The following is a 104,669-nucleotide window of genomic DNA, read 5'->3' as shown; positions in this document are numbered from 1 at the left end:
TATAAAAAATAAATACACTTCTACTTCTTTGCTCGGTGTTAATAATAAACACTTCATACATGTACAAGATATAACCAAAATTCGGCGTGTTACATTTATAGCATCGGCTCGAATTTTGAAAACGACTTTTTTCAGAATTTTGTAAGAAAACGATAACCACTGTATGGGAAATGATCTAACTAAGAAAATGAACGGTCACATCAATGTTTTTTATCAAGAAACAAGAAAATTACAGCCACCTTTCGAATCACTCAACATCATTGCGGTAGAAAGTCTCCCCACTTCTCCCTAAAACAGCTTGAGGGAGAAGTGACTTCTCCCAAAAATTTGGACCTAGCTAGACCCCTGAGCACCTTGCGTTACTATCTATGGTGAAAGGGCACAAAAAATTTACAGTAAACAAGAGGACCATGATGGTCCTGAATCGCTCACCTGTTCCCACATGACCCAGTTTTGAGTATGACGTCATTTTTTTTTTTATTTGACATAGTGACCTAGTTTTTGAGCTCATGTGACCCAGTTTTGAATCTGATCTAGATATCATCAAGATAAAAATTCTGACCAATTTTCATGAAGATCCATTGAAAAATATGGCCTCTAGAGAGGTCACAAGGTTTTTCTTTTATTTGCCCTAGTTTTCAAAGGTACGTGACCCAGTTTTGAACTTGACCTAGATATCGTCAAGGTGAACATTCTCACTAATTTTCATGAAGATCTCATGAAAAATATGGCCTCTAGAGAGGTCACAAGGTTTTTCTATTTTTATACCTACTGGCCTAGTTTTTGACCGCATGTGACCCAGTTTCGAAACTGACCTAGATACCATCAAGGTGAACATTCAGACCAATTTTCATGAAGATCTATTGAAAAATATAGCCTCTAGAGAGGTCAAAAGATTTTTGTAATTTTAGACCTACTGACCTAGTTTTTGACCGCAGTTGACCCAGTTTCAAACCTGACCTATATATCATCAAGATGAAAATTCAGACCAACTTTCATACACATCCCATGAAAAATATGGCCTCTAGAGAGGTCACAAGGTTTTTTCATTATTTGACCTACTGACCTACTTTTTGAGGGCATGTGACCCAGTTTCAAACTTGACCTAGATATCATCATGATGAACATTCTGACCAAATTTTATGAAGATCCATTCAAAAGTATGGCCTCTAAAGAGGTCACAAGTTTTTTCTATTTTTAGACCTACTGACCTAGTTTTTGACCGCACGTAACCCAGTTTCAAACTTGACCTAGATATCATCAAGGTGAACATTCTGACCAATTTTCATGAAGATCCCATGAAAAATATGGCCTTTAGAGAGGTCATAAGGTTTTTCTATTATTTGACCTACTGACCTAGTTTTTGATGGCACGTGACTCAGTTTTGAACTTGACCTAGATATCATCAAGGTGAACATTCTGACCAATTTTCATGAAGATCTTGTGAAATATATGGCCTCTAGAGAGGTCACAAGGTTTTTCTGTTTTTAGACCTACTGACCTAGTTTTTCACCGCACATGACCCAGTTTCAAACTTGACCTAGAAATCATCAAGGTAAACATTCTGACCATTTTTCATAAAGACCCCATGAAAAATGTGACCTCTAAAGTGGTCACAAGGTTTTTCTATTATTTGACCTACTGACCTAGTTTTTGACGGCACGTAACCCAGTTTCAAACTTGACCTAGATATCATCAAGGTGAACATTCTGACCAATTTTCATGAAAATCTTGTGAAATATATGGCCTCTAGAGAGGTCCAAGGTTTTTCTATTTTTAGACCTACTGACCTAGTTTTTGACCGCACATGACCCAGTTTCGAACTTGACCTAGATATCATCAAGATGAACATTCTGACCAATTTTCATAAAGACCCCATGAAAAATGTGAACTCTAGAGTGGTCACAAGGTTTTTCTATTATCTGACCTACTGACCTAGTTTTTGGTGGCACGTAACCCAGTTTCGAACTTGACCTAGATATCATCAAGGTGAACATTCTGACCAATTTTCATGAAGATCTTGAGAAATATATGGCCTCTAGAGAGGTCACAAGGTTTTTCTATTTTTAGACCTACTGACCTAGTTTTTGACCGCATGTGACCCAGTTTCGAACTTGACCTAGATATTATCAAGGTGAACATTCTGACCAATTTTCATAAAGACCCCATGAAAAATGTGACCTCTAGAGTGGTCACAAGCAAAAGTTTACGCACGGACGGACGGACGGACGACGGACGCTGCACGATCACAAAAGCTCACCTTGTCACTTTGTGACAGGTGAGCTAAAAAGAAACAAAATTTTTAGGTATCGGGAAATTAATGCTCACATGTATTTCTTAAGAAAGCCTTGAAACTTAATTACTGACAGACTGTATATATATATGTTATGGAAACTCAAGAATATTAGTTGTTATACTAATTTTTATAGGTTACTCGAGGTAAACTACTTTAATTATAAATCTTCATATTTAAAAATCGATAAATACATAATTCCTTCCTGGTGTTTTGGTATAGAACCCGGGAAAGTCTTTATTGGAATTGATTTCCGGCTCAGGCAAGTTTTTTTTTTCTTCTTGATCTAAGATAGTTTAGAAACATAAACTCAGTTTCTAATGTTCATAAATTCATAATAAGACCAAACTTCAGTTTTAAAAAAATCACTTTTAGCCAAAATATGGAGGTCACTGCCTTAAAATACATGAGGACCATGATGGTCCTGAATCGCTCACCTATCCCCACATGACCCAGTGTTGAACTGAGTATGACGTCGTTATTTCTATTATTTGACATAGTGACCTAGTTTTTGAGCACAAGTGACCTAGATATCATCAAGATAAAAAATTCTGACCAATTTTCATGAAGATCCATTGAAAAATATGGCCTCTAGAGAGGTTACAAGGTTTTTCTATTATTTGACCTAATGACCTAGTTTTTGGAGGCACGTGACCCACTTTTAAATTTGACCTAGATATCATCAAGCTGAACATTCTCACCAATTTTCATGAAGATCTCGTGAAAAATATGGCCTCTAGAGAGGTCACAAGGTTTTTCTATTTTTTCGACCTACTGACCTAGTTTTTGACCGCACATGACCCAGTTACGAACCTGACCTAGATATCATCAAGCTGAACATTCTCACCAGTTTTCATGAAGATCCATTGAGAAATATGGCCTCTAGAGAGGTCACAAGGTTTTTCTATTTTCAGACCTACTGACCTAGTTTTTGACCCCACGTGACCCAGTTTCGAACCTGACCTAGATATCAAGGTGAACATTCTGACCAATATTCATGAAGATCTCATGAAAAATATGGCCTCTAGAGAGGTCACAAGGTTTTTCTATTTTTAGATCTACTGACCTATTTCTTAACCCAATGTGACCCAGTTTCGAACTTGATCTAGATATCATCAAGGTAAACATTCTGACCAATTTTCCTGAAGATCCATTGAAAAATATGGCCTCTAGAGAGGTCACAAGGTTTTTCTATTTTTAGACCTACTGACCTAGTTTTTGACCGCACATGACCCAGTTTCGAATTTGACCTAGATATCATCAAGCTGAACATTCTGACCAATTTTCATGAAGATCCATTGAGAAATATGGCCTATAGAGAGGTCACAAGGATTTTCTATTTTTAGACCTACTGACCTAGTTTTTGACCGCACGTGACCCAGTTTTGAACCTGACCTAGATATCATCAAGCTGAACATTCTGACCAATTTTCATGAAGATCCATTGAGAAATATGGCCTCTAGAGAGGTCACAAGGTTTTTCTATTTTTAGACCTAATGACCTAGTTTTTGACGGCACGTGACCCAGTTTCGAACTTGACCTAGATATCATCAAGGTGAACATTCTGACCAATATTCATGAAGATCTCATGAAAAATATGGCCTCTAGAGAGGTCACAAGGTTTTTCTATTTTTAGACCTACTGACCTAGTTTTTGAACCCACGTGACCCAGTTTCGAACTTGACCTAGATATCATCAAGGTGAACATTCTGACCAATTTTCATGAAGATCTTGTGAAATACATGGCCTCTAGAGAGGTCACAAGGATTTTCTATTTTTAGACCTACTGACCTAGTTTTTGATGGCACATGACCCAGTTTCGAACTTGACCTAGATATCATCAAGGTGAACATTCTGACCAATTTTCATAAAGATCCCATGAAAAATGTGACCTCTAGAGTGGTCACAAGCAAAAGTTTACGGACGGACGGACACACGCACGGACAGATGACGGACGACGGACGCTGCGCGATCACAAAAGCTCACCTTGTCACTTTGTGACAGGTGAGCTAAAAATTGTCATATCTCAAAATCATATCAATTATACTAAGACTAGTGTACTAATCTTATAAAGTTATGTAAATTACGATATCTTAGTCATGGTTACTAACAGGCCTAACTTGGCAGGTGAAAATGATATAAAATAACACAGTACCGGGTATATAATCATTTATGGTAAAATATGTGAAATAAATAATATTTCAACAGGAAAAAATCATGCGGGTTTTGATAAAAAGAAACTAAAAAAAAACTGAAACTGCTTAATTTGATTAAACGCCTAATTTTACACATAGTATATTCACTGGCGTTGTACATTAAATTATACCAGATTTATATAGCGCCCAAGGCGCTTTACATAGTTCAAATGCAGCCACATAGGGCGCATAATTCATCCTCTACTAGTACAGACACAGAGCGATCTGACCAGAGGGACAGAGTGAGACAAAGCCCCCACGACAGAGAGATCAGAAATCAGATACAGGCTTATCCGGCTAACTTAGCCTAGCTCGTTTCGAATACTCAGCCTGGTTCTTGCCCAGTGTATAGCACTGATACACGCAAGGATTGCCTGGGTTCCTGACCAGTACACCTCTAGTTGGGTGGGAAACACTGAAAAGCGTTTCTGAAAATTCCCGAGGAGCTGCCAGGGATCGAACCCCGACCTCAGGATTGGAAGGCCAGTGTGCAAACAACTGAGCTATCCGTCCACCCAAGGAATGAATCAAATAGTTTGTGGTAAAAAGGAATAACTCAAAACATTTTCGGTAAAATCATTCAAAACTGGATTATGTCAACATATCCCAAAAACAGTATGCTACTGTGTTTGTATACTTATAGAAATTCTCGTCATTTTGACCAGTAACGCTAAAAGTACATCATTAAAAAGATACTACATGTTTATAAACAACATTATTATAAGATTATAATAGCAGATAAAGAGCTACAAAAAAACAACTAAATTCAATGAAATATATATAACAGAAACGCTAATTTGTACACCAGGCAACAGTACTTTTATACCAGGTAATAGTCTTTTTCCACAGACTCAAAACTAAAAACTTAGGCTACTACTTAAATTCATAGAAAATAAATGTTTTTCAAAGTCAGGTGTGTATGAATCACTACCGTACAGAAATTATCTCCTTGACAAAGTCATGTGTGGGCCAATCACTATTTAAATATAAAGAAAATGTCTCTTAAAGTCATCTGTGTGCAAAAGCATTTTTAAGATGCTTAGAAAATCTCTATACAAAGTCAGATTGAGTGAAAAACAAATGAGATACATAGAAAAACAAACAAAGTCAACTGTGAATGAATCATTAATGAGATGTTGGAAAACATCTTGTAAAAATGTCAACTGTGTGAGAAGCATAAATGAGATGCATATAAAAATCTCTTCTAAAAAAGTCACTGTGTGAGAAGTACTGAGACATGTAGAAAATGTCTCTTAACAAAGTCAATATGTTTGAATTACTATTGGGATGTGTAAAAAATGGTCAGCTGTGGATGAATCACTAACGAGATGTGTAAAAATATCTCTTTAACATCGTCAGCTGTGGATGAATCACTAACGAGATGTGTAAAAATATCTCTCACAAAGTCAACTATGGATAAATCACTATTTAGATGCATAGAAAATTTTGCTTAAAGTCAGCAGCAACTGATTATACAAAATGTATATTGAACTGCACAGAATATAACTTTTTAAACAAAATCATGTGAGTGAATCACTACCAAGACATACAAAAAATATACCTTGAACCAAATCATCTGGGAGTGAATCACTACTTAGATATACAAAAAATATCTCTTTACCAAAATCAGCCGGGCATGAATCTCTATCAAGATATACAAAAAACATCTTTAACAAAATCAGCTGCGTGTGAATCTCTGCCGAGGTGTATAAAAAAAATTGTAACAAAGTTACATGCCCTGCAGTAACACAAACAAGAGGACCATGATGGTCCTGAATCGCTCACCTCTTCCCACATGATCCAGTTTTGAGTATGACGTCGTTTTTTCTATTATTTGACATAGTGACCTAGTTTTTGAGCTCAATGTGACCCAGTTTTGAACTTGACCCTAGATATATAAAGATAAAAATTCTGACCAATTTTTCATGAAGATCCATTGAAAAATATGGTCTCTAGAGAGGTCACAAGGTTTTTCTATTATTTGACCTACTGACCTAGTTTTTTAAGGCACGTGACCCAGTTTCAAACTTGACCTAGATATCATCAAGGTGAACATTCTGACCAATTTTCATGAAGATCCATTCAAAGGGTATGCCTCTAGAGAGGTCACAAGGTTTTTCTATTTCAAGACCTACTGACCTAGTTTTGATCGCAGTTGAACCAGTTTCAAACTTGACCTAGATATCATCAAGATAAACATTCAGGCCAACTTTCATACAGATCCCATGAAAAATATGGCCTTTAGAGAGGTCACAACGTTTTTTCATTATTTGACCTACTGACCTACTTTTTGAAGGCACGTGACCCACTTTCGAACTTGACTAAGATATCATCAAGGTGAACATTCTGACCATTTTTTCTGAATTTCCATTCACAAGTATGGCTCTAGAGAGTCACAAGGTTTTTCTATTTTAACCTACTGACCTAGTTTTTGACCGACATGACCCTGTTTCGAATTTGACCTAGATATCATCAAGATGAACATTCAGACCAACTTTCATGAAGAAAAATCCATGAAAAATATGGCCTTTAGAGGGTCACAAGGTTTTTCTATTTTTAGACCTACTGACCTAGTTTTTGACGCACGTGACCCACTATTCAAATTTGACCTAGATATCATCAGATGAACATTCAGACCAACTTTCATACAGATCCCATGGAAAATATGGCCTCTAGTTAGGTCACAAGGTTTCTCTATTATTTGACCTGCTGACCTAGTTTTTGATGGCACGTGACCCCTTTCGAACTTGACTTAGAATCATCAAGGTGAACATAATGACAAATTTTCATGAAGATTTCATGAAATATATGGCCTCTAGAGAGGTCACAAAGGTATTTTCTATTTTTTAGACCTACTGACCTAGTTTTTTGACCGCACGTGACCCAGTTTCGAACTTGACCTAGATATCATCAGGATGACCATTCAACCAACTTTCTCACACGATCCAATGAAAATTAAGGCCTTTAGAGAGGTCACAAGGTTTTCTATTATTTGACCTACTGACCTAGTTTTTGATGGCACGTGACCCAGTTTCAAACTTGACCTAGATATCATCAAGGTGAACGTTCTGACCAATTTTCATGAAGATCTTGTGAAATATATGGCCTCTAGAAAGGTCAACAAGGTTTTTTTTTTCTATTTTTAGACCTACTGACCTAGTTTTTGATGGCACGTGACCCAGTTTCGAGAACTTGACCTAGATATCATCCAAGGTGAACGTTCGACCAATTTTTCATGAAGATCTTGTGAAATATATGGCCTCTAGAAAGGTCACAAGGTTTTCTATTTTTAGACCTACTGACCTATTTTATTGATGGCACGTACCCAGTTCGAACTTGACCTAGAAATCATCAAGATGAACATTCAGACCAACTTTCATACAGATCCCATGAAAAATATGGCCTTTAGAGAGGTCACAAGGTTTTTCTATTATTTGACCTACTGACCTAGTTTCTGACCGCACGTGACCCAGTTTCGAACTTGACCTAGATATCATCAAGGTGAACGTTCTGACCAACTTTCATGAAGATCTTGTGAAATATATGGCCTCTAGAGAGGTCACAAGGTTTTTCTATTTTTAGACCTACTGACCTAGTTTTTGACCAAACGTGACCCAGTTTCAAACTTGACCTAGATATCATCAAAATGAACATTCTGACCAATTTTCATGAAGATCCATTGAAAATTATGGCCTCTAGAGAGGTCACAAGGTTTTTCTATTTTTAGACCTACTGACCTAGTTTTTGACGGCACGTGACCCAGTTTCGAACTTGACCTAGATATCATCAAGATGAACATTCTGACCAACTTTCATAAAGATCCCATGAAAAATGTGACCTCTAGAGTGGTCACAAGCAAAAGTTTACGGACGGACGCACGGACGGACGACGGACGACGGACACCGCGCGATCACAAAAGCTCACCTTGTCACTTTGTGACAGGTGAGCTAAAAATGTACAGTTCATCAACAGTGTGCAAGTACCAGTACATAAAACTTGCCATATCAGAAAGACCCTATTACATTAACATTACTAGTTCTATCACTGAAGGTTATTAGCCGAGATGTCTTTATGGTACAGCACAAGATATATGCTTTGCTATTGTCATGTAGAGGTAACAAGAGGGGCCATAATGGCCCTATAATCGCTCACCTGTTATCATTGCACTTCAGGACAGGAAGGTCAAAAAATCATAATCAAGATCAATCAAAAGAATCATGAGTAAATATAGCTGAAATTTTCTTAAAGGTAGAGATATGTCAAAATACACCTAAAAATTGGAGGTATCATCCATGTTGTATCACAGAAAAGTGGTCTCAGTTTTTCCCTCCGGCCAATAATAAAGAAGTTACTAAATAAGCTATTTATAGTAACATAAAATAAAGTAACACCTGGGCTGGGTCAATTCGACCCTGGGTGGTCAAGATTTGAAAAAAAATTTGTAGAGGTCCACTAGGCAATGTTACATGTCAAATATCTAAGCTCTTCTGGTTTATTTTTAGAAAATTTTGAAGACTTTTCTATGTACAATTAAGTAACCCCATGGGGTGGGGGTCATGACTTGAACAAATTTTGTAGAAGTCTACTAGGCAATGCTACATGGCAAATATCTAAGACCTAGGCCTTCTGGTTTATTTTTAGAAAATTTTGTTAAGATTTTCCTATGTAAAATCAAGTGACCCCTGGGGCGAGGTCAATTTTAACCCTGGGGGACATGATTTGAACAAATTTTGTAGAGGTCCACTAGGCAATGCTACAAGTGAAATATCTAAGCTCTAGGCCTTCTGGTTTATTTTTAGAAATTTTTTGAAGATTTTCCTATGTAAAATCAAGTGACCCCTAGGGAAGGGGTCAATTTTGACCCCTGGGGAGGGGTCAATTTTGACCCCGGGGGTCATGATTTGAACAAATGTTGTAGAGGTCTACTAGGCAATGCTACATGTGAAATATCTAAGCTCTAGGCCCTCTGGTTTATTTTTAGAAAATTTTTGAAAATTTTCCTATGTAAAATCAAGTGACCCCTGGGGCGGGGACAATTTTGACCCCGGGGTCATGATTTGAACAACTTTAGTAGAGGTCCACTAGGCAATGCTACATGTCAAATATCTAAGCTCTAGGGCTTCTGGTTTTTGAGAAAAGATTTTTTAAGATTTTCCTATGTAAAATCAAGTGACCCCTGGGGGTCAATTTTGACCCCGGGTCATGATTTGAACAAATTTTGTAGAGGTCCACTAAGGCAATGCTACATGTGACATATCTAAGCTCTAGGCCTTCTGGTTTATTTTTAGATTTTCCTATGTAAAATCAAGTGACCCCTGGGGCGGGGTCAATTTTGACCCCGGGGTCATGATTTGAACAAACTTGGTAGAGGTCCACTAGGCAATGCTACACACTAAATATCTAAGCTCTAGGTCTTCTGGTTTTTGAGAAGAAGATTTTTTAAGATTTTCCTATGTAAAATCAAGTGACCCCTGGGGCGGGGTCAATTTTGACCCGGGGTCATGATTTGAAAAGAATTGGTAGAGGTCTACAAGGCAATGCTTCACACCAAATATCTAAGCTCTAGAGCTTCTGGTTTTTGACGAGAAGATTTTTAAAATTCTTCCTTTCGGTTGCCATGGCAACCAGAGTTCTGCATGGAATTCAATTCTTTGAACAATTTTGAAAGGGGACCACCCAAGGATCATTCCTGTGAAGTTTGGTGAAATTCTGCCCAGTGGTTTTCAAGAAGAAGATTTTTTTACAAATTGTTGATGCACGACGGACAATGCACGATGCACATCAAGCGGTCACAATAGCTCACCTTGTCACTTCATGACAGGTGAGCTAAAAACTGAAACTGCTGTATTTATTAAAATCTAGCCAGTCGTTTAGAAGATATTAAGTGAACATGAAATAAGTGAGATTTTTGACTTTGGACCTAGTGACCTGAGCTTGGCATGTCATCTTAAATATGTAAAAAGCGGATACTAAATTTATGAAAATCCTTCTAGCTGTTTTGAAGATATGGGATAGACATAAAACAAGTTATTTGGCCACTAAGTGTGACAATGACACAGTGGTCTGGATCTTGGACTTGGCACATCATTCTGATGAGGTAAACAATTAGTAAAGCTTGTTTTATGAAAAATCCCTACAGCAGTTCAGAAGATATGGCGTCCTTTTGAACTGATGAGTACCATCAACATAGCTGTCTATATTAGGAAATAAGGCATGAGAAAAATACATTGTTCATGTTGTCAACGTTCATCTGAATGCAATATGAAACTTATAAATGAAATGATAAAAGAAACAATCGGCAGTGAATATATAAAAACAAATCCTACATACTGGCACAAAATGTTGAAAAATGTTGAACAGTCATGCATGCAAACCACAATTTAATATGAAATACAAACAAAAGTAAAAATTATTTTAAAGTGTGCATGTATGGAAAGGATAACAAAAACAAAAACATCCTACATAAATACAGAGAAACATAGATTTCTACTTTAAAAAAAGATTTTGTTCTCAATCAAAACGCACAATTAAATCACTATATACAGGGAGCTTCCTGCCCAATGTAATACAAACGCATTTTTGTATGGATGGCATAAAGAATGAGTTAGTCCTAAACTAAAAAAAAAGATAAAATATTTTAAAACTAGACTGTTGTTGCACAATAAGGAATGTTCTGGACATATCTTATAGAAAAAATATTGCATCATGTAATAGCTGTTATTATCAATTTCCAGGTTTTTTGTTTGAACGGTAGAGTAAAAGTGTGTTAACAAGATCATATGCTGTTTACACGTTTTATATATGCATATTCCACGGCAAAACATAAATATATTTAGGCCCTAAAAGGCATAGTTAAAATAGGTGAGAGTGGACATGAATGCTTATCAATATTATGTTCATTTAATTAATTTCTCTTTACTGGTTGGGAACCATTTTTCGGACAGGACCAGTTTCCGGACACATGTAATATCCGCTTTAATTTGTTGTTAATCAATGACATGTAATTGTTTCATCTAGATCATTTAGATGTTTGTTCTTCATATCTACAACAAACCACTATTTTATAAGGCTATATAATGTTTGGGTTTTTGATGATAACTCACCTGAGTTTACAAAACAACTTTCTGTCTTAACGGGGCATGAAGAAAGCATTGCGCATGCGCAGTAGTTAATACATGCCGAGGTATCAATTGGGGAAGAAATAATCAAACTACATAATGATTGTCTGCTGATAACATGTTCTACCTTTAATTTCATGCTAAGATGCAGGGCTGTCGATTTTTTCACTAATTTTATTCTATATCTATTGAAATTATCAAGAATTCGTACAAGACGAAATTCGAGTTTTTTATAGTCAACCTCGGTTTGCTTTCGTAGCTGCTTTTGAACGTCGGGTTATGTTTCATGTGCAATTTAGAAGAGATGAATGATAAAGAAATTTGTAGAAATAGTTTAATTACTTCTTTTGATATCAAATTAACAACAAAACACTGTCAATATATTTGTCCGGATACTGGTTTACATGACGGGAAAAATAACTTATCTTAGTGACCCCATTTGAGGCCCCATGTAACCCATATTTTACGTCACAATGCGATGCTGATTACAACATCGGATGTGGAAGGAGCTGAAGTTTTTGCAGTGTTAGCTTCATTTATGGCAAATAATTTTTTAGGGAATAAGGGAGTTGAAATATGAAAATGTGCCTGGAAAATGGTTCCCAACCAGTACATGTTTTATGCTCCAACAGCTTTAACATCTGCAGAATCCCTTGGGTTTCTGCAGACATTATAACACAAAAAAAACCATGTGCTGTTTCTAAAATGTATCAAACAAATAAAAATCATTGTGATGTACTTTGTAAAACTCCCTTGATTTTCCCTGACATTTTATCATATTCGACTCTTGGAAACAAAATACACAGCACAAAATTCACACCTGTTTATAACTTAGTGGTTGCACCTCGTCACAGAGACTGGGGTACAAGTTGTCTTGATTTGACTTTCCTTTAAAGATGATCTGCCCATTCTCCAAGTAACAATCATCTACAGGAAAGTTTGTACCACTGTTAATGTCTTTAAAACCAATATCTCCATTCATTTCTTCTTTTTCCATGCTTTGAGGTTTTAATGAATTCTTGAATTTCTGAAAAGAAGAAAAATGTGATACATTGTAATAAAATAGTAAAACAGTACCTATATTTTGTAAAATAATTACATCACTTTCTGCAAACCATTTATAATATATATTGTCATGTATTAAGAAAAACCTTTTCCCTATCCAGAAAGGTACAAACTGAAGTCTAGTCATAAAATTATTGTATGATTTTACTAATGCAAACATGTATAGTATGTTTGTCATGGTTGATAATTGTAGTGGAACTTCTTTTGACATCATTACTTTAATTCCATTAAAATTTGAATTGCTAATGTATTCCAGTAATGATAACATATAAATATTGTTATTTTGACAAAATTTAATGCCACACGGCCTAAATATTAACAAGTGTTACAATAGAATGAAATACAGAGAATACAAACAAGCTGTTTTAACAGAAGCAACAAATGAACAAGGGAACTCTGTGGCTGAGTGGTTAAGGTCGCTGACTTCAAATCACTCACTCCTCACCGATGTGGGTTCAAACCTAGCACAAGATGTTGAATTGGTTATGTGAAAACGCCATACAGCTGATTTATGGCAAGGGCGATGGTTCTACCTAGGTGCCCATCCATGATGAAATAATGCACAAAGGGGCACCTGGGGTCTTCCTCCACCATTAAAGCAATTAAGTCGCCATATCACTTATATATGTGTCAGTGTGCATTAAACCCAACAAAACAAACAAACAAAACAAATGAACGCACCTGCCAGAGTGTCTTCCCTTGAGCTGTAACAACTGAATGAACCATTCCTGCAGGAATACAAATTATCGACATAGCTGCTATAAGCCAGCCAAGAGCAATCGCCCAACCCGGGTACTCGTAGTCTGCCACACTGAACGGTTTGTACTGCACTAAGCTGAATACCCATATTCCCTGTAAAGAACGGAAATGAAATTCAGAAACAGTAAGATATTCCCTGCAAGGAATAGAAATGATATTCTGAATACATGTAACATATCCCTGCAAGGACAGATATAATTAACATATTCCCTGCAAGGAATAGAATGCTGGTCTGAATACATGTAACATATTCCCTGCAAGGAATAGAAATGCTGGTCAGAATGCATGTAATGTATTCCTTGTAAGGATCAAAAATAATATTCAGAATACATAAAGTTAAAGAGATCTGAAGTAATTTTAAGTGCTCCTGAATAGAATGCAAGACCATAAATTAAGGGGTAGCAAGTTTGGTTCAAGGGAGTGGCACACATCTCCTTGACTACTTGAAAGAAGACTGTGTATGCAGTCAATCATTCTCTACCTCTTGAGTCAAGAGAAGTTGAGAAGTTGTCAGTTACTTGTGGAGAAAAGTCAGTGCTGGTGAAGAATCCATGAACACTTTTTCGGTTAACTGACCGCTGTTGCATAACTAAAATACTATTGAGAAAAACAAATGTAAGATAAGATTTCTACTATCTCACAATCTGTTAAAATGAATATGTGGCATTCTTAAACACAATAAATGTACACAAAGCAAGAACTTACAAGGATAAGGAGTGGTGATATTCCATACCAACAGACAATGAAGAAAATTGATGGTGATGAACCATTCATATGCTCAATATTCCTTGCTAATCGTTTAGCACCTAAAAGTAAAAAAAGATCATAAATCTCTTGTTGCATTATGCAACTGAAATATCTACAGTTGAAACTCGATCTCTCAAAGTTGCTTATCTCAAAATTCCAGCTATCACAAAGCCATTTTCAAGTCCCGTCCCGAAAACTCATGCACAAACTATCACTTTAATTTGAACTTCAGTTATTTTGAAGTAAAATGTTCGATCCCTTGCAATTTGATATACCTAGTTTCAACAGTATATTCTTATCTTATATTACCGTAATGTTTTCTCAAACATTCCGACATAATTTTGTTTAAAGCGTATATATATATAGAATATTAATTTACTACTCTTATAAATTAGAATTTATGAGGCGAGTTGAAGAAAATATTCAAGGCATGACTGGGTATTGACAGTATCTATATCTTAAAACACTTAAAGAAAGACAGTATATTTTGTGATTTTGTTTGCACTGAGAATAAAATGAGGTATACAAATATAGTTTTATTCAGTAACAATTTTTATAATGTGTCACAGTACATTAATATCCACTCTTGATGCATTAATTTTCTCATACTTCTATTTATTTATAAAGGGGCCTAGTTAATGAATGAACTAACTCACCAAACACATTTTATGTCATTAATTTTAAACCATTTAGCATAAATTTTATACTGAGTATGTTACCTACTGGTAAAATTACAAATGTCTTTTATTTTTAGTTCTAAAAGCGGCCAAGCTGAACTATTTGAACAAATTTGACAGACATTCATACAAAGATGCTACAAACTAAGTTTGGCATAGATTCATAAAACTGTTCATGAGAAGTTGTTGAAATGTTTCTTCTACTTTCAGCCCTAGCAGGCCCTAAAAAGTGTGGAGAGCACTAATCTGTACAAATCTTACCTGTAGAATGTTTAAAAATAAAAATGTTAACAATGAACAGCGATGGACACTGTGGTCACAACAGGTCACCTTAAGCCCTGTGTTAAGGTGAGCTTAAAAAAAACACTGGACTTTCCAATAAGCATATTTTTAATTTTGAAAAACATAAATGTAGTAAAGTAATAGCATAGATTCATCTTATACCCGGTCTAGCATATAATAGTAATAATAATAATAATAATAATGATAAAAATATTAACTTTATTTATAAGAGGAAGGCACAGTTGAGGGTTGCCCAATGTGGTCCTCTTCCAAACATAATTTACAAGTATTTTACAGTACACAGAATACAGAATGAGATGTCAACAATCCACACAAGATACATAAATAAAGAAAAATTAAATTTTATGATATATCTAAAAATGTAGAAGATAGATAATATCATAATAGCATGTGAATATGTCAGAGATCAGACGTAATATATTTACCATAAAACCATGTAATTGCTATAACTTCAAAGAAAGCAAGGTACATCAAGGACATTGCAGCTGCATAGTAATCTATCAACTGGAAAAAGTATATTCCTCCCTGCAATATAAACAGTGCACTCATAACACATGGCCATGAAGTTTTAATGCAATTTCTGTAGGAAAAGATGATTTTATAATGAACTGGAGTACGTAACAAGAGCGTGCTCGACTATTCTCAGTGCTTGATAGTATAATATAAGCAATGAGTAAAACTTTAACATTACAATAAGCATACTCTAAGTCGAAAAAGGGCCATAATTCAGTCAAAATGTTTGACAGAGTTACCGCCTCCTTTTTACAGACTTGGGTCATGATGGTAAACAAGTATGCAAAATATGAAAGCAATATCTCAATGGACTTTGAAAATATTTGGGGTGGTACGCAAACTTTAACATTTATTCTAAGTCGAAAAGGGGCCATAATTCAGCCAAAATGCTTGATAGAGTTGCCTCCTCCTTTTTACAGACTGGGGTCATGATGGTAAACAAGTATGTAAAATATGAAAGCAATATCTCAATGGACTTTGAAAATATTTGGGGTGGTACTCAAACTTTAACATTTATTCTAAGTCGAAAAGGGGCCATAATTCAGTCAAAAAGCTTGATAGAGTTGCCTCCTCCTTTTTACAGACTGGGGTCATGATGGTAAACAAGTATGTAAAATATGAAAGCAATATCTCAATGGACTTTGAAAATATTTGGGGTGGTACTCAAACTTTAACATTTATTCTAAGTGTTTCACATTTACTTTCAGTTGATGTAATCAAGTTTTCTCCCATGGCCTGCACAATAAATTCAGATCTCGGGTTATAGTGATTTAAAAGATCTGCTTCAAACTTTAACATATAACTGGTTCTTCATGAGCACAATTTTCAAACTGACCAATGGCAAAGAAGCATCCTGAGAAAAATTCATAATGCTGCGGTCAAGTGTCTCTGAAAGGTCAATAAAGAAAATATGGACACTAACCTGAGTAACATTTGGTAGCCCACAAAGGAAGGATATGATACACACAACTAAGACTAGGATTTCTTTACGACGTAGAAACCGCTTCACTTGAGGAGCGAAATGGTCCTGAATGGTTGTCACGATAACTTCAACTGAGGCAAACTGTCGGGAAAAAACAAAGATATTGCATGAACAATTTTATTTCTTGTGCTCTGACTTACCATTAAATTTCCTCCTTTTTTGTTCTATACCTCAGAAAGACAGATATATCTGATACAAAGGTCATATCCTATTCTTTCATGGCCAAACGATTAGGGTTCCTGGCTCCGAATCACTTGCCCCCCACTATTGTGGGTTCAAAATCACACCTGGGGTGTAGATCTCTTTAATGTAAGGAAGTCATCCAGCATTGGAAAAGTTGGCAGTTCTCTCCAGGTGCCTACCCATGTCTAAAATAATACTTGGGTGTTGCAACTGGTGTTTTCTTCTACCATCAACAGTTGAAAAGTTGCCATACGACCTACATGTCAGTGTGTACTGCTCCTGAGCTCTCGCCGCGTGCACGTCGCGGAGCAGGCATGCGGCTCTACCGGAAGTGGTCATAACTATATTGAGGACAGCCGGTAGAGTCACAACAAAGGGCGAGGGCAGTGGCCCTAAGAAGGATTGTTTTACCACATCTTTGTATTGTCATCTTCCACGCTGAACGCTGAGATTGGTACTCCGCAAGGATTACGAGGGACAGCATGACAAGACGCCCGCTGACGCTCTAGGATGGACAGTGAAGGCGCGAATACTCTCGCTCATATGGGACTCCCGGCAGCGAGTATAAATAAAACTACATATCATCATCATCACATGTCAGTGTGACTTAACTCTTACCCTGCTAAGTTTTTAAAATGGGCTACTCTATCTTTCAATTTGGACAATACCATTTATAGTTCATAGGGGTAATCACTGAAGATTTACTGACTGAACAGCGAACAGTGCAGATCATGATCAGGCTGCACAGATGTGCGGGCTGATCTTGATCTGCACCGGTCGCAAAGGCAGATACAATTGCTGCTAGTATTCTAAGAGTTAAAGCCTAATGAAAGAACACTCCCTGCTTTCAGTCTTAATCAATTTAGTTCATTTCAGGCATGGTTTAACTTCTGAAATTTAGCAAGTCATGTACACTTTAAAGATGGCCCGGTATTCTAGTGGTAACACACCTGACTGTCAATCCAGAGGTTTGGGTTTCGGATCCCAGTCCAGGCACTTGAAATTTCTGAAATGATCTTGAGTGTCTCCCACCTAACTAAGAGGCCAGTGCTGGTTCTTCCCAGGAAAGAGACCTTGGCATGTGTCAGTGCTATACACCGAGCACATTAGAAAACCAGACTGTCTATTCACAAAGAGCCAAGTTAAGTTAGCCTGACAGGCCTATATCTAAAGGATTTCTCTCTCTCTGCTCTAGGGGCTTTCTGCCCTTCTGCCCCTCTGGTCAGATCCCTCGAGTCTGTACTAGTAGAGGATAAATTTGGCACCATGAGTGGCTGCCTTTGTGCTAGGTAAAGTGCCTTTGAACATGTTTATCATGAAAAGGGCACTCTAAAAATCTGGTATAAAATATGTAAAATATAAAAATGGTACAATTATTGGCTTTTAGGTACAACTTCATTTTTCTTTGTCTGTATTCCTTATTACCCTTTACTGACCTAAATAAATAAGTTTAATGAAAACCAGTCAACTGCCAAACAAACCATCTTTAACCCATACCCTGCTAAATTTCTATAATGAACTTGTCCATCTTTCAATTTGGACAGTACCATTAACTGTTAAAAGGGGTGCTTACCAAAAAGATACTGAATGAATGGCGAACAGTGCAGATCATGATCAGACTGCACAGATGTGCAGGCTGATCATGATCTACACTGGTCGCAAAGGCAGAATCGATCGTGTCCAGCATGATAAGGGTTAATTTTCTTCATCCAGAGCACAACAAACAAACATTCTTTTTAAGCATGACCTAAATGCAAGTTTTACTTTTCTGAACTTAATATAAATCTCAATTCAAATTTAAGTGTGTGTTTTTTTTTTTGTTTAACGTTGTGACGACACTAAGTGCAATATAGAGAATCTGATGTTATCAACAAAATTTATTACACTGATGACTATGCATAATTACAGCAAAATGAAAATGTTATAAAATGCAACACAAGATTGACTTTATTACGACACAATGTTATGAATTTTATATATCAATATTTAACACCACTGAAAATGTAAGTTAGAAATGGGATGCATCTGTACAGGTAGTTCACGATTACATGCCATGAAATAAATCAGTAATTAAACAAGAGGACCATGGTGGTCCTGAATCGCTCACCTCTTCCCACATGACCCAGTTTTGAGTATGACGTCGTTTTTTCTATTATTTGACATAGTGACCTAGTTTTTGAGCTCATGTGACCCAGTTTTGAAATTGACCTAGATATTATCAAGATAAAAATTCTGACCAATATTCATGTAGATCCATTGAAAAATATGGCCTCTAGAGAGGTCACAAGGTTTTTCTATTTTTAGACCTACTGACCTAGTTTTTGATGGCACGTGACCCAGTTTCGAACTCGACCTAGATATCATCACGATGAACATTCTGACCAATTTTCATGAAGATCTTGTGAAATATATGGCCTCTAGAGAGGTCACAAGGTTTTTCTATTTTTAGACCTACTGACCTAGTTTTTGAAGGCACGTGACCCAGTTTCAAACTTGACCTAGATATCATCAAGGTGAACATTCTGACCAATTTTCATGAAGATCTTTTGAAATATATGGCCTCTAGAGAGGTCACAAGGTTTTTCTATTTTTAGATCTACTGACCTAGTTTTTGATGGCACGTGACCCAGTTTCGAACTTGACCTAGATATCATCAAGATGAACATTCTGACCAAATTTCATAAAGATCCCATGAAAAATGTGACCTCTAGAGTGGTCACAAGCACGCACGCACGCACTGACGGACGGACGACGGACACCGCGCGATCACAAAAGCTCACCTTGTCACTTTGTGACAGGTGAGCTAAAAACTAGAAATGCATAAACGAAACTTACATGAATTATTAAATTTTGTATTAACCAAACTCTTATCACAACAGAAAATTTTCATTTTTGGACCAGACCAAAATTATTTTTGACTTTTAACAGAATTTCAAGCAAGTTCAAAATACTAAGACTAAATGTACATGAACTGTAGGTGGTTAATTTTGTGACTTAAAATTTTTTGTGTGACATTTGCAAATGGAAATTTTGCAAAATTTATGACACAAAAATAATTTTCACAAAATTGCTATGGCGACATGCAATCATTGACACGCTAATATGTATCTTAAATTATGATTTTAAAGAGATAAAATTTTATCTCTTTAAAATCATAACTATTATGTAAATAAAAAGATGCAACAACCTGATAATAATGTGCAATCACAACCAATCATTTGCTGCAGATAATTATCAAAAGATTATCCTTCACTGCAAGATTCTATTAATAAAACTATTCACTAAAATTTCCACATGGAACATATCAAACCTGTATTAAGCAGCCAGAACAAAAAGCCCATTTCCGAAGATAACTTACTGGCTGTTTAACCCTTATCATGCTGGACACAACTGATTCTGCCTTTGCGACCAGTGTAGATCATGATCAGCCTGCACATCCATGCAGTCTGATCATGATCTGCACTGTTCGCCATTCAGTCAGTATCTTTTTGGTAAGCACCCCTTTTAACAGTTAATGGTATTGTCCAAATTGAAAGCTTGACAAGTTCATTATAGAAATTTAGCAGGGTAAGGGTTAACACAAATGACTACTTACTAATACTGGTGACCACTAGGGCAGGTTCAACTGAACTTTCATTGTGTGTCTCAAAATTTTTGTGATGCAAAATTATTCATTTATACAGTATTACCTGACTGTCTATTCCAAGACAAATCAACATGAAGAAGAAAAGGGCTGAGATCAGCTGAGACACTGGCATACTTGTAAACGCCTCCGGGTAGATCACAAACACTAACCCAGGACCTGTCATCATACAGAAAGGTTAAGATGAAAGAAAACAAGAGGGCCAAGATGGCCCTAGGTCGCTCACCTGAGAAACACACCATAATACACCATAACAGTGTAAACATGTTTGACCTAGTGATTTCATGGAAAAAATATTCTGACCAATTATCATTAAAATTGGAGCAAAAACAAGTATTTTCTTTGATTTGACCTAGTGACCTAGTTTTTGATCCCAGATGACCTATATTTGAACCTTACCTAGATTTCACAAAGGCTATCATTCTGACCAAATTTCATTAAGATTTATTGAAAAATACAGCCTCTATCGCATACACAAGGTTTTTCTTTAATTTGACCTAGTGACCTAGTTTTTGATCCCAGTTGACCCATATTCAAATTCGACCTAGATTTCATCAAGGCAATCATTCTGACTAAATTTCATGAAGACCAATTGAAAAATACAGTCTCTATCGCATACACAAGGTTTTTCTTTGATTTGACCTAGTTTTTGACCCCTGATGACCCATATTTGAACTGGACATAGATTCCATCAATGCAATCATTCTGACCAAATTTCATGAAGATCAACTGAAAAATACAGCATACACAAGGTTTTTCTTTGATTTGACCTAGTTTTTGATCCCAGAAGACCCATATTCAAACTGGACCTAGATTACATCAAGGTAATCATTCTGACCAAATTTCATGAAGATCAATTGAAAAATACAGCCTCTATCGCATACACAAGGTTTTTCTTTGATTTGACCTAGTGACCTAGTTTTTGACCCCAGATGACCCATTTTCAAACTCAGCCTAGAAATTTTCAAGGTGATCATTCTGACCAAATATGAAGATCAGTTGAAAAATACAGCCTCTATCGCATACACAAGCTAAATGTTGACAGACGACAGACAGACGCTGGACATCGAGCTATCACAAAAACTCACCTGAGCATTGCTCAGGTGAGCTAAAAACAGAATACTCAAGGGGATAAGGTGTTAAATTTTTTTATCTCCTCTTGTCCACAGACAGATATAGACTTTGGCATTACAGTTATGAGATAACGTTTGTTTATTACAGTAAAGATAAACACATCAGAATTGTCTACCTCTTTTGACCCTTTTCCTTTTTTAATTCTAGTAGGTGTAGAAAGTATATGGAAGAAAAAAACAATAAACTAATATGACATTGACTTATCATAAAATTGACTATTACATATAATTAGAACTGTACAAATGTTGGATTTGTTAAGTACATTATTGATAACAATGCTTAATCTGTTATATTTATTAATGTTGATAACTACCGTTTTATATATCACATATTCAATGCATGTAAATATCTATATATCTGTCCGTCTCATACCTTCTTTAATCACTTCCTCTACATCTTTATCCTGGTTATATGCGAGGTATCCTAGAATGGAAAATATTGCAAAGCCTGCCAGCAAGCATGTGACCGCATCCACTACACCGATAATTAACACATCTCTGAAATACAGAGTAAACAAGTGAAATGAGGTATTGCCATGCAATACAAAGTCCCCTAATGTAAGGTGACTAGTTAGCTCAACTGCAGTAAAATCTAATGACTAGATATCTGTCAATGATATTTATATAATATTGTGCAATAGAAACAATATGTTATAACACACAAGGTTTGGATTAAAATTTGCATATATTGGTGCGAAAATGAGAGAAAAACTGTTATGAAATACTTCTTCATATTATAGGGAAGTAATTTTAAAGACAAGAGGGTCATAATGACTCTGAATCGCTCACCTGAGTAATATGAGCCACATGTTTAAAATGACAAACTGATATTAAGAGATTAGAAAGTAGGTCAGAAGGTGATATTCATGGTCAATGAAAGTCAGTTTTACTATCGGTGTGCAAAACTGTACGTGTCATCCAAATTTCAAGGCTGTATCTTAAACAAGAGGACCATGATGGTCCTGAATCGCTCACCTCTTCCCACATGACCCAGTTTTAAGTATGACGTCATTTTTTCTATTATTTGACATAGTGACCTAGTTTTTGAGCTCATGTGATCCAGTTTTGAACTTGACCTAGATATTATCAAGATAAAAATGCTGACTAATTTTCATGAAGATCCACTGAAAAATATGGTCTCTAGAGAGGTCAGAAGATTTTTCTATTATTTGACCTATTGACCTAGTTTTCGAAGGTACGTGACCCTGTTTTGAACTTTATGTAGATATCATCAAGGTGAACATTCTGACCAATGTTCATGAAGATCTCATGAAAAATATGGCCTCTAGAGAGGTCACAAGGTTTTCCTATTTTTATACCTACTGGCCTAGTTTTTGACTGCACATGACCCAGTTTCTAAACTGACCTAGATATCATCAAGGTGAACATTCAGATCAATTGTTATGAAGATCCATTGAAAAATATGGCCTCTAGAGAGGTCAAAAGATTCTAATAATTTTAGACCTACTGACCTAGTTTTTGACCGCAGTTGACCCAATTTCAAACTTGACCTGATATCATCAAGATGAACATTCAGACCAACTTTCATAAAGATCCCATGAAAAGTATGGCCTCTAGAGAGGTCACAAGGTTTTTTTATTATTTGACCTACTGACCTAGATTTTTAAGGCACGTGACCCATTTCAAACTTGACCTAGATATCATCAAGGTGAACATTCTGACCATTTTTCATGAAGATCCATTCAAGGGTATGGTCACAAGGTTTTTCTATTTCAAGACCTACTGACCTAGTTTTTGATTGCAGTTGACCCTGTTTCAAACTTGACCTATATATCATCAAGATCAACATTCAGACCGACTTTCATACAGATCCCATGAAAAATATGGCCTCTAGAGAGGTAACAACGTTTTTTCATTATTTGACCTACTGACCTACTTTTTGATGGCATGTGACCCACTTTCAAAATTGACCTAGATATCATCAAGATGAACATTCTGACCAATTTTTATGGAGATCCATTTACAAGTATGGCCTCTAGAGAGGTCACAAGGTTTTTCTATTTTTAGACCTACTGACCTAATTTTTGATCGCACATGACCCTGTTTCGAACTTGACCTAGATATCATCAAGATGAACATTCAGACCAATTTTCATACAGATCCCATGAAATATATGGCCTTTAGAGAGGTTAGAACGTTTTTTTATTATTTGACCTACTGACCTAGTTTTTGATGGCACGTGACCCACTTTCGAACTTGACCTAGATATCATCAAGATAAACATTCAGACCAACTTTCATACAGATCCCATGAAAAATATGGCCTCTAGAGAGGTCACAAGGTTTTTCTATTATTTGACCTACTGACCTAGTTTTTGATGGCATGTGACCCACTTTCGAACTTGACCTAGATATCATCAAGGTGAACATTCTGACCAATTTTCATGAAGATCTCATGAAATATATGGCCTCTAGAGAGGTCACAAGGTTTTTCTATTTTTAGACCTACTGACCTAGTTTTTGTCAGCACGTGACCCAATTTCAAACTTGACCTAGATATCATCAAGATGAACATTCAGACCAACTTTCATACAGATCCCATGAAAAATATGGCCTTTAGAGAGGTCACAAGGTTTTTCTATTATTTGACCTACTGACCTAGTTTTTGATGGCACGTGACCCACTTTCGAACTTGACCTAGATATCATCAAGGTGAACATTCTGACCAATTTTCATGAAGATCTTGTGAAATATATGGCCTTTAGAGAGGTCACAAGGTTTTTCTATTTTTAGACCTACTGACCTAGTTTTTGATGGCACGTGACCCAGTTCCGAACTTGACCTAGATATCATCAAGGTGAACATTCTGACCAATTTTCATGAAGATCTTGTGAAATATATGGCCTCTAGAGAGGTCACAAGGTTTTTCTATTTTTAGACCTACTGACCTAGTTTTTGATGGCACGTGACCCAGTTTCGAACTTGACCTAGATATCATCAAGATAAACATTCTGACCAACTTTCATAAAGATCCCACAAAAAATGTGACCTCTAGAGTGGTCACAAGCAAAAGTTTACGGACGCACGGACTGACGGACGGACGGACGACAGACACTGGGCGATCACAAAAGCTCACCTTGTCACTTTGTGACAGGTGAGCTAAAAACAAGAAAGTAGGTCAGTAGGTCAAGGTCACAGTCAGGTGACCCCTCATCACTTGGGGTCATCAGGTAATAATAATTAAACAGTCTAGGTATTATGATCTGATAATTTTTTAGGTATTTATTTCTATATAACTCATATAACATGTGACCCCCAGGATGGGGCCTCCTTTTGCCCGGGGGGAATAATTTGAATGTTCTTGTAAGGCATCCACTAGGCAATGCTACATACCAAATATCAAAGGCCCAGGCCTTGAACTTTCAGACAAAAAGATTTGTTTCCCTATATGTCTATGTTAAATTTGGGACCCCCAGGGCTGGGCCTCTTTTCACCCCAGGGGCAAAATTTGAACCATTTTGGTAGAGGACCACAAGGTAAAGCAACATACCAAATATCAAAAGCATAGGCCTTGCAGTTCCAGGCAAGAAGATTTTTAAAGCTTTTTTCCTATGTAAGTCTATGTAAAACTTGAGATCCCCAGGGCAGGGCCTCTTTTCACCCCAGGGTTATAATTTGAACAATTTTGGTGGAAGACCTCAAGGTTATGCTACATACTAAATGTCAAAGGTCTAGGTCTTGTGGTTTTAGAAAATATTTTTAAATTTTTTTCCTATATAAGTCTATGTAAAAATTGGGACCCCGGGGTGGGGCCTCTTTTCACCCTAGTGGCATAATTTGAATAACCTTCATAGAGGACCATAAGATGATGTCACATGCCAAATATCAAGGCTCTATGCCTTGCAGTTTTGGACAAGAAGATTTTTAAAGTTTTTCCTTTTGGTTGCTATGGCAACCAGAGTTCTGCATGGAATTCAATTCTTTGAATAATTTTGAAAGGGGACCACCCAAGGATCATTCCTGTGAAGTTTGATGTAATTCTGTCCAGTGGTATTCAAGAAGAAGATTTTTTTAGAAAATGTTGACTGACGCACGACACACAACGGACGACGTACATTGAGTGGTCACAAAAGCTCACCAGAGCTAAAAACACACCAACATTTTTTAAAAATTGGGTCTGTAGTACACATGAGCTTGTTACGTTGAATATTTATACAAAGGTACCAGTATTTTAAATATCCATGCATGGATGAAAAAGCTACGGACAGGACAAGAAAAGTGACCTAAAATAATTTAGGATGGACAGGAAAGAATCAATGTTGCCTTTTAACCTAAAAGTGTGACCTTAACCCTTCAGCAAGGGATTTAGATGCTGCAAATGTGTTATGCATGACACATGCCCTCATTATGGGATACATTTGTGCCAAAAATATTGGAATCTCTTCAAATTATATACCTGACTGGACAAAAATGACCTTTGACCGCCAAGCATATAACACATCATCTGATTAAGGGAAACATTATTGCCAAGTAATATTGTAATGAATCAATGGAAGGCAGAGTTCTGGACAGGATACAAAAAAGCCCCTGTTAAAGCAATGAGAAACTTTGACCTCCAAGTGTGACCTTCACCTTGAAACTAGGGGTCTGAAAGTTGTGTATGACACATCATTTTAAAATGTTTTCAACAAACAAGTATCTTTAAATGGGCACAACTCCATATTTATGTCAAAATATTTTGAAATTTAGAAAGTGCACTGCAAAAGACAGAACAAAAGTAAGAATCTTGTCTGCACTTAACCCTTTACCACACAGAACAGAAGCCAAAGTAACCTCTTTTACATAACACTGATAAGTGATAATCAATAATCAATAATCGGTATATGGCTGATAAAGGTGACTGTCTTATCTGAACAGAGGTGTTGGCATTATTTTGTGATTACACACACTTATGTTAAAAATGTCATTATTTTAATATTTTCTGTAAGTTTGACATTATTTTTGTCAATATAAAGTTTATAGCAATTTAAATTCTCTTTCCGATGATACAAAATTTATTGTAGTTTCTCTTTGAGTTTCGAAGATATAAAGTGTTAAAGTACGGGAATATATATTTTTAGGCATAAAATTCTGTTTTGGATTACTTTCACATTGAAATTCATACTGGGTTCCCAGTAGTTTCCGGACCGAAATCGCTATTTTTTTGCCAATAACTTTCGAACAAAACATAGTAGAAACATAAAATTTTCACTGAAAAAAAGCTGGGTTCTTCGTTAACACCATGCAGTTTTTCGTATTACGTCATTGTTCGCGGCACGAATGTAGATGAGGCCTCAAAAGGGGCAATTAATTCTATTAATATCACAGTTAGTCCGAGTAGTTTTCCGGACCTTCCATTGTAGCAGTTGTAACCTTTCTGTAAGCGAAAATATTTCAAATTTTGTTATATATATTCAAAATTAAAACATAATCCTGAAGCGTGATGATGATTTGAAAAGTCTGTTTCAAGAGTTTATCAAATACTAGATTCATAAATCGCTCAGTACAAATACGCAAAATCACGTTTGAATGACGTTTGCAACGTCACGCTAAAATGATATCGGTGGTTGGGTTTTGAAGATCTGTAGATTTGTAAACAGATTATGTATTTGACTCGAATTTTCAGGAACTGATCATAAAAATCTAATCTTTCTAATTTTACATTTATTATTACATTAAGACTGGTTTTCCTGGAGACTACCTGTATACACACTTTGTCCCCATAAAAATCCTGCAGACTGCTATAATTAAGAAAGAAAATGAGTTGGTATCTAATTAAAATGAGGACCTGTTGGAAATACAAAAAAGGAAACACAGGTTAAAATTTATATTCATATGATATCATTAAAACTGGCTCAAACTGAATATCACAGATATGGAATTCAACAATCAAGTCTACTCCTCGTAAAGCCACGGCTTACACCTGTGGCAAAACCACTCCTCCCCATTTTCTAAACTTTCCCAAAGATATTCCTTGGCCTGTTGTGTCAGACAATGCTCATGAAACCATAATCCACATGTCTCTTCATCACAGCCGAACCAAAGAATGCCGTTAATCTCATCATCTGGCCTCCCCTTCTCTTTACAGTCGCCACATACATACATGCTCGCTGACATGATCTGCTCCTCAGTAAATAGACGTTTTCTCTTAAGGTCCACCTTAGACAGACGAATATAAAGAATTTGATTATTCATAAAAAAGTATTGAAAAAGTATTGATTTGGTATATCTTTTGTTTTTGCCCAATTAAAGACCACTTGCACTAGATAAAACTTAAGAAAATGAATGAATGGATTTGATAAACATGTAATATACCGTCCTAGTAGTAAAATTAGTATTTAAAAACGTAAATTTGTTATGTAAGTTACGCATATATCACACAACATGTAATTTAGAAGTCCCTTTAGAAAAAAGTCAATACCAAGCAAATCATACCTTCTCCTTCTGTTTTCGTTCTTGCTCTTCCTTTTTTTTCTGTTTCCTAATACTTTTCATTTCTTTGTCCTTTAGCTTTCTAGCTTCTCTTTCTTCTTTTTCTTTCATTCTCTTTATCTTTTTCATCCTATCATCTTCTTCTTTCAGTTTTCTTTTCATTTCCATTTCCGTTTTCCTTTTTTCTGATTCACTCTTCTTTTTTTCAGCAAGTTCTTCCTTCTCCTTGAATATCATAAAGTACAGTTTTTATCCGTATTGATGCTTCTAATATTTTATTTAAATCCTTAGTTAATAGGGAGAAAGGTACGTATGTTTTAAAAATTGCAACTACACTAATTACAGTGGGATTGATGATATGAGTAACAAATTACTAAATACTTTCAAACATGTTTACCTTTAGCTGACTCAGCATATCATTGCCGCTGATAAGTCTGCCCTCGGCTACAACCCGTGTTCTTTTCTGCTGTTTATTCTGTGGTTTTGTGGGAGGGGGTACCAGAATGCTTGCCAGTGAATTTGAAATGAGTCCTCTTCTCACCAATGGGTTAGTAATGTAAGACCCACAGGTACCACAGGTCCTCACCTCGGGCTCATCTGGTCCTACAAATCATATAAATATAACTGCATAGCTAAACTTAAGAGGATTGACATAAATTCTCAATGTATTTCAAATGACGATATGGTTTATTTTCACCGTGAATATGTGTTTTGATTGTGGAGCTAAAAAGGCATTTAGAATTAGCTCTCATTGTAGATACATAAAACTTAGCATTACAATTAGTACCTCCGTTTGCGTCGTCTCTGAAAGTCGGTTCTACTATCTGTGACGTGTCTATCACAGAAGGACTGAACGGACAGATGCCAGTTTTAGCGAAACCGTTGACTATGGTAGCTGGCGCAATCTTGTCCATTGCATGCTTTAAGACGACCGGAAACTTGGCTTTCCCAACACTGACAGCGGTATTTAAGTAGCCAAGACCGGCTGCCACTTTCGTGTACGCGTCTTTCAGCGGTGATATAATCTGAAATAGAATATCATTAATTACAAAACAAATCATAATACAGCTGTCTTAGATTAAATGAGCAGTTTTATAGCATTTATCTGGAATAAATGTTTCGGCATTTTCAATACATTTTTGTATTAATTAATTTACCAGGAACTAGAGGAATTGACGTAGATTAATCGTGCGAGTTTATGTCATTGAATCAAAGAAGTATTTATTTTTTTATAGCAGACAATAAGTTAGCCCACAGATAAAACATTAACTTACATTGACGTCTAAAGGTTGCAGGATATGAGTGGAATGCCCAGGCAGACCAAGAAGCACAATACCCTCTGATATTGCCTTCTCAATGACAGCGATACTTATATGAGAGTCATGGTTGTCCATTACAAGTATTACGGGTCTCTCTCTGCCGCAGTTAGGGACAAACACGTTGACAAACCATTTGTGAAAAAGATCACGGTCCATATAGCCATTTTCACTGTGACCGAAGTGCCATGAGGATGGGACGCTGTCTTTGTAGTGCTGATGTGGTAATGATCCCTGCGAGAGAAAGTATGCCATATTTTTCAAAACATTTTGACCACTTGCATAAATTACACATATTTTTTTCTTTTGAATCAATACAAATTTAAGTGAAAAAAATACTTGTACGATATTAACTGACTGAACATTCTTATATGAAAATATTACAACATTATTAGCACCTTGTAAATTATTGCAGGTGGTAAAAAATGTCCATCTGCTGAAACGCATAGGTGAGCTGTCACATGGTCAGCAGAAACTGTTTTACGTCTGAACAGGTGTCCTCCGCGGGGTCCGATTACTTTTGCCCGTGGAGCTTCTTTCCCTGTGAATCCTGTTTCATCACAGTTGAAAATCTACAAATGTTTAGCATAGCAGAATAGAACAGACAGATATTTATTACAGTAACTGGTTAAATTTAGCAGTTAAAACTGTTATTCTAGAAGAACGCACGGACAAATATTTAGGTTATGCCCCCTTTTATCAATCAAAGTCATACTATCGTTCCTGTGTAAACTCCAGTCTTCCGTACGAAACTGCTTACTTTCTCTCATAAAGAGACATGGTCTGTAACGGGGCTCGAACCCACAACCCTGTATCAGTGAGACGTTACAGTGATTTGAATTTAACAACCTTGACAACTGGACGGTGTTGGAGTGTCAAAATGGTGAAAATCTTATATTGTGTAAGTCTATATTTTTCAAACAGTCCTAGCTGAAAAATAACCCGAACAATAAAATAGGGTGAGTGGATTTTGCCAGATCGGATCTCACGAGGCGTGCAAGCGCCGAGTGTGATCCGACCTTGCAAAATCCACGAGGGCGGAATACAAAGTCCCAGAACTGGCTACTGTTATAATGACCCTTTTATTATATACCTTTACCATTTTGATTCTTGTTTTGTTCTTGAACGAAATCTTCAATGTTTATCGATATTAGATGGGACTTAGTGAAGTTTTTTATGTGCGCTATTTATAGTAATGTATCGGATCATGCATATTAATGAAAATAGTCCGGCAGCATGCAATACGGAAGGTACAATACGGAATTTAAAAGGTACAATACGGATTTTTTGTCTGTCTCTTCATATTTAATTGTGAAATACAAGCCGATTTTTTACAGAATTTATATAGGTATATAATAAAAGTCTATACCCTGTGAGGTTTGTCTCGTATTCCATATTTATCCAGTACACCTTCTAGAAAGGGAAAGAACTCGTCAAGCATCTTTTTTGAAGACATGGACACTCTAGCTTTATCCATATTCTCCGGTTTCCTTTGTGCTAGGTTTGGATGGCGACTAAAAAACTTCACAAACCAGTCATCAGATGGGCCCTTCTGTATATTGAATAACGTTTCTCGACCTGAAATTTCATTTAGTCATACAACAATTTGGTATTTTTTTACTTTTGTATGACAAATTCAACTCTATAAAATCAGTTTTCTTTTAAGACTCTGAACTATTATAAAACATTAGATTAGCCTACTTTTAGGTAGTGTATAGTTCGAACATTAAACTGATTTTGCTTCTATTATAAACAGTAACCTGAGTGAAGAACTATTTCTTGAATATAACATCTCATCATGGCCCTTGTCAACGGGAACCCCTGATTAGCCATGTACAGTAAGTACTGAACCAGAGACTCTTCTTCATCAGGGAGAAGCTGCCTCGCCGGTCCCCGCTGTTTGCCGATGTATGTTCCCTTCACCTTATCAAATAAAGTAGATTTCGGCACATTGTAAAGCCGAGCAGCCGTCTTTATTTTCATTTTCTTTTGCCGGACTGCTGACAATGCCAGCTTAAGTTGGTCCTCGGTGTATTGCTTTGGCATGTTCTTGACCTAAGATTAAGATAAGAATTCAACAGATAGGAGTTTTCAGCTCATTCGTAGGAACGTTTGCAAAACCTTAAAAAAAGAAAATAATGTGTCCAACGGGACGTTCTGAGCCGACTGAAAAAATGTTTTTAAAAAGGAAATTAACAACTTTCAGTTTAATTAACAAGTTTAAAAAATAACAACTTTCAGTTGCAGTTTAATTAACAAGTTTAAAAAATAACAACTTTCAGTTTAATTAACAAATTAAAAAAAAAAACGACGTGAGTAGGAATCGATCTCGCACTTTAAAATTGCAAATCCAACGCCTTAACCACTCGAACACCATATCTACTGTCTTTCTCTTTGTGCTAAATATGTATTAACAATAGATACGTACTGTATACGGTATAGGAGGTAAATCTCCGTTCATTTTGGTTCCTATTTTTAATCGATAATTTAAGGTCGTGTAATTGTTGGTCGTTAATTGGACATGGTGATTTTTTCCTGACTTTCACTGTTTTATTTTATTACTCTGTGGATATTTTTAAAACATCGTCTGCAAATACGAGTATCATTTAACTGATAGTTACCTTCAAGGGGCCTCAATTGCTGCGCATGCGCGCTGTAAATGGAATTCCCCAGCTGATGCGAGTCTCTATGTAAACAATTGCACCGAAGTGAGTTGAAACAACCGGGATATTCAAATAATGAATAAAGTCGGTAACGCTAGGTTTTCGCTGCTGTGTAAAGACAACAAACGCCTAGATGATGTGATATTGTTACCCAAATGCTTTACGACGGTGTAAAGTTTATACGGCACGAAATGTAAAAGGTCCGGAAAACTACTTGGGTCCGGAAACTACTGGGAACCCAGTATACAATTTCATTTTGATGTTTGAAAGTTTGATTTATAGTTCATAGACTTATCTTCCGAATCGGAATCGGTAAGTATTTATAAAAAAAAAAAACAACCATCAAACTGAATAACACTACAAAAATAACGGATCATAAAATTTCTGTAAGTGCAAAAAGATCGCTGGGATCGAGACTCGTAACCGACTACAGTATTCTTGTGCTAAAAATTAAAAATTTTAAGATAATATTACGTAATATTTTGATGATCAAACGTCGGTACATCACGGGTGACTTCCGCAGCAATTAACTCTTGGGGTGTCATAAAATATTTGAAAGCCGCAGTCCTTCTGTTTTGATTAACACTTCCCGTTATGTAAGGCCATAAATTCCAAGCCATCGTATACACAAATTGTTGTTTAGGGGAAATCCGCATGTATCACGCGTGACCTTCATGACCTAACACATTACTTTGATGTTAAATGGTTGTTATTTTTAGAACGAGGAAAGCCCGCGAACCGGCCAGTTGCAAGCAGTTTTCTCAGTAATTTTCCATGACGTAGCGTCGTGCACATGTAGGAAAAAACCCCGGTGTCTTTCTTTGCAAAGTACTCGATAAATTTAAATAGTTACCACATGATCTTGTACGTAAATAATGATGACGAAATCCCATAATTTGAGTTAATAAACATCCGGAATTTGTTTCTTTAGGAAAAGAACGAAAATAAAGCGATTGATTATGAGACACGGGATAAAACGATTCTGTTCAAATGGCCGTTAATCGGTATAATACGTTTCTATCGGGGAACCGATAGACTCGGGTCAATACGTTTCTGTTCGGTAATCGATAGATACGGTGATAAACGTATCCGTGTGGGAAAGGGTTAATGCATATTTCTGACTAAATCAAGGGTCATAGCTCTGGTCTGACTGACAGAAATGTTTCATGACCCTAGGTCAAATAGATTTGAAGATTCATACAACAAAATATTTTACACTCTTTTATGCAAATTTTTAATCAAGGGTCATAACCCTGGCCTGGCTCAGAAAATCTCAGACAAAATCCAAGGCACATAACTTCACATGCTAAATATTATTCTTAAAATGTTTCATAATCCTAGGTCAAATACTTTCAGAGATAGATCTACATGAGACACAAACTGTTAGGCCCTTTTTCTGCATATTATTTTACCAAGAATAGTGCCATAATACTCTGGTCTGGCTATGTGAAATCCCAGTTAAAATATGTAGTGCACAACTTCATAATTTTATAATGCTGAATGACAATCCTGCGAGCTTTGATAACTCTGGGTCAAATACTTTTTGAGACAGGTACGACACAAATTCGGATGGATAAGCGAATGGACATATTTTTTACTAAGTAAATGGCTATAACTCTTGTCTTGCTGTGTGAAATCCAAATCAAAACTTCCCCATGTGCACGATTTCAAATGCTGAATGACAGGTTTGATGACTCTGGACCAAATATTTTTTGAGAAATGCATAACATTGATTTGGACAGATGGATTGACAATGGCAACTCAAAATATTTCATCAATTTAAACCTTACTTCAATATTCTATTTTTCCTCTTGTTATAACTGGACATTGTGATGATCCCGCCAAAAGCAATACCAAGGGAGTTAAATGTTTGAGCTGCAGCATTCACCCACACCTGAAATATATACCAAAAATTATAACACATCCATTTAATTTCCAAAATTAAAGCTCTAGAATAATCTGTAAAACTGAATATTAATCATACCAAAATCATTATCTGGTTGAAAAATCTGGGTGTTCATTTTAAAACACTTGTAATTTAACTGCTTCTATTTCAAAATTGTATGTTAAGGGTATGAAATACATATGTAATGTTAAATGAACCTATACTGACATTTGTCAATTTCCATGGGATAACATGGACCCATACTGATATTTGTCAATTTCTATGTGATAATACATTCCTCCTACCTGATTTCAGCATTCCCTGGCTGCTGCTAGTTCAAACTGGTAACTAGCCAGAGATTGCAGAAATCACACACTGAGGGTACGTAATTGCACAGCAATTGCAGAAAATGACAGCTTGTCCACTACCTTAAATACTGTGAAATCATTAATATTCGTGGGGGACTAATTTTTCGTGGATTTCATGGTTGAGTCAATCCACAAAATTTAATCCCAACAACTAAGTAAAATTCCCATTAATTTTATGTTCAAAAGTTGAAATCCACGAATTCATACCCCCAAGAAATTGCTGTCTTGACCAAAACCACGAAATTTCATGCCCACAAAATTAAATGATTTTACAGTACCTAACAAACCAAACCATAACTAAACCGATAGTGCCATGACTGTAGAAAAAGATCAAACGGTACAAACCAAGGGATAGACTAACATTAGCATCAAGCAAAAGTTTCCAGCGTGGTACGATAAAATACAAGATCCCGTTCACAGCTCCTGGAAGAGTGAGTCCTCTGACAAGCAACACTACTAACACTAGATAAGGAAATGTTGCTGTAAAATATACCACCTGAAAATATTCAAACATTCAGAATGGGAGTTAAGCAAAAACAGAAACTTTGCCATATATATCAGCAAAAAATTGTTTCACAACAATGTGAGTAAAGCCACAAATGAAAATGTTGGAGTAATATGTACCACCTGAAAATCAATCAAATATCAAATGTAATAGTTAAGGTATCTGATCCACAAATAAATAACATTTCAATGCCTGGTGACTCCATGTTTCTTTTATATCATTTTCAAGAGTTGTGCCTGCTGAAGAAGATTTTGTAAATAAGATTATCGAAGTACTTTTCCCTTTGTTTTGCAATTAACCAGCTTGATAATATTAAATGGTTTTAAAATAATAATAATAATAAAGACTTTATTTTAAGAGGCAACAAAATCAGGTAAGAACCCTGATCTTCTAAACGAGCCTATTCATAATATATACATTTTTTACAAAAAAAAAATATAAACAGCAATATGAAACAAGGGGGCCATAATGGCCCTATATCGCTCACCTGTTATCACTGCACTTCAGGACAGGAAGGTCAAAAAATCATAATCAAGATCAATCAAAAGAATCAGGAGTAAATATAGTTGAAATTTTCTTAAAGGTACAGATATGTCAAAATACACCTAAAAATTGGAGGAACGATCCATGTTGTACCACAGAAAAGTGGTCTCGGTTTTTCCCTACGGCCAATAATAAAGAAGTTACTAAATAAGCTATTTATAGTAACATAAAATAAAGTAACCCCTGGGGCTGGGTCAATTTGACCCTGGGGGGGGTCACGATTTGAATTTTTTTTGTAGAGGTCCACTAGGCAATGCTACATGTCAAATATCTTAGCTCTTCTGGTTTATTTTTAGAAACTTTTGAAGATTTTTCTAAGTACATCAAGTAACCCCATGGGGCGGGGTCAATTTGACCCCGGGGGTCATGATTTGAACAAATTTTGTAGAAGTCTATTAGGCAATGCTACATATCAAATATCTAAGATCTATGCCTTCTGGTTTACTTTTAGAACTTTTTTAAAGATTTTCCTATGTAAAATCAAGTGAACCCTGGGGCGGGGTCAATTTAAACCCCAGGGGACACGATTTGAACAAATTTTGAAGAGGTTCACTAGGCAATGCTACAAGTGAAATATCTAAGCTCTAGGCCTTCCGGTTTATTTTTAGAAAATTTTTGAAGATTTTCCTATGTAAAATCAAGTGACCCCTGGGGCGGGGTCAAATTTGACCCAGGGGGTCATGATTTGAACAAATGTTGTAGAGGTCTACTAGGCAATGCTACATGTGAAATATCTAAGCTCTAGGCCTTCTGGTTTATTTTTAGAAATTTTTTGAAGACTTTTCTATGTAAAATCAAGTGACCCCTGGGGCGGGGTCAATTTTGACTGCTGGGTCATGATTTGAACAACTTTAGTAGAGGTCCACTAGGCAATGCTACATGTCAAATATCTAAGCTCTAGGGCTTCTGGTTTTTGATAAGAAGATTTTTAAATATTTTCCTATGTAAAATCAAGTGACCCCTGGGGCAGGATCAATTTTGACCCCAGGGGTCATGATTGAACAAATTTTGTAGAGGTCCACTAGGCATTGCTACATGTGAAATATCTAAGCTCTAGGCCTTCTGGTTTATTTTAAGAAATTTTTTGAAGATTTTCCTATGTAAAATCAAGTGACCCCTGGGGCGGGGTCAATTTTGACCCCGGGGTCATGATTTGAACAGTTTTAGTAGAGGTCCACTAGGCAATGCTACATGTCAAATATCTAAGCTCTAGGTCTTCTGGTTTTTGAGAAGAAGATTTTTTAAGGTTTTCTTATGTAAAATCAAGTGACCCCCCACGGTCATGATTTGAACAAACTTGGTAGAGGTTCACTAGGCAATGCTTCACACCAAATATCTAAGCTCTAGGGCTTCTGGTTTTTGAGCAGAAGATTTTTTAAGTTTTTCCTTTCGGTTGCCATGGCAACAAGAGTTCTGCATGGAATTCAATTCTTTGAACAATTTTGAAAGGGGACCATCCAAGGATCATTCCTGTGAAGTTTGGTATAATTCTGCCTAGTGGTTTTCAAGAAGATTTTTTTACAAAATGTTGACGGACGACGTACGACGCACGACGGACATCAAGCGGTCACAATAGCTCACCTTGTCACTTCGTGACAGGTGAGCTAAAAAGTCATGGTACACTACAAAGATCATTACATTGTTAACAAATTAATTACATTATATATACAGTATGTAGGAAGAAAGTGAAGATGTAATCTAAAAGTATAGACAATGTTTACACCTGTGACACTTTCCAGTATGTTAGATATTTTTGTTTGAAAGAATATAAGGTTTCTGCATTTCGACCTTCAACAGGTAATTCATTCCATATTTTAGGACCAGAATAGTCAAGACTTTTCCTATAAAATTCTGTGTTTGGTTTTGGCAAGTGAAAGTTCAGTTTTGGGTCAAGTGACCTTAGGTTTACTGTCTTTACTTCATGTAAAAATGAAAACTTTGTGTTCAAGTATGCAGGACATATATTATTCACAGACTTGTAAACTAGTATTGCTTTTTTGTATCTGACTCTGTCAGGAAATTTCATCCAATTCAGAACTTTAAATAAAACTTCAGAAGGGGTGTCAAAATTTGCATCAAGTATAATTCTGGCTGCTCGTTTTTGAAATTTAATCACAGTGTCCATTTCTGCAACATTACAATTTCCCCAAATAGAGCAGCAGTAATCTAGATGCGGCAGTATGTAAGCATTGAAAAACATTTTGCGGACAGGTAAATCTAAGAAACATTTTATTCACTTTAGAAGATATAACTTAGAGTTGCATTTTTTCATTACATTGTCTACTTGGTCTTTCCAGTTAAGATTTTTGTTAATGAAACATATATCACATTTAATGGCTTTGAAATTAATCAATTTGCATATTAAATAATTCTATAGATGGCTGTGTAGTTTTCCTTGCTGGACATTTAATTTTGTCCATACATGTTTTATTTCTATAAAATAATATGCATACTTATAATATCATTAAAATAAAACAGTATAAATAACTGATGCCTTTAAAATGAAACAATTTACATGTTATATACATGTTATATGACTTTAAAATGTAATTATTAGCTTATTTTATTAATGGCTTTTAAATGAAACAATTTACATATTGAATGGCTTTAAAATGAAACAATATGCATATTTAATGTCATAAAATCTAGCAAATTTACATTTTAATGGCCATTAACGTTTAGCCTTACATTTTGAGAAATAAATTTCTAACAACACCACTTAAATCATTGAACGGAGTATAAAACATGTATATTACTCTACAAAACAGTTGTCCGTATACTGATTTATACCCGGAATTCTGGAAAGAGGACTACATAAAGGAGCCACCCTTTTGGACAGCTGTTCAACCCCTTTAAAAATACACCATTTTCAAAGAACTAGCTGCTACATGTCTTCGTTCTGATGGATCTACAATAATGTCCCAGTGCTGAAATTTCACATTAGGAGGAACAAAGCTTTCAGCAATTATTTAATTTTATTCCTTTACAAATGGCATTCATTTTTAAAGGGGGACAACTTTTTTGGAATATTTAAAGTGCCCATCATACGTGACAGTGCAGCAGAACATGTAATGGTAAGGTACACAGGGTTCAAGCTAGCCCAGAAAAATTGGGAGAAGTGACTTCTCCCTCCAGTGAAAATAGGGAGAAGCTTTGTCAGAACAGGGAGAAGTGAGGCTGCGGGTCAAAACAGTCATTAATTACACCATATATTACCGTAAGGATTACTCATAAGGATGGAAAACAAAAAACAGAGCCTAAAAGCTACCGACCGATAACCCTTCTGCCAGTTACCTATAAACTTTTCAAACGAGTTCTACATCAACGCATCACTGATTGGACTTTATAGAAAGAGATAACATTTCCAAATACTCAGCAAAATGCATATCAAAAACACTTAGGGCCCATGACAGTGTCATTTAATTTACAAGAAGCTGTTTTATCATACACGAAGGGTAATTTCAATGTCTACGCCGCTTTCCTAGATACAGCAGGTGCTTTTGACAATGTGAGACACAGTGCTTTAATAGTGAAAATGCAAGAACTAGGTATCAAAGGAAAATTTCTACGCCTTATGATAAACTGCTATAAAAATTTATTCAGTTGTGTCACAGTAAATGGTGTAACATCTGATTTATTTCCAGTCATGCAAGGCATTTGACAGGGAGGCATATTGTCTACCTGGAGTTATCTACTCTTTATTGACGAACTTTTGCAATATCTTGAATCCTCCAATCATGGTATAATCACCGGGAATATTGCCTGTGGCAACCCAACACTGGCCGATGATTTGACTCTTTTAAGCCTGTCGCTTATGTCATTGGAACACCAGCTTAACATCGTCAACACGTATGCAAATAAATGGGGCTACGAATTTAACTATGACAAATGCTGTGTACTCAAATTCGGCGGAAAATCGCATGATAACACGTTCCCAGCGAAATTCGGCAATTCTGAAATAAAATCTTGTGACTTAGTCACACATGTCGGTATAAAAATCAACAAGTCATTATCTGCTGCAGATACAATCGATCTACGTGTACATAAAGGCCAATCATCACTCTTCTCTGTGCTAGCCCTTGAAAACAATTTAGGGGATATAAATCCTCTAACCCTAGCATCATTGGTCAAGAAAGTATCGTTTTCAACCGTCCTATATGGATCGAAATTATGGCATAATATGTCGAAAGCTGACACAATAAAAATCCAAAGATTTGAAAGACTAGCTGCAAAGAAAATTCAACATCTCCCACAAAGCACTAGAACAGACATGGCTCTAAGGGCATTAGGATGGTTTTCTATCGAAGTACATATTGATCAAAGAAAACTGAGCTTCTTATAAAAGCTGTGCACAATGCCAACAAATACTCTTTCTAGGAGACTCTTCAACTACAGACTCAACTTGTTTGCTATGAAAGGCTACAAAAACCAACACGGCTTCATTCCTGAAATATGCAAAATATTGTATAAATATGAACTATTTCATTTTATTGTCAACTATATGAAGGATGCAAATTTTCCAAACAAATATACATGGAAATGTACCATTAAAAAAGCGATAACAAACAAACAAAAGAACATGTGGCAGGACAGAACAAACAGTGATAAAGAATTCGAAAGATTTATTGCAATACATGAATCGGACACACCATTACATCTATGGCTTTTCTCAAATACAAACAGTGAAATTATCCATGCTATAAGTGCTGTGAAAATACTGTTATATCGGCATTTCGTAAGAAACTATTCCTGTAACAAGTGTCGAATAGAAACTGAGGATATAAACAAACATATATTAGCTGAGTGTGATGCCTATAGAATAGAAAGGACAAGATTTACTTCATGCAGAAATAAGTTCTGATATTTGCAGTTTCTTTCTCAGAATAAATTCAGAAGCATTCATTAGAGGTCTCTTTGATTACAATATACTTTGCTTCATTTTGCGTTAACCCAGAACTCCAAAAGAGCTTCACCACTTTATGCTGTAAATACATACACGACATATCAATGAAATATAAAAATAATCTTAGATCCATCTAATGACATCCACCTTGGGAGGTTTCTTCTTAGATGACTAAAACTACATGAATCTGTATTGTGTATAACCTGATTCTACATTCCCTGACATGATACTTATATTTCGTTTTTTCAATAAGTTATGTAATGGGGAATGTAGGGAAATGCTGCGTAAATGCATTCTATTGAGCTGAACAAATTATTTGTCAACAACTTTTCATTATACTTTGTATATGTAAATATCATTCTATTATAAATGTACTACTATATGTTATATATTGTCATTACTCATATATTTTGTAATATTTTCTGTGTATATATGTAAATAGTTGTTATGTTATGTTAGTCACTGAAAAGTGGAATAAAAGAATATATATATATATATATGTAATCAAATGATATGCAGTAAAACTGTATTTATGCAGTAGTTTGCAACATTTATACCAAATGACCATCAGTATAACAACAAGCATGTCTGGTGTGACTTGTTGTTTTGACTCGTGTGTCATGATCCCTTGCATTATCAAATTTTGACAGTCTACTTAAAACACACTGCGATTTGCCAGTTCATCTTTCTTATACCAGTCTAAACTAGGCAATAGAAAATTAATTTTTAGATTCTCATCCCCACCCACCCCTGTCTGAAACCCCCGCCCCCAAATTTTTTATTGGTCAAAATCCGGATGTCCAAAATTTTACGTCTGGATACTGATACACTTTCATAAGCAGACATTCTGACTGCCTACTTTTGATTTCAAAAACTTTTACAAAAAGGTAAAGCCAATGTTTTGTTTTTTTTTTATCTAAAATTGATTGTGATTGATTTTTATTGATTGAAATTGAACATCTGTTGTCTTAATTTCAATTGTGTATAACACGGATATTTACGTCTGGCAGCCACAATTAAAATCATACATGATGAACAACTCTGGTTAAATTTAGAACCATAATTATTCAGAGCTTTTGTTAACTGGTAACATTAAACAGCTTAATTTGAGAGGGCTATCATCCTTTAATCAACTACCGTCCCTTGCGCCGACATACTTTTGTTCTTGTTTTTCGACCTAACTTTTGACAGTTTTTAGTTGTTTTGTTTTCACAGCTGATGCACACAATTTTTATCAGTGATGCACAAAATCAATTAAAGGCAATTTTGTTTCACCGCATTTGATTGGTGTTTTCAAAGTTTTCAACCAATAAAAATCAGTTTAAAAACAAGTTTACGCTAACTGATTATGTAATGTTTTTACAAGCTGATTAGAAGCTGATAGTTGCGATATACACATGTATGATAACAGCCTTGGGCGCCAGATTTTAGGGCAACTTGTTTTTCGCCTTTCTGTACAAACAGAGCGAAGTCATAAAAAAAAGTGACCACTTCACTCATGTCGCCTTAAAACGTGGACCCTGGTAGATTGTTGGTACATACAAATGTATGTGGATCGTTTAACAAATACTTCTGTATTTTGATGATTTACTCCTAAACCTTTACTCCTCTCAGCTAGTTCTCTAGCCTTGGGTGTGTTCATATTATAAAGTGCTTTCACTATGGGTTTACACTCAATGAATGTGGTTTCGCAGGTTTTGCTGTATTCAGGCCTGGGATTCAATCAAAAAAGAGGAGCCTGAAAATCTACTTTCCAAAAGCCTAAAAGGCTTTTTCCAATATTCTAGCATAAAACTGCTGTTCTTGTCACTTTTCGGGGGTGTTTTAACAGGAGAGAAAACGTGTGTTAATAGAGAGATTCTCACGCTCGCGTGCTGTTATAACACCTTTTTATATATGCGCGTTCCGTGGCAAAGCGTAAACCTCATTCGGCCCCAAAACGGATAATTCAAAACGAAATGACGTCAACGTAAAAAAACAACTCAGATATTCCCGCGCATTTCGTGGAAATTTAATGACGTTGAGTGACATTGTATTCATTTATCAGTTTTTACGCGTTTTATGCTAGAATAGCGTTAGCGCATGTTTATTTCGTGTTATAACATCTGCAGAATCCCTCGGGATTCTCCAGATGTTATAACATGAAAAAACATGCGTTATCCCTACAGAGTAATATTTGGAAATTCTAACAATCAATTAGGACAAATTAGGAGATTTGAAATTAGGACAAGTCCTGAAAATTCCTAGAACCGTGTGTGCAGAGTTTTCACATACCTTCCCAGTTAACCTTGGTCCTTTCCAGATACAGAAATACACCAGTATCCAGCACATCAACAGTATAAGAGAGAGGTCCCATTGTAAAACACCTGGTTCATCTATTCCTGATGATTTCTCCAACAGTCGCTGCCTGCAAAAGAATGTAAAGTAACTTCAATTAACTATTTTTTCTCTTGCCTGAAACGTTAAGGCCTAAAAAAAATTGTTTGTTTCTGGTATCCCGACCTATCCTAAATTTTTGGCCCGACCCTAAATAATTTGTTTTTTTACACAGAAATAATTTTCGAAAAAGTCCCACTTACTAAAAAAAAATCCCCTCCCCTCAAGAAAAATTTACCGACCTACCTACCTAAATTTTTTTAAACATGTTACCGGAAACAATCTTTTTTTTAGACCTAACCTATTTTTCCTTGTCCGGCAATTTTAAAACCTGTTTTTTCCTGTGTGGAAATTCCAAAACCTATTTTTGCTTGCCTTGACAGTTAAAAGATATTAAACTTTAAAATTGTTATTCTCCTTGCCTGAAAAAAATGACATTAATTTTTATGTCAAAACCTATTTTTTCTGTAAACTTCAAAATTATCATTCTCCCTGCTGTAAATAGAAAGGAAATACGGTATTAAACGTAACATTTGTACATCTAAAATTATTGTTTTCATTTACATTTATTTCTATTTCTGTGTCCTTGATTTGATAATACATCACTTCTTCTTTAGGTTAAAAAAACTGGCACATACGAATTTTAGTGTTTAAAGAGACGAATCAACAACTTGTTATCATTCAATCATTTATTTTTTCTCAGTAGGAAGGCACTTGTGCATAAGTTCTCCCATTAAATATTGCTTAAAGGATGGGGAATCCAATGATAAATGGTTGATATGGAGGATATGACTAGAAAGCAATGGCAAGATTTACTGATAGTAAGTGATGTGACATGAGATATTCAGCAGTTTTCAGTTCAAATTTGACTTTTGTTTTTTGCAGCATTTCTTGAGATTGGACTATTTGTAGAGACAAATATATAAGGCCATAATGAATGAATTGCTAGAAAATCATTATTTTTTTCTTTTTTAAAAACGAGGAGGTGGGTGGGGGCTGGGAGAGGGGGATCAGGGTTTTAATTTTCGCTCTTTTTTTTATTTCTGAAACTGGTTAAAGACAAAAGGCACAAAATAATGAGCTAAAATCAACTAACAAAATATGCAATAGAATTTTTATGTAATTTTTGTTTCTTAGAAAGAAGCTGCTTCAAAAAATTGTACAAAGGTACATAAACATACAGCTTTGGAATATTTTCCCAACTTCAATAAAAACTAATTTTATTAACTTTATCATAATTATGAAGGACTTAACAATGGATCAAATGATATTTGAGCCGTGCAATGAGAAAACAAACATAGTGGCTTGCGACCAATACGGATCCAGACCAGCCTGTGCATCCGTGCAGTCTGGCAAACTATTAAAAGCTAATACATGTATTCAGTCAGAGGCGAATACACAGTTAGCTATGAGCTGGGTATTCACACCACATAAAAAAATGAATACATAGGTAGAATCGAATATCCAGCTAGCTCTGAGTTGGGTATTCAAGTATATGACGAATATCCAGTCTTAGTTGAATATCCAGCTACCTCTGAGTTGGGTATTCAAATTACCTAAGACGAATATCCAGCCAGAGGTGAATACACAGCTAGCTCTGAGTTGGATATTCACAACTCATAAGAAAACTAAAAACACAACCAGGATTGAATACCCAGCTAGCTCTGAGTTGGGTATTCAAATAAAAAAATGAATATCCAGCCAGAGGTAAATACCAAGGTAGCTGTGAGCTGGGTATTCAAATTACCCAAGACGAATATCCAGCCAGAGGTGAATACCCAACTAGCTATGGGTTGGATATTCACGAGACATAAGGAAACTGAATATACAGCCAGAATTGAATACCCAGCTAGCTCTGAGTTGGGTATTCAAATATAAAAGACGAACATCCAGCCAGAGGTGAACACTCAGCTAGCTCTGAGGTAGATATTCATGACACATAAGAAAACTGAATACACAGCTAGCATTGAATACCAAGCTAGCTCTGAAATGTGTTTTAAAATATATAAGACGAATATCCTGCCAGAGGTGGATATCCAGCTAACTCTGAGTTGGGTATTCAAATTACCTAAGACGAATATCCAGCGAGAGGTGAATACCCAACTAGCTCTGAGTTGGGTATTCAAATTACCTAAGACGAATATACAGCCAGAGGTGAATACCAGCTAGAGAAACCGTTAGCGAACAGCATGGATCCTGACCAGACTGTGCGGATGCGCAGGCTGGTCTGGATCCATGCTTGTCGCAAAGCCACTATGTTGGATTTCTCATAGCGTGGCTCATATATTTATACTATTAAAGTGAATTTACAGGCTCAGACAGCTTACAAACAATACAACACACACTTATACACTATCATGAATGGGATTAGTTGAAAGTATTGACTGTTACACAATAATGGCCTTGGCAAAAGAACGTAAATTTTGTACGCTGATAAATTTTCAAAGACACACTATTGAATAAATATATTCTTATGTGTTTCTATAATAGTAATTATACATGATATGCATAAAATTGAGAAATACAATGATATTTAGTTACAAATTGTCTAAGTCACGAAGACCTATTAATGGATCGAGATAATTTTATTTTAACGGTACTTGGTAAAGTAAAAAAACAGGTAAAGCAGGTGCATTATCCTATAATAATTGGTGTTCATTAGTATATTATAGTCTTCTTAACTCTAAATACGATGTGATAATCCATAACAGATTTGTAGTCGAGTGGATAGTGTGTTGGACCTCTATTATTTTTATGTTTGTATGGTGTAGGTTGGAGCCCTTCTTTTTTTAAATGATTTTACTTATTCTATTTTTGTAGGTCTTTTTTATATCGTCTTTTGTATTTAGTATTTCTTTCATTCTTGCAAGAGTTTTCTTTATTCATGTTAACAGATTTAATGACTATTCTAATATGACATCCTCGATCAATAAGTACTAAGTATAACTGCACGAGAAAATCATAATACAAATAGTTTTACCTGTATTCTTCTCCAGGTAAAAACATGTTAGAAAATTAAAAAAAAAAGTAGCTTGTCCTGTATTCGAACCAGCACCGTAAGCTTACAAATCATACGTGTTAACCACTAGACCACGCTGCTACTTACATCGGTTTTGCGATATAAGATATTTGTCATGTAATGTGTCCACCTGATTCCCTATTTCATTGTTATGGGTTGATCCGGTATTAGTAAATAAAGGCCACAGTTATCGCGTTTTGTTAATAAATTACAAGATGACAGCGTGGACAATTTACGTCCTCCCTGAATTAATATATTTTCATAACTTCATCTGCTATCTATTTATGCAAATCATGTATAATGACCATCATGAAAATACAAAAGAATATAGATATATGAAATGCCTTTCAAGACTTCATAAATATATCATTCAAAAACTGTCAGGCCGTAATAAAAAAATTGCTTGTTTGCAGTAATGCGACCAAAATATTTTGTGGGTAGGTAGGGAATTTTTTTTGCATATAATCATATAGGTAAAAAAAAAATTTTTTCATCTGACTGGCCAGAAAAAAAGGTTTGGTCGCAGCTATTTTCACGGGTAGGTCGCGTTACCGCAAACAAAAGATTTTTTAATGATAACCACAAACGGCAAATATTTCAAAGACGCTTGTTCTATGGTCTAGTTTGTGGATCAAACCTAAGACTTCTAGTTCACAAGCCAGATGATCTAACAGATGGCGCTATACAGGTGGAATAGTAACAAGAACTGCTGGAGGGCAGCAACACTCGACTATTCAACAGCCTAGACAATGAAAAAATTTAACTGAATGAACACTTAAAGTTGAAAAAAGGGGCATAATTTTGAAAACATGCAAAACAAATTTATGGAACCAGTACAATGCATGTAAGATCATCACATTGGGTAAGATTGTGAAATTTCAATCCATTCCCATAAGAGTGTATCAAGATACCTGCTTAGCAATTAACCAAAAGCTAAAAGCATTAAGCCAAAAACAGGGGAATAACTTTGTAAACACACAAAATAAAGTTATGTAATCTGTACATTGAAAGTCAGTTCATCATAGTAAATAAATGTGAGAAGTTTCAATCCATTCCCCCATGTGGTTTCTAAGATACAAGCTTACAAGCTTACATACAAAAACTTTAAACAACCAAACATGGGACGCCAACGAAGACGCTGACGAATGGGCAAGTGCAATAAATCTCACTGTTCTTCAAAAGGTTTAGCTAGAAATAGAAATTTTATAACCAGCTGCCAATGACAGCTCCCTACTTGAGTATAAATACTAGGACCCTGTTCAATTCTTGCTAACAATAATGAACCGTTCCACTGGTAAATCGATAATATTCATGAATATTCTAAAGTAGCAACATCTCCCAAAACATTGTCAGCTTTGAGACTCAAATTAAGAATTGCCAAATAAAAATGACAAGAAAAATTTCTGTCTGGTGTATTTTATAGTTTTGTATATATCACAGATTCAAACATATGTTTTTAGTACAATACATTTTCACACACAAATAAAATTTAGGCCAATGTCAACCACCTACCTATAAATCAAAACAGTCGTTAAATAAACAGCACTGGTTCAAGTCTGTAGGCAAATATACTATCAAGTTTCTGGTCACTTTTAAACTCCTGAATTGCCTCTTAAAATGTACTTGAGCACAAAGAAGTACTTTTTAAAGTGTTGTTATATTCCGAACAAACACTTAATAATATTTGTATTAGTTGATTAAACCCCAACAAACAACTTCTTATTCTGATAACTGTCCACTTTTAGTGGCATTGCACCTTAAATTATGTTAATTTGTTATAGATATCTGGTGTCGACAGAATTAGAGTATTTTGTTTACGACCTTGAAGAACATAAAAAAGGAATAATTCTATCCTGTCCATCATAAAAGGTCAAAAAACTTTTCAAATAAGGGTCATCATGTTTGACATGAGGATTATCTTAATATATCTTCATGACAAAGCCATATAATAGGAAGTCACTGAGTTAAGTATACACTGACAAACACCAAAAGTACATAAATGTATCAAGATTATTATGCTTAGAAGAAAAATATACTTGTATTTAAAAGTTTTAATCTAAAAGGAACACTCTTTTAAATTTGAATGGTGTCTCACACTGCCTTGGTAAACTCAGGAGATACAGCACACTGGTACCTGCTCCCTCACCCCCTTAAACTGATACCAGTACTCCAATACTGGTACTTCACAACTCACACTTGTAGTCCATTGCCAACATTGGTACTCCAGCATCAACAACAATTCTATTCTCCCTCTCTAACATTCACATTGTTACTCCACCACACACACCATCAAAATTGTTACTTCCAAACTCACACCAAAATTAGTACTCCACCTCCCACACTGGCACTCCACAGCTACACAACCAACAAAGGTAATCCCCCTGCCACACCCAAATTGGTAATCCACTGCCACACCCTATTGCAGCCATGTTTTTGAGGAATCAGAATAGTTTGAACAGTCTTTGTAGAGGATCACACAAGGACCATTTGTGTTAAATTATTTCAAAATTAGGCCAGCAGTTTAATGCAAGAAGAATTTCAAAGTTTCCACTATGTACATATATGGGAAAAGTGACCACGCCCCCTGGCGGCCATGTTTTCTGAGGAATCGAAATAATTTGAACAATCTTGGTAGACAATCACACAAGGACCATTTGTGTGAATTTATTTCAAAATCAGACCAGCAGTTTTGTACATGGCCAGTGATGTTATAAATCAACATACTGATGCTCTAAAGGCATAACCCCCTTAATTGTATTCATTTTTGGACACAAAAAATAATTTCCGAAAAGTCTCCCTTGATAAAAAAAAATTCCCCCCCCCCCCCCCCCCCAAAAAAAAATTTCCGACCTACCTACCCTAATTTTTTAGAGCATGTTACTGGAAACAAAAAAAATTTTTTTTTTAGGCCTAAATAATAAATTAAATTAGGGCTTGGCGCAAAACTATTGTATCTTGTTCTTTATTTATATACACTTACAATAGTTTTGCACCAAGCCCTTGTTTAGATAATTAAAAAATTTAAATATGAGTGAGCAAAGATTGTGGCATTTATTCTCAGGTTAATTTTCAGTACAGTCTGCAACTGTTTCATCAATAAAAAATCTAGAAGTGGTTTTAAATGTCAGATGATTTCTTTTTAAGGTCATTATTCAAGGTTGGACTGTTATAAATTCAATATTTTAACATCACTGATCTGTTTGCCAGCTCAACAAAGAAGGAAGTCAACCCTTGTATAGTCTGTGAAAAAAAGGTTGATTTGCGAACCAATGAGAGAACATCATGTGTCAATTTGCAGAAGGACATCAGGTTCTTTACAGCTCAGATGAATAAAGTTGCCAGCATAATTTTTATTGTCATTTTTATCGAGCATGTAAGAATTAGAATAAACAAGACCATTTTGTGGTTTATTGCCTGATTTAGCATGAAATGTCATTCAGATGCTTTAGATATTTCAGCACTCAGGCTAACAAACTTGTGGTTCAATTCCTGAACATCTGAATTCTGAGTCATGGTAAATCAGACAATAAACCATGTAGGGTCTAAAAATAACTTACTCATAAAAATCCTCTGTGGGGGACAAACTATCATTTGACCTTAGTACCACTGTGGTGACGTTGGTAATGGGGTCAATCACAGTTTTGTTATTCCCGTCAAAACAATCATCTGAATTCCAGTCATTGCTGCAGTCCGACCACGGAAGTTTTGACGTGAAAGAACTGAAGAGGTAGTAAAATGCCCACGTGATGATCACATTGTAATACGTGGTGAACAGGAATGATATCACAACTGTTGCGATGCCAGCACCTGTTACGAAAAGAAGAATAATAATGAAAAAAAAAATCAAATAAAACATCCTTAAACAAGAGCAAATATTCACTCCTGATGTAGGCTATGGCCGTTTTTCTCAAATTCTAAATAAAAACTTCACAGAAACAAGAACGATGTCAATATTGTAGGCACAATGCTGAGAATTGTGACAGAAAATACTACCAGTAATTAAACCACAGGCTATGTGGTGGGTCTGGTTGAGTTTTCTGTAATAGAGAATACCTGCCCCCTGAAAATGCTGAATATTTACATTTGCCCTATTCTTTTTCATTGAAAATTTTGACATTCATTTCGTATGATTCATGGATTTGCCGATCTTATTCTGTAGTTCATTTCATATGAACACCAAAAAAAAAAATTCATTTCTTAAATAAATGAATCTTATACAGTCTAAGAAAAAGGCCAACTTCAAAAAAGGAACTAACTTTATGAAAAATCTGATATAAAAGTTGCAACAATACAGTCAAACTTCGTTCCCTTGAACTCAGATAATTCGAAACACCATCCTTCACCCTAACTCAAAATCATATCACGGTAATATCTCTTTATATTGTATATTATTTGATGGCTTAAACATCGAAAAAACTCGGACAAATTTTGCCAGTCTCGTCAAGTTCGAGCAAACGAGTTTCATCTGTATAATATTACGCATGTCCACTTCAGGTTGATGATTGTAAAGTCAAAAAAAAAGGAACAAAACCCTAGAAGAACTAAAGAAAAAATTAATTCTTGAAGCATGCACATACCTACTTCATGCTGATGATGAATACCAAGTTTCATCTGAATTTGACAAAAACTGTAGGAGATGTTGAGTAAACAAGATACAGATGTAATGTTTAAGTTAAAAAAAGGGGCATAACTCAAAAAAAAAATTAGAAGAAATTAGGTCCCTATATGCATATCTGCTTCAGCGAGATGATATATCAAGTATCATTGAATTGGAAGGAAACTATAGGAGTTTAGTGCACAGAAAAGTGTGATGGACAGACACACACTAGTTCAAACACTATATACCTTCTAGGCCAATGGCATAAAACATGCTGGGATAAAACTGCACTGATTAGACTACTAGTTGAAATTTTGAGATAATCGAGTTCAAGTACCAATTTTCAACAGTTACTGTATTATTCAAATGAAAGCAGAGATTCTACTCTGTAGAATGCCTTCTCAGCTGGCATAATTCAGCTCTGTAAATCTTTATTTGTAATATAACCAAAACAGTCAGGCCAAAAACTGGCAGATGATAGTTGAGGTGAACATGGGTGATGGTGTCATACTTTCAAGCCTTTTTTGTTTGTCAACAAAAACAATCTTTTAAGTTTGATATTTAATTTTTAAATTATGTTTTTAATCTGTGATGTAAGAACCCACTATGCAGATTTGTCGTATAAGTTAAGGCCGTACAAAATGTGGTTCAGCTAACTCAATCAGCATTACTTTTGTCTTGGCTGATCTTTCTTTTTTGTCAAGACTCCATAAAGGATACAGATGTACAAAATGTAGTAGAGATATACTACTGATAACAACAAACATAACGAACAATGCCTAAATTAGAAAAAAATTGATCTGCACATAATGACCCTTATTTAAATGTAACATGAACCATGCCTTTTTATATTTGGCCTTAGATTAACACAAAAAGATTATTAAAATCAATACAGAAAAAAACATTCATAAAAAACATTAAATCAGATACTGTTCTCTTTCATAACCTATTACATTGCACTTAAATACAGCCCCTTAATAAGCTTAAAATAATACTGGCATACATGATCTTTTACACGTGTAAAACCTAATGACAGAATGTTCTAATTAAAGTTATAATTTAAGACCTCATACTGCAGAACAGTTCATTTATTTGTAACAATTAAGATACATGACTTTGTGAATACCTAACATAATATACACTGTTGGAAAAAGAATGTTACAACAACAAAAAAATCTGCTAGTAAAGATTTGAGCAATACACTTTTAAAGGGGCATTATGTCCTCAGAATTACATTATGATATGAAATTTCTTAAAACTGAAGCAACATCAAAATCATTTTTTCCAATTATTGTAAATGAATATATTTTCCCGTGTGTAACACCACACTGACGATAAGTAGTCATATAGCGACTTTTCAGCTTCTAATAGATGAGGTCTTCACGCATAAATAATCCAAAAACCTTATTAATATATTACTTAGGCATTGGAACTAAAAATACATTTAATTAAAATTTCAAGTAGGCACTGTCTGTTTTAAATATATGTGTATGTAACTGCATCAAAGTAAATAGTATGAAAAAATATTAAGTACACTGTAACAAAGTATTAAAAAATATTTAAAATATTATTTTCTGAAGAAAAAGTTATTTTAGCTGACAAAAATGATCCTGGGTAAAATATTTGGAAAAAATGGAGTCAACTGGGCTAAAACTTCATTGTAGGCTTAGGTGACTATGTACACAGTATCTCATGCAAACCATGCACTTTTTTACCTCTAGGCACGAAAAAATCATGCATAATTACTGCAGTTGAAAAGAAAATTATGTAAAGATCAAATCATTTAAAGCCCTGGGGGAAAGTGTGACATTTTTATGGTGAAATTTGTCAAGAAACAGATGGTTGTTTTTTTTTAAAAGTTAAAATGCACAGAATTTCACAAGTTGAAATATGTTGAGAAAGCTTAGCTGCTGGAAGGGAGAACAATTTCTGCTACCCATAATACATACGTCAAAGTATGGGAAAAAGATCTAGAAATATGAGAAAATCTATCAGAACTGTTAGATGTATGACTGCGTTATCGATAGCTTACTTTTCCATTGCATTGATATAACAAGAGGGCCAAGATGGCCCTAGGTCGCTCACCTAAGAAACACTCCATAACAGTGTAAAACATGTTTGACCTAGTGATTTCATGGAAACAAATATTCTGACCAATTTTCATTAAGACTGGACTAAAAAATTGGTCTCTTGCAATAAAACAAGTATTTTCTTAGATATGACCTAGTTTTTGACTCTAGATGACCCATGTTCAAACTCGACCTAGATTTTATCAAGGCAATCATTGTGACCAAAATTAATGAAGATCAACTGAAAAATACAGCCTCTATCACATACAGAAGTTTTTTCTTTGATTTGACCAAGTGACCTAGTTTTTGACCTCAGATGACCCATATTCAAATTCGACCTAGATTACATTAAGGCAATCAACCTGACCAAATTTCATAAATATCAACTGAAAAAAACAGTCTCTATCGCATACACAAGATTTTTCTTTAATTTGACCTAGTGACCTAGTTTTTGACCTCAGATAACCCATATTCAAAACCGACCTAGTTTTCATCAAGGCAATCACTCTGACCAAATTTCATGAAGATCAATTGAAAAATACATCCCTATTGCATACACAATGTTTTCCTTCGATTTGACCTAGTGACCTAGTTTTGGACCCCAGATGACCCATTTTCGAAATCAGCCTAGATTTTATCAAGGTAATCATTCTGGCTAAATTTCATGAAGATCAGTTAAAAAATACAGCCTCTATTGCATACACAAGGTTTTTCTTGGATTTGACCTAGTGACCTAGTTTTTGACCTCAGATGACCCATTTCAAACTTGGTCTAAATTTCATCAAGGCAATCATTCTGACCAAAATTCATGAAGATCAATTGAAAAATACAGCCTCTATCGCATACACAAGGTTTTTACGTGATATGACCTAGTGACCAGTTTTTGACCCCAGATGACCCATTTTCGAACTTGGCCTAGATTTCATCAAAGTAATCATTCTGACCAAAATTCATGAAGATCAACTGAAAAATACCGCCTCTATCGCATACACAAGGTTTTTCTTTGATTTGACCTAGTGACCTAGTTTTTGACCCGAGATGACCCATTTTCGAACTCGGCCTAGGTCTTTCATCAAGGCAATCATTCTGACCAAAAATCGTGAAGATCAATTGAAAAATACAGCCTCTATCGCATACACAAGGTTTTTCTTTGATTTGACCTAGTGACCTAGTTTTTGACCCGAGATGACCCATTTTCGAACTTGGCCTAGATTTCATCAAGGTTATCATTCTGACCAATATTCATGAAGAAGAATTGAAAAATACAGCCTCTATCGCATACACAAGGTTTTTCTTTGATTTGACCTAGTGACCTAGTTTTTGACCCGAGATGACCCAATTTCGAACTCGGCCTAGATTTCATCAAGGCTATCATTCTGACCAATATTCATGAAGAAGAATTGAACAAGAGGGCCAAGATGGCCCTAGGTCGCTCACCTTAGAAAGACACCATAACAGTGTAAAACATGTTTTACCTAGTGATTTCATGGAAACAAATATTCTGACCAATTTTCATTAAGATTGGACCAAAAAATTGGTCTCTTGCGATCAAACAAGCATTTTCTTAGATATGACCTGGTGACCTAGTTTTTGACCATAGATGACCCATGTTCAAACTCGACCTAGATTTTATCAAGGCAATCATTCTGACCAAAATTCATGAAGATCAATTGGAAAATACAGCCTCTATCACATACACAAGTTTTTTCTTTGATTTGACCAAGTGACCTAGTTTTTGACCTCAGATGACCCATATTCAAACTCGACCTAGATTGCATCAAGGCAATCACTCTGACCAAATTTCATGAAGATCAATTGAAAAATACAGCCTCTATTGCATACACAATGTTTTTCTTCGATTGACCTAGTGACCTAGTTTTTGACCCCAGAAAACCCATTTTCGAACTCAGCCTAGATTTTATCAAGGTTATCATTCTGGCTAAATTTCATGAAGATCAGTTGAAAAATACAGCCTCTATTGCATACACAAGGTTTTTTCTTTGATTTGACCTAGTGACCTATTTTTTGACCCTAGATGACCCATTTTCGAACTTGGCCTAAATTTCATAAAAGGAAATCATTCTGACCAAAATTCATGAAGATCAATTGAAAAAATACAGCCTCTATCGCATACACAACGTTTTTCCTTGATTTGACCTAGTGACCTACTTTTTGAACCTAGATAAACCCATTTTCGAACTCGGCCTAGATTTCATCAAGGTAATCATTTCTGACCAAAAATTCATGAAGATCAATTGAAAAATACAGCCCCTATCGCATACACAAGGTTTTTCCTTGATTTGACCTAGTGACCTAGTTTTTGACCCCAGATGACCCATTTTCGAACTCGGCCTAGATTTCATCAAGGTAATCATTCTGACCAAAATTCATGAAGATCAATTGAAAAATACAGCCCTATCGCATACACAAGGTTTTTCCTTGATTTGACCTAGTGACCTAGTTTTTGACCCCAGATGACCCATTTTCAAACTCGGCCTAGATTTCATCAAGGTAATCATTCTGACCAAAATTCATGAAGATCAATTGAAAATACAGCCCCTATCGCATACACAAGGTTTTTCCTTGATTTGACCTAGTGACCTATTTTTTTGATCTCAGATGACCCATTTCAAACTCGGCCTAGATTTAAATCAAGGTATTCATTCTGAGCAAATTTCATGAAGATCATTGAAAAATACAGCCTCTATCGCATACACAAGCAAAATTTGTTGACAGACGACAGACGACAGACGCCAGACGACAGACAGACAGACGACGGACGCCGGACATCGAGCGATCAGAAAAACTCACCTGAGCATTGCTCAGGTGAGCTAAAAATACAGCCTCTATCGCATACACAAGGTTTTTCTTTGATTTGACCTAGTGACCTAGTTTTTGACCCCAGATGACCCATTTTCGAACTCGGCTTAGATTTCATCAAGGTTATCATTCTGACCAATATTCATGAAGATTAATTGAAAAATACCACCTCTATCGCATACACAAGGTTTTTCTTTGATTTGACCTAGTGACCTAGTTTTTGACCCGAGATGACCCATTTTCGAACTCGGCCTAGATTTCATCAAAGTTATCATTCTGACCAATATTCATGAAGATTAAATGAAAAATACAGCCTCTATCGCATACACAAGGTTTTTCTTTGATTTGACCTAGTGACCTAGTTTTTGACCCGAGATGACCCATTTTCGAACTCGGCCTAGATTTCATCAAGGTTATCATTCTGACCAATATTCATGAAGAAAGAATTGAAAAATACAGCCTCTATCGCATACACAAGGTTTTTCTTTGATTTGACCTAGTGACCTAGTTTTTGACCCGAGATGACCCATTTTCGAACTCGGCTTAGATTTCATCAAGGTTATCATTCTGACCAATATTCATGAAGATTAATTGAAAAATACCACCTCTATCGCATACACAAGGTTTTTCTTTGATTTGACCTAGTGACCTAGTTTTTGACCCGAGATGACCCATTTTCGAACTCGGCCTAGATTCATCAAAGTTATCATTCTGACCAATATTCATGAAGATTAAATGAAAAATACAGCCTCTATCGCATACACAAGGTTTTTCTTTGATTTGACCTAGTGACCTAGTTTTTGACCCGAGATGACCCATTTTCGAACTCGGCCTAGATTTCATCAAGGTTATCATTGTGACCATTATTCATGAAGATTAATTGAAAAATACAGCCTCTATCGCATACACAAGCTAAATGTTGACAGACGACGGACGACAGACGACAGACGACAGACGACAGACGACGGACGACGGACGCCGGACATCGAGCGATCAGAAAAACTCACCTGAGCATTGCTCAGGTGAGCTAAAAATAGACAGGATTAGGATTGTTCATTCTACAATTTCGCTCTCTAAAGGGATTGTTTCCCTTGTGTAAAGAAGGCTTAGGGTAAGTCTCTATATAAGTATATTACCACTTTCACTGAAGTCATTAGCCATTCAAGTGCACAAATCCGATATAAAACCTGCTCCTATTTATAGAATTGAATTACACCTTTAAACGATAAAAGTGATACTTTATGTTAATGTAGGTATCTACTTTTTACTCTATGGCTACAGTTCACCTTGAGAAAACAGATTACAAAAAAAAGTTATAACAAGATCAGTCATCTTTTTAACATGACAGTTTCATGCTTGGGTTATTGAACAGACTTCAGCGAAAATCTGTGGTCAGGTTTTCAAAAATGTTTTGCCCATCTGACGACAGTTTTACTGGAGTATCGGTAATTAACAGAACACAGAAACAGCACCCTATAGATGTTGTATTGTCATTTTCAATTGATTTTAAATATTTCATATTATTCTTCACCCCCCCCCCCCCCCCCACCCCCCCTCGAAAAAAAAAAAAAAAAAAAGTTGCAAATTTTCATTACGTCATGGGCGTTTTGGTTAAAAGCTGATTATTCCGTGGAAACTGCTTTCAGTCTCAAGGTCATGATGACCTTGACCTTTTTCCTACACACCCTCAAAATGATAGTGGTCATGTACTAACCAAATGCAATTCTCCTCTGTGGTTTGAAGACTTTTCAGTGTCAAGGTCATTGTGTCCTGGACATTTGACCAACTGATCCCCAAAACAATAACAGTCATCTACTGACGAGAGACAATTATTTTATTAAGTTTGACCATTGTAAGACCAAGCATTCTCTAGTTTATTGATCAAAAATCAAATGTCCTACCAACCAACTGACAATGAGCCACACAATATACCTATCTATTTGAATGGGGCATACTGACATTTTATCTAAGACCATTATGGAAGGAGGGACAGAGAGATGGACAATGAACAACACAGTATGAGAAATGGTTGAAGGTGTGCTTAAAGGTAGCCGTTTAGATGGTAATGAGGCTCTGCCGCACCTTCTATCAGTGATAAATTCTTTTTCTTGCTTTACAATATACTTCAAATAATAGAAGAAATAAAATAATATATTTTATACATGTATGTATTATTTTATTATTACAGGTAGTAGCAAATGAATTTATGTATTCATTCATGCAGTCATAGTCATAATAAAATGACAATGGATTTACATCCCAATGTGTAAGAGAAGTTTTTTTTAATATTAACGGCATTTAATCTATGGCCTTCTTAACATAACCTTCACATCAGACTCTATTATTCATTTTATTTCTTACCTTTAAAAAATGGGCACAGTTTTGCTATGGCACCTATAGGTCCCTGCTGTGTGTACTGTCCAACTGCCATCTCCATGTACAGAAGTGGAATTCCACACAGGACTAACATAATGAAGAATGGGATCAAAAAAGCCCCTGTGGAACAAAAAAAAAGAAAATGTAATAGTTTTATAAAATGGAAGGAAAAAAATAAGCGCTTCTTCAGCAACAGTTTCTGAAAAGGGTTACAAATTGTGGCCTCACTGCAAAAAACTGGAAACATGCATCTTTATTTCAATGATCTTTCTATGATGAGGTGATGAAACGCTAGATTGTTATTGAGTGCAATCTGTGAATTACTTTCTTCTTAAATTTTGGAATATTCCACCAATCAGAAAATGAAAACTAAATTACAGACTGGAAGGCTACTAATTTCAGCTTCTGATATTGACCTCTGCCACAAAAGAGAAAGAGGCCTGCCTTTTCCCAAGATTTCTATAATGAACTTGTCCATCTTCCAATTTGGATAGTACCATTAACTGTTAAAAGGGGTGCTTACCAAAAAGATACTGGCTGAATAGCGACCAGAGCAGATCATGATCAGACTGCAGGGATGTGCAGGCTGATCATGATCTACATTGGTCGCAAAGGCAGAATCAGTCGTGTCCAGCACGATAAGGGTTAATCAGATACTGTGATTTACTGCAATAACATGATATACTGAAAACTAAAAGTAACATATGAAACTTTGTTTATTGTAGTTTGGATGAACCATAGAGGTTCTGCTTCAGACAATTCATTTTTTAATAGCTTAATTGTTAAATTCAGCATATCAACCACAGATGCTAGACACATATTAATTAATCAAAATATCTTACTTAATATATCTTTATATACATATAAGGCTTATTAAGTAAAATATCTGATTATGTGTCTAGCATCTGTGATATCAACCTTCACTGCTATGTACAAGATGCATTTTCATGCAATTTACATGCATACTGAAAGTAATGAACAACAATAATTATGTCTGAGGCAACAGCTTTGACCTTTAAATGTGGTCGATCACATTTGAGCAACATTTTATGATAATCAGTTTCCATATATTCTGTAATTTTAGAGATATATTTAAGAAACAAAAAAACTTATTACATAGAGTTAAATCCTTATTGGAAATGCTTATTTTATCATTACTTTTTATGAAATTTTGTAATTACCTCCCTTTAGTAATAAGTATAAAATTATGTAAAAAGTGGTCTATTTCTTTTGATTTCAATATAGTTTTTAATTTAACATTTGCATTTGATAAATATTGGGATTTTTCACTACCTGAAAAAAAGGTAAGTTTTAAAACAATTAATCTGCTTACAATCTTGGTCACACTGCAAATCTTTGACAACTTTAATATATTAATTAGTGCTTATTTTTTAAATTATTTCTTAGGAAAATGTGTTTATTTGATTTTTACTTAATATGCTAAAATAACGCCATCTCAGTTAGGCAACCTGGATAGGAAAATCAAATTTTTAAAACACTTAAAGTGAAAATCTGACGTTTATTAAGAGTTAGGTCCATGTTTCGGAGAAAAAAGTTTGAACATCACCAAATCATAAAAAGAAAGCATTGTTTTACATGAAAATTAAAAAGCAAATAAAACATGTTTATTATTCAACAAAACCATTGTCAATTTACTCATATATGTATTGAATTCTGGAAAGGGACAGCATGAAGGAACCACACTTCTGGACAGTTCAGCGCCTTTAAAAACTTGCTATTTTTAAAAAGCTGTTACATGTCTTTGTTTTGATACATTTGCTTTTGATGCATTTGCAACAATGAACCAGTGTTTAAACTTAACATAACTAGGTAAAACATTGTTTTTGACAATTGTTTAAATTTATTTCTTTACAAATGGCACTTTTTTAAAGGGGGACAACTCCTTTAGAATATTTTAAGTATCCAATTCTATATGGGACAGAACAGTAAAACATGTATTGAACAGATAAGTTTTTTGTCAAGATGTTGTTCGTTTACTAATAATTTCTGTTGTTTTGTTATATCCTGCTAAACCTTAAGATGTCGGTGAACACAAATAAATGAAACTGATCTGATGATAAAGTTTTGAATAAAGGATCCATTAGTTGACCAAAATCTGATTAACCACCTTTAACCAATGACCTTGAAAATAGTAAAAAGGAAACATTTTCCAACTGAAAGTCATTGTCCTCAAACAGAGCCATTTATTATAGATGGTATTAGAATTAAAATGCATTCTCACAGAAATAGATATCTGAAGGTTAAATTTCAGTATCATCTGTTAACAATCACTTGACAAGAGATAAACTGTTTTTCTCCAGAAACAAACACTCATATCAATTTAAAAATGGTTTTACATTTCAATCTAGAGTATTACAAATCTAGAACAAATATTAAATTTTATTGAAAATACATACATTATAGAGACAGTTAGCACTGGCTACTGGGGGCCTTATTTTGAAACATATTAGCATGCCCAGCAGGAATTTGGTAGTCTCAGACCCCTGGGTCATGATTTGAACAAACTTTGTAGAGGACTGCTAGACATATCAAATATCTAAATTCGCGGTCAAGAAGATTTTTGAAGTATTTCTTATATAAATCTATGTAAAAAGACCATGCCTTCCTGGCAGCCATGGTTTTGAACCAATGAGAATAATTTAAACAATCTTGGTACTGAGGGTCACCTAAGGAACATTTCTTTAAAATCATTTTGAAATCTGGCAAGTGGTTTCTGAAAATAATACTTCTAAAGATTTTCTTTTCCATCGCCTTAATTAGCACCCAGGGTTCTTAAAACAGCTTTGGCAGAGGACCATCAAGGAATATTTAGGCCAACTTTCATCAACTTCAATCAAATGGTTTTAGAGGAGATGTCCTTTAAGAACTGACGACAGACTGACGACAGACAGCATGTGATGTGTGATCACAAATAGCTCAACCAAAGCACTGCAAGCTCAGGTAAGCTAAAAATCTCTAAAAAATAACAAGAGATCACAGAGTGATCTTGGCGCCCACCAATGTGCCATTTTTGAGTGTTCCAAATTTCAAGACTTACTGACTAGCTCAAGGTCAAATTTCATTTCCGTACACAACACAAATCTATGCAAGTGGTCCAAATTTGAAGGCTGTAGCTTGAGAAATGTAAAAGTAGGTCACTAGGTCAAAATCCAGGTCAAATTTTACTTCGGAATACAAAACTATGCATGTGGTCCAAATATGAAGCCTGTACCTTCAAAAATGTGAAAGTAGGTCACTAGGTCAATGTAAAGGTCAAAGTTTGTTTCGGTACACAAAACTATGCATGTGGTCCAAATCTGAAGGCTGTAGCTTGAGAAATGTAAAAGTAGGTCACTAGGTCAAAATCAAGGTCAAATTTTATTTCGGAATATAAAACTATGCATGTGGTCCAAATTTGAAGCCTGTACCTTAAAAATGTGAAAGTAGGTCACTAGGTCAATGTAAAGGTCAAAGGTCATTTCAGTACACAAAACTATGCAAGTGGTCCAAATTTGAAGGCTGTAGCTTGAGAAATGTAAAAGTAGGTCACTAGGTCAAAATCAAGGTCAAATTTTATTTCAGAATACAAAACTATGCATGTGGTCCAAATTTGAAGCCTGTACCTTCAAAAATGTGAAAGTAGGTCACTAGGTCAATGTCAAGGTCAAAGTTTTTTTCGGTACACAAAACTATGCATGTAGTCCAAATTTGAAGGCTGTAGCTTGAGAAATGTGAAAGTAGGTCACTAAGTCAAAATCAATGTCAAATTTCATTTTGAAACACGAAACTATGCATATGGTCCAAATTTGATGCCTGTACCTTCAAAAATGTGAAAGTAGGTCACTAGGTCAAAATAAAGGTCAAAGTTTTTTCCAGTGCACAAAATTATGCATGTGGTCCAAATTTGAAGGCTGTAGCTACAGAAATGTGAAAGTAGGTCACTAGGTCAAAATCAAGGTCAACTCATGTCAAGGTTCATCTTGCCACTCAAAAATATACATGTGGTCCAAGTTTGAATGTTGTAGTTACTGACAAGAACATTTTAAAAGCTTTTCCCTATATAAGTCTATATGAACCATGTGACCCCCGGGGCGGGGCCATATTTAACCCTAGGAGGATAATTTGAACAAACTTGGTAGAGAACCACTAGATGATGCTACATTACAAGTATCAAAGCCCTAGGCTTTGTGGTTTGGACAAGAAGATTTTCAAAGTTTTTCCCTATATAAGTCTATGTAAACCATATGACCCCCAGGGCGGGGCCATATTTGACCCTAGGGGTATAATTTGAACAATCTTAGTTGAAGACCACTAGATGATGTCACATACAAAATATCAAAGCCCTGTGGTTTTGGACAAGAGATTATTCAAAGTTTTTCCCTATATAAGTCTATATAAACCATGTGACCCCCAGGGCGGGGCCATATTTGACCCCAGAGAAATAATTTGAATCATCTTGGTAGAGGACCACTAGATGATGCTTCATACCAAATATCAAAGCCCTAGGCTCTGTGGTTTTGGACAAGAAGGTTTTCAAAGTTTTTCCCTATATAAATCTATATAAATTATAGAAATAAACAAAGGGCCATAACTCACTCATAAATTGTTGAACCAGTCTGATTTTCAGGGGGACACAACTAGGGTACCAATACATCATTCTGACAAAGTTTGGTCAAAATCCCCCCAGTAGTTTCTGAGGAGATGCGATAACGAGAAATTGTTAACGGACGGACGGACGGAATGACGGACGGACGGACCACGGACGCAGAGTGATTTTAATAGCCCACCATCATCATGATGGTGGGCTAATGGCAGCATTCGCTGAGTTATCTTCCCAAATGATTTGACAGGTGTCGCTACGGGCGAATAGGTCCTATCATGCGGTGTACTCTCGGCTTTTATCATAGTGTTAAACTCTTTTTCTTAACCTTTCATGCATTTGATAGCTGAATAATAAAATAATTAAAGCATTTAAAAAAAATTCTAATCATGTAATTTATCAATATAATCTATCTGGATAGCTGTTTCTTTGGTTTTAACATAAAATTTAAACCCTTGTAAAATTTTCATCATTTCAAAATGCTGGCTAGTAATATATAACTGAAATTATTATTTTAGCATTAATTTAAGTGAGTCACATTTCCGTATAATTTATAAGCAAAGTGGGGCTAGCTAGTAGCTAGTTGAAAATATTGTTAAATTTTACCCCTGAATGGAAGCTTTGTTTCAAATAGACAATGGTTACTCTGGAAACATTTAGTTTGCATAAAATTTCCTATCCACCGGCTGCATACTGATTGTTTATCATAAAAATGTGCATGCCATGTGTCCTGTTAACTCTAGGGGGTTAAATTCAAGAATATGTCTTTAAAGCAGACTTTACACTTTCTGCTCCCACTTAGGTGTTAAATATCGGTCAGATGTTAATGTAATGTGTATAATAAGTTTTCTTAATACATTGCAATTTGAAATAATGTCTAAAAGGTCTCACAGTTGTTTTTATTTTTAAAGCTTCACAAATTTGTGGTCTGTGTATTAAAAATCCTACGGGTGTTTTTATTAAATGTAAAGATTTATATTTTAACTTTATGTGGGCAAGTTACTGTGAATTTGAATTGACTGAAAATTAAAGAGGCAGCAACATAAAATTAAATTAACACGTGGTATGTCAACTTGTCAATAGAGATCATTTATGCCTCATGGATGATATTTTGAAATATATGAGAAAACACCTATAATAAATTAATTGAGCTGATGGAAAATTGAAGGTACATCTTATCACAAAGGCATATATTCTAACATTTTACAGTAATTATTATTATAATTCCTATATTATTCAAGATCTCATTGCATTAAGCTGTGTATGCAGATCTTTCCGATTAATTTTGTAACTTTAGGAATATATACTGTCTAGTATATTGATCCTTATTCTAAGAATATATAGTCTGAATACTTGCACAATGATAAAATGATTTTCCAAGGAGGCATTTCAATATTGAAAAATACTTTAAAGCTGAATAAAAGCATTTATTGTCACAATTAACAAACATAACAATCATACAGTCCATATATAAACTGACACACAGAAAATGCACTTTAAAACAGTCCTTACAGCTAGCCTCATATTTTTTAAGGCACAGAGTATCAATAAATATAAATAACGTTCTTTCTTCAATTGCTCAAGAGATAAACAGCTGAATTTTGATTACATAATCAGATATTTTCCAAATCTACTAATATAGTTTGAAGTGACAGCGACTGAATAATAATGTAAATAATGTAAACAAACTTTTCTAGGACCTATTCGCATGCAGCGCCACCTATACGCGCACCTGTTTAATCAGGGGAATTAACTGACCGATATCGCCCATTAAAGTAGATTGTAAATAAACAAGAGGACCATGATGGCCCTAGTTACACTAAGTTACCCTGCTTGCCTGAACAGTTTTTGCAAGGAAAATGTCTGTGAAATTATTTTGAAGTATAAATCCCGCACGATAACTCAAACGATAACATGTTTGATAATTATGATCTTTCCTCATTAAAATGTTTCAATACAGAAAATATTTTTGTATAACATTACAAAATGCACTTAACTTCTATCACTGACAACCTTTTTGAGTTCAACGATGCATGGGAACCATAACAATCAAAAGATTACATAAACATGCTGTTGTTTAAATTAACCTGCGGGAGTAGTAGCGACTGTGTTTTTCCTATATGTTTTTACTAAACAGACATGGGAAGTTCCATATCTTTGTGTATAGTATAAACAAAACAATGAGATAAAGTTATTTTGGGAAAAGGGGTCAATGCCTGTTGAAGGGGGTCAATGTTTGTTGAAGGGGGAAAATAATAACTTTAAACCGGAGAAGGGGAAGTTTTAAAGGTTTGATAAAATAAAAAGATTTCTTCAATCATAGTGACTGAGTCACTTCTGTTTCCCAAGTTAAATTTGAACCTGTCTTAGTTAGCCATCTCTATTTAGCAGCAACTTGCTTTAGCCAGTCAGTAAGCTAACATCCAAAATTGATTTCTTGATCTAATATCAACTTGTCATAAAGACACTTGCTGCAGTTTCTTGTATGAGAGATAGGGCAAAAATTTCCCAATAATAGAATTTGTTCTAACTTTGTATATGAACACAGTTTCATGTTATAAACAGAAAAATGCAAAAACAATCATTATAAGGTCACTAGCTAGCTGTGCTTGTTTAGGAGTTATCTGCCATTAAAACTGGATTTTTCTTCAAATGCATATTCAAGGGCAGTTAACTCCTGAACAAGCACGGTGACCTTCAATTTCTTTTTATAATTCTGTTTCTAACATGACCCTGTGTTCATATACAAGTTTGAACAAATTCTATTATTGGGAAATCTTTACCCAAAACTGTCGCAACCATCCTTAAAATGTTATAACTTAAGCAGCTGATAGCAGGTCTGACTGGGTTTTTTAGTCAGAATTTTGCATGCAACACTTCTTCTTATAATGGTAGTTATTTAAATAATGGGCCATTGATAAAATCAAAATCAGACAATGAATGACAAAGTTATTGTCTGGACACACAAAAAGGCATGCACCCATGCAAGCATGCATGCACACTTAGTGAAGGCATATAAAAATCATAAAGTACTCTTAAAATATTAGTATTTAAAAATTCAATTTTTCTATTATACATATACATGCATTTTAGTATTTATAATAGTTTAAACAAGGAAGTATTTCGATATTTACAAAAACCTTCCTTTTTCAATTTTGGTTGCTAGGCTCGTTTTGTCACATTTCTACAGACAATAAATGATGACCTTCAATTTATAAAACCTGCAAAAAGTGCTTAGGCTGACATATTTTCCCAAGTTTATGTTTACTCTTTGACATGTAAACATTAGAAAATTGACATTTGATACAACAATAATAACCAAATTCAAATATTTTAACAGTACCCATAAAGTTCAATGTAAATATCGGATCAGATGAAAAAAAATCATTTCTACCCTCCTTAGTGTTAATATATAAAGCAATTAATTGGAGTAAAAAAGTTCTCTAAAAACTTATATTAAAATCTTGAAAAAGTATCTGTAACATCAAACATATTGTTGCCTTCACCAAAATGTTGCCTTCATCAAAATGCTTTTATCATGTAACCATGATAATTTAATATATTTCATACTCATATATCTTACTTTCATTACAAAAAAACAACAACAACAACAGTTAAATCAGAATTTGCATTAAACATATACTTTGAAATTATTTTGTGTAAGACTTTCTAAAATTGTTGCCTTAACTTCTTAAATTTTTGTCTCAGTTCAGTAATCTGTCTGCTTTTTTTTTATGTGTCAGAGTAACTTCTTATGACTTGATTATAAGAGATTAACTATTCCCTGTGCTTTCTTGTAACCATCCAAGTCATACCAATTATGCAATTTAAAGTACTAATTTAAAAGTCTGAATATATTATAATACTGTGCCGTCTCAGCAAATTTCTAAATTCAGACTATTATTATTATTATTATACTAAATTTATATAGCGCCCTTTTCACGATCAATTTCACGTTCAAAGGCACTTTACACAGTTCAAATGCAACACAGGGCGCATAATTCATCCTCTACTAGTACAGACACAGAGCGATCTGACCAGAGGGACAGAGTGAGACAAAGCCCCCATGACAGAGAGATCAGAAATCAGATACAGGCTTGTCTGGCTAACTTAGCCTAGCTCGTTGCGAATAGACAGCCTGGTTCTTTAACGTGCCCAGTGTATAGCACTGATACACGCAAGGATTGCCTGGGTTCCTGACCAGTAAACCTCTAGTTGGGGTGGGAAACACTGACAGGTAATAGTATTAAAGAAAAGATAAAGAAGTATTAGGTGGAAGGAAGGATGCATTTGTACATGTGAATTTAACCCTTACCCTGCTATATTTCTATAATGGACTGGTCCATCTTTCAATTTGGACAGTACCATTTATTATTTAAAGGGGTTTGCACTGAAAATTTACTGACTGAATAGCGAACAGTGCAGACCATGATCAGACTGCACGGATGTGCAGGCTGATCTTAGTCTGCACTGGTCGCAAAGGCAGAATCATCTGCCGCCAGCAGGCTAAGGGTTAAATACTGTACACATTTTAAATTAAACTTTGTATAAAAAAATATATTCAAATTTTTCATCCCATATTTTTGTTACATATTGTTCACAGTAAGTCATTTCACACAGATATATACTGTATGCAGCAGACCTTCAAATTTTTCATCCCAAATGTAAATGTTGTCACTTTGAGGTTGCTTTTTTAATCCATTAAATATTAAATAGATTGTAACAACAGTAAATATAACCCTCAAGTACCTAAGCTTTACTGTATCCCTGCTAAAACATTCAATAAACATGCACGTTTAAGATAATAAAATTTGATACATAAATAAACTATTCAATTCAGTCTTAAGGTGGTGTATAGTGAAATTCTACTTGCTATTTAAAAATCCTTGTAGCCTTGTATCTTTATTTTTATAAAAAAAAGTATATTATTAAGTATATAAAACTATATTTTTTAAAAAAAAATCTTTTAAATCTGTAAAAAGATCATACAAAACTGATCACTGGCATTATCACTATAAAAAGTTACAGGTCACTAAAGGTAATACAATCAATCTGTGAACAGATTTTAAAAAAAAATCAATTATATAACCATTATTGTTTACTTAGCTCCCCCCACCCCCTCCACCCCTTACCATCTATTACTGCATATTTAATGGCATAAAAATAATTCAAAGAATAATATCAAAATTCTGTGACACAGTCCCCTTAAGCAGGGGAATACTGTATAAAAATTAAAATGCAGTTTCAGAGTATCATCACATCACATGTTTTCTGAGACAGGAAGGTATCATAATATCTCACGCAAAGAAAGAATCATTATCTGTAAATCATGCACATTGCACAAACCGAAAACAGAGTTTCACTTCCTTCTTGTATGTCCGCAATATCGTGAATTAAGAATTAAATATCTCAAACCTTAATATTACTTAAATTGGCCCAACCCTTCATAAATTTGATGCTCTTATGTCAGCTACTTCCAAAAAGATTATTTGCAGCCTTGCAAATTTTATACACTCTGCAAACAAAAAACGTATTACATAATTAAATATATTCTGTATTAAGTTGAAAAAAATATTCTGTTCATCATAACTTTTTTACTTCTGAAATCTATGAACTATTGCTCTCACTGCATATTATGTTACCGGTAGATTATTTTAATAGCTATAAACATTGTATATTATGTTTAATGCTAATAAAATGTATTGTATTGTATTGTATATAAAACTAATGACTGTTCCCTAAAAAAAACTGACTGTTCCCTAAAACTAATGACTATTCCCTAAAACTAATGACTATTCCCTAAAACTAATGAGTCATGACTGTTCTCTAAAACTAATGACTGTTCTCACAGAGCCAAACAGTTTATATAGAATTAATAACTGTTCAAGAATCAACTGTTCTCTAAAACTAATGACTGTTCTCACAGAGCCAAACAGTTTACTGGTACTGATGATAAACCCGAACAGAAAATGAGGTTTTTTACCTGTAACTTTTTTATTTCTGCAAATTGAAATCAATGGTCGGTATCAAAATAAAGCTTAACCTTTGCTGAAAACTTTACATAATTCAAATTTATATTTAGTAGGCAAACTACACGAAGTGAGGGCCTGAAATGGGTATGTAAAAAGGGGACTTTATGAAAGTTGACTGATGATAAATTCGAACCCTTTGTCATTTACAAAATTTTCTTGGTATTATTATATTGAAACTTTCCCCAAAAAGCTGCAACAGTCATTCCTGATCAAGTAATGAAAAGTTAACAAATGTCAGGCCTTTATGTTTCGACAGTGAGCATGCGCAAAAAACACCCTCTTCCCCAGTAATTTTGGATAAAAAAAATTTATACGAATTTATGTAAGTCATTTATTTATACAGAATATTTACCAATTTTGTTTTTGTTTACACCAGTTGGTGTTGTAAGTGGAAACTATTAGATGGTGTGTTCAATTTTATATATAACCGATTGCAATCGAATATTTCCAAGGTGTTCGACTTTATCATCTGTTCGGGTTTATCATCAGTACCAGTATATAAAATTAATGACTTTTCACTAAAACTAATTAATGACTGTTCTCACAGAGCCAAACAGTTTATATAAACAAAAAATCATAAATTGTGTCTTCAAAGCTTAAAGGATTAAGATCCTAGAAAAAACATTAGGATTCAAGAAAAGTTGAATGGGGTTATGAAACTGTAGTGTTCAACATTTAAATTTAGTATTTTTTGTGAAGGGGGTTCCATCACAAGATGTGAAATATTGGTAAGAATAAGATGTAACATTTCATTATCATAAAATGACATAATTAGTGTTGATTGCGTAACCAAAACATGGTTTGCATATTTAATGATTTTTTCGATGTAAAGGAAAAATATTTAAGATCTTACCGCCTCCACTTCTGTAGCAGAGGTATGGAAATCTCCAAACATTTCCCAAACCGACGGCATATCCTGCTGTCGCCAGTAAATACTCGACACTTCTACTCCAACTTTCACGTCCTTCCACAACAGCCATACTTTCTGTTTTGCCGAAACTGATTATCGTAGTATCCTACACTGACACCGCGTGTACTAAATTACGGCCTCGTGTTCTGATTTGTCAACCTGCACAGTCATAATCTCATTTGCATATTGATCAATCAATCACCAGTATAGAATACACTGCACAAAAAAAGCTCGGAGCCACTCCATTTGTTTCGGCCCAGACTCGAATAATTTTATCAGGGACGGTTTCAGGACTTTTTTTTACAGGGGGATTGGGGTCTGTCCAGATGGGAGTAGGGTTCGGGAGGGGGTTTCCCACTCCTGTTGGTGGGGGCACGGAAGCCAATATTATTTTACAATTTTTCCCATGATATGAAAACGAGCATAGTGAACAAGGATGAAGAATCCATTATTGGCCTTGACTAAGTTAAAGCCCCCTGCCAATGACTCGCCTACTTCTTAAGGGTTATTAAAAATATAATGTAAATCATGTATTGCCATAAATAAGTGAATGTTTGTCGTTCAACTGTGAGAGTGCAGCGGATTCATTTATTCTTGAATTGATTTTGTAAAAAACAATAGTATTATACACAGCAAGTATTTTTTTGGATTCACGGTGCCCGCAGCCGCAGTATCACGCCATGTACCCGAATAATCCTAACTCTGTTCAGCGACCCTAACTCAGAGCCAACATGGCTGACAGAAAGACGATGTATGTAGTTAATTTCCTTGTCTTTTTTTCGTGTTTTTATGTGAGTATGCAATGTTAGCGTAAAACTTTTGATAGTCATAATATCCTGTATTGATAACATGTTTTGTGTACTAAATATTTCAATCGAAATGTCACATTATGTGGCTGGCTGGAATTCATTAAAATGTACTCAAAAAAGTCTTCAAAATGAACATGTTTTATGTTTCGAACTGTTTTAAAGTACCAGAAATTGCAGTAAGACCTTACTTATTAAATGTATTAGTTCCATAAATATCTCTTTGACAATGTTTAACAGTATCAAAGTTTGAAATCGATTTTTATAGCTTAAAAATTGTATTGATTATGAGGTGGGTTTAAATTTGCGGATAATTCCTAACTAGTATAGGAAACAGTGCTGGATAAATACGAACTTAGAATGGATAAATACCCAACCAAACGAAAACTGCTGTTCGTCTGTGCTTTTTTATGGAATGCTGATGCTCGAAGTTCTTTGATCTACCCACCCCTGCAGGGATGTGGGATTCCTATGTCCAACTTATCCGACTCCTGATTTTTTGCCGGCGGACAGAGCATATTTCATTCTGTGTGTCCGCGGACAAGCATACTTTTTCAGGTATAAAATGAGAAAACATAAAATATCATTTAGATTGTGTGTTGCTTCAAGTGTATGGAGGTGATAAAGATAATGGGTTCTTTGACTAGGTCTCGCGAACACTGTAACTCGGTGACTATGATAAAATATCATAGAAGATTTAGATACAAGAAGATTTATTTAACGTCGGAAAAGTATAAACATATAAGACTAGCTTAAAGCTATTTTCCGACAAACACCTGTAAATAAGCTCAACATAAGTAAAACAGCTGTAATAAAATGCAAATATGTTAAAGCACATTAAAGCAAATAAAGCATCTGGCTCTAAGTAGATAAGAAACAAATCACAAATTATCACATACATGTTACAGCGCATTAAAACAAAATAGCACATATGTACTAGCAAATAAAACGAAAAAGTAATTTACCACATACAGATTTAGCACATTTAAAGCAACATAAAAAAATTAGATGACACTACACAAAAATAAAAAAAGTCACATTTTACAACATGCCTTTAAAAAAAAACAACATAAAAGAAGAAACCATATACATGCTAAAGGGAACATAAGAACTACTTAAAGTAGCTGAAGAAAAATATTTGCATCATCAGCATATAGCATTCTGTAACTAAAACTAAAAAAGGAAAACAAGGGTTACACACAGAGAACTAAAAGGACATTTAAAGACATCAGAAACATAAACAACAAAGTATTATGACAAGTTTGTAAGTAGAATTCCAACTGCTGAGACAATAAGTCAATGCCAAAGGAAATATTTGACCCAGTAGTCAGCCAAATTAAAATCAAAAGCACACAGAGATCGCAAGTATGACTAAAACAAGTCGGAACGTTTCAAGAGTCTTTCTCTGAATTCATCTGGCTTTGCACCATTGCGTGGGCAGTGTTTCGGGCATGACCTCAAAAGATCCCGAACACTGCTTAGCCGATTTCAGAATTTTATAAACGTTAAAAGGCAAATATTTCAACAGCTTGTATTTTACCACAGTTACTGTGATATGCTTTTCTTTTCATTGCCCTAAATAAAGAACTCGATCTCCAGTCTATTTGCGCTTTCATGAAGGTTTAATATTACAAATCAGAGCAAGTGAAATTTGGCTATGGACAAGTGGTTTTTAAGTGTCCGTGGACAAGTGAAAAATGTAAGGATACCCACACCCCTGTCCCGTCAGTCCATGCATCACTCCCCCACCCCACCTCACCACACACACACATACACACGCACGCACGCACACACACACTTTTCTTCCCTAATTACCGTCTGAAAAATATCATATTTAATAATTAATCATAAATCTAATTCCATTTAAACAATATCAAAAATATTCCATTAGCACCTCTATAAAAATCTCTTACACTATACGATATACAAGATTTGAACACAATTCTTCTGAAACAGTGTGTGTGCGTGCGTGTGTGTGTGTGTGTGTGTGTGTGTGTGCGCGCGCGCGCGCGCGTGTGTGTGTGTGAGAGAGAGAGAGAGAGAGAGAGAGGGTTGGGGACTACAGAACTTCGAACATCGGTGGTATTAAATAATTTCTTATGTAAATATAATAATTTTGACTTTTATACTGAGTTATTTTTTAGGGTTTATCCAAACATTGCTATTTGCATAATATTAAAATTATGAAAAAATATTTTACTGTAGTGGGCATACATATAACATCTTAAAATTAATGACAAAGTTTGAAAACAATACCGCTTATAAAGTAATGTTTACAATAATCAGACCATGTACATGTCAACTCATTCACTTCTATAGAATACTAGTCAGTTAGGTGTTTATCTGTCACACAATTTCGTGTAAGTTAGGTTTTTATCCATTCCTCATGTAAACTGAGTTCGGTTTTTATCAAATCAAAGTCAGGTTTTTAACCCTTTTCTCGCTGTCAGTACATTTGAACATGTATTGTGTCAACATGTTGTGGGTTAACAACATAGTGTAAAGGGGCCTATAAAGCAGTATATCTTTGCTTTCAAACAACAAAATAGTCGAGGCATCAAAAGCATAGAAGTATTTTTACAGATTTTTTGTAAAAGTTTTCATTGAAAAAGTTGCCTTGTTCGTCGTTTTTCCACCTGAATACACAAAGGTTGATATATTTAACATGATACATTTTGAAATAAATATACACTTGATCAATGGAGATAGATATAAAAACAGAAACATTCCTTTATACATCGTTATTACACAGAAAACAAAGTTGTATCGGCTTTACATCCGCCATGTTGGCACTGAGTTAGGGTCGCTGAACAGAGTTAAGATTATCCGGGTACATGGCGTGAGTATGTTATAATATGATTTTTGTACTGTTTGTTCGACTGTGAGAGTGTAGCTTTAAAAGTTTTCACCATTAACTTTGAAAATTCTAGGGGGAAGTAAAATCACTCTTTTTTGACTCGTTTTATTCAAAAGACCCGGTGTACAAGAAATGAGATACACCATTGTAACCTTGAGAAATATGTCTAAATTTCTACCGTTCATTTTTCTTTATAATATCCTAATAAAAAATCTATTCAACATTGAAATCACTTAATTTCAAAATTCCCTGAATTGAAAACTTAACTTCCCGATTGGGAAGCGCATTATATAGATTTATATTGAACTGCATGTCTTAATAGAGTACTTAAGTTACATCAAATAATACTAATAAAAGACTTTTTAACATTGTCCTACTTGAAGATTTCTAAAACAAAACAATATTTCCAGATGCTTCCGAACACTTACTTCTGACAAATACACAGTTTATACTCGTACACATACAGTTCTTGTTTTAAATTTTATGTTGCTTAAAATTGTATACTGGCCAAAACTGATTTTATGCAATAGAATGCATCAATAAAACCTTCATATGGACCTGAACAAAAACCTGAAAAAATTCTGAGTGGAAAAGGGGTAATAAATTTGACAGAATTCAATTCAATGTAAATATACACACCTGTGTTTCCCGATTGGGAAGTAACGTTTCCCGTTCGGGAAGCTTTGAAATCAAGAAATAAAAAAAAAATAAATAAAAATTTTGTTAAGACAGTAAAAAAAATCTGAACGGTAGAAATTTATATGTATACTGTTTGACGGAAACAAGTCAAAAAATGATGATTTTGCTTCCTGAACGGAAAACAAGTTACTTAACATGGTAACTTGTTTCCCGTTCGGGAAGTAGGGAATAACCATAAATTGAATTCCCGAACAGGAAGTTTCCCATACTGTCAGCGGCCCGTTTTAATATGCTGTACCTATTTAACAATGCAAATGACTGTAAACCTTTTTTTGGTATAGTACAAACACATTAAACACTGTTTAAATAATATAATTTTGTAAAAGTGATGAACTATATTTCGGACATTCCCTGTCATTTCCAACGAGCATTATCGATCATTTTACATGTATTTTTCTTTTAAAATTTATATTCTTTATTAGCATATTCTGTTTTACTGAAAGCAGTTATGGTTTTTGATTTATAGTTTAAGATTGTCAACAGGGAGTCTACGATGAAACCTGAGTAAATGATATGGACTCAGATCCTTTTTTCCAAATGTTTATGTTATAGTAGACACTGTACAGATTTCAGTATTCTTTATTCCTACATACAAAATATGGGTGAAATCCATTCCAATATTTAAAGAGAAAATAAAGTAAAGAAGATGGAGAAAGATCTAATCGAAACTGACCAAAAATAAGTGCATCAAATAAGATATTTTTGATAGGATCTGCTACTTTATGAAGTATAACATTTAACAAAGTTTCATAATTCAAATGAATAAATTGTGTTATACGCGGGTAATGAGCTCACGCAGTGCTCACGATGAATTGTGTTGCACGTGGGTAATGAGCCCACGCAGTGCTCACGATGAATTGTCTTGTACGCAGGCAATGAGCCAACGCAGTGCTCAAGATTAATTGTGTTGTACGCGGGCAATGAGCTCACGCAATTCTCACGATAAATTCTGTTGTATGCGGGTAATGAGCTTACGCAGTGCTCACTATGAATTGCGTCCTGACGATCAATTGTGTTGTACGCGGTTAATGAGCTCACGCAGAGCCCACTTTGAATTATGTTGTATGCGGGTAATGAGCTCACGCAGAGCTCACGATGAATTGTGTTGTACGCGGGTAATGAGCTCACGCAGTGCTCACGATAAATTGTGTGTACGCGGGCAATGATCTCGCGCAGTGCTCAAGATGAATTGCATTTGTTGTATGCGGGTAATGAGCTCTCGTAGTGCACACGATGAATTGTGATGTACGCGGGTAATGAGCTCTCGCAGTGCTCACGATCAATTGTGCTGTACGCGGGTAATGAGCTCACTCAGTGCTCACGATGAATTGCATTGTACGCGGGTAATGAGCTCTCGAAGCGCTCACGATGAATTGTGTTGTACACAGGTAATAAGCTCACGCAGAGCTCACTATGAATTGTGTTGTACGCGGGTAATGGGCTCTCGCAGAACTCACTATGAATTGTGTTGTACGCGGGTAATGAGCTCTCGTAGTACTCACGATGAATTGTCTCGTAAGCGGGTAATGAGCTCACACAGTGCTCACGATGAATTGTGTTGTACGCGGGTAATGAGCTCAAGCAGAGCTCACGGTGAATTGTGTTGTACACGGGTAATGAGCTCACACAGAGCTCACGATGAATTGTGTTGTACACGGGTAATGGGCTCACGCAGAGCTCACGGTGAATTGTGTTATACGCGGGTAATGAGCTCACGCAGAGCTCACGATGAATTGTGTTGTACACGGGTAATGAGCTCACGCAGAGCTCATGATGAATTGTGTTGTACGCAGGCAATGAGCCCACGCAGCGCTCACGATCAATTGTGTTGTACGTGGGGGTATGAGCTCAAGCAAATTGTGTTGTACGCGGGAAATGAACTCACGCACACTGTGTTGTACGCGGGTAATGAGCTCACGCAAATTGTGTTGTACGCGGGTAATGATCACGATGTACCATTGTGATGTCTCTCCGTTGGACCGTCCATCCGTTCTTTCTTCTTTACACTTTAAAATAATAATCCCTGGCAGACGCTGCCGCAGGCTTCGGTCCCCTAAGCCTCCATTGATCAACTGTAATTCTTTCTTAATGGTGTCTTCCAGTACAATTATTACGTAATGCAGCTTTGATGCAAGTTGTTACGAGGCCTGCTCAAAAATAACGTAGACTTTTTCTCTAGCTTTTATATACTTTATTGAAGCAGAACAAGAATTGCTTCACCTTGACATATTCTTGAGCAAACACGTATACTATCAGTGCGAACATTATAGCGATCGAATTCAAATCATGACAGGTGAAAAAAGCGACTGCGTCTGTTATGCGTAGCTATGGCAACTTAAACATTCTACGCGCTTCGCCTATCAATAAAAAAGTTACAAAAAATGCATGACCAAATTACAAAAAGATTACTAGTTACAATTATATATTTCACATTGCTCTTTACACAATACGCGGATTTTGACAGCGAAAGTCCACGTTATTTTTTAACAACCATCGTATCTCTTTGTATGTGCTATATGCTTTAAATAACGAATATCCAAGCGGATGTTATGCCGGAAAGTAGAAGCAAAACTCATTCTGTATACTTCAAGCCTTCATGAAAGTAACCTATGACCAGTTCCAATCTTGTTTTTTCCTATTCTCCAACGGTAATGGCGATAGCACAACTCCTTATAAGAGAGTCAGCTTTACTGACACAAGAAGTTACGTCTACAAGATGTCCATGTCTACACCTGCTTCTCTAGAACACACTACAAAAATAAAATTGAGTACATGTAGATATTTGAATATTCATCGTATATCACTTAATGGTAGGAGAATGGAGGTAAAGGTAAGCTTTATATAACGTCGCATATAATCAAGAGAAAGCACGAGTTACAAAACTCTTGTTCAACCAACAAGGTGTTCACTAATTCGTGCAACTACCTTTTGGAACCTGTCGCCGAATACATGGTTGTGCTCTCTCTCTCTCTCTCTCTCTCTCTCTCTCTCTCTCTCTCTACCTAATATGTAATATCTAAATATTAAGAATTAGCCTACCTTTGGATATTTCCTTCGTTTTCAGATCTTTCAAAATAGAAAAGAAATTATCGTGTTTTTAGATAGAAAGACAATATTTTACCCAAAGTGCAAAAACCGATTCATATTAATTATTGTCTCATCAAAATAAATATAGAAGCCAAATTGATTAATGTGTATTGAAAATGATGGAAGATATACACTTAATGAATTTACATGTTTTTGGTTAACAACTGAACTTTAATGTATAAAATAATTTTCACTCTATGAATACATAAATGTATGCTTTCCGTGTAGAAAGTAAAGAATTGATAGTTTGTATGAGACTGAAGTTGGGATGAACGGGTTCAAATTATAAAGATGGTTCTGCAGTTTTGCTTTATAGTATAAACATGTGCAGTTTTTGTTAAGACCTACCCTGCTTAATTTCTATAATGAACTTGTCCATATTTTAATTTTGACAGAACCAATAATTGTTAAAAGGGGTGCTTTAATACCAAAAAGATACTGACTGAATGGCGAACAGTGCAGACCATGATCATTTCCTGATCAAAAGGCTTCTAGACAGTTAAATGTGCTAAACCGTATTGGGAAAAATCTTTGTAAATTAGGAAAACTTAATATTTATTACTCTTTCATAATGTCAAATTTCAACTTCTGCCCCTTAACCTGGCATTTTTGTGGTGAAGTAAATGCAAATAAAATAGAGAAAATTCAAGAAAGAGCTTTACGGTTTATCTACAATGATTATACATCAAACTATCCATCTCTCCTAATTAAATCCAACCTACCAACCTTAAAAATTAGAAGATTAAGAACTATTGCCTTAGAAACATTTAAAATTATTAACAAACATGCACCAGTTTATCTTCATGATCTGATTACAGTAAAAAATAATTCATATTCTTATAGGTACAGCAACACTGCAGAGGTTCCGCAAGTTAGAACCACAAGGTATGGCCTGAACTCTTTCCGCTCGGCAGCGCCCAGACTTTGGAACTCACTCCCACAGCATTTCCGTGAGGAAACAAGCCTGAGCCAGTTCCGGAGTCTGAGCAATGCCTGGAGCGGACTGAGTTGCAGATGCTCTTCATGTGCTGTTTTGAGTTAACCTAGTTGTTAATTTTTTTTTGTTTGGAATGTAAACAATGAGTAAAAGTAACTGTTTTCATTTTCATGGAAAAGATCAAACTGTGATTTTTAATGTTTGCCGATACGGAACAAGCCGATTGAGAGGAACATAGTAAGCAATGCCAATTGTTTATTTATTGTACTACCTTTGACACATGGTTGTATGTTATTAGGTCACTGTTAGGTTCTAAAATTTATACTAAAAGCTGTATTGCATGAATTCTACGTTAATTTCTTTGAATACAAATAGATTGTATAAAGTTCAGAGTATTAGAAACTATTTTTTTCATTTATATCTGGCACTTTAAAGAGAAAGGAGTCACATTTTCTATAGAATAATGACCGGGGGGTCGTTATTCTATGGGGGTCGAAATACTTCATTACACCGGAAAGTAGAGGCAAAACTAATTCTGTATACTTCAAGCCTTCATGAAAGTAACCTATGACCAGTTCCAATCTTGTTTTTTTCCCCATTCTCCAACGGTAATGGCGATAACACAACTCCTTATAAGAGAGTGTCAGCTTTACTGACACAAGAAGTTATGTCTACAAGATGTCCATGTCTACATCTGCTTCTCTAGAACACACTACAAAAATAAAATTGAGTACATGTAGATATATGAATATTCATCGTATATCACTTAGTGGTAGGAGAATGGAGGTAAAGGTAAGCTTTATTTAACGTCGCATATTATCGAGAGAAAGCACGAGTTACAAAGCTCTTGTGCAACCAATAAGGTATTCACTAATCCGTGCAACTACCTTTTGGAACCTGTCGCCGAATACATGTGTTGTGCTCTCTCTCTCTCTCTCTCTCTCTCTCTCTCTCTCTCTCTCTCTCTCTCTCTTTTTCTCTCTACTTAATATGTAATATCTAAATATTAAGTATTAGCCTACCTTTGGATATTTCCTTCGTTTTCAGATCTTTCAAAACAGAAAAAAATTCTCGTGTTTTTAGATAGAAAGACAATATTTTACCTAACGTGCAAAAACCGATTCATATTAAGGGGACGCATACTTTGAAATTAGAAAAAAGTGGGTGGGGTATTATAAAATTTACCTGCAAAAAAGTACAAGGTTTTGGTAAATGAAATGAATACTGTTTCAACTGTTATAAGTACACAAAGGATTGCTCACTAAAATAAAAATGAGAAAAACTGAAACAAGAAAGTTATTGTTGAATTACATAAGACTTCTTGTGTACATTCAACGTCAACAATTAAGACTTTTTGGTGCGAAAATAATAGTGCTTCACTTTGTCCAAACATTTATCAATGTCCTACAGATTATAATTTAAAGAAAGAATGTGAAATAAGTTCACTGTCTTGCTTTTCATTTGGCATATGTGAGCTAAAACACATTATTTAGTTTGTTTACAAAGTAGTGCATAAGAAAAGATACGGTGGTCAAGGAATGCCACATTACAAAACTAAAAGAGTATATTCCCCTTAATACATTAAACATTTATCATTACAGAAGTCTAGTGGCTTACAATAAAGGCCTAGAAATGTTGCCATTATTAATTTTTAACTTGGTATTCATGAATTGCAATGCACTTAAATATCAAAACACATTCAACAAACTTTTGAAAATGTACTATCTTAAAAATCCCTAAAATAAGGTATGAAATTTGGTTGAGAGGTCCAATCAATGTGTATATGTGCAAAAGCAACATTCTAATCTTGTTCACAAAAGTTACTAATACACAGCAGGAATGTCAATGATCAAAACTGGACGAATATACAGTTATCCTCATTTTAATGTCATTTATAATTTGTCCTTGAATTCTCCACCATACTTTTCATAACTCTGTTTGCACGAGTTGCACGAGAATGCTGTCATTCACGTAAAAAAATGGGGTCAAATAAGTTGTAAATGCAATATCATGTAAACGTAGTTAATGGATTATGCAGTTCAAGATAAACTTTATCTCATAGCGTAACGAACATGTATAATGTTGTAACAACAACTTTACTTACACCGATTTAAGTAGCAGTCGGTTTATAAGTGACTTTATTGATTAATTTTGTGTTTTGTTATTGTTGTCAAAAGTATAACGGAAGTGCCTCACAACTGAAGCGGAAACCAGTTTGATGCGCAAAGTAGTCCACTGTAGGTAATATTTTTTGACAAATGTCCACAGAAATTCATAATTTTCTAATATTAAAGACGAATATCTGAATAGGATTCATTATTTGATAAGAAATTATAATCATCGACATGTTTCTTTTAAAAATCGTACACGTGCTGACACCTAAGTTGTCTCCCGTTGTTTATTAGAGTTACCTTTCGTCCGGCGCAGTAATACATTTGCAGTGAATCGCCGAGAAGTCGTGGGAAAATTAAAAACCATGTAAACAAACTAAAATTAACAACCTTTTCAAGATGAATTTCAAGTGATCGACATTATGCATTTAACCCGCCTGACCTGTGTAGCATCTTAGATATCTGTTCTAAGGTATTCATTGTGTAGAATGTCATGTTATGCCCTTGCAATGCTAATCCCACTCTGATTTTTTTGTTTACATTTTTTATCAATGACAAATATGGCGTCCATCCCGAGATGAACTGACGTGGCGTTAAATTTTTACATGTTTAAGCAAACCTGGTGTGTTAGAAAGAAAATCTCATCCCTTCAACATTATTTGGAACACTGTTATTGTAAAAAACCTGTTTTTTCCTTATACAAAAGCTTAATATTTTGTGTTGAATGTACTTTCACAAACACCTCTGTTTTCCTATTACATTCATAGTACCACATCCTTATCCACAAAGTACTGAATATTACAGGTGTCCATCAGTATTGTATCAGTTTAGGAATATGTTTTTTATTTTCCCACCATCGATTTCTTGAATATGCACCCCTTCCGCATTGCTGTATGAACTGTGAATGTAGCAATATGCGTCCCCTTAATTATTGTCTCATCAAAATAAATATAGAAGCCAAATTAATTAATGTGTATTGAAAATGATGGAAGATATACACTTAATGAAATTACATGTTTTTGGTTAACAACTGAACTTTAATGTATAAAATAATTTTCACTACGGGTAATATTTTTTTCGGTAATAAAATGTGAGGAGGAGTTGTCAGGCCATCAGAAGATGGTAGCTTGAGACTTGGTATCTTTCTACAGCCCCCCCCCCCCCCCCCCCTTCCCCCTTTCTAGAATTATATTCTAGCAATATCCAGGCACGGTTTTTATTACGGTGTATGTTAGAAAAATCACATGAACAATTTCTGTCTCCATTTTTCTTTCGAAAAAGTCACATAAGTAATACCCGCCATAAACAGCTGGTCTCAATGATATTTTTACCGTTGTTTGCCCAATACAAGTTTACACACGGAATTCACGTAAATCACGTTCTTGTAGGTACCTGTAAATCGAACTGTTTGGAATGTAAACAATGAGTAAAAGTATAACTGTTTTCATTTTCATGGAAAAGATCGAACTGTGATTTTCAATGTTTGCTGACACGGAACAAGCCGATTGAGAGGAACATAGTACTGTAGTAAGCAATGCCAATTTGTTTATTTATTGTGCTACCTTTGACACATGGATGTATGTTATTAGGTCACTGTTAGTGTATAAAATTTATACTAAAAGCTGTATTGCATGAATTCTTTAATTCTTTGAATACATGCAATTAGATTGTATAAAGTTCAGAGTATTAGAAACTATTTTTTTCGATTATATCTGGCACTTTTAGCATGAGTAAAACTACCAGGACACAGCAGTGTGAATTTGATGTAATTTTACAGTAAGGAAATGTGACAAGAGAAAAATTTCTCTTAGAAGATACTATATAGTATATGACCCCTATTTTTCTCTTCGTTTTATGTCAGTATTATTACAATTCCTTTAGATTAGGTAAGGATTTGTTCTCTGATCTCGGTCTAGCTACGCTTTTTTTATACAGAATATACAGGGAATATTATTTAGGCTATTGCGACCGCAGTGAAGAGAGAAAGAATGTCATTAAAATTATTTATTACCTATAAGTCCCTAAAGAGTGGTTTCTAGCTAGTTGGAAAAATGATTACATTCTCTTTAAAGATATTTTAGAAAGAAATTGGAAATATGTGCCATTAATATCCTTAAGGCTGAACACCACTATATCCAGTTGTTCTTTATTTCATATAGAAGCTTCTTACTTGATAACGTTTTTACGACATTTTCTAACATATTTGATTTTCAGGGACTTATATTCCCATAAAGAACTATATAGCTGCTATATAGAAAAAGAAAACGGGGTGTTAACTTTTATGTAAGAAAGGTGTCACTTTTAGAGATGCCGCAATTTCTACATAGCATGCTATAGAAACAAGTCGATTTCGATAGAATGCTAAGTGATACATACTGAAACGCAGTGGAGTAAAAGAAAATAAGATGCTATTGAGAAAGTGCACGAGGAAAAGAAAAAAGATGAGGACTACTCATATTTAGACTACAGCTTTCAAATTTCCTATCAGTATTATACTGATAAGGACTATATTTTAGTGGACCACGGACGCATATTCGGCGAATGACTACCTTCGGAATATAGTGGCAGGGGTCAGTTTCGTATTGTGGCCCGGGCACGTTTTCTTAATTAAATAGTTATATCTGTAGTAAAGGCATTTATATTCAACTGGTTATTCTTTATGTTTATAGAACTATGGATTCCTGCGGTCGAGTAATTGTGTAATTGAATCGATTTTCTCAGCTCCGCATAGACGGTCGGGCCTAAAATCCTACCTAAGGTAACGAAAGTCAAGCGAAACGGAAACGGTCATCCATCTAGATTGAGCTATTTGCTCAAATATAAACGTTTCATGACACACTTTTCATGACACCATTACTTTCGTCTGGTCACTTGTTTCAGAAATATCCATTTTTTTTTTGAGTGAGTCGTTTGCAGATAATACGGGACAGGGCGCGCAAGGTTAGTCCCAATGCGTGACTTTAGTTAGCTCTCCGGACGGTCCGTCAACGGATATTTTGCACGCAATTCATGCTAGGATGGTCCTAGATGACCAAGCACTGACCTACTTGAAAAAGTACGCACCGAAACGGCCGGAAACTGGACCCTTAAAAATCGGCATTTCTCTCCAGGTCGGCACCTGTGGAAAATTCGACTTTCGGGGTGATTTTTGGGATCCGGATATTTTGCATGCGATTCATGCTAGGATGGTGCTAGATGACCAAGCACTGACCTACTTGAAAAAATACGCACCGAAACGGCCGGAAACTGGACCCTTAAAAATCGCCATTTCTCTCCAGGTCGGGACCTGTGAGAAATTCGAGTTTTGGGATGATTTTTGGGACCCGGATATTTTGCATGCAGTTCATGCTAGGAAGGTCCTAGATGACCAAGCACTGACCTACTTTCAAAATTACGCACCGAATCGGCCGGAAACTGGACCCTTAAAAATCGGCATTTCTCTCCAGGTCGGGACCTGTGGAAAATTCGAGTTTTGGGATGATTTTTGGGACCCGGATATTTTGCATGCAGTTCATGCTAGGAAGGTCCTAGATGACCAAGCACTGACCTACATGAAAAAATACGCACAGAACCGGCTGGAAACTGGACCTTAAAAATCGGCATTTCTCTCCATGTCGGGACCTGTGGAAAATTTGAGTTTCGGGGTGATTTTTGGGACCCGGATATTTTGCACGCAATTCATGCTAGGATGGTCCTGGATGACCAAGCACTGACCTACTTGAAAAAATACGCACCGAATCGGCCGGAAACTGGACCCTTAAAAATCGGAATTTCTCTCCAGGTCGGGACCTGCGGAAAATTCGAGTTTCGGGGTGATTTTGGGACCCGGATATTTTGCATGCAATTCATGCTAGGATGGCCCTAGATGACCAAGCACTGACCTACTTGAAAAAATACGCACCGAAACGGCCGGAATCTGGACCCTTAAAAATCGGCATTTCTCTCTAGGTCGGGACCTGTGGAAAATTTGAGTTTCGGGGTGATTTTTGGGACCCGGATATTTTGCATGAAATTCATGCTAGGATGGTCCTAGATGACCAAGCACTGACCTACTTGAAAAAATACGCACCGAAACGGCCGGAAACTGGACCCTTAAAAATCGGCATTTCTCTCCAGGTCGGGACCTGCGGAGAATTCGAGTTTCGGGGTGATTTTTGGGACCCGGATATTTAGCATGCAATTCATGCTAGGATGGTCCTAGATGACCAAACACTGACCTACTTGAAAAAATACGCACAGAACCGGCCGGAAACTGGACCCTTAAAAATCATCATTTCGCTCCAGGTCAGGGACCTGTGGAAAATTCGAGTTTCGGGGTGATTTTTGGGACCCTGATATTTTGCACGCAATTCATGCTAGGATGGTCCTAGATGACCAAGCACTGACCTACTTGAAAAAATACGCACCGAAACGGCCGGAAACTTGACCCTTAAAAATCGGCATTTCTCTCCAGGTTGGGACCTGTGGAAAATTCGAGTTTCGGAGTGATTTTTGGGACCCGGATATTTTGCACGCAATTCATGCTAGGATGGTCCTAGATGACCAAGCACTGACCTATATAGCTACTTGAAAAAATACGCACCGAAACGGCCGGAAACTGGACCCTTAAAAATCATCATTTCTCTCCAGGTCGGGTCCTGTGGAAAATTCGAGATTCGGGGTTATTTTTGGGACCCGGATATTTAGCATGCAATTCAGCTAGGATGATCCTAGATGACCAAGCACTGACCTACTTGAAAAAATTGCACCGAAACGGCCCGAAACTGGACCCTTAAAAATCGCCATTTCTCTCCAGGTCGGGACCTGTGAGAAATTCGAGTTTTGGGATGATTTTTGGGACCCGGATATTTTGCATGCAGTTCATGCTAGGAAGGTCCTAGATGACCAAGCACTGACCTACTTTAAAAAATACGCACCGAAACGGCCCGAAACTGGACCCTTCAAAATCGGCATTTCTCTCCAGGTCGGGACCTGCGGAAAATTCGAGTTTTGGGGTGATTTTTGGGACCCAGATATTCTGCATGCAATTCATGCTAGGATGGTCCTAGATGACCAAGCACTGACCTACTTTAAAAAATACGCACCGAAACGGCCCGAAACTGGACCCTTAAAAATCGCCATTTCTCTCCAGGTCGGGACCTGTGGAAAATTCGAGTTTTGGGGTGATTTTTGGGACCCGGATATTTTGCATGCAATTCATGCTAGGATGGTCCTAGATGACCAAGCACTGACCTACTTGAAAATAATACGCACTGAAACGGCCGGAAACTGGACCCTTAAAAATCGCCATTTCTCTCCAGGTCGGGACCTGTGAGAAATTCGAGTTTTGGGATGATTTTTGGGACCCGGATATTTTGCATGCAGTTCATGCTAGGAAGGTCCTAGATGACCAAGCACTGACCTACTTTCAAAATTACGCACCGAAACGGCCCGAAACTGGACCCTTAAAAATCGGCATTTCTCTCCAGGTCGGGACCTGCGGAAAATTCGAGTTTTGGGGTGATTTTTGGGACCCGGATATTTTGCATGCAATTCATGCTAGGATGGTCCTAGATGACCAAGCACCGACCTTGGGATTCGGGTATTTTGCACGCAAAGCTGAAATTTACTATGACCAACATTTTCCATATATCCATGATAAAATTGAAAACCTTTTAGAAATTTTGTTTTTTTAATAATTTGTGAAAATGTTACTGACAACTAACTACCGAACAAATATTTTTTTTTTGTACAGAAAAAAAAACAGACAAAATTACTGTTATCAAAATTAATATGTCGTATATTGAAAATAGTAATAGGTTATTGGTTTATTTTCATCTCGTCAACATATACATACAAATAACCATATATACATGTACAATGACATAAAAATAAGAATACACAAATGTATGTACTATGTTGCCATTCAACATAATGCGAGTTTTAGGAGATGGTATATATGCTCTATAATTCTGACTAGATATAACCACATTAAAGTAACACACTCAAAATGGCATATGGATCCGATAGTAATGCCAAATATCACTGCTCCCCATAAACATAATGGTGCAAGGGAAGTAACCTTCGTTAAAACCTTATACTGTGACACTGATACACCTGTCTAAGCCATATCAAGAGTGAGAACGCATAATATAACTTAATTCACAGTTCATTCCAGATCCTACAGAAAAATTAAAACACCATAAAACATTGTTACATATTCAAGATAAAAGTACTTTGTTATAATGTTAGAACTTGGTATAAATCAAACTGCAAGATCTGCATAGTATTATGATTCAACTGTTCTAATCTTATATTGCGCCTTAAGTACACAGTATACAGTCAAGCGCTCGGGATAAGTTACCATTGCTAATCCAAATATTAAAATATCTGCAATGAATGGGTGTCTTAAATACTGAAAGAAACATTTCACAGCACATTAGCGCATACTTAAGAAAGATCTTAAAAGATCATTAATCAGATTAGAGAAGAACTGATTTGCAATGATAACTTACACTAACATGAATTATTACTGTTTTAAAACAATACACACTTATTCACTTTAAAAATAATAAAATACCAAATACCAAAAATATACCAAACTCGTGCTTACATAATTTTTAATTCTGATTCTTATATTTCAGTCTATTCTGAACGTAATGTCGTGATGCATTTTTGACGCATTCTCCTTTTAAACAACTTGTTAGTTATATATCAAAACGGTCTACTTTCTTTATAATAAGAAACGACTGCGCTTACTCTTTTCATAATTACATGTAAAATATGCCTAGTGTTATTATATTTTCTTGCCTATTGTGATTATGGATTCCACACAATGTATCTGCACAAGAAACATCAAAAGTTGACAAGAAAAATGTCTGCCTTTACCAGTAAGCAATAATTACCGTTTTATAGTTACAAAATATAATATTTACTATTAGAACAAAAGGACAGATAGCCGATAGGGAGTGTCATGGTCAAAGAACACAGCCCTCTCACACTGAAACCCTTCATCAGTGTATGTATGGATGCGAACCTTATCAATACAAATGACAAAGTAACACACATTGATAACGAAAACTAAACAAACCCAAGTTGAACAGTATTATTATCCCCCGACGAAAGTCGGAGGGATATAGTTTTGGCATTGTCCGTCCGTCCGTCTGTCCGGAGCCATATCTAGGAAATGGTTGGAAATATTCATATAAAACTTCATATACATGTTTACCACTATGAGTTCTTGCGGCCCGTCAAGTTTCAGTCAGATTGACCTAGTGACACCAGAGTTATGGCCCTTAGAAGTTTCTAGTGTTAACTATATAGGGTAATATAAAAATGGCAATTTCTGCGTCGTAACTTTTGATACATTTGACTTAGAACTATGAAACTTAAACAGAATTTAGATCACCATAATATGGTTGTGTACACACAATTTCGTTCGGATTTATATGTAAATTAAGAGTTATTGCCCTTTAATTGTATAAAAATCCACATATTTGTACATAACAAACTTACCATTTGGTAGAATTTCATTAAATTTCATTCATTCTTTTCCATGAACATTTACTGTAAACATGTGAAGTTGTGTACCCACACCTGCTCACCCCCACCAACCCCCCAAAAAACAAAAAATAATCCTTATTTTAGATTTTATTCAAACAAACTTCATATACATGTTCACCATTATGAGATTATGGGGCCCATCAAGTTTCAGTCAGATTGCCCAAGTTACACTAGAGTTATGGCCCTTAGAAGTTTCTAGTGTTAACTATATAGGGTAATATAGATCTATAGATATGGCAGTTTCTGCATCATGACTTTTGATATATTTGACCTTGAACTATGAAACTTAAACAGAATTTAGAGCACTATAATGTAGCTGTGCACACACAATTTCGTACGGATTTCTTTTGTTACTTCAGAGTTATTGCCCTTTAATTGTCTAAAAATCCACATATTTGTACATAACAAACTTACCATTTGGCAGAATTTCATTAAATTTCTTTCATTTTTTTCTATGAACATTTATTATAAACATGTGAAGTTGCGCACCCACACCTGCTCACCCACTTGCCTTGGTCACACCCCCTCCCCCTCCCTCCCCCGCAAATTTTTTTTTTTCATTCCTAATTTTAGATTTTTTCAAACCTTCCGTGAATATTTATCAACATGCAAGTTGTACCATTCCTCCATCTCGCTCCTCCACCCAGTCATGCCCACCACTGATCCGCACCCACTTCACCCATTATTATTTTTTTTTATTTTTAATTTTCCATCAATATTTATAATCAACATGTGAAGTTTTGTTTCTTCACCCGTTCCCCTGCAGCCCCACTCCCTAAAAAAATATATATATACACACACATATATATATATACATTTATATATTTCCATTCCTTTTTTTTTAAATGTTCAAACCTTCAACATGTTAAGTTGTGACTGCACAAACCTTGCCCTCAGCCATGTTCAAGATATCTTACTTGATTGTGTTCTCTTAAGGACATTCTGTTCTTTTAAGTTCAAATGTACATGTCAAACAGCAACACCTGGTGCCAAACCACTCAAAGACAATATTTCGTTCCAGTTAAACTTCAAGCTCACATTTTAATTCACTGCATTTAATTTTAAAAGCAAAGCTTATTACAGTAAGCATATCCCATTCAAAATAAATTCTTTAGTCAGAATCAAAGTATCATACATTTATTATGTAATCTTTAATCAAACATTTGTTTTCAGTTAAATTGATTTTGACTAATGAAATTATTTGCTTCTTATTAACATCCTTAACTTTTTGCCGGATATAATTTTTTGCCATTCCTCACCACAAACCCTTTCGTCGGGGGATACCAATTCATCGAACTTGCTTGTTGTTACAGTATCAATTAATTGTCTTCATTAAATATCAAGCATATGATGATAAATAGAAACAATTATTGTACAGAATTAACATAACATACTTTTCAATTAAAAGATTTGGTCCAAAGATGTCTTAAACAATTCCCTGGTCGCCCGAACCAGCCATTAAATACATAGACATACTAATGGTTGCAATTAAATGGAGTCTATTTCTCTTTATTCAAAAAGCGTATGATTCTAATATATAATGACTGCTGCCCCCAAATCAGTTTCAATAATCAAATAATACAATCTAATAAAGTTTTCAAGAATTACACCGTAGCTGGTGCTGTCATCAAGTTATCTACTACTAAACTCAGTGAGTGTCTTTCCGCACAATATTTAATGGTGCAACCTATACAGCCAGATGCTCCAGTAAAATATTTAGCGGCTGATAACAGAGTTCTGCTTATTTACTGCGTTTTGGAGGTGGCTTTCCGTATTGAATTATCATCCTTGCTTTTTCCCCACTTCCTTCAACACCCCCACCGCTGATATACCCATTACCTATTTTCTGTTTTGCATATAATTAAAATGTACTCATTGTTGGATTTTTGAAGCAACCCGTCTGCTGTATCTTCCATCAGTTTCTTAATTGTGCTGGCCTACTTTGCGATGCATGGCTCTCTGGTTATGTTTTGGGTGGTCTGAGCTGCCGGGAAATCTACCCTTGATTTTTATCTTTTTATGACGGTGATTAGAGACGCGAAGGGTGTTGCAAAATCCATTTCCTCTCATGAACATACTCAGTCGAATGTAGTTTGCTATTTTATTTTGCTTGGTTGCATTCTATGCTTCTAAAGAATCTACCTATAGATTTTATTTGCTTTACCATAAACGAGAATTCTTTACTTATCTCAGTCCCATCGTTTCAAATTGTGATAGTAAACTTGGTACAGGATATCTACAATTATTTTTGTCCTGTCTTTCTTTTAAACTCAATGTTTTAATTTCCTGCCATCCGCCGAGAACGATGTAAGCTTTGTTTTTCATGTTTGACATATTTTACGTCAATCCTTTTATCCGGTACCTGTATAGAAGATAATTTTTGTCTAAGAAAGAAATATTATCCGGTGTTTTGAAATTTCCTAAATTGATAAAGCTTAAGGCGATGGCAGCATTACTTCAACATTCTCTTGAAATTTATGACACTTTTGATGAATTTTCTAGTTCGTCTATCACGTTGCGAATGATATCCCAATCGATAGACACTTCTCGGCAACTTTTCATGGCCTCCAATAAAACATCTATGGTAGCAGTAGAACCCTTCTCTAACTCTTTTTGACTCCACTCTTTTAGCATTTTGTAAATTCTCATAATTACAAACTGTGGATTATCATCAACAATATGCTGAATATCAACTTCCGTCAGACCAAGTTCTAGTCCAAGTAGTTTCCAATTATCTCCAATAGCCCGAGACATTTTACTCAGATGTTTGTCAGACAGTTCATACTTTGGCGTGAGCTTCAGACATTCCGTATCTTCGAACCACTCTGACATAGCCATTTCAGTGAAGATTTCGTGTGACATTAAATCAGGACATGGCAAAAGCTTCCTGTTTTCCATTTGCGATATTTCCATGAGGTTCACACTTCCAGAAAATCCGTGACTGGGGTGGTTACATCTAAGTTTTGATAAATACGGCTTCTTGGACTCTTCAAAAGCATCTCGTAATTTACTAAACTCGTGTTCAACTGTTGACACAACGAAGCGGCGGAATCCGTCGGTTACTTCAGCATTCACTGGTACTGATGTGCACAAACTAGCCGCTGAAAGTTCAATGGTTTCATTTGTCAGTTCCAACAAGCCGGCGTTATATGTATCCAGACGAAAAACTGTTAGGTCTTTGTACATCAAGTGAATGGTTCGGAATCGAACGACTGGCCATTTCCCTAATGCGGCTGCCATCAAACGATGGTAAACCGTTGGAACAATGGCAGTGCTATCAAACGACAAAATGTAACGCATTTGTGTTTGCTGTTTCCCTGTGAGGAATTCAACTGTTTCAGACTCTGAACTTTGATCTGGAAGAAAACTCGGCACAATAAACCAGTTACGCCCACTGAGTAATTGGTCTGTACTATCGTACCTTACTTCCGATATGATATGATGTTTCTTAAGAAAACCAAGAAGTGTTTCTTTATGTTTCATGAACTCTTTGTCTTCATCCTTTCCCCAAATATTGTCGATAAGAGCGTGCTCCAGCTTTGCTTCTGTGATAAGTTTTTGCCAAAATGGTCTTATTTCATTGTCCTTCTCACAAAATTTCTCAGCTGTAATAATGCATTTAAATGCATCGATTAAGTATTGAGGGTCTAATACTACGTCACTAGATATTGGTTCTTCATCGAAGTAACACAGTGTACCTTTGTTATGATGGTATTTCAGAAATACTTTAATTTGCTCAGAGTTCGCTATCGGAAAATCGCTCTCAGCGTCCATTTCCATCACCGTTTTCAATGAAACTATTTTTCTGTGTCTATTTAGAATTATCTGTTTTTCCAGTTGTATCCATTTTGCAGGAATCGTAACCATTTTTGCATTTTCTTCACCTATTTCGATGATCTTTTCTCTGAGTTCTTTTATAGATGCATCAGTCTCATCAGTATTATCTACTGCGTAATCTTCTGGTTGTATGTGGTTAATCATGTGTGTTCCTTCGAAGAAATCCCGAATATTTCTGAAATATCTGTCTGCCAATATTTGCTGAGTTCTTTTATCGCCCTTGAGCTTGTCTTTATGTGTTCCAACAAGAATTACTCGTGGTTCAGTTCCTGAGCCATTTCCTACAAAGGAATGAATTGAGTTCATCCAGAAACGGATGTAATATTCCGGATTCCTCTCTTTCGATGACAAACATGATTCGTCCTCATTACTGACGTCGTCTCCCAATTGCTTTTTTAAGTCTAAAGAAAGATTGAATACCAAAATATAAATTGCTTTCCTACTATGAAATATTGTATGTGTTGCATAAAATGTATACTGGCCACCAAAGTCCCAGATATCAAAAGACACATGATTACAGGTTTCTCTGTTTGAATTGGTTCTGTTTCTTAACTGTTCTGTAAATATTTTGAAGTCTTCTTCCATTAAGTGTTTGGGAATTCGACTTTCAGTTTTACTGATAAAATCAACCGGTTGTGTAATACTGTCTTGTAACGGGATGGCTTGAGCTTCTTGCCAATCTGTTTGCATCCCTTCTGTCGGGTTTGAGCCGATTTGAAATTCAGCTGAGATTGATTCTTTTGCACCTTGAGCGTCTGCGCCGTTGCCAATTTCAGAATTACCGCCATGTTCTGCATCAGCACAAGCAACAGCAGCTAAGCGCTTGCCTATATCTGAGGTGTCTACAGTTTCTTTCTTCACGTAGGAGAATGTGCCATCTGTCTTCTTCTGACATCTATACCGATCAATATCTATGCCGTTCGTACTCTCTACACCTTCAGCAGATTCTCCGACCAATCGTCTAACGAGAGAAGTTTTTCCTTGTGCAAAGTTACCAACAACGTTTACTCGAATGGATCGGTCTTCTTCTTCGCCATCTTTTAAAGCTTTCATATACACATCTAATGCATATGGGTCGTTTTCTATGTCAGAAGGAACTGGAAATAGAAAATATACTCAACAAAATAGCTAACCAGCCATTTGTTAATTATCCAATACATATACTGGAGATATTTATTTTTAATTTAGCACATGCTTAGAGCAATATGTTATTGACAAAATTTCAAAATTTCCACAAAGTCAAACTAAATCATCTTATAAATTTACTCCTTTTGCAATTTCAACGCATTTTTGAAAAGTCATTAAAATTAACTTACTTAATATTTACAGCTGTATAATTTACATTAGAGCGAAAAACGGTATGAGAACATAAAAACAAAATAACGTCGCTGTTGTTCCATATCAAAAAAATATTTGTGCGATTTTGAACCATTCAAAATCTACACCTGTGTATTTTTAAGAATGGGGTTAGGTAGTAAAATGAATAAAATGATATTTTTGCTACATTAACATTTTTGAAATTTTGATATGCTATTTACAACACGTTGGTATAAATTTAAAATTTCAAAAAGTACTTTTAATAATTTTTAAGATATTGGCAAAATAGCAAATGACAGGTTAACTTTTCGTTCCCTGTTTCTGTTACTAACATTAAGGGGACACAATTCTTACGGATTTTTATTCATTTTTATACTCATGTATAATATAAATAATTATGGTAACACAACAGCTTATTACTAACTATAAGATTTAAGGTATTGGTGTTTACTGCTTGACTAATTACTAGAAGAAAGGAAAACTGAAAGTTCATTATGATTATACTAACGTAACTGTGCACTTTGGACAAAAAATGAAAGCCTATCATATAAAATGTTGTTCAAGTATATTTTAGTTACAGAAAGCAGACAACGGAATTTACTTGTTGTCAAAGTCAGTCATTTTGGTCAATATTCATTTTAAAAGCAAAGAAGTATAAAATACTTATTTTTATAGCTCTTTGATTTAAGCAATTATACTCATTTCTAGATTATTTTTGTTATGTCATGTCTGTTTTTTTTAAGTTACTTTCCTACAACATAGAAAGAAGCAATATCTGCGTTTTAATTTAAATTTACCATAAATATTCGGTTGCATATTATTAGTATTAAAATGAACAAAAAAATGAAAGGGTTTGTTTTCTTCGAAATAATATACCCACCTAAATACCTTTCGCTGAATACCTGCAAAAGAAGTTCCAAAAATTACCAAAAAAGTATACATATCTTTTATTTTTGACAAGGTCTTGGAATGTTATTCTGAATAAGCAATTAACTTCATCACATTTAAGCAGCATTTTATGACATTAAACAATTCAAAGATGTATGTAAGAAACAAAACGACCTATTACATACAGTTAGATCCCTATTTGAAATGTATATTCTATAAAGATGTTTAAAACAAAAGTTTGTAATTAAGGCCCTCTTTAATATGAGTATTTAAAAAGCCGGACATATCTTCTGATTTCAATATAATCTTTAATATTAGATTTGCATTTGATAGATATCGGGATATTTCAACAATCTGAATCAAAAGGCAAGCTTTAAAACTGCGTTTAGATATTTATTTATTTCCAAACATTCTTGTTTCCACAACAAGATCAAGGGAAGTAATACTTACTTGATAAAGTGAATTTCGACAAAATATACCAGATCATTCCTAACCCAGTCAAAATACGTTTATCAAATTTATATTTTTATACTTAACTAACTCCATCTTGGTTGAGCAACCGGGATAGGAAAAATGTAAATATCTAATGCATTAAGCTCTTGGTAAACATAAACAAATGTTAAACGTTTCGAACAGTAACTTAACCGTCTTTAAAGATTATCATTTGAATGAATAGCATTATGTATTACCAAATAAGTATACAAGACCTTAAATGAAAAGGCTTGGTACTTAAATAAAAACAGCTATGTTGTTTAGTTAATACAGATATGTGTATTAGATAAGTGTAAAATGCAGCTATTCAAGTGTATACACATGTACACTTCCTTCCTTATTTTAATGATGAACAATTAATCACTATATTTTATTGCTGAATTTAAGCGTATTTTGATACAGTATTATACTACAACTTCTAAACTTTTCATTGAAGATGGTATTTTTTGTTAGGCAAATCACCACAAGTAAACTGAAATACAATTTTACTTTATCTATTTCGCACCACGCAATTGCATCTGAATACAAAACAGAACATTTTTCGAGTCCGTGTCATTGTCAATAACATTCGGGTATATTTGAAACATTATTTCATGGCCATGTATTATAAGGGTTTCGTTTCTAAACAAGTTATTTCTATTTTTTTATGTAAAATAATTTTTAGAAAATTTGATAAACGTCCGATTTATTTCAGTTTGTGTTTTCCATTTGCCCATATATGAATTCAGATAAGCTGATACTATTTTTATGCCCGCGAAGGTGGGCATATTAAAACTGCATTGTCAGTCCGTGCGTCCGTACGTCCGTGCGTCCGTGTAAATTCTTGTCCAGGCTTTTACTCTGCAATCCATAAAGGGATTTTGAAATAACCTGGTACAAATGTTCTCCATAATGAGACGACGTGTTCTGTGCAAGATCCAGACATCCTAGCTCCATGGTCAAGGTCACACTTACAGGTTAAAGTTAACATGGTCTGTTTCTTGTCAGGTCCATAACTCTGCCATCGATGAAGGGATTTTAGAATTACTTGGCATAAATGTTCCCTATATGGTCACACAGGGTTCTTGCCCGGCCGATAACTCTGCCATTGATGAAGGGATTTTAAAAGCACTTGGCAGAAATGTTCGCTATATTGAGATGACGTGTTCTGCGCAAGATCCAGACACCCTAGCTCCAAGGCCAAGTTCACACTTAGTGGTCAAAGGTTAACAGGGTCTGTTTCTTGTCCGGTCCATAACTCTGCCATCGATGAAGGGATTTTAAAATTACTTGGCATAAATGTTCCCTATATTGAGATGACGTGTCACTCACAGGACCCAGACCCCTTGCTCCAAGGTCAAGGTCACGCTTAACTCTGTCATTTATCAAGGGATGTGAAAATAATTGACACAAATGTAAACCATATTGAGAAGGTGTGTCGCGCATATGACCCGGGTCTCTCAGGTCAAGGTCAAGATCACAAAATGATGTGTGATTTTTGCGCAGACAACTGTAGCATTATTGGGCACGCTTCGAGGGCATTTGTCACTAATAGTGACAGCTCTTGTTCATGATAAAACGACAGATAAACAAACACAATATATGGGTCCACGGCCTTTTCGAAATATCATGAAAAATCATTTTTGCAACGGGAAAACATGATTAAAATATATGCTATCTAGGATGATAACTTAACATTTGTGTACATAATAGTTACAATTTTATAATTGCAAAGGCAATTTTCAATTAGACCGCTTCTTCCGAAAAGGAAATTTAGATATTACCGATATATTTGTTTGAGAGGTATCTCATTTTTGTAACGGAGATATACGTGAAAGAATGCAAGACGCATCTTCAATTGATAAATTACAATGTCATTTTACCAGGTAGTGACATATGTTACAAATCAAAATACAACTATAGTAAAAAAGTGGAACATGATATCTGAATATTACCTTAGAACAAAGAGAAAACGTTTCTTTACCTGTCCAAAATTTCTTGGCATTGTTCTGTTTTCGTCCAAATCAGGCTGCTAAAATATAACAAGCAACCTTAATAATGTTGGTTGGCAAATGTAAATGTTTACTATCAAATCAAACACACCACTTAATGACCATTTTCATCATTACAATTAATACAACGTAAACAAATACATTTAATGTAACAGATAACCATTTTTACCAGATACAAATATAGAGAGATAGTGACATTAATGTGTAACCAAAATAAAACCTCTTGTATTATCAATCAATTTCACAATAAATCAGTTTTTATATATGGATATACTTTTAGAATAAAAGCCAGAAAGTTTCGTTTCCTGTCCACAAATTCATTCTAACGTATCCTCTCGCTTTTTTATGAAATTTCTCACATGTTTAAAAATATATGTTTTCATTAACATACAAAAATGTAATAAAATCGAGATTTGCTTTGATGTGAAAAAATCTTTAATGTACAAACAAGAGGCTTGCGTTTTAAGAAAAGAAAATCGTGATAAAACAAAAGATCTGCTTTATCTTACTATATTTTAGAAACAATTTTAAATTTACTTTGATATTTGACTACGTATCAGAAAAAATCAGTATCCTTATAAATGAAATTTGCTAGTTTAGTAAAAACAGCTAATTCATATGTTTTTCATTTTATTAGCATTTACAACCGTTTTCATTATTTGTTAAAACGTTTTCACATTTGCTTTCGCGTTGTACTTTCCATTGTACGTTTTCTTAAGTTAAATGAGAGTAAAAAAAAAATAAGTAAAAATACGTTTTTGATCTTCGTTCTGTCATCGAAATTTATATCCAATGAACAAATTTTCAAACTGGTGTGGTCAAATAGAACACAAATAGAACACAAATAGAACACAAATTTTCTTTACCTGTTCATAACTTCCGGCCTTTCTCCTGTATTCGTCCAAATCAGGCTGCTAAAATATAGCAAGACATCAAAGATGTTATGATGTTGACTGCAAAAAGTAAGAGTTTAACATTACAAAAGAGTATTCTATTGATCTTTCTCTCTCGTCTCATGCCATTCATATCATTTCACAGAATATCTAGAGTATTTCTAATAAAAATCTTTAAGGAATTGTAATAAAAACCATTTAGTGTGTGCTTTGTCTGTGTGCGCGCAATCACGTGCCTGTGTATCTATGTATATGGAGTTAGTCTCTTTTTAAACTTGTTCAAGGTCTACTTGTAGCTGTGAAAACTGATTAAAGTGAGTTTTGCACAGTACACTTGAAGCAGTCTCATTACACAGATACCTGGGCTTAAACTATCTAATCCTGTGCGGAATGCTCAGCGAGGAGGCTTCTTGCATGCACTAAGCCTTCGTATGACCTTCGTAGATCCTGTATGCAAGACGGACTCTATCATCACTGATCAACCGTTGTGGCTATTGTAAGTTACGTAATTCATCCAAACTCCTGCAAGCAGCCACTTGCTTGGTTTGCTCAATTGATTTTGATTTTAAACAAATATGTCAAGAACGTTCAACATTCAACTTTGATATATTCTGTAATATTCAATTTTAATTTTATTTTCACTACATACTATTGGGGAGAAATTGCACTTTAACTTAATATAGATAAAATCTTTAAATAAACGTGGATAAACGTTTGGCATTAATATGCATATATAGATACTTGCCGAATAATCAAGCGGAAAGATCAATGTAGGTTCCTCCGCTGATTCATCTTTAGAAGTTACCCCACCCATTTTGATCTTATCCCTCAGAAAATCTGATTGTCCGATTTTGTCTCTGTGTAAAATCTGATCTTATCTCTTTGTAAAACGCCTGCATTGGCATTTCATCTGAAAATAAATAGCATTCAAAGTACGAGAAAACTGTATCAGCAATATAATTACCTGTTGAGGTGAACCAAATTATCAGATAATCAACACTAATCAAGAAAATAGAAAAACAGAAACAAATGAAGAATTAAACTGAAAATCAAAGCTAACAGTCATGCAACAATGCATGTTAGAGACCAGATTTAATGGCGAAGATTTTTGAAAAAAAACAACTTGTTTACCTAGCTTTCTCCTATGAATAATAGAAAGGGAAGTTGATCATCAATGCAATACTAGTATATAATTTAGAAATAACATATGCTAATAAAATAAAATCGTGTCTGATTTAGATGTATAATCCGAGTTTTATATCCACAAGTAAATCAGAATGGTTCCATTCACTAGCCTAGTAATTAGTCAGTGGATATCAGTTTCTTAATTGTTGATGATAAATAATAAGCTCGAGTGTTATTAAGATTATTTCTATTATGTGTTGGTATAAAAGTATATGCCAAACTAAAATTTTCCCCAGATCTGTATTTTCCTCTCTTGGCTAGGTGTATTGTAAATTTATAGGTAAAAATTGTGTCCCCTTAAAGATCAGAATCAGACTTTCTTCACTTGTTAGTTTCGGTTGTCAATTCGGATGATTACCGTGGTCTGACTGCAGCATGCGTCAGTGGCATTTTTGTTTGACTGTTTGCTGATGATAATGGCTGGGCAGCTTTGAATTGATTAGCCTGGCTCCCTGGCTGCGTGGTTATTTTTATATAAATACTGGAAACATTCTGTAAGAAAATTTTACGCCTCTAAAATAGCACAATATTATCTGATGGCTGAACCTATGTTCGGAGCCAGGGGCAATAAAAATCTCAATGTAGAAACAACTTTCTGGAGTTACTTCCCTCTTAATGAAGAAAACTGATATATGTAAATAAGAACAAACATAGGTCCGGGAGCCAGTCTATGAATTGATATGTGTATAAAATTGTCGATCTGCGTATGATTTTCTATAATGTACAGGAAGAGACCTTAAATAGTAGCAGTTTTTTAAAGACATTCATCAAAAAGGTACATTCAAAGAAACATTCAAAGAATGTTTTAGTACCGACAATTTACTCGACTTCTAAACTTCTTGTTAGGATTGTCATTAATATCTCGAAACAAACAAAACGGATTCCTTTGGAATTAGTATGTGTTGCATGTATGCGACCAGATAGTCAAAGTACAACTCTTTTGGAAATCGTTCGATGACAAACATGAAAACAAGTGTGTTGATGTTTCTTGTAAAATCAAGGATTTCTTCAAGACACTCAATTCAAATATATAATTAGCATAATATATAATAGTATATAATATCAATATTTTCATAGTATAAAATAATATTAAACAGCTTGCAATCACTGGACTGACTGATATTTTGAAACAAATGCAAATTCAAGTACATATTCAACATCCATCCACTGACAACTTTCGTCATTACATGAATACATTGTAAACAAATCAATCTGCATATGAATGGCATGAAATACACTTACATGTACACATGCACATATAAAAAACATTTTAGCTGATTATACTTAGATATTAAATTGAAAATGCTTGGTACTTGTTCAGTCCTGTAACGTTTCAAGGGCCTCCGTGGCCTAGTGGTTAAGGTCGCTGACTTCGAATCACTTCCCCACACCGATGCGAGTTCGAGCCTCGCTTTGGGGGGTAGAATTCTCATGTGATGGAAGCCATCAACGCCGATGGTTCGCCCGTGATAAAATGGCACGAATATAATACTGGCTAACTATACCCACGGAAGAATATTTGGCTTTATTCGCATATGGCACAAATATTCATTGTAGATTTGACAAAACATTTAGTTTATTGGTAATCTTAGATAAAACTGACATAATTCAAGTTCATTCATGTGGTGAGCTCTTTGATGTTTGATACATTACAAGGGAACTACATCAACGTAATATGTTGCTCGGTCCATTAAACACTATTTCAGAGAAGTCTTATCGTAGCAAGAACTCGGCAAAACGCCTTCAGAAATCAAAATAGTCTGAAATATGTCCAAACCTTTTCTTGCATATGACTGGATGAATAAATATTCCAAAAATCAATTTCGATCGTGTATCTAACACATTTCTTCCTTGTGAAATTCAAATTGTATCAAAAGAACATTACAGTTTCAAGTTTGCAGTAGATATCACATCAAAATAGGATGAAACAAGTGTGAAAAAACTTCCGTACTTTCATTATCATTCTATATTAAATAGTTCGTTATTAATCTTCCTTTCCGTTGCTTGTTTTGCACCGAATGCAGACTGTTATTAAAATCGAAAACTACTTCAAGTGGGTCATCAAAACTGCATGACGACTGGTCAAGTTCAAATACTGATACAGACAGTATTTTTTTACATTTTATGACCAAAAGAAATATATATATATATTTACATCTTTTCCCAATATTTTAAACTATCTTAATGAGTGAGATGCTTGTAGAAACTATCTAGAAATATGTATTCCGTAAGATGTTAAGGTACTTCCGCAAATTGAAATTAGAAATTCATGTGAAAAATCAGAATCCTTGAAACAGCTTTCGAAATGCAAGGACACAAAAAATATATGATAAAAGTTGAAAAGATATATCTGTAGGTAAACTTGCGAGCATGAAAGCTACGCTGAACCCTATCTCCACAGTGCTTTGGAAGAAAATGAGTGAATATTTTTGGTGCAAAATTTCGGTATCGTATGCAACCTAAATTGCTATAAAATATTTATTTTCAAATCAAAGAAATGCCAGAATAGTGCACACAAGCGTTACTTTTTCAAGAAAATGTCGTTAAACATTCTAATGCGCAAAACACGTGCACAGTTTTTCTAAAATATTTCGCCGCCATGTTTATTTCAAGGAATTAAATATATGATTGTTCTTTTACCTCAGATTTCCTTACTGAAATATATATGCCTCCTTATTCATAGTTAGAGATATCCATTTAGTATAGTTTAGCACTGCCCGATCTCCTTAATCTGTTACAGATCATTTACATTGAATGAATAAACGCAATGTGTAATGATAGTTTTTCGCTTTACACACCACCTTTGGACAAGAAAGGCGTTTCACTTAAAATTTGTAAGCATCCGCTGGCAAAATATTATTGAAAGATCGGAACTTTTTCTAAAATAAAGTTCAATTTCAATCATTTTCAAAAACTGGAAATATTGCACATTGTGTTGAATACATAAATAAAACAAAAATCCCCAAAATAAACCATTTTAGAACTTTTCCGGGAACTATAAGTTTCAGCCGAACAACGCATTTCAGGATGACACAAAACTGGTTTCTCTTTGTAAACAGTGTCAAAGTTCACCTGAGGGACATTGCTGAAAAAGTAAAAGTGCTTACTTGTTTTAGTTTTACATCCTGTAGAAAACGATCAACTTTCAACTTTAAATGCATATAATGTTCTAAAATTATTCCAATATCAAAAACCGTCCGATCTTTTCCTTGAGAAATAAAACGAAACATTTAACTATTTGTTTACACTTTAACCATGTGAAATTAAAGGCATGTACAATCACGAGACTCCCGTACATTTTGAACCTCGTGGTGAATAAACTGAATTTACTTTAAAGTATGGTGTCTCAGTTGAGCCAGTTATTTGCTAAATTCAGAGAACATACATTAAAGAGTGTGTGTGTGTGTGTGTGTGTGTGTGTGTGTTCGGGTTTAACGTCATTTCCAACAATTTTTCAGTCATATAAACGACGGTGTCTACTTGTAGCAGTGAGCACAATGCCCAACTTTATAGTGCTGCCTCACTGGAATATCACGCCATAGACACGTGACATGATACCCCACCTAGTCACATTATACTGACACCAGACTGACCAGTCCTAGCACTATCCTCTTAATGCTGAGCGCCAAGCGATGAAGCTACTAGTGCTATTTTTTATGTCTTTGGTATGACGCGGCCGGGGATCGAACCCACGACCTCCCGCTCTCGAAGCGGACGCTAGATACCACTAGGCTACCGAGGCAGTTCATACATTAAAGAAGTGCTTATGAGATTATGCATGTGTGCGCATATTTCAAAGTCTACTTTATATTAACGACTATAGAAAACAAGTGTGCACTCGGGCAGATAGCAAGTCTATTATTTTCAGGTGTATACTGAACACTGATCCTTATGTTTGTACTCGTTATCCTTGGTTTTGTAGACAGTCTTAGTACTGGACCGCTGCTTCCGCTGTCAACACCGCAGTAATATAAAGTCAGTGTCCATTTCTATGCCGGAATTTCAATACACATTTATTATCAGTTTATACCTATGAAAGTGTGAAAAAAAATATTATTGTTTAACGAAGAACAGTAACTTTTGACATAATTCTGATTTTAATCATAGGTTTTCGCCTGAAAAGTTCAACTGATTGCATTTTGTTTGTTTTGTAGTTATCTACAATTGTATACAAATTGTATTACCTCCTAACATATTTGGCTGTACATTTTTGTCTGCGATTTATTTTCACTGCGTTTTTAAAAACATGTTGCATAAATTCTCATAGTGAATAAAAAGTCGATAGATCAAAACTGGTTAGTTTACGACGCATGAAACATCTAATAAGGAATCTCTATACACATCGAACTTGTCCCCGACCAGTATGCGGAAATACTGTGGCCCAATGTTTCAAGATTGTCTAAAATGTTTGCATATATCGTGATAAAATGTTTGCATATATCGTGATAAAGCAAAAATTTCGATTGTTTTTATAATTAATAAATATAAAATCACGTATGTGTGTGAAAGTTACGTTAAGTAATTTCGGTAGTTACCGCAGGAAGTTTCGAAAATTCCATTTGCTCCAAATTTTCCTTGAGATAAGCAGCGTGTAAGTACATAAATTCCACTGTAATAAATTAAACTTTTCTTATACTCATTTAAACGAATTTTTGATCATTGCCAAATCTTGGTCGCATTAACTCGGAGACTTTTCTTACAATTTTAGGCAGTTTGGTACACCATACATAGAAAAATCATTGTGCGCACATTGCACTACTTTTATGTATGTTGAAAATAGCAATATGTACAAATGTATTTTCGTTTTAATACATGAAGTGGTCAGATTTGAAAACAGATTTTGTAATAAGTTAAGTTCTATTCAGTAAGACAATTCTCCTATGCACTAACTGAAACTTTGAACTAACTTTTGCCATTCATGAATTTTTAATAAAGTATTTTGAAAGGATTTATAAATCTAACCAAAAATTTGGAAAAATACAGGTAAAATATCTGCTTTGTTTATTTCCGAATTTTATTATCACTTTTTATACAGCTACTTTTAGTTCAGGTCTTGCAAACTGAGCTGTTTTTGTGCTACGGAACAGCTGAATTTGAAAGCTTTGGTTCACTATATTTTTACACCTCAAATGAAGGTCACTCTAAATTCAAGATGGCGGAAGTACCTTAAATGGATAATCTTCATCTATGAATAAATGAAGGAAAATTACCTTTATAATTTATAGGAAGATCCTTTGAAAGGATAGAATGCCATCAGGCAAAATAATGGCCTACTCGCTTTGATTTGGTCTGTTCAAGGTGCAACATCCCTCATGCTCCTAGCATGGTGGAATCCTATTACATCGGAACAATTGATAGACTTTATAACCCAAAGGGATCAGAAAATACAATAACACCGAATCCAAGTTAATATCATAGCTCTTATTATAAATAGCTTTACACAGAGTATCATTAAATATAGAGATATTTTAATACAAAATATTGCATTGGTATCCAAATCGCTGGAACTTTCTGGTATAAATAGTATCGACAACTTGAGAGAATAGAACCTAAATTATTCACATTAAGGAGATGTCACGGCTGAGATAGTTTAGCATTACTACAATACACAGTCGGTATTGAAATTGTGTTTCCAACACATGTGCTCATTAGATAAATCCTCAATATCTATGTGAAAATAAGGGATGTGTTTTGTATGATTGCAACACTGTGAGTTGCTCTAATTACTGACAAATGACTGAAACAATAGGAATTCGTACGAGAGATGGATAGACAAAACGACAGTGAGGTAACAATATATTCTTTTATTGTTTTAATGTACGAGTTGTAAGCTACAATAAAGAATACCCATTTTATGAAAATCAAACTGGAAGTTAGAAATAACAGAAAAAAATTAATTAGGTCATGAGTCATCATATACCTGTCAAAATTTGTCATTAGTTTTCACGAGCTGTCAAAATTACTTTTATCTCTCTATTCTGCAAATGCATTGTTTTTGAAAGTATCTTGGACGGATATTGTAGTGTGTAACTTACTTAACATTCCACATTAATATTTGTGCTTGAAATTGCTTTGTTGAGCTCATCGACGTCACATATGAATGTCTATTGTTTTAGTTTACTGTCTGTTATAAAGGTATCAAATCTCAATATTAAGATATAAGGATTGTTCCTTTCTGGTAGACAATGGAAACTATTTGGTTGAATCATAATATAACAGTTTTTGGAAAGAACTGAATATTCTTTGGTTTTATGTTATTCACCGGAAATTCAAAAAGTGACATCACCTTAAGAATATTATAACCAGATAGCGTGTTAAATACACCGTGTGTCTGACCTCGTATCTAGAGAAAGACTCAATATAAATTGCCTTTCATGACAATACAAAAACAAACTCACGACAAGGGATACAAATTACCAGTCGAAAAACTAAATTCCCAGACCGGACATAAATGTTAAGAAAATGGAGGTTTTGTTTGTTTGTTTTAGGTTAAACGCCGTTATTCAACAATACTTCAGTTATGTAACGGCGGACAGTTAACCTAACCAGTGTTCCTGGATTCTGTACCAGTACAAATCTGTTCATGAATCAGAGATGGAGGACGAATGATTTCAGACGCGATGGAATGGTACATGTAAAGTGTTTCAGTGTTTCAGCTATAAAATGTAAATTTATCATGATCAAAGTCAGTTAATAAAATTTAACTTTTACGGGACAGTCAGTTTTGTATCATTTAGATTTAGTATGTAAATCTAGTTCGTCACAAAACAAACGCCATGTTATGATATTTAATTAATAATAATTATAATAATAATAGTAATAATAACAACAATGATAATAAAATCTAGGATGATCCTGTAGAAACATAGAACGAAACAAGAAATATCTTTAAAAATGATGGTCGGCGAATTGTAATAAGGAAAGAAGTTTATGAATGTTTCATCTAACATTCATCTTCCATCTAACATTTTTCAAATTGCAAAACTAAACACCGCACTTTAGC

General features: G+C 35.1%; 3 protein-coding genes across 7 annotated transcripts; all 3 read right to left on the bottom strand.

The window, feature by feature from the left end:
- Positions 1–8,608: 8,608 nt before the first annotated feature.
- Positions 8,609–69,120, bottom strand: LOC123534471 (sodium- and chloride-dependent GABA transporter ine-like). Its single transcript, XM_045316744.2, has 13 exons — positions 68,968–69,120; positions 57,468–57,602; positions 49,178–49,427; positions 42,500–42,632; positions 34,636–34,770; positions 33,812–33,915; positions 21,985–22,109; positions 20,525–20,637; positions 16,593–16,733; positions 15,583–15,682; positions 14,136–14,236; positions 13,353–13,523; positions 8,609–12,633 (listed from the first exon to the last, which is right to left on the bottom strand). The coding sequence occupies exons 1-13, from the start codon at positions 69,092–69,094 to the stop codon at positions 12,421–12,423; spliced, it is 1,848 nt and encodes a 615-aa protein (XP_045172679.2). The 5' UTR covers positions 69,095–69,120; the 3' UTR covers positions 8,609–12,420.
- On the bottom strand, positions 27,423–31,544 carry LOC123548528 (uncharacterized). Of its 2 annotated transcripts, XM_053519160.1 has the most exons (8): positions 31,119–31,532; positions 30,728–30,936; positions 29,757–29,930; positions 29,317–29,592; positions 28,830–29,067; positions 28,440–28,645; positions 28,046–28,267; positions 27,423–27,769 (listed from the first exon to the last, which is right to left on the bottom strand). In XM_053519160.1, exons 1-8 carry the CDS (start codon positions 31,402–31,404, stop codon positions 27,506–27,508), a joined length of 1,875 nt encoding a protein of 624 aa, XP_053375135.1. In that variant the 5' UTR covers positions 31,405–31,532; the 3' UTR covers positions 27,423–27,505. The 2 variants fall into 2 exon arrangements, with proteins under 2 accessions (XP_053375135.1, XP_053375136.1); XM_053519161.1 differs by lacking the exon at positions 29,757–29,930 and having other exon boundaries at positions 31,119–31,544.
- A 19,957-nt stretch (positions 69,121–89,077) lies between the features above and the next one.
- On the bottom strand, positions 89,078–100,773 carry LOC123533563 (uncharacterized). 4 transcript variants are annotated; one of them, XM_053519157.1, is made up of 6 exons: positions 100,307–100,773; positions 97,227–97,391; positions 96,455–96,502; positions 95,561–95,608; positions 93,098–93,119; positions 89,078–91,997 (listed from the first exon to the last, which is right to left on the bottom strand). In XM_053519157.1, the coding sequence occupies exons 2-6, from the start codon at positions 97,293–97,295 to the stop codon at positions 89,539–89,541; spliced, it is 2,646 nt and encodes an 881-aa protein (XP_053375132.1). In that variant the 5' UTR covers positions 97,296–97,391; positions 100,307–100,773; the 3' UTR covers positions 89,078–89,538. The 4 variants fall into 4 exon arrangements, with proteins under 4 accessions (XP_053375132.1, XP_053375133.1, XP_053375131.1 ...); XM_053519158.1 differs by lacking the exon at positions 100,307–100,773 and adding an exon at positions 99,444–99,702 and having other exon boundaries at positions 95,561–95,605; XM_053519156.1 differs by lacking the exon at positions 100,307–100,773 and adding an exon at positions 99,444–99,701.
- Positions 100,774–104,669: the final 3,896 nt, after the last annotated feature.

The sequence above is a fragment of the Mercenaria mercenaria genome, chromosome 12 (genome assembly GCF_021730395.1).
Source record: "Mercenaria mercenaria strain notata chromosome 12, MADL_Memer_1, whole genome shotgun sequence".
Taxonomy (NCBI): Eukaryota; Metazoa; Mollusca; class Bivalvia; order Venerida; family Veneridae; genus Mercenaria; species Mercenaria mercenaria.
This window is presented reverse-complemented; position numbering and strand designations above follow the sequence as displayed.

Bases quoted from the DNA above. Each gene is read 5' to 3' on its own strand.
- LOC123548528 (XM_053519160.1), bottom strand. From the start codon at position 31,404: ATGCCAAAGCAATACACCGAGGACCAACTTAAGCTGGCATTGTCAGCA. The intron at 29,931-30,727 runs GTATAGACTTTT...AAACATTTGTAG, and splicing joins TACGAGACAAACCTCACAGG to ATTTTCAACTGTGATGAAAC. The intron at 28,646-28,829 runs GTACTAATTGTA...TATGATTTGTAG, and splicing joins CAGAGACGACGCAAACGGAG to GACCAGATGAGCCCGAGGTG.
- LOC123534471 (XM_045316744.2), bottom strand. From the start codon at position 69,094: ATGGCTGTTGTGGAAGGACGTGAAAGTTGGAGTAGAAGTGTCGAGTAT. The intron at 22,110-33,811 runs GTAAGGTTTAAA...TCTGTATTTCAG, and splicing joins AGGAAAAATAGAATATTGAA to AGATGTGTTAATTATCGGTG. The intron at 14,237-15,582 runs GTAAATATATTA...TTTTACTTTTAG, and splicing joins AGCAATTACATGGTTTTATG to GTGCTAAACGATTAGCAAGG.
- LOC123533563 (XM_053519157.1), bottom strand. From the start codon at position 97,295: ATGGGTGGGGTAACTTCTAAAGATGAATCAGCGGAGGAACCTACATTG. The intron at 95,609-96,454 runs GTAAAGAAAATT...GTTATATTTTAG, and splicing joins AGGCCGGAAGTTATGAACAG to CAGCCTGATTTGGACGAAAA. The intron at 93,120-95,560 runs GTAAAGAAACGT...CTTCTTTTGCAG, and splicing joins TGCCAAGAAATTTTGGACAG to GTATTCAGCGAAAGGTATTT.